This window comes from Budorcas taxicolor, chromosome 11, assembly GCF_023091745.1.
Source record: "Budorcas taxicolor isolate Tak-1 chromosome 11, Takin1.1, whole genome shotgun sequence".
Taxonomy (NCBI): Eukaryota; Metazoa; Chordata; class Mammalia; order Artiodactyla; family Bovidae; genus Budorcas; species Budorcas taxicolor.
The window spans coordinates 63,518,182-63,640,077 of NC_068920.1; the positions used below are offsets into that span (position 1 = coordinate 63,518,182).

Consider the following 121,896-nt stretch of genomic DNA (forward strand, 5'->3'; position numbering starts at 1 on the left):
ATTGAACCTGGGTCTCCTGCATTGTAGGTAGATTCTTTACCATCTGAGTCAACTCTGCAAATAGTTTCACCCTTTCCTCTTCAGTATGGATGTCTTTTCTTTTCTTTTCTCCTTGTCTGCTTGCCCTAGATAGACCCTGCAATACGACATTGCATGGAAGTGGAAAGAGGAGACATCTTTGTCGTCTTCGTTGTCTTAGAGGTAAAACATTCAATCTTTCACCAAGTGTAATCTTTGCTGTGGGTTTTCAAAAATATTCTTTGTCAATTTGAGGAAGTTCTCTTTAATTCCTAGTTTGTCTAATTTTGTCAAACCATGTGGCTTTTTTGGGGGGGGTCATTTATTAATATATTTCCTTAATTGATTTTCAGATGTTAAACTAACATTCCTGGGATAAATCCTACTTGGTCATGGCATATAATCTTTTCCATATGTTACTAGGTTCAGTATGCTAGTATTTTCTTTGGGGAGGGGAGGATTGTTTTTTTATATAATAAGGAATATAGATTTGGAGTTTTCCTTTATTCTAGTGTCTGTGTCTGATTATGGTATCTGAGTAATACAGGCCTCATATAAAGAGTTTGAAAGTGTTTCCTCCTCTTCTAGTTTCTGTGAGAGTTTATAAAGAGTTTTCTAAATGCTTGTTAAAATTCATTTGTCAAGATATCTGGGCCTGAGGATTTTTTTAATGGAATGCTATAAAGTTACTAATTAAGTTTTTTTCTTATTAAAGTTCTATACAGATTTTCTACTTCTTTTCAGTTTATTTGTTTCTGTCCAGGGATCTCTTCATTTCATCTAAGTTTTGTAGCTTGTTAAAATTGCTCAGTTTTCCTTTATAATCCTTATTATTGATATAAATGGTCAGTAGCAATGTCTCCCGGAGAAGGCAATGGTACCCCACTCCAGTACTCTTGCCTGGAAAATCCCATGGACGGAGGAGCCTGGTAGGCTGCAATCCATGGGGTCGCTAAGAGTCGGACATGACTGAGTGACTTCACTTTCACGTTTCACTTTCATGCATTGGAGAAGGAAATGGCAACCCACTCCAGTGTTCTTGCCTGGAGAATCCCAGGGACCGGGGAGCCTGGTGGGCTGCTGTCTATGGGGTCGCACAGAGTCGGACACGACTGAAGCGACTTAGCAGCAGCAGCAGTGATGTCTCCTCTCTTACTCCTAATTCTAGCAATTTGAATCTTCTCTTTAATTTGTTTCATGGCCAAGCTAGCTAAAGGTCTGTCAAAATTGTTAATATTTTCAAAGAACCAACTTTTAATTTTATTGATCTTTCCTCTTTTTTCTATTCTGCATTTCATTAATTTCAATTCTAATCACTTTTATTTCCATCTTTTTTTGTTTTTAAAAAATTTTCTAGCTTCTTAAGGAGAAAGGTTAGGTTACTAATTTTAAGTCTTTTTTTTAAAAAAATATAGCTGTTTCCAGCCATAAATTTTCCTCTAAGCACTGCTTTAGCTGCATTGTAAAAGTTTCGATATATTGAGTTTCCACTGTAATTTTTCTGAAAATGTTTTCTCACTTCCCTTTTGAGTTCTTTTTGACCCTTTGGTTATTGAGTGCTGTGTTTTTTAATTTCCACCTACTTGTAATTTTCATTTGTCGTTGATTTCTATTTTAATATTATGGGTGTCAGAGAACATACTTTGTATGGTATCAATCCTTTTTAATCTATTGAGACTTTTTAATGGCCTGTCAAACAGCCTATACTGGAGAATCTTTCATACGTAATTGAGCAGTATCTCAGATCTCTCCAAAGTTCCCCCATGTAAGTCTTCCCTATTCTTTCCTTTTAGGTTAATTGGTCAGCCTCTTGTTAGCTCCACCTGGTATCACCACCTTAGGCGGTTGCACTGTTAAATAATTACTACTGATTCCTTTGAGCAAATGCTTTGCGGATAGGGCCATTTGCACCAAATAAACCCTGAGTCAGGTCAATTAAAGACATTACAGAGAGAAGTAAGTCAGAAAGAGAAAAACAAATATGAATGCTTATATATGGAATCTAGAAAGAGGGTACTGATGAACCTATTTACAGGGCAGCAATGGAGACGCAGACACACAGAACAGACTTGTGCACACAGTGGGGGAGGAGAGAGTGGGACAAATTGAGAGAGTAGCAGTAACACATATATATTACCACACGTAAAACAGACAGCCAGTGGGAATCTGCTGTGTGGCACAGGGAGCTCACCCCAGTGTCTGTGACAACCTAGAGGGGTGGGATGGGGTGGGAAGTGGGAGGGAGGTTCAAGGGCGAGGAGACACATGAACACCTATTCATGTTGATGTATGGCAGAAACCAACACAATATAGTAAAGCAATTATCCTTCAATTAAAAAAAAAAAAAGACAAGCCCTGAGAATGGAGCTTTCCCGGTAAGCTGTCAGGTCAGTTGAATAGTGAGGACTCCCTGGGGACAGGGCTTTATGAAGTGCTCCAAATCCTTTTTTGCCCCTCTGGTGGCTGGGAGGCTGCTGGCTTTCACAGCTACCACGAAGCAGGGCTGTTGGGTTTCAAGGTTACATACATCCTCCAGTGAAAACACATACAAACACAAATATATCTTACTTGAAAGTGAAAGTGTTAGTCACTCAGTCACTTCTGACTCTTTGTGACCCCATGGATTGTAGCTCATCAGGCTTCTCTGTCCATGGAATTCTCCAGGAAGAATACTGGAGTCGGTTGCCATTCTCTTTTCCAGGAAACTTCTAAACTCAGGGATCAAACTCAGGGATCAAACCGGGTCTGCTGTGTTGCAGGCGGACTCTTTACCATCTGAGCCACCAGGGAAGCCCTCTTATCATGCTTAAAGGCCTCCAGAGAAATTGTCGTGTCGGTTGGTTCTAGTCCCCCAAATAGCACTATAGAGGATCTAAGTCCACATGTTTATCAGAATCCCTGGTCAGTGTGTTAGAATATAGATTTATTGGCCCATTTTCAGAGTTTCTGGTTCAGTTCTGGTGTGGAAATTGTGTTTCCAGCAAGTTTGGAGAAGATGTTAATGCTGTTGCTGTTGTTTAGTGACTCAGTTATATCCAACTCTTTGCAACCCCATGAACTGCAGCCCATCAGGCTTCCCTGTCCTTCACCATCTCTCAGAGTTTGTTCAAACTCATGTCCATTGAGTTGATGCAGCCATACAACCATCTCACATCCTCTGTCGACGACCCCTTCTCCTCCTGCCTTCCGTCTTGGCCAGCATATCAAGGCCTTTTCCAATGAGTCAGCTCTTCACTGATATCAGGCGGCCAAACTATTGAACTTCAGCTTCAGCATCTTCACCTTCCAATGAATATTCAGGACTGATTTCCTTTAGGATTGACTGGTTTGATCCCCTTACTGTTCAAGGGATTCTCAAGAGTCTTCTTCAGCACCACAGTTTGAAAGCATCAATTCTTTGGCACTCAGCCTTGTTTATGATCCAACTCTCATATCCATACATGACTACTGGAAAAACTATAGCTGTTGTTAGGGAACCACATGTTGAAAGTTTCTAAAAGATGGCGCTATCTTCCCACAGATACACTTCTAGGATACCTTCTTCTATTATGTTGTGATGCTTAGGGAATGCATAGTACCATATTTACCAACAAACTTGGCTCCCTTTTCTCTTGATAATGTTCACTCTACACTGAAACTGCGGTCCCATTCTTTGCCATACTGAAAATGTAATTAATCTTTATAAGATTAAAAAGTGAATTACACAGCAATCAAGTGACTAATGTTATTGGAAGCTGGACTAGTTCTAGATGTTTGTGAATTTAAATTTGTTACTTTAAAATTTTTTTGTTGTTGCTTTCAAGTCAATGATTTAAACATTCTCTTGGCTTGATTTAAGTTTTGCTTTGCTTTGCTTAGTCACTCAGTCTTGTCCACTGTTTGCGACCCCATGGGACTGTGTCCATGGAGATTCTCCAGGCAAGAATACTGAAGTGGGTTACCATGCCCTCCTCCAGGGGATCTCCCCAACCCAGGGATGGAATCCAGGAATCCCGCATTGCAGGTGAATCCTTTGACAGGGAAGCCCTGATTAAAGTTAACAAGGCCATAAAATGTATTGTCTGAACACTTTTGAGAACACTTTTCAGAATGAAAGGTGTAAACTGAGAATGTCCTAGCTATACCAGGTTTATAATGGTCATCTTAATTTTAGAAGATAAAGTATGAAAGTATTTTTGCATTTCCACAAGTTTGATTTCTTTTTTGACTTTAATTTTATACTAGGGTTAAAGTTCTGTTGATATTTCTTTCCATTTATCTGAAGAAATAATAGAAAGCTTTTTGTGAGTAAATTTCTTTTCGGAAGAGAAAAAAAGTCAGAAAATAAACTTCAAAAATAGTTTTATATTTACTTATTTTAATTCCAGACTATTGTCCTCGTTTGGCTTTTGGTGACATAGGGAAGCTCAGATCTAAATGTTAGAGGAGTTTTCGTTTTCATTTCTAACAGGTTAACATCTGCTCTTTTTAAAGTAAATTGTACATTGTTGCTTTTATACCTGAGAAATGTGAGCTCTGACTAAGTGTTCTGGTTTATTGAATTAGTTTTCATTAAAGAATTTTTTTTCTGATAAAGACGAAGATAAATGTTCCTATTCAGTCCATTATTTCCCTTCCTCAAGAGAAATATTAAGTCTTAAAGTCCTATTAAAGAGAAATTTTTCTTTTAAAACTTCAGACTCTTTTGTATTTCCCTCCTACGGAAAAATAGAACTTTGGGAGAGAGGTGTAAGAAGCTGATATTTCGTAAGAGTCTATAACTGTATATTTGAACAATACGCCAGGACAGTCTGGAAGAGTGTTAGCAGCTCCTGTCTTCTTTTTGCTTATCTGTATCATCAAAGTATGGTTTTAATTTTTGCTTATTTCTAGGTTGAATGTTCAGTTTCCTAGACGCGGCCGAAGGACCCGGGGGCGCGCTTCCCAAACGGCCAGCGCGGCTCCCGGCGTCGCGGCTCTCTCCGGGGCCTTCTTCCTTGGGAATGCGCCAGGGCCTCCAAGCCTCAGTATACTTGAGGGCGAACACGCCATCGTCCAACTGAAGTGCAGAAGTTCAGGAACTCCTTGCAGGCGATTTCGTCACAGCGGACAGCGAGCTTTGAAGGAACCCACACGAAACGCCGCGGAGGAGGACCCGCCGGGCGAGGGCGGGCCTGCCGGGAGCTGGGGGAGCGCGCATGCGCGGCGAGGGGGCGGGGCCGGCGTGGCCTCCGGAGCGGCGGCGGCGGCAGCGGCAGCGGCGGCGGAGGCGGGCTAGGAGCTGCCGCGCGGGCTGCGGGTTCGCGGCTGGGCTGGGCGCCGCGGGCCGGGACGGGGGACCGACACCTGGAGCCAGACTGCAGTCCACGACTTCGCGACCCGGAGGCGGCGCTGCTGCGGCGGGGCTCGGGCGCGCGCCCCGGCGGCACCGAGGACGGCGGGGAGGCAGGGCGCGGGCGCCGCGGGCCCGGAGGCGCCAGGTAGGTGGCCGGGCCGGGAGCATCGCGGCGGCCGCGAGCCGCCTGGTGACCGGGATGCTCCCCGGGCGGAGTTGGGGCGCGGCGCACACCTCGACGCCGGGCGCGCCGGACGGGTAAGGCGCCCGCGGTTGTCATGGAAATCGTACAGCCTAGCGGTTCCCGGGCGGTGGCGTCTTTGGAGAACAATCCGACCCCAGCGACCCCCAGCCGGATGACGCCTCGGGCCGCCTGGGGCTGAGGGGAGCGCGGCGCTGGAGTGGGCGGTGGGGAGCCGGGATGCGGGGACGCGGCGCCCCCAAGGCCAGGCAGGTCGCGGCGCCTGCTTGGTGCGTCTCCAGGACTGAGTCTTAGTGACTCCAGACGCCGAGGCCTCGCGGTGTTTCGGGTGTAAACAGAACCGGTTAAAATAAACATGCCCCTCGATGTAGGAAATCTGGTCCCATCCTTCCAAACTCTGACCTTTTCTGCCGGTCCACAGCCCCCGACAACATTTCTGACATCTTTGCTTTTGATATTTTCTTTCTTTTGGCTTTGCTAGGCAATGAATTGAGGCCCGAAAGACCTGCAGGGTTTCTGTGACCGGCTCTTGAAAAGCCAGTCCTGAATGTGTAGGCCATAGGAGATTGAAACACTCAAAACGTCAACGGTAATTTACGTCTTTGTGGGCCAAGGGAGCTGTGATGGGGTCTGATGGGCTCCGCTCTCTCTCCCCTTGTCGCCTGCCTTCTGACGTTACATAATCAGGTATTCCTCCTGCCCCGAGTTCATCCATAATGACAGGTCATGAAAATAATCCTCTGGGTAAGAAAAAAGTATAGGCAGTTGTAAAGCCCATCTTGTCTTCTTGCTTTGCCACTTAATAGGTTTTGTGTTGGGAGACTGCTGAAGAGTGGAATTGGGTTTGCCACCTGCCCATTTGGGCATCTAAATCGAGGGAGCAAGGGGGTGGGGTGGCAGTTTGAATGTTGCAGTGAGATTCTGCCTGATTCATCTCTATGCACGGTGGATGGTATGGACTGTGGGCAGTAGGGTTGGCGATGGAACGAGCTGTCTTGTGTGCCAGTCCTGCATCTGCCAGTTGCTAGCTCTGTCTTTCAATTTTCTCATCTCTGGAAGGTGAGAACAAAACCTACTGTGCTGAGTTTGTTTTGGAATCTAGATGCTGTTGGCGTTGGGAAGTGCACATAGGCTAGCTATAGTTGTCCTAGAATGAAGCCTAATTTTTCTTTAAAAACAGGCTTGCTTTATCAGGAATTTTTGCCTTTGGATTTAGGCTAGGACCTTTGTTTGGGAGGGTTCTTTGTGGAAATGCTTATTTCTGGAAGAGTCAATTCACTGGTTTCTTGGAATAAAGTTGAAATGATGGTGCCCGTGTGGGAAGGTCAGTGTAGTTGTGTGGAGGTTTGGTGTCAGGAGGCTGAGGTGCTGTCCCAGGGGTGGCATCACTTGTGAATGGAGTCCGCAAGGCCTTGTTCTCTGTGGTGTCTTATAAATAAGCCAAAGTTACAGTTATAGGGAGAGTTTGCCCTGAAGACAGGGCTAAAAGAAATAAACGCTGGAAAAATTCATAGAAAGGAAGGCTGTATTTCCACTGAGCTCAGTGGTAGAATCGTTTGTATTTATTCTATTAGCTACTTTATGTAGCTTTTTCATTAGGCGTAGGCCATCTCAGAGTGTTAAGTTTGCTCAGGTGCAAGTACTGCCTCCCTTCTAGGCTCAAAGCCAAGAGTAGACATTATATCCTGTCGTTTTTGGAAACTGGATATTTTGTTGTCTTGCTGTTAGACTTTAAGCCATTAGTAATTAAAAAGAAAATCAATTTAGGGAAAGGATGAAATCAAATAACGTCCATGAGAGGTTGTTGTAAGTTGTAAAGCACTCGAGAGACAGGTTGTATCTGATAGAACTACTGGCCCTTCAGATCCCTATAGGCAGCTGCCTGCCTGGGAACATTCTCCTCAGCCAGCAAATCTACAAATGCACCCGAGGAATGGAACTAAAAAGCCCGTGGGACAGACTGACCCGTGGCATAACATGTCAAGAATTCAGTGAAAGTAGAGGTGGAGACATGGGACCAAGACTGTTTTATACTGGTTTCTTATGGGAAACGCCTTTAGAGATTATGTATTCCAGGATGGGCCCTGTGGCGGCATCAGCTGCTCAGAGCATCGGGAGTCTTTGGCTTTCACCGAGGAAGCGTAGCACACGTTTGCAGAGAAGAAGGCTTGATTACATCTTTGCTGCTTCTGTGGAACTTGATTAAGGAGCCAGTCCTAGTCTTGAGAGATCCTTCAGCACAGCTTTTTCCAGTGTCCTGGAGCAGCAGCTTTGTGAGGAGAGCCTTTTCTGGGGAGACCAGTATTAACACTGGGACAGGCTGGCTTCATTTTGTCTCTGTACTTTTAAGAAAAATACCATCGTGAACTTAATCCCCAGGAATCTACCTGTGTTTCTGTGCATATGCACACGTTGGTCTCTTAAAATCTTTTAATGTATTATTTCAGATTCGCTGAAAACTTGTGAGAATAATCCAGAGTTCCCAAATACCCTTTACCCAGATTCTCCGAATGTTGACGTTTGCTTTATCCTCTCTCGTGTTTGTGTGGGATCACTCCTGTCGCGGGACTTCCCAGGTGGCGCTAGTGGTAAAGAATCTGCCTGTAATACAGGAGACACGGGTTCAATCCCTGGGTCAGGAAGATCCCCCGAAGGAGGGCATGGAAACCCACTCCAGTATTCTTGCCTGGAGAATCCCATGGACAGAGGAGCTTGGTGGGCTATAGTCCATGGGGTCACAAAGAGTTGGACACTACTGAAGTGACTTAGCACGATGCACACACTCTTTTCTGAAACGTTTAATGTTGCAGACTTGATACACTTTTACTTTATTGTGTGTTTCATAAAAATAAGGACATTTTCTTACAGAACAACAGTATGATGGTTAAAAATCAGGAAGTTAAATGTCGATGCAACACTAATCATCTGCAGATCTTTTTCAAGATCTTGGCAGTAGCCACTTTAGAGCAAAAGGAAATCCAAGATTATGTGTTGTGTTAAACTGTACTGCCTTTTTAGTCTCCTTTAATCCAGAGCAGTTCCTGAGTCTTTCTTTGTATTTCCTGACTTTGACAGTTTTGGAGACAGTTACCTGTGTTTTGGATAATGTCCCTCAGTTTGGGTTTGCGTGCGGTTTCCTCCTGCTTAGATTCACTTTATGCACTTTTGGCTGATGCGGCACGGGGGTGATATTGCAGGCATCTTAGGTGGTGGGCGGCTGATGCTGTTGATGAGTCCCATTCACTAATCCTGACTTTCGTCACCTGATTAAGAGGGTGTCTGCCTGCTTTCCTCACTGAAAGTTACCATTTCCCCTTTGTTGTTAACATGTATATCATAGTAAGATCGCTTGCGACTATGTAAATACGCTGTTTTAGAATCCATTGATGATTCTTACCCAGATCAGTTATGATAGTTGACAGATGGTGACTTTCTGATTCATTGTTTCTTTCCATGCTTATTAGTTGGAATTGTACTAAAAGGAAGATCTTTCCTTTCTCCCTCATTTACTCTAGTTTACATCTCTGCACTCAGGAATACCTGCTTTATGCAACAGAGTTACTCTCATTGTTCTTTTTTTAAAAAGTTCTGGCTGTGCGGGCTGCTCACTGCTGCTGGTGGGCGTTTCCTAGCTGCCTGGCGCGCAGGAGCTCCTCTAGCTGTGGTGTGTGGGCTCAGTGGCTGTGGGAAGCAGGCTTAGTTGCCCCCGGCATGTGGGGTCTCAGTTCCCTGACCGGGGATTGCACCTGTGTCCTCTGCATTGGAAGGCTTATTCTTAACCACTGGACCACCAGACAAGTGCCCTGTTTATTAATTTTTCTGCTTAAATTGTCCCAGACTTGGCCTGCAGGAGCCGCTTCCAGCTGGCTCCTAGGTTCTTTTGACATGTCCTCCTCATTCTTTGGGAACTTCTTTACTTTCTGGCCCCAAACTGCCAGGACTCAGCTTGTACTTTCTAGTCCTGAATTCAGCCATTTTTCCTAAGAGTTCAAGTTCCTTTTCGTGGAGAATGGAAGTTAAAAACCCAGATCTGGGTGCTAGGTGTGCTCCTTGCTGCTGCTAGGCCTCCTCAGTGGACGGATGTTCTCACTGTAAATATAAATGGAGATACATTTTACAGAATTTTCTCTGATTTGCTTTAATGCTGTGTCCTGGAGACCTGTATGTACTGACGTGAAAAGTTTGGTCTGTATTCCAGAGTGTGAGTGTACTGTAATTTACCTACCTGTCCTTTTTGATCGACATTTAGGTTGTTTCCAGTTTTCTGCTCTAAAAATAGTGTCGAATCTGTGAACCACATCATTGTCAACACAGATGTTTCAGTCTTCTAGACTTCCAGAAGTAGATTTTCTGGGTTCAGTTCAGTCACTCAGTTGTGTCCAACTCTTTGTGACCCCATGGACTGCAGCATGCCAGGCTTCCCTGTCCATCACCAACTCCCGGAGCTTGCTCGAACTCATGTCCATTGAGTCGGTGATGCCATCCAACCATCTCATCCTCTGTTGTCCCCTTTTCCTCCTGCTTTCAATCTTTTCCAGCATCATGGTCTTTTCTAAGAAGTCAGTTTTCCCCATCAGGTGGCCAGAGTTTTGGAGCTTCAGCATCAGTCCTTCCAATGAATATTCAGGACTGATTTCCTTTAGGATGGACTGGTTGGATCTCCTTGCAGTCCAAGGGACTCTGAGGAGTCTTGTCCAACACTACAGTTCAAAAGCACCAGGTCATGGTTCAGCTCTCACATCCATACGTGACTACTGGAAAAACCATGACTCTGACTATATGGATATTTGTTGGTAGTGTCTCTGCTTTTTAATACGCCGTCTAGGTTGGTCATAACTTTCCTTCCAAGGAGCAAGAGTCTTTTAATTTCATGGCTGCAGTCAGCATCTGCAGTGATTTTGGAGCCCAAGAAAATAGTCTGTCACTGTTTCCATTGTTTCCCCATCTACTTGTCATGAAGTGATGGGACTGGATGCCATGATTGTCGTTTTTTGAGTGTTGAGTTTTAAGCCAGCTTTTTCACTCTCTTTCACCTTCATCTCTTTCACTTTCACCCTTTAGTGCCTGTTCGCTTTCTGCTGTTAGAGTGGTATCATCTGTGTATCTGAGGTTATTGATATTTCTCCCGGCAATCTTGATTCCAGCTTGTGCTTCATCCAGCCCAGCGTTTCTCATGATGTACTCTGTAGGTAAGTTAAATAAGCAGCGTGGCAATATACAGTCTTGTCATACTCTTTTTCCCAACTTGGAACCAGTCTGTTGTTCCACGTCCAGTTTTACCTGTTGCTTCTTGACCTGCATACAGGTTTCTCAGGAGGCAGGTCAGGTGGTCTGGTATTCCCATCTCTTTCAGAATGTTCCACAGTTTGTTGTGACCCACACAGTCAAAGGCTTTGGCATAGTCAATAAAGCAGAAGGAGATGTTTTTCTGGAATTCTCTCGCTTGGAGAATTTTGAGCATTACTTTGCTAGCATGTGAGATGAGTGCAATTGTGCAGTAGTTTGAACATTCTATGACCTTGCCTTTCTTTGGGATTGGAATGAAAACTGACCTTTTACAGTCCTGTGACCACTGCTGAGTTTTCCAAATTTGCTGACATATTGAGTGCAGCACTTTCATAGCATCATCTTTTAGGATTTGAAATAGCTCAGCTGGAATTCCATCACCTCCACTAGCTTTGATTGTAGCGATGCTTCCTAAGGCCCACTTGACTTCACATTGCAGGATGTCTGGGTCTAGGTAAGTGATAACACCATCGTGGTTACCCGGGTCATTAAGATCTTTTAGCTTCTGGATTAATGCATAATATTAAATGCATAACTTTGCCAAATTGCCCTCCTCGCCACATCCCATTTCCAAGCGGCTTTATCTCTCTTTCATCAGAGCACAGATGATGTGTGAAATCCCCTTTTCCCCTTTAATTTGGCCAGCACTGAACTGAAGAGAACAAATACTGTTAATTTTTGCCGAACTAGTGGATTAAGAATGTTACTTTTAAAATTACATTTCCCAAATTACCAAAAGTATTGAAAACCTTTTCTTTCCAGTTTTTATTTTAGTTGTGAGTTACCTGGTCATATCCTTTGTGGGCTTCCCTGGTGCTCAGACGGTACAGTATCTGCCTGCAATGCTGAAGACCTGGGTTCGATTGCTGGGTTGGGAAGATCCCTTGAAGAAGGGAATGGCAATCCACTCCAGTATTGTCTGGAGAATGCCATGGACAGAGGAGCCTGGTGGGCTACAGTCCATGGGGTTACAAAGAGTCAGACATGACTGAGTGACTTTTTTCCCCCATCCTTTGTGGATTTACCTGTTCATATCCTTTGTGGATTGCCTGTTCACAGCCTTTGCCTATTTTTCCTCATTAGGTTGCTTATCTTACTGTACTGTGGAACGTACTATAAGTTAGGACATTATTCATGGCAGCCTTCAACATCTTTAAGGGCAATGCCTTTTTCATCCTTAAGGGAGAAGGAAACTAACATTTCCTGAGCGCCGCTCAGCAAGGTCCTGGGAGAAGGCAGATGGTGTCGTGGGGGAGGGTGAGATGAGGTGTGGGTAAGGCCCCACCTGAGGGTGGTTGTAAGTGGTTGAACTGGGATTTGATCCCTGGCCTACCTAGATCTAGCACCATTTCCTTGAAATTATATAGCTTCCGTCACAGGACTTTGAAATGAGCGCCTTTGTGTATCCATGTGGGGATGAACATTAACCACCTGGAGTCCCCAGTAGCAGCAATTCCTGTTTTGGATGTGTCAGTGAAGGATTTTTTGACTCAGTCCTGTTTGGTGAGCATATACATCTCTCAAAGGCAACTGTTTTATTCCTGGAACTGTTGTGGACCCTCCAATTGGCTGTGTGACTTTGGGGAAGGAGCGTCATCTTTCTGTGCCTGGTTTTCTCATCTGTAAAACTGGGCCGAAGGCAGTGGCAATCCCAGAGGCTTGTCGCGGGGGTGAAGGAGTTAAGACCCGTGGGGTGTGTGGAGCAGTGCCTGACGCCGGCAGAGCTCCCAGGGACTGAAGCTTAGGACGGGGTTATATGGTGAGCATGTGCGGGAGCCCACGTGGGACTGGAAATCAGGGCAGCCTCTTCTCGTTGGGTTTAATCTCTTACCCATCCCTTTCGACATAACCCAGGTGGGAAATGGGAGCCCAGGGCTCCTGGGTGCTCGTCTCCTCTCTCTTTGGACCTTGCCTGTGCCCTGTCACATGCCTGCCAGCCGGCCCAGTTGGTCCCTCGTGTCTGCCCACAGTCCCTCACCTGGGGCAGCTGAGACACCGCAGGCCCTTCCATGTGGAGTCTGCTCGGTCGGGGTCACCTGGTGAAGGTGTCAGAAGCAGGCAGTATCTGGCGTGGGCGGGCATGCTATGGGGATAAAGATGAGGTGTCCATTTTCTGGAATGGGGTCAGGAAAACAGATGGGTGTCCTCTGGCCTCCAGGAGGAAGGGAGGGGACCGCTGGAGGCACCAAGAGATCCGCTCTCCTCAGCTCCCTTCCTGAAACCTCTCAGAGCCTTCCCTCAGACACCTGGTCATTGTCCAGACCCTGAGACCCTGCATGGCCCGACCTGTTCCACTTGCAGGCAGGATGCTGGGGTCTCCTGAAAGCCTCTCTCTTCCCTGTCCGCTGCTCTGCACTTCACCCGTGCCCTTGAGCGGCTGTTACAGCAGCCTCTGGTAAAACTCCCTCACTCTCAAATGTGGGCCTCCTTTCCTTCCCTGTCCTGGATTGCTCGCATTTCAGCGGTGCATTCTCTAGCCCATTAATTAGAGCTTTCAAGAAGGATGACCTTGGTGCGCAGATCCTGGGAGTGTGAAGGAAATGCATGTGGGCAGGCCGGTGCTTCTGGAGAGCAGGCCCTCCTAGGAGATGTGAACGCCCAGTTCAGGGGTCTCCCTGGGGTTGTGGATTATGGGCTGTGTCGGTTGGGGTGCTGTCGCCTGCCAGGTAAACAGTAAGGACATTGAGGGTCTCAGCCAGAACCCTCTCTAGCAGCAGTTTCACTGAGGACCTAGGTTCCACATCCCAGGGTCAGCCTCCCAGTGGTTGGGATGATCCTTAGGGCCAGCGGGACTGTGTGAAGGAGGCATGCCAGCCAGTCCCCAGCCCCGCTCTGGCCAGTGGGAGTGGTGAGGATCACACGGCCTCCCCAGATACCAGAACACGAGGCTGCGGGCTGACTGACCTGGCCGTGCTTCTCTGAGCCTGGTCTCCAGACCAGCAGCCTCAACATCACCCGAGATTTGTTTGGCATACAGTCTCATGCCCCAACCTGCCAACCGAATCAGAAACTCAGGGAGGGCCCTGCGGTCTGTTTATAAACTAGCCCACCAGGTGATTCTCCTGCAAGATCAAGTATGAGAATTGCTCTCTTAGACTAATCAAGGCCACCTCCCACTCCTCAACTGGAAATGGGGCTGCTGTTTCCAGAATCCAGAGAGGAAAGTTTGCAGAAAAGGCGGGCAGCAGAGAAAAGTTGGGAGATCAGCCCGTGGTGTCAGCCGAGGGGCGTGCGAAGTGTCTAAGGAGCCTTGCCTTCCTTGGTCCCCCTGCCCCAGTGTATGGACCTGGCTGAGTGCCCAGCTCCTGCCCGCAGCCTCTCCAGCCTCTCTGAGCGAGACCCCAACCTTCCTCCAGGATGGTGTTGATAACACCAGCCCCCGAGGGCATGGGGACTGGGGCCCTGCTGACTCACTTCCCCTAGCAGGTCCTGGAGCGCGTTCAGGTGTGTGGGGTGTGCACTCTCTGCTACGTCTCACTCAATCAGGCAGAAACGGACCCGTGCCATTAGTAGGGGCTTGGGGAATGTCGGAGGACCTGGCCTGCAGGGACAGCGACCTCGGGGGCCCTCTGAATGGCAGCAGGTCCTCTCCCTGGCGCCCCGCGTGTGTTCAGCGTTGTCATCCCCTTGGGCAGGCACAGCCCCGCTGCACGTTTGGGTGAGTGGAACAGGTTTCTCCTGGAGCTCGAGAGCTGAGGTTCTTCTGGATTTTCTTGACTTTGCAGGGCTTTCAGGGTCCATCCTAATATGTAAACATGATGTATGGGAGCCGTCTCAGATTAAGTGTCACAGCTCTGCTGCTAATGGCTGAGGAAGGAAGAGCGGCTGAGGGGCAGACGGGCTGGGAGGGGCCAGAACATGTTTGCAGACGGCAGTTGTTGGTGAAGTCAGCCTGAGGTTGTGACCAGGATTTAAACGTTTTTTGAAATAGAATATAGAATGTCCAAGTAGATTTCCTACTGGGGGGGAAGCTTTTTTTTTTAAAAATAAAACACCTAGTTATTTGCACGTGGTGTGTGAGTGGGTATCGTGATTGTTTCTTACTGTGTTTTTTTTGTTTGTTTTTAAATAAATCCAAGAGTTAAGCACAGAAAGGGGAGGGCTCCTCTGGGTGTACATACACGGGGTCTTTTCCTGGGGAGAGGGCCTTGGGGGTCCATGGCTTACGATGGCTGGAAAGCCACCAGTCTGAACCAGGAGGGGCCTTTCCGTGGTGCGGGCTGGGGTTGTGGAGCTGGCGGCCCAAGGACAGCAGGGCAAGGGCCTCAGCTGCCTGGTCTTACTCTGGTTTATTTTTTGTGGTGTTTGACCCTCCTAACGATGCTCATCAGCAGGGCCACATGGAGACCAGAGTGGGGTGGAGTGTGCAGAGGCACTGGCAGGGAGCGTGTCAGCTTGTCAGAGGTCCAAGATTTGACTCTGGATGCCTGACCCATCCTTCTAACAGGGCGATCAGCATACAGTGGCCTCCCGAGGGAGGGAGGGAACGGGGATGCAGGTGGAGATAGATGTGGACAGGTGTTAGTGTCCGCCTTGTTTTGAGGCCAGCCCCACTTTGCCTGTGACACCCCCTCACCTTTGTGGCTTGAGCGTGACGGGACAACGCCTAAGTCACCGTGGCTGCTGTCGACAGTCAGGTGTTATTTCACGCAGGGGTGAGTCTGGTGTCACAGCTTCTGCAGCCATGTCTCCGGGCTGTCTGTGTCTGGTGTTTGAACAGGGCAAGCTGGGATGTGGGAAGAGAAAGTGCTGGACAAGAACCTGAGTCAACTCTTATGTGTCCAGTGGGGAAGGCGCCTGGCCGATGGGGAGGGGTGGGGTGTGGATTGAATAGTACAGGCAGCAGAGGTCTGTGCGCTGCAGCTCTGGCCCAGCGCCCATCCGGGGAAGCTACCTTCCCGCAGGAGGCCCGGCATCTTTGCAGTCTTGATAACCCCTCTTCCTACCGTGTCCCTGTGCAGAAGGCTGGAGTGTGACCCATCTCTGAGTCCTGCTCAGGGCACCTCTGAGGGGAAATGTTGCAGAAGAAGGAGGTTTTGAGAGGCAGGGGACTGCCAGCAAAGGTCAGAGGAGAAGGATGTGGGCAGGAGGAGGAAGAGGGAAGTGGGGGAGGGCTCTGGACTCATAGAGCTTTGGTCAGGTGGCCACTGACCCGGCTGTCTTCTGCTGACACTTTTTTTTCCCTAAAGCACATAGAAACTAGTGATTGTGTGCAGTGGAATGCTAAATATTTTCACATTTCTCTACTGATTGCTTTGACTGTGTTTTGCATAAACACATGTTAAACAGTGATCACATTGCATAATTGGGTGATAATCAAATGACCTATAAAATGGAATCTTTGACACAGTCCAGTTAGAATGGGGCTGTGTACCAGGAAATACCAAGATGCCCCAGACTCTTCCAAACATTGTCATTACTCTGGTTTGGAGGAGAAGAGGTGGCTGAGCTGGTTGGCCTTGGGGAAACACCGAGCTGGTCAACGCCCACCTGGGGTGGAGGCGTCATGCGGAAAGTTCAGCTTCTCTGTGCACTGGTGCTGATTAGAATCTCGAAGACAGAGTTTTGGGTGAAGTAGAAAAGGATAGCTTTACTATACCTTGCCAGGCAAAGGGGGCCGTAGCGGGCTAATGCCCCCAGAACCCTGTGTCCCAGCTTGGGGCCGATAGTGAGAAGTTTTATCATGATTGTTTGGAGAGGGTGTGATCAGCTTGTGGACGTTCTTCTAATGAGTTTGTGGTGAGGTAAGCAGCAGTTAGCATCATCAGCCTTCAGGTCCAGCTGGTGGGTCTACATGCTTGTGGGCTGCATACCGTCATTAATTGTTAATTTTTTCCACCTGGAAGGGAGTTCAGTATTTACAAAACAGCTCCAAGGTATGGTTGTGTATATTCTTTGATAAGGAACCAGGACCTTGCTCCAAAGCTCCTCTTGCCTGTTTCTCCCTGGTCTTGCATCCCCGCTCTTCCCTAATAAGTGCTTGAATCTGCCCATTGGAACTCAGGGAAGGTTATGGAGGTTGAGTGAAGGCTGTTTCTTATAATCCTAGAGATGTGGGGCCCAAAGGCCTTGTGCACAGGAGCCCCACAGGGCCCTGAGCCGGCAGTTGTTTTTGCCCTCAGTTTGCAGGTGACTTGGTGAAGCTGGGCCTGAATCTTATCCCGTCCTTCCTTGTGCACATAGTGAAGGTCACTCCCAGCATTTCTGCCCCTTGGCCCCAGTCCTGCATCGCTGTGGCTGGTGATGGTGCCCGAGGGCAGCATGGGCGAAGCCTTCTGTGTGCTTGATTTGGCTGGCCTTGGGCTCAGACACGCATATACACACTGTCTGTTTAGGGAAGTGCTTCTTGAGTCTGTGGCCTTGGAAGTCCACCTCCTGCCTTGTGCTCTTTCACTTTCCCACCCCTCTGGAGTGATTCAGCAGCAGCTTTCTAGAATGGAGAAGCTCCGTGTCAGAGATGCGGGAGGACACCTGGCGTGTTAGTGGAGGTGGACGCTCCCTGTGCGCCGTGCAGACCAAACTCCTCCCGGCCCATGTGGAGCGTCTGGTACCTTCCCTGGTTCCTCCCCCTGCGCCCTGTCCCCACTCCTCAACTCTGAGGCTCTTTGCACAAAGTCCCCCAGTACAACAGCACTCTGTGTTGAAGCCCAGATCCTTGTCATTCTCTTTGGAGACCACACTACTCCCCAGTAGTTTCCTTTTCTCTGATAATTTATGGACAGTTATTGTCTCATGCATCTCTGGATTCTCTCTGACAACGTAACATCCTTCCCTGACTTCTCCGACCTCCTTTTACTGTCTTTTGCTGCTGCTGCTGCTAAGTCGCTTCAGTCGTGTCCGACTGCAGCCCTGGGATTCTCCAGGCAAGAACACTGGAGTGGGTTGCCATTTCCTTCTCCAGTGCGTGAAAGTGAAAAGTGAAAGGGAAGTCGCTCAGTCGTGTCCGACTCTTCGCGACCCCATGGCCTGCAGCCCACCAGGCTCCTCCGTCCATGGCTTTTAGGGCTGTTTTATTTCGCAGTAGACCTTCTTGACCTTTAACTCAAAGGGTACATGGATTTAAAGTTACTAGAGCACAGGCTGATTGAAAAGAAGGAGCTTCAGGTGGATAAAACTGAACGAGGACTGCCCTTTCTAGAGTCCTCCTCCTAGCTCAGGGCTGCCCCCGCTGGTGAGAGCTGTCACGTTCTTCATTTGTGGGTCTTCCTGAACCCTGCGGAGCCCCCAAGGACGGGAATGCATCTTACTTGAAAGCACTGATAGTCTTGGAAATATTGGTGTTCTGCTAGGCCGTGTGTTCTGTGATTGCCATCACAGGTGCCTTTGAGCTGTATGGCATTTTGAATAACCCCAGCAGAAGGAGGAAGATCTTTGCATTTTGAGTCGACTTGATTGTTTAATCATTCTTTAATTAGTCAAATATCTTTCCTGGACTAGGTGTTCACCTTGTTGGTCAAAGACAGAAGCAAAGCCAGCAGATGGGTTGGGAGCAGCGAGGGGCCTTCTGCAGGGTTGGGTCACTGGCTCAGAGAGAGGGATGCTCCGTGATACCAGCACTGCCACCTTGCTTAAGGAGACCCAGGTTTTAAATTGGTTCCCATCAGTTTCTAACCTGGGACCATGTAGGCCTTTTGCACTGGGGACTTGCCGACGGGCCTGTGAGCCTGATTGCACCCCAGCCCCAAGGCTCCTGGGGCTCAGGCCACACTGTCCGGCGTGCAGGTTCGTCCTCCTCAGAGCAGCCAGCACAGCCTCAGCCCCTTCTCTGGCAAAGAGGGTTCTCAACTGTCGTCGATATGGTTCATTTCAAACAGGATTAGATGAGCTGTGATCGAATTCCTGGGATGTAATTGCTGTATCATTCCTTGGAACTGGGCGTGACAGGATCTGACCACTGTTATAGACCCGTAGGTTGGCTGTATCATAAACTGTTAGTTGTACCAGTGTTTGTCACGGCGACTAGCAGCCCATGGCTTAGACTGCGAACCTAATTTAATGGACGAACTGTAATGAATAAAAACAAGGGCTGTTTTTACCTCATAACCTAGATTTGTCTGTGATGAATATGCAAGCCACGCTATTAAACGTTTGGGGCAGTGAACAGGAATTCGGTATATTAAAGCTTTTAAACTTGCTACTCAAGCAGGCCTGGAAATAGAGTTTGTTAGCTTTTTTAGGATTATAAGTGTTGACTGTGTTGGGAAGAAACTGTTCTATGGAATAATTCAAACAAAATGAGTCTTCTTCTGCTTATAAGTTCTTGTGAGAATGTACTCACCCTAGCCTGGGGCCCAGGGTAAATTTGAGAATGCTTTGTCTAAAGTTCTTTCTCTGGGAAATGGGGCTGTTAATCCACTTAAATCTGAAATACTGCCCTTCCTTATCCCCAGCTCTTAGCTCTCCAGAATGGTGATGTTGTCCACCTTTGGACTGAAGTGGGGATGGTGAAATTGTTAAGGTTAGCGTCTAGCTGTGTGTTAACGGCAGATCTGAAGGAAGAGAGGCTTATTTTCTCTCCTTGTACTGGTGTTTATTTCTCTCCTTGTACTGGTGTCTGGAGGTGGGCAGTCAGATCGTGTGCCCTCCTTTCCCTGGGCCCAGCCCTCTTGTCCAGGAAGGCAGCCAGAGGCGCCCCCAGCTTTGGGGCCTTGCAGGCTGCAGGAAACTGAACTCCCTGAGAACTCCTCATCAAGCTCTCCTGTGTCTTGTTGGCAAGAGCTGAACCCTTGGCCACAGTCAGGGAGGCAGGCGGCCCCATGCCAACCGAAGTTCAGATCCTGGGCCTGGTACTAAGGAGGAAAGGAAGAATGGACATTGGAGGCAACTCGCTGTCTTTGCTGCAAGTTGTTACCTGCTTTGAAAGATAAGTCTCTGTGCTTGTTGGGAAAGTGTTGGCAAATGTTGGGGAAATTCTATGGGGAAAGGAGGTGTGGGCAGCTATTGTAAGTAACCTCAAGGGCCTGAGGCCTCCCCCTCTTTCACGTGGGTCTTAACACACGAGCCTGAAATGGGCCCTGGGTCCTTTGGGCCTTAGTTCCTCGTTTAAAGGACAGAAATGGTAGAGGTCTCATCTGAGTTCTCGGGGCACCAGGTGCTGAGGCTGCGGGCTGGATCTGCTTTCCCCACTAGGCCCTCGGGATTTCTGGAGCCCTGGGTGTGTCCAGAGGCAGGGGCTGCCCAGGTGGGAGGACTTCAGGCAGGGTGTGAGATCCGACAAGGGCCAGTGGGCAAGATGCCCTGGGTGGGAAGGGGCCTGGAGTGGGGGCCCAGGTGGGGCAGACTGCTTCTCCCGCCAGAGCCATCTCCCTCTGAGGGTGGGGGGCCGGCCTTACCAGCAGAGTTGAGAGGCACCTGGGTCTGTGTCTCTCTTGCCTCCTCCCTCCTCGTCCTGCTTCTCCTTTCAGAAGGTAATCTCAAGGCCCTGCTGTCTGTCCAGCGAAAGGGGTCTGAGAATCAGCTTACTCTCGGTGTCCGTGAAAATGACTGTGTTCTGCTTTTACAGGCATTTGCGTTTCAAGAAGGATGTATGTTCTTATTTAGTCGCTTCAGACGTGTCTGACTCTTTGTGACCCCATGGACTGTAGCCCGCCAGGCTGCTCTGTCCATGGGATTCTCCAGGCAAGAACACTGGAGTGAGTTGCCATGCCCTCCTCCAGGGGATCTTCCCGACCCAGGGATTGAACCTACATCTCTTGTGTCTCCTGCACTGGCAGGTGGGTTCTGTACCACTCAGCCACCCGGGAGGCGTGAACTGCACTAGCAGTGCCTACAGTCAAAGCTTGTCGGATGGCAGACCCCAGAATAGGAGAGGCCTGGGGCCCTCCTTGTGCCACACACCGCTGGGCATGAGCCCTTGTCTGCTGCACGTCTGGGTATAGTTGGCCAGAGCCGCTGCTCCTGTTACCTTCCCTCCACCCAGCCCGACACCCACGCGCAGTGTGTGCCTCTCACCTCTCGCGTGCTCAGTCATGCTTGCGCACGCCGCTCACACCGGCACTTACATTTGCCACTTGCACACATGTATATACACTATACACGCACGTGTGTACCCAGCCCTCAGCCCTTCACCACCCCCCACCAGGGAGGCTGTAGTCCCCAGAAGCTGCTCTTCTTGGGGGGCTGTACATTGCTTTCTGGCTGACTGGAACCCCTGGGAGCTGGGCGTCTGGACGTGCACACGTTCAAGGACCTTTACCAGAAACATTCTCTGAGTTCATGCCTCTGAAATCAGAAACTTCCTTTTGCGTTTCTAAAACTCATGAGAATCTGCTCATGGGTAATAACAGCTTTTCCTCGCCTTTGAAAATGTCTTCACTTCCCATTTTGAAACGGGAAGGACATTGGCCTCTCCCACAGCCCTTCCCTGCCTTCTCTCCCTGGGCGGCTCTGCAGGCCGAGGGTGAACTCACCATCTTTCCTCGCACCCCAGCATCATCGCTGTGTGAGCTGGTGCTGATCTTCCAGATTGTTTTGCCGTCTGGTTCTTTCTCAGTGAAAATGTAATTCTTTTTTTCGTGTTTGAGAGTAAAATATTCGAGTCGCCCATCGAACTTCTCAGAACCACCTTTCCTCCTGGGCATGGGAGTATCCATCCCCGTGTCATTTGGGACTTGCCTTCTCATTCCACAGGTGCCCTGGGGACCAGATGCTGCACCTGTGTTTCAGAGGACACAAAGACTGCTGGGACACGCTGAGTGCTGAGTGTTGCAGGGTGAATGGAAAGTGTGGCCTGGCCCCAGGGAAGTGGTTCTGATTTCCAGGTTTCAGCTTGCACTCTTAAAGGGGCAGGCACTGTCATAGAGTGGGCGGCGGGGAAGGGGAAGGTGGAGCGACCTGGAGTCCTCAGCAGCACTGCTGCCTATGGGAGGTGGTGGCTGGCACAGCTTGTGAGGCCCCTGGCCTGGGCAGCCTTGCCAGGGACATAGCGGGCCCTCGGGAACATCCGAGTTCAAGATGGTGCCACCGCTGGCCCAGAGATACCCAGGTGTGGAGGGCACCTCCAGGGGGGTCAGGGGGTGGTCCTCAGTCAGGGGCGCCTCAGTCAGGGATGCAGGCGGCGCTCACGTGGGACGGGATGGGCGGGGCAGGGGCAGGAGTCTGCTGACCTGTGGGCCTGGCTCAGCCTTCACCCCTGAGGCTGGTGAACTAGGCACTTGGATTGCCTGGCGTGGGTCTCCTGCACACCCCTGCCCCTCGGGCTGAGAGAGGGCAGGTGGTCTGGTCCCTCTAGTAACAGCAGGCACCTCTCGTTGGGAGGAAGGGAGCGAGTGCTGGGCGGTGAAGAGGAGAAGCGGCGTCAGAGTGCAACTGTCTACCGGAGGAGCCCTGGGGGGCTGCGTGGGGTGCTGGGTGCTGGATGCCCTGCCCTGCTCCACTCCCCCTCCTCGGTGTGTGGTTGCTTAACAGCAGCTCCTTAAGGGTTTGGAGGAATTGCTGAGAGGCTCACTTCTGCTTCACTGCCTTGTGTGGGGATGTTATGTTCCACGTGGCGTTCACCAGTGTGAGGATTTTCTCAGGGGGCATGCCCAGTGACCATAATGGATGTGGGGTGTCCTGAGACATCAGTGTTGTTCAGGGCAGGGCCAACAGCCCAGCTTTCTTTGTATCCCCAGAAGTGTCCTACAGTGCCTGGCACACAATCAGTGTATAATTGATGTTTGTTGAATGAATGAAAGGGAAAGTCACTACCTCATTGTCAGAAGGGAAAGGAAAGCCTCAGGCTGTTGTGGGAAGACGGCTGTTTCCCGGTCACGTTGGGGTTCAGTCTAACTTAGGAAAGGGAGGTGAGAGCAGAGCCCGCGGTCGCCCCAGTGAATCCGCAAGGTGAAGCCAAACCCCTCAGCTTGTCCCTCTGCACCTGATGTGTGCTGGGCGCCTTTCCCCCTCACCCACTGATGAACCTGGGGCTGCTTCTGCACCTCTGGGAGGAAGGAGCCACGCCTCAGGGCTTGGTTGCCCTGGGTGTTTTCTTCCTAAACTTAACCTGAAAGAGGAATTCTGTTTCCACGTGTGCAGGCTTGTGAGAAGACTCCTGGGGACTAGAAGATTCAGAGGAGCTGGGAGGGTAGGGCGCACAGGACAGGGGCTGCCTCCTCTCCTGGGCCTCGGGAGCATCACAGGGCTTCATGGAGTGATGAGTTAGATGTCAGGGCTGTGGGTGGGGGCTCGAGCTGCGGGGTTCTGGGAGATGTGTGGGCAGGGTGGGGGTAACACACCAGGAAGGAGGCTCGGGAGGCGAGGCCAACCCAAGATTTGAGACTACATTCATCCCACACTGGAGTTTCTTCAGACTTTAAAATTCTGTTTTGCTTGTATCTTACTGATTGGTTGCTTGGTTGAATCATTGTTATTGTTTTAAATGATGAAAGCATAGTCTTCTAAATGGTCTGAGGAGGCCCTTTCTTAGATTGCAGTGGTTGTTATGACCACCCCTGTGTGCTAACCATTTCTGTGGGCCAAGGCTGGCGGCCTGGTCTCCGCTTGGGCTGGGCCAGTAGGCGTGGGCATCTCTGCTCCCTGAGCCCCGCGTGGCCTGACGCTTGGTGGCCAAAGTGCCCAGCCACAGGCAGGATGTCCCTCAGAGCTTGCGGTGGTGGCACTGAAGCCGTGTCCCCGAAATGATGGAAATGAAACCAGCCCTGGAGAAGAGTGTGATAGACCGCCTGTGAAGACTGGGCCGTGAGGAGGAGAAAGCACTGGGGTGTGAACCCAGAGGTGTGTGTTCCTAGACGTGGATCGGCTGTCTCAGAGTCCCCTCTCTGCGGTGGAACAGCTGAGTGGCGGCTTCAGCCTTCTGAGGTCTCCGCACCAGGGGCCCAGAGCCGCCAGGAAACGTGGTTGAGCCTGTGGACCAGAGGCTGCGGAGGTGTTGGCTTGCGTCTGCCAAGGCATGCTGTAAGGTCCTGGCGCTCTGGCACCCAAAGGATTTGTGTCCCCGTGCCGTACACTGTCGTGATGTGGTCAGGGAGGAAGACACGCTAAAGGCGCACAGTTGGAGGAAGGGAAGTGAAGGCAGAGCAAGTGGGGGTGGGCGTATTGCCAGGGACAGGCGCGGCCCTCCATCCCCTCACCTGCTGGGTGGCGCCGCCCCAGACTGGGGCTCCTTCAAGCCCCCGTCCTGTTCTGGTGTCACTTGGTGGTGGTGGTTCAGTTGCTCAGTGGTGTCTGACTCTTTGTGACCCCACGGACTGCAGCATGCCAGGCTTCCCTGTCCTTCACTATCTGCTGGAATTTGCTCAAACTCATGTCCATTGAGTCCATGATGCCATCCAACCATCTCATCCTCTTATCACTCTCTTCTCCTTTTGCCTTTGATCTTTCCCAGCGTCAGAGTCTTTTCCAGTGAGTTAGCACTTTGCATCAGGTGGCCAAACTTACTGGAGCTTCAGCATCAGGCCTTCCAGTGAATATGCAGGGTTGATTTCCTTTAGGATTGACTGATTTGATCTCCTTGCTGTCCAGGGGACTCTCAGAGTCTTCTCCAGCACCACAGTTTAAAAGTATCAATTCTTCGCCGCTCAGCCCTCTTTATGGTCCACACTCACTTGGTGGGAGTCTTCAAAACCTCCGTGTTCTTGGCTTGATTTGTCAAATTTGATGACAACATTTCATGTTATGTTTCACAGCAGCTGTTCACTTCAGTGGTTCATAAATGATAAGGTGTGGTGGGGTATATGATAAAGGCAGCCTCTTGTCCCCTCTCCAGCCACCCAGACCCCTCCCTGGAGACACCAGCGCCACGGGCTTCTTGTGTCTTCTTCCCCAGGTGTTCTGTGTACGCATCAGCAAGGGTGTGTATGTCTTATGTGTAGACATGCTCGCGGTTACCCTTGTCCCGCACCGCTGCTGCCCGCCCTTGCCCGCTGGCCCTGCTCTCCTCCCCTGACTGTACCCTGGTGCCCTCCGCTCATGGGGACATAGCTTCTCTTTGTTTGGCCCAGCTGCATGGGGTCCCCCTGCCAGGCTGTACTGTGGATTCTTTAAGCAGAGCTCCCTTGATGGTGGGGGGCTTTTGCCAGCCCGTGCTTGGCACGCGTGTTGAGTGCGCTGCCCTGCCCCGAAGTGTGGACGGAGTACCCTGGCTGCAGGGAGAGCGGGGGCTTGGACGAGGTCTGCACACTCCTCCCCATTTCCTGCAGTTCTCACTTGGCCTGTAACTTTCCTTGGTCAGATATTGTCATCTGTAAGATAGGCTTTAAAATACTGCCCTCTAGTTATATACAGACCTTTCAGACATATCCGTAGCATCCTGAATGAGGCTTATCAAGGCTACCTGGACCCAGCTTCTAGAATAGTGGTTCTGAAGGGCTCTCCTCTGCCTGGCGTACCACAGGGCCAAGCACCAGGAGCTTCAGAAGGGTCTGAGGGTCTCTTCTGATAGCCGGGACCACACCGTGCCTGGGGAGTGAGCCGGTTTCCAGCTGTAATGTTTTCTGCCTGAGGCTGGCGCTGGCTGGGCCCTCCCAGGGTTTCAGCTGCTCCCACTATCATGCTGTGTGTCTGGGACGGAAGGGAACGACCTGGACGCGGGCACTGTACACATGGGTGTTTTGGAGTCGTGTTGGATGGCCGTCGTCAGCTTCTCAGTCTGTGAGCGGGCCCTGGTGGTTTGCACTGTAGCAGTTATGTGGTGACATCGCTGAGCAGCAGCGTATAGGCAGGGGCATCTGCAAGGCACCCCTTCAGTCCCAGGAGGTGGGGTAGTGGAGGCTACTGGCATGTGTGTGCCTGCTCACGTTCCCTCCTGTGTGAAGTGGCCCAGGGATGCTCCTGGGAGAAAGATGTGGATAACCCCCCTCAAAGTTGGAAGCCTGCATACAAGCCCCTGTGGGATCTCATAGGATCAGGCCGAGCTGCAAGGCCTCCCCTGTGAGTGAGGGCGGGCAGGTGTTAGACACAGGCACCCAGGGGCTCCCCAGGCCAAGGAGCGCTGAGGGGTCCCTTCTGCCGGCTCAGTCCCAAGGCCGCTGTGGTGGCTGGTTGGGAGCCCAGCCCTTGTACCTGTAGAGGAGGTCAGAGAAGAGGGGCTGCAGAGAAGACAGATCGGGGGCTGGGAGGGCGGCGCTCTGGAAGCCAGTGGGGTTCCTCTTTCTGTTCATTTTTTCTTTAGAACACTCTTGAGGTTTGGAGGCTCCGCCCTGAGCCTGCTGTGGTGGGCTGCTCGTCCCTCACAGGCCGGAGCCAAGGTGGGGGACTCCTGAAAGAGGGCTTGGAGGGCAGAAACACCCGGGGTCTGGCCTCGTCCGCCCAGAGCCCGGAGAGTGGCCGCCAACGCCAGAGGAAGTAGGGTTGCACATCATGCATTTCCAACCTGGGACCCACCCCGCCTCCAAGAAGGAAAACCGGGAGCGGGGTGGCCACGGAGCCAGGCTGCAGAGATGCCGAGCAGGGGAGAGGGGGCCGGCGCTAACACTCGTCCTCTGCGGCCCCGCCAGCCCTTCTTCCAGGCTCGCAGGCGGGGCTTGCAGGCCCCGCACCAGGGACCCGCTCCGGCCGCTGCTTTGGCAGCTGCAGGGCTCCTGGCTGAGGGAGGTGCTCCTGCTGTGCTTGCGGAAGGTAAGGGGCCTGCTCACCGCTCCTGGCTCTAGCGGCCGGGGTCCTCCTCTGTGGGGTCAGCGGAGGCATGGCACTGCGTGTTTCAGGCAGACGTCTGTGGCAAAATTTTATATTTATGTAGGACGCGCCGAGAATTGGGGCAGCCTTGGAAACTCCCTTTGAAACAGAATCAAGACAGCCAGTGTGTGTGAAGGCGGTTTCTGAGTATCGGCAGGACTGTGGCAGCCTGAGGCTGTGTGCGCAGCTCACGGCACTGGCTGGTGGTCCCGGGCGGTGGCAGGAACCACTTCACTGGCGAGGTTCTTGACTTCCTGCCGTGCGCCTGGCAGTGTCCCAGCGGCCTCACCCGTTTCTCGTGTCGTCCACTACGTCAGTGTCCTAGGGTTGCTGTCACAAATCCCTACCGACTTGGTGGCTGAAAACAACAGAACTTCATCCTCTCACAGCTCCAGAGGTTAGGAGTCCACGTTAGCATCACAGGGTCAAGACCACGGGGTCAGCAGGGCCGTGGTGGCTCAGAGAAGGATCCAGTTCTTGCCTCGTCCAGAGAAGCTGCTGGCTCCCTCGGCTCGTGGGCCCGCCCCCCCATCTAGGCTGGGCTCTGTGACCCGGCCTCCCTCTGCCTCTGTCACATGGCTCTCTTCTGAAATCTCCCTTCGTGTCTTCCTTCTCAGGACATTCACACTGGCTCTAGGGCCCACCACATAATCCAGGATGGCCTCCTCCCTCAGGACCCGCAGCTTAATCGTGCCTGCAGAATCCATGCCGTGTAAATAGCACTCACAGGCTGCAGGGACTAGAATGGGGACATCTTTTGGGGGTGGGGGGCATTATTTGACCTCCCACATCCCAGCAATCTGCTGAGGCCAGCACTGCCCAAGACTGCAGATGGAATGAGGAAGCGCAGGCGTGGCCAGCTGAGGCTGTTGGGCAGCCGCGGGCCTTCCTTCTCCTGAACCCACGAAGCTGCAAGAGGGCCCTTTAGACACTGAGGTGCACTCAGCAACTAGGCGAGGCCTGTCTCCTTCCTGTACCATTACGTGGGTCTGGGAAAGAGAGGGCTTTGGATCAGGGCCCGTGGTGCACCTCGCTGGGGGCACGTGTGGTGATGCCTAGGTTCGCTGTTTCGCTGTGGCCAGATGGCCCTGGGCGGCCTCTTTCTCCTCATCTGTACATTGAAAACAAAACAGCCCGTGGGTTAGATGATGTCTCCTGGGTGAAATGGCCCAGCAAGGGTCAGTGTATGGGTTTCTCATTCAGTGTGAGTTCCTGGTCCCCACAAGGAGAAGTCACATGAGCAAGGTCAGGAGACATGAAGGATGGAGTGTGAAATACCCAAGAGAAACTGCACTGAGAAATGTGCAAATAATTGACTCATTGATATGATACACATTTATCGAATGCCTGCCTGCGCCAGGAAGTCGGGTTGGGGAAGGGAAAGAAGGGCAGACAGCGCACAGCCCTCCTGCTGTGGAGGAGGGGCGCCAGAGGCCAGACATGTGAACTGTCACTTCTAAGTGGTGGACTGAAATGATGAGGAGTAGGAATGCATCTCACACGTATTTATTTATATTTTCGTAAGTAATGTGATGAAAATTCATGAGGGTCTGTGTTCCTGAATCTGTTCTGTATCTTCAGCTCATCTTCCATTTCTCCCCACAATTGGTGGTGGCTGGTCACGGGTCCTAGAGCCCCTCAGTTACTCCTTGTAGGTCCCCGAGGCCCCTCAGTGGCTGGGCCTGGGTCCCTGCAGTCCCTGGGGGCCTGGGTCCCTCAGTCCCTGAGTGCCTGGCTCTCAGGCCCTGGTTTTAATAACTGGCCAGGCCTAGTTATGCTCTTCCCCAGGGGACAGGCCTGCTTCCTGCCCCCTGTTTACACTGAGCCCCGGCTCCCGTGGGCCTGTGGTTCCCCCTGGTGTGGACCTGGCCTCCCCAGCCCATGGGTGGACGGCTGCTTGGTCCCGGGCTCCCTCTGATTCCCTGGCTCCAGGCCCAGGCAAGCCCTGCCCTCCTCGCTAAGTCCGCGCCTCTCCCACGAGTCCTGCTCCCCCAGCTCTGCGGGAAGGGACCTTGTGTTGTTAGGTTCCTTACGCTGACCTTACCGAGCACTCCTGTGTGCCAGGCCCTGTTGGCTCAGGAGGACTGACGCACGTCCCCCCGTCACTGATTCCATGAGCCGCCCGAGCTCCTGGGGCCTGGCCGAGCGCCCGCTGCTGTGCTCTGCCTGCCTGTGCACGGCTGCCTTTCACACACCCTGAGTCGCTCGTGTCTGTCCTCCCATTGGGCAGGTGGCGGAATCGGGGTGCAGAGGAGTGAGGCCACCCAGTGGTCAGCGGCAGAGTGGGATCCACGGGCCCTCTCGCCGCACAGCCCCTCGCTTACAGAGCTGCACCAGGTGGGCCAGGCCCAGGGACGGGCCAGCCACCAAACTCACAGGCCGCGGGAGGCCAGCGGGTGACAGTGTCCTCTGCGTCCTCTCTGGGGACTCACGGCCTTGTCTCCCTCTCCCGTCTCTCTCTGATCCTGTCTCGCAGCCCCACAGCCCCTCCTTGTGTGTGTTCCCAAGGACACCGGTGCCTGTGCTGGACACCCACCCCCGCCCTGCGACACACGCACACCCCGTCCCCGCGCCGTCCCCCGCTCCGTGGCCTGGATCTCCCCTCTCCTTTCTCGTTGCCCTGCCCTGTGCTAGCCTGCCCTGTGCTGGTGACACGCCCGCAGGGCTGGGGGTGGAGGGAGACCCAGTGTCTCCCCCTTGGCAGTGAGCGGAAAGGCTCCTCTCCGCTTCGCGGGCTCCCTGCTGTGTGATAGTTGTGAAACTGCTCTTCCTTGAGTAACAGAACTTTTGCATAGACCCCCCTCCACATAAACTCACATTTGATTTTCTTGTGTGATTGTAACATTTTTCCTATTTTAAATCGGCAAAAGAACAAATGTGTTAAGTAAGCATTTGCTTATTAGCTTGGAAACTTAAGTCTCATTTTAATGGTGACTTTATAGGAAAAGAAATACTCTCTAGGTTCCAATTAACTTATAAAGGGCTTTAGGGAAGCAACCTGTTAGTTGAACTGTCCATAAATTTTTCACCTTGGTAGAATTCTAGAACTGAGGTTAAAATTCATCATCACTGGTCGTACTTTGTTTACTTTCTAATCCAGTGAGACCATGAACTAATTTAACAGGTGATAACTCTAAGTAAATGAGATAAATAGTACAGTTTTGAGGTTGGACAGAAAGGAGGTGAGAACCTTCATTCTGTTCAGTTGCTCAGTCGTGTCCGACTCTTTGCAGCCCCATGGACTGGAGCATGCCAGGCTTCCCTGTCCATCACCAACTCCCGGAACTTACTCAAGCGCATGTCTGTCAAGTTGGTGATGCCATCCAACCATCTCATCCTCTGATGTCCCCTGCCTTCAGTCTTTCCCAGCATCAGGGTCTTTTCAAATGAATCAGTTCTTTGCCTCAGGTGCCAAAGTATTGGAGTTTCAGCTTCAGCATCAGTCCTTCCAATGACTATTCAGGGCTGATCTCCTTTAAGATGGACTGGTTGGATCTCCTTGCAGTCCAAGGGATTCTCAGGAATCTTCTCCAACACCACAGTTCTAAAGCATCAGTTTTTCAGCACTCAGCTTTCTTTATAGTCCAGCTCTCACATCCATACATGACCACTGGAAAAACCATAGCCTTGATTAGACAGACCTTTGTTGGCAAAATAATGTCTCTGCTTTTTAATACGCTGTCGTAGCTTTTCTTCCAAGGAGCAAGTGTCTTTTAATTTCATGGCTTAGGTGAGAGCCTTAGATACCTCAATTTTGACATCTCAGTAAAGAAAACAGAAAATTTAAAGGTGCCGTGCGGGAAGGGTAAGGATGGAAGGAGAGTGAAACCAAACCAGAGTCAGTTCTGTGGGGAGAGGCTGGCCGCTCCCATGTCTGTGCCTCAGACCTGCCTGTGGCGTTTGTCTTTTGATGGTCTCAGTCCTGACCCCAGTGAGACTTCAGTGGAATGCCACAGGTGGATGGTTCAGGATCGAAGGTTCACAGGTGTACATAATTCAGCTGAGATGGACACAGAGCTCCCCGAGGGCCCGGGAGACACCACCACCGGGGCCTGCGGTGAGATGGCACAGACGTGGGGATTCCCAGGAAAAGGACCTGTCGGGGTGGAGGTGGGGACTGGGGGGGAAGCAGAGCAGTGATGCGAGCCCCCCCACCCCCCCACCGCCACATTACACTCACCTGGGGCTCTCGAGGAGGCCTGCTCTCCACCCTCTTGCCTCTGCCCAGGGTTACCAGCCAGTGACACGGGGTTCCACTCCGTGACTCTGGGTTGCAGCTGGGCCAGAGAGGGCTGGGCCCCAGAGGTTCCTAAGTGGGCTGTTCTGGTTTGAATCCCCTCGTAGCTGCGCCAAGCCCCACCTCCCCTCCGTCAGAGGCTGCTAAGGTGGGTGAGTGATGTGTCGAGCGCCAAGGGTTCCATGGCAGGAGTGGCTGACTGGTATGAAAGGGCCGGTGGCAGAGGGCCTCCCTGTCCCCTCGCCCTGCAGGGTCTCACTGGGTGAAACCACAGCCTGGCTAGGACTGCTGCTTGACGCAGTGGGAAGTGGCTGGAGAACCACAGCCACGGAGGAGGGTCTCTGAGTTCACAGCCGCAGCGTGCCTGGGTCTGCGGTTGGCCTTGGTGAGGAAGGAGGGTGCGGGGTCCTGGCCGGGCTTGAACCCAGCGCCTCCTGACAGCACTCTGAAGTGTGTCCAGAGTGGAAGGGTCAAGGGTGTGGGCATCACAGGTGTGGCACTGGGAGCCTCGGTTCCTAAGGCTGTTACATACGTGACACAGTTATACCCTGTCAGGGTACTTCTACCTGTGGCCTTACTCAGACATCACAGGGGTCCTCTCTGGTCTTCCCGCTCCCTCTCTGGAGGCTGACATTTCTGCGCATCATCCTGGGGGTACCGTCTGCCCCATCGAGACGTATGTCTGTGAAGCGTGCATCCAGTTAATGGGCTTGTTTGGAAAGCCATGTACACAGGGTAATGAATCACTTGTGGTTTTCATTTCAGTCTCCTATTATTTGCCTTTTCGTATTCATGGTATCTGATATCACCCTGTTAGACTCCAGGTCAGCCTGATGCTGGGTGTCCGCGTGCAGAGGGGAGGGCTGCCTCCAGCCTTCTGGGGTAGGTGAGGTCTGTGGCACATTTTGTATTTTTAAAGCAGGTTGCCTGAACAGAAGAGTGAACTCCAAAGGGGCTGGAATTGGAGGCGTGTGGTGTGGTGAGGTGCTGTGCTCTGTGTAACCTGGAAATGCCGCAGAGATCTAAGTGCCTCTGAAGAGCCCCAGGTACAGGGAGCCCAGACTGGTCCGGCCTAGCCCTTCACTACACAGAGGTCACCTTGGGGGCCAGGGTGACTCAGTGGCCTGCTGAGAGTCTCCTGGCTGGTGAGTGACTCCGGGCCTGGCCCTCTTGTGCACTGCAAGGCCCTGGGGAGCTGCAGAGCCCCCGTCAGCCAGACTACCATCTCCCCAACAGCCTGCAGCCCCAGTGCCATTCGTATCATCCTAAGTGAAGTGCAGGAAAACCAGTTTGGTTATTTCATAGTCTTTTACTGATAAAAAGCATTTCCAAGTAATTTTTCTTCTGTGCTGAATTTATCTTGGGGTACTGTGTAAGCTTTTCTGTCATGCAGTCATTTAAGGAAAGCTAGTTTGGGGCTTCTTCAGTAGATCAGTTTTGTGCTCAGTATGGAAGGGTTAGAGTTGAAGATGACGCAGTCCCTTTCCTTAAGGAGCTGGGGGAAAACAGGGATTTGCAGTGTATTAAAGATGTTTTCTTTGTCGTATACAGAGGACTGTGTCATTAAGAGCAGAGAATGTTTATTTCTGGCCTTGAGAAACTTCACAGAGGAATTGCTGTTTAAACATGTCTTGAAGTAGAAGCATGAATTGCCTGCAGGACAAGAACGGAAGGGCATCAGAGGAGGGGACAGCCTGAGCAAAGACCAGGAGGGTATTTGAGAACCTCAGAGAAGCAGTCTGTAGGTGTGGTTCTCAGAACCCTGGGGAAGGTAGGTCGGTCAGCAGGCCCCACCTCTAGGGTGAGGGACCTTGGACTGCTTCCTGTTTGTGCTGAGAATGCAGAGGAAGGGGTTTAAGTCAGGGAGTTTGTCCCTCAAACAGGTTATAGTCTGCTAAAACCCCATGGTTCGAGCTCCAAAGTCCAGGTATATAAATTCATTTCTATGATCCAGGATGATAGATGAGATGGGAGGACTGGCCTTGGACAGAGCAAAATCACGGATAACACGGAAGGAGTCAAAACTTGGTACAAAATGAGTTTAATCTGCCTAAAATTACGTGTAAAATTTAGCAGCATGCTGAACTTTTACAGATATATTGTTTGTACTTTAAGCCTTATTATTATATTACGTGATCAAAAATGGTCCTGATGGCCTGTCCTTGGCTTTGGGGCAGGAACTCAGCAGCCTACCCCTGAAACCATTTACCTCAAGACTGGAACTCGAACCCAGCCACAACCCAGTTTGGGACTTGAGCCCACGAGGCCAGGACTCAGACCCAGCCAGAACCCTGCTTAGAATTTGAACCGACACGGCCAGGACTCAAACCCAGCCAAAACCCACAGTCTTCCAACTGAGATCACAGACCTGGTTTCAGGACCAAATGAAATTCAGGTTCTTGATGTCTGATCGCAGAAACAATTCAGTGAGAGACAAAGTGATAGGTAAGAAGTGGATTTATTCAGAGAGAAACACACTCCACAGACAGAATGTGGGCTGTTGCAGAGGGTGAGTGCAGCTTCTGTGGTGTGGTTAGCGATTCGGGGCTGGGTAATATCTTAGGCTAGTGAGGGGGAGGATTATTCCAGCTATTTGCGGGAAGGGGCAGGGTTTCCCAGGGGTTGGGCCACCGCCCACTTTTTGGTCTTTGATGGTTGGCCTTGAAACTGTCATGGCGCCTCTGGGTGTGTCATTTAGCTTGCTGAAATGAGCTTGTACTAAGCATCAAGATCTAGTCAAGTTGACTTGTCCCGGTTCTTGGACCCATGTGGTTCTGTCCAGTTTATGTTGTGCCTTCGGGCTGGGTCATTCTTTCACAAGTTGTGCCCTGCCCCCTTCCCTCCTGTTTCATCCTTCCTCCCCACTTGCCCTGCAGCCAGGGTGGTGATGGGGGACGGCCCTCTGTAGGGGGCCCCGTGTGTCCCCCTTTGTTGCCAGTAATTCCAGATGGCAGTATGGAGTGTGCTTATCATGGTAATTCCCCGCCCCCCCTGCAGGTGCAGTCTTTTTGCCCACAGATGCACTGTCTTCCCATTGTTTCCCAAGGCTAATCCAACAAATGTTTGATCCACCCACAGTCAGTCAAGGTTTGAAGGCAGAATCTTACTAAAATCAACCATAAATAGCTTGGTGGTAACCAGCCTTCTTTGCAATGAGATTTTGCCCACGTTTCTCTCCTTTAATGTAATGAGTCACATTTGCCACTTGAAACATTTTTAATCTCAAATTTGTAGAGAAGTTAATTAGAATGGGCGCACAGGACAATGAGGATTTGTAGTGGAGAAGTGTTTTTTTTTTTAATATTTGAGTTTCGATAGTTCCTAGAGCTTGCCTTTTGCTTCTTCAGGGCCTGGTTAGACGGGTAGCAGCGAGGCTCGGGTCAGGTCTGCTGGGACAGGCGCCAAGTGCCGACTGCCTGCTCTCAGTGCCCTGTGACCTGGCCTGGCGGGCTCGCGGCGCTGTGCCCGGCTCCCTGCTGAGTGGGGTGATGAGCCTCTTTCTTCATCACCTCCAAGCCCCGCCAGGCGTCCAGTCCCCGACCCTGGAGTCAGGGTGGCCCCACTCCAGGTGTATGTTGGGCGAGGGGAGGCTGCTGCAGCAGGAACCCTGGGGAGGGTGGGCTTCCCTGGGATCTCCTCTGTTCACAGGGGAGGGGGCCCACTGCGTCTGAGCTCCGGGTTGCCGAGGCCGCTCTGTGGCGCCCGGTCACGGGCATGGTTGCGGTCGCCTGGCCTCCCCACCTCCTGCCGTCTGCAGGTTCTCATGGGACTCGGGGCCAGTCCTCTCTGCGCCAGGTTGTTAATGCCAGCTTTGAACAGAAATGCTGCCCTTCCTCGAGGCCTCACTTCCTGCTGCAGGTACTCCTGTTCTCTGTACTCCGAGCCCCGCCGTCGTCCTGGTTCTAGCCGCTCGGCCTGAGTGCTCCTAGCACCTTGCTTCTGAAGGGCTAGGAGTCCCCGGGCCTGAGGGTGTGGGCTGGGCTTGCAGCAGTGCTGGCCGTAGTTTGTCTGGGATCACAGTCATCCTTGCAACAGCCGGAGGCAGAGATGCCACTTACCCCGGGTCAGAGGGGAAACTGAGGAGCAGCAGGTTAAACCAGTTGCCCCTGACCGCCCAGAGGCAGAGCCGGGACTGGAACACTGGTGGCGTGGCTGCGGGCCTGCGAGGCAGGATCCCTTCCAGGTGTGGAGGCACAGCCTGGGTGGGAGACGCCGGGACCCCACAGTGGCCCGGTTCTCAGCAGGTAGCTGCTCCAGGCCCCGCTGTTGCTGTGGCCTCTCTGTCTGAGGTGCTGGCACCTGGTGGACCCAGGACACAGCCCCGCGGGCCAGGACTCACCTCCGCCTCTGTGTCGGGGGGCTCTGCCTGCGCCAGAGCCCTGGGATGTCACTGGGTCTCGTGGGAGCGGCCCTCCCCATGTGAGAGGCCGGCCGGGGCAGCCCCCGCCCTCCTTGGGGGAGGGGGGGGGTGTCTGCCCAGCAGGGGCTCCCCCCACACCCGCCGCTCCCTTCTGTTTGACCCAGTGCCCGTCCTGCTCGGGCCACAGCTGGAGGAGGGGAGAGGCTGAGGGCCCCGCTGACTCGGTGGCCTGGCCCCACAGGGGCTGGCAGCTGCCCTGAAGGAGCGGAAGGAGAGGTCAGGCTGAGTAGGGACGACTCAGGCGGTCCTGTTAGCCCCTGGGCCTCCATCTGCTGGTCCTGGGAGTGGGCTGCCTGGAGGTGGTCAGGCGGCATCCACACCCTGCTGCACCTCACCCTCTATGATTACCCAATCCTGATCTTCCAGACTCTGGGGCTATTTTGTGGCCCATTTAAGAGCTGCCTTTAATCTTCCTAAAATAAGGTGTGCTATTTTGGACGTTGCTGTCTGTGAGAGGGATGTGTGTTTAAAGCTAAAATAGGCCGTACCTTATAATTTGTGGGTGTTTCCTTTTTCTGTGTCAGCCACTCTGTGTTTTAGTCACAGTGTCCTTCCTCCCACCTGAGAGGGCAGCCCCAGGCCAACCTGAACCCGTAGATCCGACTGCTGAAGCCACCGCCCACTCAGGACTTGGGCCTCCTCCGTGTCCGGGGAGCTTCTGCAGTGTCTGCCCTTCATCCCCCTGCCCGGAGGACCAGGTCATTTATTCAGGAGCTTGGGTGGGCCCGGGGTCTAAGCAGCCAAAGATGCTCTCACAGGCCAGCTGCCTGGTGGCTTCCTCTGGCCTGGGCTGCAGTTAGAGTCCACGCGGCGGTGGGCAGACCCTGGCCCCACTGTGGGTGAGTTGTGGACAGCTGTCACACACATGTGTACACACACCCACGTCTTTTGGCTTTTTATAACATTTATCTTTGGCTGCACTTGGTCGTCTTGCTGTGAGGATGAGTGGGCTTTCTCTGGCTGAGATGCGCGGGCTTCTCATCGAGCTGACTTCTCTTGCTGCGGAGCAGAAGCGTGAGGCTTGTGGGCTGCAGTCGTTGTGGCACACGGGGCCGTTTGCCCCTCGGCCTGTCGGATCTTCCAGGACTAGGGGTTGGACCTGTGTGTCTCCTGCATGAGGAAAGTCCCTCTCTTGGCTTTTGTGGATGGTCCCCAGCGGCTGTACAGAGGGAGCGGGTTGGGGAGCCGTTGGGGAGTTTGGGCCGGGACTGCTGAGGAGGGCCGGTGGCTGCCGCGCTTCTGCCTGCCCACTGTGTGCAGTCCTGCAGTCACTCACTCAGTGTGGACGTGGCCCGCACCCTGTCTTTCTGCCACGGAGCCAGTTTTCAGTTTACTGGAGAGGGAGGCCAGATTTTTCATAGAGCACTAGGAGTTAACTGGAAGCAGTTGCGTGATGCTTCCGCCTCTTTCTAAGAGCAGGCTGGATATGGTTTCCTCAGCTTCAGCTCCTCCCAGTCACCTGGAGGGCCTGCTCCAGGCTCCGCCCTCAGCGCGCTGTGACAGGCTGGTCCGGGCGATGCTGATGCTGCCCATCCCTGGACCTTAGTTCACATTGTCCTGGAGTCCTTGGTTCTGTCCCACCCCCCCAACTCAAGATATTAGCTTATTTTTAGCACCTTCCCTAAACTGGGCTACTTCTTTTATTGTTAATTGATAGCAGCTCTGATTCAAGGACCATGGGGAGGGCTTCCGTCCCTGCTGTAACTGGCCGCGTTCTCATGAGAGGGGAGGGGAGCAGAGCCTGCTGTGCTTTTGCCAGGAGCCCCTGTGTGCACCCCAAGGCTCCCCCCACAGTGAGTTGAGCAAAATGTTATAAAATCCAGGAGCCCCGATGTTTCGCCATAATGATTACATGCCAGAGCCTAGTTTATGGAGCCTTAGGGATTAATGAATGGTTTGATTGGTCTGGGGATCCCTGGTCTGAACCAGCTTGCCCCAACCGCCAGGACCAGAGCTGTGACCCTGCTATTTATGGATTAGGATCTTCTCAGGTATGTCAGGAGGCCAGTCAGCCACGGTGTCTGTGGCCGCGCATTGTGGCTGATCGGCAGGACACCATGTGGATAGACAGTGTGTGGGGCTACGGTTCAGTTGGCTTACCTTGGCTGCTGTGTAAAACGGCAAAGGCCAGCTTCTCTGAAACAGATAACCATTACAAGTGGACTTTGGGGGCGGAGGATAACAGACTTGTCCTCCTCTCTGTCCAGCCTGGCCTCCTTGGTTCCTGGTCAGCCGCTTGGCTTGTGCTGTTCCCATGAGACGCTCTTTGGAGCCCTTGAGCCTGACCGTAGGCTGGGCCCCTTCTTCAGGGTCTTCCTCAGGCTGGATCTGGGTCTGAAACTGCCCCAGTGTGGGGCTCCCCAAGGCCTCAGGCATTGTACCCAGACAGCCCAGTGTGGGCGGGAGCCGCCCCCAGGGGGTCTGGCTGAGGAGCGGTCCTCCCCGCCCCTGACCGCTGTGCTGCCTCTGGCCACGGGGCAGCTCCTTGGCTGACTGCCCAGCCTCTGCCCCAGCAGAAAAGCCTGTTCCCATTTCTGCAGGCCCCCGGTGGAGCCCCCCTGGGGGGCGGGTTGTGGCTGTCTCACTGTCTCACCCCAGAGGTGGGCCCACATGCAAGTTGTTTTCAAGGAGTGCTGTCTGACTCCCCAGTACCCGAGGAGATGGTTTTACTCATTTCCAATTGCAGGGACAGGGAAGGGCAGCTCAGAGAGAGGTGCAGGGACTTGCCCCGGTTTCCCCGGGGGTCCTGGCATGTGTCCCGTGGCTGAGTGGGGCTCTCAGGTCATGGTTTGGCCTGTGAGGAACATCGTCACTGGCTGGGGTCCCCTGCACTGTCAGTTCTGGGGCGTCTGGGCCGGCTCACCAGGGGATTGCCCTCTCAGGCGTCCCGGGCCTTGGTGGGCTTTCCGTATGCTGGAGGGTAGATGGCCCCAGCAGCAGCCAGCCCCTGTGCCTGTGCAGACTTGAACGCTCACTCCTGGCTGACGGACAAGCCTCTCATGCAGCCCCTAGAGTGCCCAGCAGTCTCAGGCATTGCAGAGCCTTCAACCAGCCCGCCTGGCTGGCTGCGGCCCCTGGAAGGCCCTGACTGTCTCCCCAGCTCAGCTCCCGTGCTCCGGACATGGAAGGTGGGGCCTGGGGCCCCCAGCCACGGGGACAAGGAGAGGTGTGCTCTGAGCCCCATCCTCATGCGCCAGTGAGGCCGAAGCTGCACTGGGGTCCCCTGGCAGCACACCCCCTCCCCACATACAGACGAGGGAACTGAAGCCCGGGAGAGGAGAGGCGAGCCCTGGAGTCGGCAGGGTTCACTGGGTCACACAGGCTTGCTCTTTGGGACCTGCTTGTGACCTTTCAGCCTCAGAGCTCTTTGGAGGCAGGGGTCCTCACAAGCAGAATGTAACCAGTGAAATTTTCCTGCATCTGGTGATTCCATCGCAGGGTCAAGGGTGTCGCTCAGTGTGAGCTCTAACCCGTGGAGAGGTCGGAGGTCATGAACAGCAGGGGTCGGAGGGTTTTCTGGAGACCTAGTGGGACCCTCTTAGTTGGGGGAAGACATCTTCCTCTGACCTGCTCAGGAGGTGGAAAACTGCATGCCTTTCCCCAAAGCCTCGCAGCCCGTTCAGTCACCTGTTGTGCTTGAAGTGGACCACTCTCGGCAGCTGGAACCATTCCGATTGCCAGTGGCTACTGGATAAGCCAGTGGCCTGGCGAGGGTGCTGACTTCTTTAAGGAACCGTGTTTGGCTGCGTGTCTGGCATGTGCTCCACCTGGTGGACGTGGGTTCGGGTATGAAGATCCAGTAACACAGGGCGCCGTGTGATTTAATGCCGCAGCTCTTGGTGTGAGATGGTCTTACTACCCTGAGCCTCACGAACAGACTTACGGGGAGGCTTTGTTGTGGCAGGCTTGTGTGTGGGGCAGACTGTGAGCATTTGACGGTCCCCCAGCACACGGGGCCTCATAGAGCCCCAGGAAGACGAGGGAACCGCCCGGCCTGCAGGCTGGCGCTTGGCTGGACTCAGTGTCTTGCTGGGTGTCTGCTCTCGGGGGTGCACCTCTCCCCCACCTCCTCCTCCTCCGGGCTGGGCTGTCTGTCCTGAGGCGAAAGTTCTCGTCATCGCTACTTTCTGCTGCTTTTCCCTTAGCAGGACTCTGTTGCGGTTTAGTTAGGTGGTGATGTCCTTCCCTGGGTTGATAGCTCAACACTGTTCAAATGTCCTAAACTTTGAAAGCTTGAGAAGTTTAGGCAGGCAGATGCAGTGTTAAAGAGGGCGGCGTAGCAGGCGGTGCGAGGGAGCCTGTGCTCTGGCCTTTCCTCTTTGCCTTTTCACCTGCAGCTGCCGCAGGGGCAGATTTCAGGGCTAAGACTTTGCAGGTCTGGGCGAGGTCCCCACCAGGGACCGCAGGTTAAGTTGTTCCATTGACCGTCTTGGACAGGTGTGGTTTAGCTCATTAGCACAAGTCACGGGAGAGCCTTGACGGATGTCAGGAGTCGGTCACACTTGGTTCAGGGGAGAGGACCCTACAAGGAGGGCAGGCTGGTGGGCGGCAAAATATGAGAAGTGGGCCCCTCTAGACGGGGTGACCAGCCCTCCTGGGAGATAGACGGGGCCAGGCTGTGGGCAGCTGTGAGCGCCCCCACCCCCAGCTTGTCACCCTGCCTGAATGGGGTTGTCTCCCAGGGGCCTGTCTCGGGGGATGGATGTTAGCCTGTGCTGACAGTGGGAAGGTGTGCTCGACATCCAGGGATGCGATAAAAAGTGATAGGTGGCCTCTGATCTAACTGGTAAAAAAGGTTTTTCTTACACTTACTTTGCTTTTTGAAAAGAAAGAGTCAAACTATAATACAGATGGTGATTTTTTGATGTAATTTAATTTTATTATAGTAAAAATACTTAATGAGGTGATGCTTCATGTGAAAAACCACAGGAAGAGTGATACAGTGAATGCTCACTCAACTTAATGACGGTTTCCCCTCCAGTGCTTTGGAATTTCCTGGTGTTGGGCTTCTCTGGTGGCTTAGACGATAAAGAATCCGCCTGCAACGTGAGAGACCTGGATTCGATCCCTGGGTTGGGAAGATCCCCTGGAGGAGGGCATGGCGACCTGCTTCAATGTCCTTGCCCGGAGAGTCCCATGGACAGAGGAGCCTGGCAGGCTACAGTCCATGGGGTCGCAAAGAGTCAGACACCTGCTGAGCGGCTAAGCACACACCCTCCCTGGAATGCCACTCTTGCCCTTGGCTGCCTGGGGAATTCCAGCATCAAAGGCAAGCCTGTGTGTGGTATTGCATCACCCCTGTGTGATATCCTGGGACTTCAGCCCTCTGTGGCAAGGTGATCCCAGTGCATCCCCCGCTGGTGAAACTATACCCCTTCACCCTGAGGTTGCCATCAGCCTCAGTTTGCATTTTACTATTTCCATCTGCTCAACTCCTTGTATTCTGTGATCCAGTCTCTGCGTATTTTCTGTGTGGGGATGGGAAGCAGTTGATTCTCAGTTTCAGGCTTGGGGTGTTTATGGCCAGAAGTGGCTTTTTTTTTTGAGATTTAGGCTTGTTGCTCCCCGCTGTGCAGGTGGCTCAGGAATGGTCAAGGCCAGGCTGGGGCCAGCTGTGCAGCCGGGGCCTGAGGATAGCCCCCATCTTGCCCTTTGCCTGGGTGTGGCTGTGTGCCGCGGTGGGCGGGCAGGCCTGGCTCCCAGCGCAGAGCTCAGGCTGCTGTGTGCACCTGAGCTGCAGACTCGGCTCCATGCGGTTCCGCGAGCTCTGCCCTGGGGCATCCCCAGGGTTTCTGCTCCAGACACCTTGTCAACATCGCTCCGGAGCCCGGTGATTTCGATTTCGAATGTCTGCATAGTATCCCCCCACATGCCGAACCATGACTTGTTGTTTTCCTGGCAGGCATTTAGTCTGCTACTAAATCTTGCAGTGTATGTTACAGGATACGATACAGCCACGTTAACGCTGTGGTGGGCGTCCTTTCAGCAAGCATCCTACCTCGCCCATCCCCCGCCCCTGCCAGTGGCTGAGTAAATCCAGCGGCTGCACGTCTGTCTTTTGGATGGACGGCCAGGCCTGAATGGGAGTGACCTCATTCCACGAAGCGGTCTCACCTTCCCGCTATTGGAGCCCAGCCGGCCCCTGCTGACCACAGTGTCAGAGGTACCCTGCCAGTCGGTCTGTGCCTAGTTAGGAGCTGAAGGAAACTGCCACGTGTTATCTTGTCTGTTAGACATAGTTAGGTCAAATTTTTACAAACGTGTGTGAAGAGTTGCTGCAGTCTTGAAAATATGGTCGTCATCCAGCTCGGCAACAGCATGAACTATGTTTACGATATAACAGTCAAGTGAAGAAGCAGGATATTACACTTCTGCACCCGCTGATCTCATCGGTGTAAAATATGCAAATAAAAAACTCTGACTTTAGTTAGGGTGTGATTATGGGTGGGGTTTCCCCTTTACTTTCCAGACTTTCAGTGAGGGAACCATGGTGGCAAATTTTAAAATTTCTGTGCTGCTGTCCTTGGCCGAGTACTAGTCGGATTCCTTGGAAAGCCCTGGGCGGACCCGGGGTGACCCGGCTGCTGGGCAGGCAGAGTGTGTCTGCTTGTCCTGCACTTCGGGCCAGCCATCGCTTAGGGACCACTGCTGCGGCTCTTGCGGGGGTGGGAACCCAACTGTGGGGTCCTTTCTTTGGTTGATTTCAGGGTTATCAGCGTGTTACTGACGTGGCAGTATTTTGTTTTGTTGTAAGATATTTTTATTACAGTGAAGTCGATCTACAATGTTGCGTTAGTTTCAGGTGCGCAGCAGCGTGAAACAGTTGGACACAGACATGTGTCGACCCTTTCAGGCTCTCTTCCCATGTAGGCCATTACAGGGCACTGCATAAAGTTTCTTGAGCTACACAGTGGTAGGTCCTTGTTGGTTTTCTGCTGAATACACAGCAGTGTGTTCTTGTCAATCCAAATTTATCTCTCCCATGTATTTTGATTTTTAAGTGAGAAGTTTGGCAACTGCTTCATTCATCTTCCTTTGAATAGGTAATCTGGAGTTTTTTTGTTAAAAGTGGAATACTCTTTTCCTGAGGTAAATCTGTGGGTTTCCCAGGTGGTACTGGGAAGAATACCGGTAGTGGTCAGGAATCCTCCTGCCAGTGCAGAAGACGTAGGTTTGATCCCTGGGTCGGGAAGATCCCCTGGCGAAGGGCATGGCAACCCACTGCGGGATTCTTGCCTGGGAAATCCCATGGACAGAGGAGCCTGGTGGGCCACAGTCTATGGGGTCGCAGAGTCGAACACAGCTCAGCACACACACACGAGGTGAATCTGTAACTGAGAAAGTGGAAAGCTGATACCTTGTCTAAAGTAGTTCAACATGCTGTTTGCTAGCCATCTCCATGAAATATTTCTCTTCATAAAATTTTCAGTTCTGTCAAAATGGTTATTACTTACTAAAACAAGGGGAGGAGGCATCTTGATGAGAAAGTTAAGTTAGAAAGAGGACTTCTGAGGACTTTTCCATCCCAGCCTTCAGCGAGGGGTGTGCTGTGGTCTTGCTCCATGGACCACGGCTGATTCCCAGGGTCCCTGACCAGGCAGCTCCCCTTCCTCATTGCCTCCTCTGATGGAAGGCTCAATTTCTAGCCTTTCCTCTTTTGTTCCTCTGGGTCTCTTCTTGGGGTCCTGTAATTATGTTGATGGTCTGTGTTGTTTCCTAGAATCCCATTAGTAAGTTAGTCTGAGTTTAATGGAAAAAGCACATACGTTGTGGAGGCTCGTATAAGATGGTTAAGAATCATTTGTGTGTGTCCCTGTGATGTTTGGGAAGCAGCGTGAATCTCCTGGGTTCCTGAAAGTCCGGGAGGTGTGGCACCTCTTCCTCGGTGTCCAGGCTGGTCTCCGTCTTCTCGTCTTATCTCCTTTCCTTGCCCCTGGTCATCTTCTGAAAGAGGAGACCCTCCCACTTCTGCTTTTTCTCATCAGCCTGCTCATCCCTCCCCCGCAAGGCGTTGGTGCCTCCAAGGCCTGAAGCAATGTGGAGATCCTCAGGGCCGCCAGAGAGCCAGAGGAGGGGAGACCATGTGCTGGCTGGCAGGCAGGGTTCCGGGAGTTGTTCAGAGGCTCCGTGGTGCGGGTGGGTGAAGCTGGCCCGGGTCACGGAGCTCTTAGATCATAGGGTTCCTGCAAACGAGTTCTGTCAGAGTCTGGGACCAGGAGTCAGGTCTTAGAAGGCTGGGTGGTATGCAGGGCAGGGCAGCTCTTCCCAGGTGCCTGCTTGAGGGCGCTGTCCTGCCAGGAGTCTGCGCCAGTGACCTCAGCCAGCGGCAGGAAGTAGGCATGGGCGGCCTGGAGGCTGAGTCCTCTGGGGAGAGAAAGCATGTAGAGTGTAGCTCACCATTTTTGTGCTTTAAAAAAAAACAAAAAGGAAAGGCTGATTGATTCGTAGCTAAGTTAATTTTTAAATTTTTAGAATTGTTTGAGATTTACAAAGACAGTATAGCGAGTTCGCTTACATCCCTACTCCCTTCCCCCAGCCTGTGGCCCCCCCTCCCGGTGTTAACATGTTGTCCTACGTTGCGGTACTTTAGTCGCAACTGGTGAACCAACACTGATACATTATTGTTAACTTAGGTCCATACTTTTAGATCTTCCTGTTTCTTTCCTGTTGATTTTTTTTTTCTCTTTCTTTTCTTTTTTTAAACAAATGTCCTTTTTCTGTCCTGGGACCCTCGATTATGCTTATTTGTCTTATTTCCTTAGGGTCCTCTTGGTGGAGAGTCTCTCTCTAGCGTTCCTTCCTGATTTGTGATGACCCTGATGGTTTTATGCAGTAATGGTCCGCATTTGTAGAGTGCCCTTCATTGTGGGTTTGTCTCGTGTTTTCTCATGATTGTACTGAGCTGATCAGTTTGGGGGAGGAAGACTGCAGAGATGAAGTGCACGCTGGTCACATCCTAGCAGGGTCCATTCTTCCAGCATGACTTGGTCTGAGGTGGCGTCTATCAGGTAAAATGTGAAGTTTCACTCCCACCTTCCCTACAATGTTCTGTTGGAAGGCAGTCATGTGCAGCCCGCAGGTAAGGGGTGGAAGTTAGGCTCCACCCCTTTGAGGTTGACGGAGTTGTTAAATTGTTTGGAATGAGATTTGTCTCTTCTCCATTTATTCAGTCACTTATTTATATCAGAGAGGACTCTTAGATACCTGTTTTTCTACTTGGAGTTATAATTCAGTACTGTGTTATTTGGTTGTTCAGATTGCCCCAGCTTTGGCCACAGGTTGGCTCCTATGTCCCTTTGACGTGCGCCCATTATTATGGGTTTTTAAATTTTTTCTTCTGAGCACGTCTGTTCTGGCACTACAAGATGCCCTGGGCTCACCTTGTACCTTTCTTGCCCCAGTCCTAGAATTGGCCGCTTCTCCAAAGACCTCTCACTCCTTTTATTGGAGAATTGAGTTAGAAACCAAGACCTGGGCACCAAGTGGTTAAATTATTGTTATTTCAGTGTCTGTGTCCTCTACTGAGTAATGGATGCAAAACACGTAAGTTGTGATACTGTCAAGAAATAACTGAGAATGCCCATTACTGGCCCTGCGCCTTCTGGGGCTCCTCAGGCCCCACTCCACAGCTGTTGGCCTGGCGCGCACCGTCCCGCACCCTGTTTCTGGAGCCGCCTCTGCAGCGGCGATGCTTCTGCGCGCACTCTCTCGCTGTGACTCTGAAGCCAGCCGCTCTTGCCCTTCCACGATGGAGATGCAGTAAGCAGATCTCGAATGAATGCTTCCTGCTCCCTGAGCCCTGCAGGGGCTCTTGGTCAGAGGAATAAAATCTAGATTTGAGACGAGAACCTGATGGGAGAGAAGTTTGTGTGGACAGGAAGTACTGCCGAGCTCCTTAGGAGCTCCTCAGCTTGAGGCTGGCGTCCAGGGATGGGGCTGGAGCTGGTCCTGCAGGTGGAGTGGGTTGGGTGGGGGGAGTGTTGTGGGAATTGTACTGTGGCAGCTACAGGTGCAGGGGCCAAATGGAAGCCTTCCTCCCCGACCTAAAGACCCTGGACCCTCGCCTTTACGTGAGTGTGTGCATGCGTGTGTAAGCCCTGTCATCTTTGCTCTCAACCCCCCTGGGAGGCCAGATCACAGCTTGTTGCCTTAGCCCTGTGTGGGCTGTAGAGAGAAAATTGGAAGCGGGAGTAGAGAGAAAAGGGTTATGAAGGCAGAGAAATCTTGAAAGGAGAGCAGTCAGAGCCCAGTGAGTGCATAGCGTGCTTGATGGTTCGGAAGCCATGCCAGAAATGTCTGAGCTCCTGAGAATGGTGGGCCTCAAGGGGAGAGAATGCAGGAGAAGCCCGTTCTGAAGGGAACGTGAGCTCAAGTTTCAGTGGGTGCAGGTGACTCGTTGACTTAGAAATGCTGGATTTCGTCTCAAGAGAGGCGGCGAGGGATTTGGCCATCATCTTCTGGCTGACTCGGGGGCTGAAAGTGTTGAGGTGCAGAAGGGTGCAGGCACATCCCAAGGACGTGGCCCGGCCGGCCGTGATGTCCTGCCTGTTGGCACGGGGAGCTGCCCTCATGCTGAGTGATGGATGGACTCAGGATTGCCCGGGCACCACCATCAGAACGGGTGGTTTAGGGTCTTTTCTCTTGGGGCTTCTGTGTGCTGTGCTGGAACTCCTCTGACAGTCTCCTCCTGAGAGAGCTTTAACCCCAATGCTCTCTGCCTGGCAGAGCGAACCCTGCTTCTCCTCTTGCTGAGGCTGAGAGAGTGCCTGCGAATATGCCCCCCACCCCAGCTCCGGGTGTGACTTGTTTCTGGGAGGGAGATGGTGTGGGCGCATCTTGAACTATTTGAGTTTTGTCTTTGGATGACACGATATTTTGTGTCAGGCTTTTCCATCATCGCTCCACACGGCCACCAAGTTCTGCCTGCCTTTTCCACTCCTTCTGCATTGAATTAACATCCTTGTGGGATCCACGTGCCTGTGGGGTGACATGGACAGTCTAGCAAGGCCCAGGGTGATGGAGCTTACCCAGAACTCGTGTGACCCTGCAGGGGCTGTGGTGATGGTGAGAAGTGTCCAGATCTGGGCTGGAGTTGGAGCGAGAGATGAAGCGAGGAAGGCGCCTTGCTTTTGGCATGAACCGTGTGGAGGACGATGGGGATGCCGATGCTGAGATGGAGAAGACTAGGGGGAAGCAAGAGGGAAGCCCGGGCTGTGCCGTTAGTCCCAGGGAGGGGAGGAGTCCTCTTGAGGGGCTGGGTTATTCTGCCGGCTCCCTTTGTCAGACTGGACTGCTTATCACACAGGAGTCTCTAAAAAGAGAGGAGAGTTTTGTCTGAGTGTTGTCTTTGGGTCTGTGGCTGGGGTCTCACAAAACCCTCCTGTGTCAGGGAACCAGTTTTGAAATCAGGAATGGTGCCTGCTCTGGAGAATGGAGCCTGCGTAGGCAGGCTGGGACCCCACAGTAGTCCTCTCAGTTGGCCCTCGCACAGGCCCCCTTCCCTGCTGTGGTGTCACGGTTACATACAGAGGAAGAGCTTGGGTTTTGGGGAAGAGAGTTGGACACCTCACTGGTCTGACATGAGGTGCTTCCAGAGGCACTTGGGGTCGGTCCAGTCCTGACTCCGTTATCATCCTCATGGAGATACCTGCCTTCTCTCATCACATCTGAAACTGGGACTCCCCTTCTCCTTGCCCTAGAATCAACGTTGGCCCTTGACACCAGTGCCTCTGCGTCAGTGAGGTGGGAACCCAGGGCGCTTCACCTCCTGCCCCTGCTGGGGGCACCAGGAAAGTGGTGGGTGGGAAGGCTGTGCTTGCGGTGGCTGAAGAACACACTGACGTGGGATATTTGGCACCTTGGGTGTCAGAGCAGCTCATGGAGGGTTTGTTTTCCAAAACTGTTTTTTATAGTACTGTGTACTCTTACTTAGAACAAAATAAAACACTTCCCAAAGAAGAGAAGCATTTTTATGCCAACTTATTAACTAAAAACAAAAAAACAAAAACAAAAACAAACTATGGTGGTGAAAAACAAAGTTGCATTTCCTTATGTGATGGAGTAAAAATCAAAGCCCCAAACTGGATCACATAGACAGTAGCAGGAACAGTGAGTTCCATCCATAGCTAATTGCAGCTGAGACCTAGTTCATCACAAATAGTGTTTCCACAAGGGAATGGGAGGTGATCTTTGTGCACTTTCAGAGGTTTTCATACATGGCTGTAGTAACATGGCAGGGCTGGTGGTTCTTACATTTGAGGTAAGGCCTCTTGCTTTCACAACCAGTTCCCTGACATAGGAGCGTTTCATGACCCCCCAGCCATAGACCCAGTGCTGGGTGGGGCCTGGACAGCAGAAGGTAGACGAGTGCCGTGGGGTCCCCAAGGCCCCACCCAGGGGATGCTCTCATCTGAGTGTTGGCACACGCACGCACACACACACGCACGCACACACACACGCACACAATCTCATCTGGACGGTTTGGCTTCCAAGCCTCCTAGTGAGGGAGAAGCAGCAGGTTTCGGTTGACAAGACCACTGGAAGCTGCTCAGCCTGATGGTAGGTGAAGAGAGCAGAGCCAGCATCACAAGTAGACGTAGCCGGAAAAGGAGCAGCAAGCTGGGTGCGTTTCAGATGGAAGCAAGCGGCCCTTGTGCCCCAGGTGAGAGGCCCCTTTGAGCCCCGTCATGGACGTGTTCAGTGGTGTTCATCCTCTTCCCCACACCGCAGATGGGATGGCAGGCCCAGGGCTGTTGCAGGGTATGCAGATTTGATCCCTGGTCATGGAAGATCCTGCATGCTGTGTGCTGCAGCCAGGAAAAAAAAAAAAAAAAGGCGTCAAAAGCTGCTGCCTCCACCCAGCACTCCATTCATAATGTATGGGTCACTCTGAGAGAAATGAGCCACTGCCCTTGACCCCAGCCCTAGAGCAGGGACTCAGAGACTTGCTGAGGAAGAGAGGTTAGCTGTAAGGACAGAAAGCTCTGACACTCTCCCCAAAGGTACTGAATTTATGTGTAACAGAGAACAGGAAGTTCAGATGTGAGCATGCTGTCAGGAACAAGACAAGGAGATGTTGGTCATCAGTAGAAACAAGAGGCCAGTAACTCCATGTTAGCAACAGCCAGAACTCGAGCAAAAACCAGAGAGAGAGAGCCAAGAAGAGCCCTCCTGAGGTCAGAACAAGCCTCAAACACTGACATCTAGAATTATTCCTGCAAAAAGGCCTGCAGTTAACTGATGAGGCTGCACAGCAATTGATGCCCCAGAATATTGTCAAAAATAATAATCAGCCAGCAATTCATGGATCCATACAGCTGGCTCTAATAACCTCAGAGGCAGGGAGCTTCACAGAGAGATCAGGGAAGAGAAAAAGAAAGCCCCATAAAACCGTTGTCATCCCAGGGAGACTGTGCACACCCAAGGCCATGTCCCCTGAGGAACACCATCCGAGGCTGCACACTGGGAAAAGTAGGGAGTCATGAGGGGATAGGCTCGACTAAACTATTAATAGTTCAGCTGAGTCACTGGAAAAATAAGCACTCAGAAACAAGCCCTGCAGGGAGAATATCAGCATTCAGAACTGTGGCTGTATATTGCCTACAAGGTCTAATTTTTAAGAGAAAAGGATAACTTGCAAAGGAATAGGTAAGTGTGATTTTTTTTTTTTTAAGCATCAGAAATTACCTGAAAGAAGGCCCAGATGTTGGGTTTAACAGACAAAGACTTTAAAGCAGCTGTTGTAAATATAACAGAATCCCCCTGAAATGCAGGAGACCCAGGTTAGATCCCTGGGTCAGGAAGATCCCTTGGAGAAGGAAATGGCAACCCACTCCAGTATTCTTGCCTGGGAAGTCCCATGGACAGAGGAGCCTGATGGCCTAGTCTGTGGGGTCACAAGAGTTGGATGTGACTTAGCAACTAAACCACCACCAAGGGAAATCACACTTAAAGAAGTTAAGAAAGGTCTGATGACAATATTTGATAAATTAGAGGATACCAATAAAAAACACTATAAAATGAACTAAATGGAAATTCTGGAGTTGAAATGTAAAATAACCAGGATGAAGAATTCAGAGGACCAGAACAGTAGATGTTAACTAGAAGAAAGTAGAATAAGTGAACTTGAAGATAGAGTGATAGAGATTATGCAGTTCAAGTGATAGAAAAAAGTGAAGAAAATGAACAGAACCTCAAGAAATGTGGGACACCATGAAGCTCAAGAAAGTGCATGTAATAAAAGTTTTGCGAGAGGAGAGAGAGGAACAGAAAAAAAATATGAGAAGAAATCTTGTTGAAAACTTCCCAAATTTGATCAAAAAACAATCTCCACATCCAAGAAGCATAATGAACTCTCCCAAGTAGCATGAATACAAAGAAATCCACACCCAGGCCCTTCATAGTGAAAAAAAAATGTTGGAAAGACAAAGGAAAAATCCAAAAAAGCAGCAGGAGAAGAATGACTCAGTTTTACTGAGAATCTCGGTAAGATTAACAGACTTCTGTTATTGGAAACAGCGGAGACCAGAGGCAGAGTTGTGGATGGCATATTCAAAGTCCTGAAAGAAAAAAAAAAAGGCGCCAACCAAGGATCTTATATCCAGCAAAAATGTCTCTCAGAAATGAAGGTAAAATAAAGATATTTTCAATGGAAAAAGTAAGTGAAAAAAAACCCCAGAGAATTGGTGGTCAGCAGACCCACCTTACAGAAAATATAAAGGAACTCCTCTGGGCTGAAAGCAAATGACCACAGATGATTCTTCAAATCCATATGAGGAAGACAGAGTGCTAAGTTATATAATTATATGAGACAATGTAAATGCATATATCTCTCCTTTCTTAACTGACTTTTAAAAACATCTTTTTAAAGTAAAATGTATATAACTTTGTTCTTGGGCCTAGGACATTTAAAAAGTAATATGTTTGATAGTAACAGCATAAAGGAAGCATATGAGAGCAAAACTGTATTGGTATAAGGAATTTCCACAGGACAATAGGAAGAGAACCAGAAATAGTGAATAATAAGATGAATGTAACAAACTGTGTGAATATATACTTGCTTCCCTTCTCTCACTTCTTTGAAAACATGAAATTATATAAAGAAAGGATAACAGTCTCTTTAGGGGATTGTAATATATATAAGAATAATGTGTGTAACAGTAATTGAACAGAAAGAAAAAGAAATAGAACGGTATAGAAACGGTGTTTCCATATCTCACTGGAATTAGGTGGGTAGAGGACTTAAAGGTTACACTGGCGAATATTCACTTAGTATGAAGGAAAGCGGTAAACGAGGAGGAGAGGGACGAAAAAGCCAGAGACGCCTCTGCCCTTGCTGCCTCCCAATGGTGTTTATTATAAGGGTATAAACTAAACATAGAGCTCACCTGTGTTTCTTTAATTCATGAAAAGAGATTTTATTAGCTTTCTCTGGATAGAGCCCTCATCTGTCTCCCATTTATCCTGGGTCTTTTGGTCAAAAGTGTATCTTAAATGTGTTCAGAACATGTACACACCTGACCAGGAGGCTGTAAAGATAAAGGAGCAGCTCTGGAGTGAGGGAGGTGCTTGCTTGGGGCCTGGAGTTTATGACCTGCGGTTGTTGTGACCTTGTGACCTAGTATTGGTCGCTTTTCCATCTCTGACAGTGGGTTGAAATGCCAGAAAGGTCACCTTGGGCACCCAGATAATGACTGGGAAGTACTTAAGCACAGCTCCCCGCTCCCCAGAGGTCTGACATGGGGGGGGAAGTGGGGGGGTTCAGGGCCTCTGCCTCAGTGTCAGGGTGTACCCTTTGTGAGCAGGAAGAGGGGTCGCTTTACCAGGGCCGGTCCTTGGCCTCTTCCTGGCAGCACCCGCCAGCGTAGCTGCTGGGCTTGTGCAGTGTATTAGATCAGAGAACGCCAGGCACCATCTGGTGTGCAGGCGTGCTGTCATAGTCTGAGATGTGTGTCTCCCCCACCCCCCACCAGATTCGCATGTTGAGCTCCTAACTCCTAAGGTCTGGAAGGCAAACCTGGCATTTCCGAAATAGCTCCTGCCAGGCGACCCTGTTCTAGGGGCATCACTGTGCACGCCAGACCCACGGCCACTCGGAGGCCTCTGCCACCAGGCTGGTGATTAAGTAGAGCTGAAGGAGGACAGGGAGAAGGCCATTTCTGGTATTTAGAGATAGCATCTCTAAAGAGTTAATTAAGTTTAAATGAGGTCATAAGAATAGGCCCTCATCCAGTTGGCTTGGTGGCGGAGGAAATAGCATCCCACTCTATTTTTCTTGCCTGGAAAATTCCCTGGACAGCGGAGCCTGGCAGGCTACCGTCCGTGGGGTTGTGAAGAGTTGGACATGACTAAGCACGCGCACACACCTTATAAGAAGAGGACGAGACGCCGGGGAGGGGCACAGAGAACAGTCCATGTGAGGACATGGAGAAGATGCCGTGCGCACACCCAGGGGAGGGGCTTCAGGAGAGCCTGCCAGCAGCCTTGATCCTGGACGTCCAGCCTCCAGAGCTGTGAGGAAACGTGTCTGATGTTTAGGTCCCCCCTTCTGTGATACTGTGTTACGACCACCCGGGCAGACGGATGCGTGGCCAGTGTGGAGTCTCAGGGTTCTTTGTTGATCCCCACCATGTTATTGCCAGACTGGTCCACTGAGGAGCTGGGAAAGTAGTCCCACTCAGAAATACAGACGTGCGAGATAATTGCGAGTAAAGAGGCTGCTTTGGACACAGTCTTCTCTCTGACCTCCTTCAGATCTATGTAATGACCAGCCTGGAGGCAGAAGCCATCTGAGTGACTGAGTGGTGGGCATGGTAATGTGCCCAGAACAAGGTTGGCTGGCAGCAGATATCCCAGAAATGCCAGGTTTGCCTTACATTTTGATCCCGTTTTTCTAAAACTCTAAAACTGTGGCACACAGTATTTTTAGAGTTGCTTTGCAGTCTCTCTTTGTGAACCTTTCTTTGGGTACATCATTTAATCCTCTCAGCCAGCCTTGTTTAAGATCTGCAGAGTGCTATATTTATTTGACTTTATTTGAAATTTCAGGGCTTTTCAGAACGTTGCTCCAAGAAAATCGGATGAATACGGAACTCTAGAATTTATGCCTTAAAAGGCTTAACTGCTAATTCGTGTGTACGTTTTCTCATGATTATTTCTCCCTCTTTTTTTTTTTCTAGGCCATCTAGGGCAGGGAAATTAAAAACTCCCTTGGAGTTAGTGTCAGAAGATCTTTTAAAAAAAATTAATTTCATTTTTTTAGGGTAGTTTTGGATTCGTAGCAGAAAGTGGAGAGCATTGCTATATATGCCCCGTCCCCACATAGAGAGTTGTAACTTTTCAAGGACAAGAGGGACAGATCCTTCTTTGTAGAGAAGAAGTATCTTTCTTGGCAAGACTCATGACCTTTAGCGAGCAGGTTGAGGGTGTCAGACCGCCCCCTCAGGCTGTGGCTTGAGTGAGCTTGGACCTGATGCCCAGCAGAATCTCTCCACGTCTGCCGTGGGCCTGGGGGAGCCACAGGAGGCGTCACTGGCAGGCCCAGATCTAATTCCTGCGGAAGCCGCCCCATGCCCACACCCCAGGCTGTGCCATCCTCTGGAAAGAAGGTGTCATTTAAAGGTTCAATCTTCACTCCTGCCTTTTCAGTGCATTTTTGCCTTTGTGTCTCATTTGACTCTTAGCAAGGCATAGGGTCACTTAAATTTAACTTGTGATCTGCAAAGCCTTTACACACACTTCCTTTTTCTGTTTCTTTTCTTTCTTTTTTAATAGAGATATGGTCGTTTATTGCTTAACATCTGACGGACGAAACGACACGTTACCGTTGTTCAGTCACGAAGTGTGTCCAACTCTTTGTGACCCCGTGGACTGCAGCATGCCAGGCTTCCCTGTCCTTCACCATCTCCCAGAATTTTCTTAAAGTCATGTCCATTGAGTCAATGATGTTCTCCAACCATCTTATGCTCTGCCACCCTCTTCTCCTTTTGCCTTCAATCTTCCCCAGCGTCAGGGTCTTTTCCAGTGAGTCGACTCTTCACATCAGGTGGCCAGAGTATTGAAGCTTCAGCTTTAGCATTGGCCCTTCCAATGAATGTTCAGGATTGATTTCCTTTAGGATTGATTGGTTTGATCTCCTTGCAGTCCGAAGGGACTCCCAAGAGTTTTCTGTGGCACCACAATTCAAAAGCATCAGTTCTTTGGTGCTCAGCCATCTTTATGGTCCATCTTTCACATCCGTACATGGCTACTGGAAAAATCAACGCTTTGACAATGCAGATTTGTCAGCAAAGTGATGTCTCTGCTTTTTAATATGCTATCTAGATTTGTCCTAGGTTTCCTTCCAAGGAGCAAGAGTCTTTTAATTTCGTGGCTGCAGTTACCGTCCACAGTGATTTGGGAGCCCAAGAAGATAAAATCTGTCACTGCTTCCACTTTTTCCCCTTCTGTCTGCCATGACGTGAAGGGACTGGATGCCGTAATCTTCGTTTTTTGAATGCTGAGTTTTAAACCAACATTTTCACCCTTTTCTTTTACCCTCATCAAGAGGCTCTTTAGTTCCTCTTCACTTTCTGCCATTAGAGTGGTATCATCTGCATATCTGAGATGGTTGATATTTCTCCCAGCAATCTTGATTCCAGCTTGTGATTCATTCAGCCTGGCATTTCACATAATGTACTCTGTTAAATAAGCAGGGTGACAGTATACAGCCTTGTGGGACTCGTTTCCCAATTTTAAACCAGTCCATCATTCCACGTTCTTTTGAAACTGTTGTTTCTTGGCTTTCGTACAGGTGTCTCAGGAGACAGGTAAGGCGGTCTGATATTCCCGTCTCGTTAAGAATTATCGACAGTTCGTTGTGATCCATGTAGTCAAAGGCTGTGGCATAGATGTTTTTCTTGAATTCCCTTGCTTTCTCTATGCACAGCATGGCTCATAGCTTCACTTAGTTATGTAAGCCCCTTTGCCATGATGAGACTGTGACCCATGAAGGGAAATGACAAGTTGCCTTCTCTCAGTATACATGGATGGGCACACAGCTGCCCAGAGTTGGTGATTTGCCTGAGGTCTGATGGCTGAGATAAAACCCAGAGCAGCCAAGACCCTGACTCGGGGTCATTGGTATTTCGCTGAGTTTCTCTGCTCTTGCTTGTGGTTGCGCTCCGCGCAGTGGCGTGGTGCTGGCAGCTGCACCGCTGCTGTGAGCAGCGTGTCAGGGTGTCTGAGGGACCCCAGACGTCAGGTGGATGCACTGGCGCCTGCTCCTTTCGGGTCAGTCCCTGCCTGATGGGTGTGCACCCGGCCCCTTCCCAAGCTGCTCTGCTTACCCCCGTGAGTGGGTGGGATGATGGTCCTGGGGTGCCGGGGGTGCCTGTGTGGGTCTGGCTGAGTCACCCAAAGGAGGAGGACATTCCATGCGCTGGAGGTCCTGGCTCTCTGCCAGGGTTCTGACTGCTCCCCAGGGGTCAGGGCCTAGGTGTCTTGGAGGATGTACCTTGCTCTAGGCCAGCTTTCGGCTTTTAGTTTTTCTACACATTTCTTCTAGTGGGAGATGGGAACAAATCTAAAACATGGATTTTGAAGGCATATTTTCCCTGATCTCTAGTATCCAACTCCCAAGAATTTTTTTTTTTTTTTTTAAAGTGAAAGCACAAGTAGAGCTTTTAATTAGTTTTCACTGTCGCTGCTCTTGGTCATGGTAATTTTACACGAAGTATGTGCCAGGGAGATGCGTTATGGGGGCCTTTTTTCTCAATGCATTCTCTACACCATAGAACTCAACTGTGAATTTCAGAGACAAAGAAATAACCCTAAAGGTTATATCCGGACAGTTTTTTTTTTTTCACAGCTATTCTTGTTAGCATTCTTTTTCTAAACAAAAAGCACAACCACCCTAGGGATCTTTCTGGAACAAGGGGACAAAGAAAGAAAGGAAAGATGCTTCTGGTAGCTTCCTTGAAGGCTCACATCCCTCTTGGCCTAGGGCGTGGTCGTGGAGGGGGCCTCTCAAAAGCGAAAATGGCTCATAGGCCAGAAATTGCTTGGCCTCTTCAGTTACTAAGCGGTTTTAGTTCCTTTTGTGGTTGTTGCCTTGTTGGGTTTCACTTTTTATTTGCAGAATTGAATTGCGCTTCCCTCAGAGCTGGGGAGCCTGTCCTGACTCTTGTCCTGATGACAAAATGGCCTTTGGGCCCCCTGGAGACCTGCCGGGACAGAGCGCTGTGCTTTATGTGTTGGTCCCCACCTTGACCCAGCCTTACGAGGTCTGAGATGGTTTGTACCGAGGGAGCGAAGGGTTTGTTTTCAGAAGCCCAAGACAAGAGCTCAGGAGTACGCAGGAGCGCTCTGCGTCGCCTGCGGTCTGGACCCCAGCGCTGGGGCCTGGTGTCAGGGACTCCCTCGCACTGACCCCGTCCTGGCCCTGCAGCCCGGGCGGTCCGTTCCCGGCAGCACAGGCTTCCCTGTCCCCCTGAAGTGACTGTCCCTGAGCGAGCCTGGGCCTTTGCAGTCAGCGCTATCCACGCTGCATCTGGGCCATCTCCCTTCCTCACCACCCCTACAGCCCAGGGCCTACATTTCCTTTCGTCTGGGTGTTGTCTGGACATCTTACTCCTTTGTTACATTGCCAGGAGCTTGTAGGCAGGGGCACTTCTGATTCACCTGGTTTCCCCCATAGTGCCTGTTGGACACATGAATGAACAGCTGCTGTTCCAGGTTGCAGGCTCCAGGATCACTTGGTGTGTGTGTAGCGGGGAGAGGGGGTGGTGGAGGCGGTCGAGGGCCACTGGGCCAGGCCTGCCAGTGGAGGGCAGAGCTGCTCTCTGCCCCGGCCCCGGTCTGCACCTGTCGGCCTGCCCTCACTGGAGGTTGGGGCGCTGTGGCATGAACTGGCTGGTGTGCTGTTAAGCATGAACTGGGTGTGGATGGCGCCTGACCTGCCTGCTGGGGCTCCCCCAACCTGCACTCGGTTGGGGCAGCGTTGAGCACCACCCTGAGAAACACCTGGGGCTCCAGTCACTGCCCTCAGCTCTCTTTCTAAATCACCTTCTTGAGTTCTCGTCGTCCCTGCCACTGTTGGCTTTGCACTCAGAGCCACGGCCAGACTGCCGTGGGAGAGGCCGCTGGAAGGCCTCAGTGAGGCTCCTCCTTACCCTGGTCAGGATGGGGTTCCAGGCCATCTCTGGGGGGCGGCCTGAAAGGGGGAGCCGTGGGCCCTCTCCCCCACGCCAGTCTCCCCTTGGCTCTGGGAGGGAAGGGTGGGCAAAGGGAGACGGGAGGGCAGCCCTGGTCGGGGGGTGGGGGCCGCTGACCTCTGTTGGCCAAGCCCCCACCTCCTGGCCCAGGTGCCCAGGTGAAGTGTGGGCAAGAAAGGACTCTCCTGTGGGCCACGCCCGCCTCCCTGCCCGTCAGCCACAGAGCGAGTCCCCGTCTCAGTTGCATCGCAGCCGAGTAACACAGCTGAGCAGCTGAAGCTGGAGAGGTCACCTGTCACAGAGGAGCCTGCCCTGTATTCCCTGTGTGAACCCGGGGCCCTGAAGTCCTGTCGGAGCTTGCTCTGTGTTCTCCACCCGGTCGTGTCCCTGGCTGCAGCTGGAGGAGCAGCCGGTGCACCCCCAGTAGACCCCCACGTGGTGCAGCGCACAGGACGAGTGCCCCGCGGGGCGCCCCGCAGCGTGTAGCCCGGGACATCTCCCTCCGGTTTGGGTTTGTTGGCGCAGAAGGTGAGCTCGGCCTGATTGGGTGCTGCCCACTGGAAGGCCTGGGGCTGGCTGGTCATCCCAGTCTCCTGGCTCACTGCCTTGTTCCAGAAATAACTGTCTTCCCGGCATTTCATTGATCTGTGGTGATGCTTCGCATTTCTAGCCCTTTATGGAATAATGTTTCTGCTCAGACAGTTTTTAGTCTCTCATGAATAAAAGGCCAACTTTGACGCTTCTGGCTTAGAAAACAAGCTCTCCTAGTGATTATAAAAATAAACTGAAAAAATAAGCAATGAACTCAACCCTCCCTGCTCATGTCATCTGAAGCACATGAACTTTCCAGTTGCGGTCAGGCCTGCTCTGGCTGTGGTCGTCCAGAAGGCAATGTGCGTGACAGCGGCGTGGACTTGCCATGCCTCGTCAGGCGCACACAGCGTCCTGCAGAAGGTGCTGGAGTGCGGGACCCAGCAGGAGCTGGCGGCGGGCTGCCCGTGCACGCGGCTGATCAGAAGCGCCGTGTGGTCTGAGGCCGGTGCTCAAACCCCAGAACCTGGGGAGAGCCTGAGGCCTTCTGATGGGTCAGCTCTGGGAGCTGGACCCGCCTGTGTTTTCCCAGAGCTCCACTAGAATGGAGTTTGGGAAGCTGAAGTCCTGCGCTAACAACTTGTTTTCTAGCGAATGGAACCAAAGCCTGGCTTTCTGCTTGCTCACTCGCCAGCAGCTGCAGCTCCATCGGGTCGGGCCTGAAGGGGGAGTCCAGCTTCTCTGCTGGGGGTGCGCTGGCATTAGGTTTGTGAGGAATCCAGGCGGGTCTTTGGGACAGTGGTGTCCCTGGGTGGGTTAGCGTTGGTCAAGACCTGTGTGTCTCCACATAGGGTCTGCTACGATCATGTGTCAGGCCGCTGCCCGAGTGACATGCCGGTTCACACTCCTTGGAAAAACTTGAAGAGTGTTGTGCACGTTTCGTAAGGAGGGGGAGGAATGTGTATTATTCTTGAATTCTGGAGTGTGTACCACCAGTGTGAGCTGGGGGCAGCCCGGTGACTATTTCCTCAAGCTGCTTGGCACATTGTTCACTGGCTAAACCGGGACATTCTATAGAGAACGAATCAAACCTGCTGGAGGCAGCTCAGAGGAGGAAACCACAGTAGTCCTGCAAAGAGCAGAGCAACCCCTGCTAATTCTGTTAAAGTGTCAGCACCAAAAGTAGGGCCGGAGTGATGACTTGCTGACTTTGGGGTCAGTGTATTTTTCATCCTACTTTCCCACTGAAATAGAACATGACTTTATGGTATTCTACAAACCCTGTCTCCACCATGAGAAATATGCAACATTTTATGTATATGTGTGTATACACATACACGCACATATATATATGTTTTAAGTTTCAGTGTCAGTATTGTTGGCTAGTTTTGTCTGTTCATCCTGCTCACTTTGTGTTTTTTAAAGTAATTTATTTTGAAATATTTTGACAAAAACAGTTTATCTTTGTCAAGAAGCTTAATCTCAGCTTAGGAGCCCAAACATGAAATTATGCCACCCCCCCCCCCCCCAATAAAAGACACTGTTCTCATCCCAGAGTTCTCTCTTGCCTTCTCTAAGAAGACCCGTTCCATCGCTCGTGTCTGTGGTGCTGACCGAAAGCCGGACACGGGCTCAGGACTGGTTAACCAGAGAAGGCACTTGTAAGGATTGTGGCTGGTGACAGAGAAGGACATTCTGTCTAGTGTGTCTTGAATCTGAAATATTTCCTTCGAAGGAGGTCCTGGAAAGGGATGGAGTAAAGAAAGTAATGTTCCAAATAAAGCTGGTAAGACGAAAACGATGACTTGTGAAAGGGCTTAAAGACCGAGGGCCTCTGTGAGTGGACAAGCTTGTGCCTTTTGTTAGCGTCTGCCTGTCGCTTAGATGACTGGTCCTGGTGCTCTGTGTTGCTTTTGGGACAGAGACTGGGCTAGGAAGACCCATCTTCTGGTCTTGACTTCCCTCTGAAGCTCCTGACCTTGGACAAGCCCTCTGGCCCCGTGAGCCTGGGTCCTGACTCATACGCTGCCAGGCAGCGAGCATGGCTACCTAGGCAGGCATTCTCTCCCTGAGAAGGTTTTCTTTCCATCGAGACCAGGTGAGGCAGGTGGGCAGCCGTTGGGGAGGGGGTGCACTCTGGGCTGGCAGGTTGTGGTCATCTCCTCTCTCGAACTCCTTGCACGTGTTGAAAATGTTATGAGAAGCTTGGCCTCTTGTGAGAATCAGGCAGCAGATAGCAAGTCTAGGGAGAGCCTAACTCGGGAGTGGCGGGTGGGACAGACAGTGGGCCGCCCTGTCCACGGCCACAGTGCTTGCGCCCGCTGCGGGGCCCCGAGGGTGGTGCTGGGCACCCGTTCTTCCACAGAAGCCCCCAGGGCGTGTGCTGCCCTTTTCTCTACAGCTCTCCTGATTTCATGTAAGAGAGCGAAACAATATGTTGGGGTGCTCTGCCATCCCTGGGTCCCCACTCACAGTCCAGGGAGTGTGGCCCCATCCCCGCCCTCTGCCCAGCTTGACAGCTTCCTTTTGGGGGACCGTGGCTGCGGGCCGCTGTTCCTGTGACCAGCCAGCTGCTGGGAAAATCTCAGTAGCCATTGCAGGCCTTCCAGGCCTCAGGCCAGGCAAGGATGGGGTGGAAGGTATGGCAGGATAGTCCTTCCGGAGTCACTTAAGGTCTTGTCTGGGTGATGGCTGCTGTATAGCAGCCCCACCTATCACGTTAAATTAAGGTACACTTGAGTTCATTTGTGTTGGGGTTCTGTCTGTCGTTAATTTGTAGATCCCTTTTAGCTTTAGTTTAAGAGTTCCAAGAAAAGCGTTTATACCTAATTCATATTTATGTTATCCATTTAGAATACTGTGAGACAGTGAACGCTGCGAGCTCTGTGACTTCTCTCTTTGACGGCTAAGAAGCACTTGCTGCAGGGTCTCTCTGTTTGGCTGTGACTTGAGACCATGTGGTCCAGCCTCCCTCTCCCGCCTCTGAGTGGGAACTCTCCCCATAGGCTCCGGTGTCAGGGCAGCACCCGTGCTACAGTGTGTCCCCTCCAGCCAGGGGGCCCCTGCCCTGGGAGAGAGCCAGCGTGGGGGCTCGGGGAGGATCCTTGCATTTGACCTCTTTGGTGGCTGCAGCCGGAGAGTTGAAAGTGGGGTCTGTCAGAGGGAGGGGGGACATGTGTATACCTGTGGCTGATTCAAGTTGATGTATGGCGGACACCAACACAATTTGTAAAGCAGTTATCCTCCAATTAAAGGTGAATTAAAAACAAGTGGGGACTGTCGGCCGCACCACGTGCGCAGGGCCATCGGCAGCAGGGGCGGACAGCACGGAGGGGCGCGGTGGGGAGGAGAGAGCCGAGCTGTCTGTGCTGCCGCCGTGGGCTCCACCATTTTCCTGCCCAGGTTTTGTAAGTCAGCCCAGACCTTTATGAATTCGCACCTTTTCTGCTTAAACCCACCGGTGTGGGATTCTCCAGCTTGCAGCCCAAGGTCCTGTCAAGTGTGGTTTTCTGGTCAGGCTAGGAGCCCTGTCACTGAGCCCCCCAGGACGGGTCAGTGAGCAGAGGGCGCTGCTGCAGCTGGGGTGTGGGCCACCGCCCTGGGAGGGCACCCGCTCTGTGCGCTCTGGCCCCAGGAGCCCTGAGCAGCTGCGGCCACACCCACGTTGGCTGCTCTCTTCACTGAGAGCACAGACCTCTCCCACGAGGGAGAAGCACAGGAACAGGGCGGCGGTGGGGGGCTTCCGTCGAGGAGGCTGGAGGGAGTAAGGCCCAGCCTCCAGGTGGCCAGTTCTGGGTGGGGCGAGGCAGAGACAGGCACAGGCCAGGCCCTACAGCCTTGGGTTTGGGTGGAAAGAGAAGAGACAGCATCTCAGGCAGAGAACAGGGCAGTCCAGCGCTGGGAGCCAGAGTTCCCTGCTGGCTGCGTCTAGAACCCAGCTTTGGGTGAGTGCCTGGGGGTGGGGCCTTGGGTCTGTGGTGACACTTTCCTTCATAGGCTGCAGACACGCTGAGCCCCGGGTCCCAGGGAAGCCCTGATCCTCCCCTCTCTGATCCCCTGGGAGATGCATGTCTTCACGGGCAGTGGGAATCAATAAATACTGGATGGTTTCTTCCATCCTAAACACGTGTATTTGGGGATTTCTGTGGTCTTGCCGAGAGGCCAGCACAGAGACAGACTTGCATTTAATTACGTGAGGGCTTCGAGTGGCCCAGATGACAGAGGAGCAGGCCGTGAGGCTGGTTGCAGTCGGGACCTTCTGGGAGAGTCCCCAGCACTGACGGCAGCTCTCACGATGGCCTGTGCCCTCGGAGCCGCGCTGTCTTTGTCCGCGGCATCCTGGGGAGCTGATGTAAAATCGGGTGGCAGATGGAGCCTGGAGCATGGGGGTGAGGGGAGTGTCGTGAAGGACATGGGGTCAGTTCATCCCTGGTTCAGCACCCGGGGTGCCCCTGCTGGAAGCGGGGGAACCAGCCAGGGAAGGTCTTGGAAGACGTCCCACCAGCGTGGCCCTCAGATTGCCCACCACTCATGTTCTCTGTGATACGTTTTCTGAGGGTACCTCCTCTTCATCTCTGGGTCCCCGAGACCTGGCCCCTGAGGTGTTGCTGACGAGATGCTCCCACATGCCGTGCACTTATTGTGAAACTGTGTCTCCTCTCCCTTCTAGAGGTGAGCACCCAGGCCTGCGGTGCTCAGCATGAGCGCTCGTCAGCCTTTTATTCACAGAGACTTAGTTTCAGGTAAGTCCCTGCAGAAAGTCCCTTGGAGGTTCATGGTTTGCAGGCGAGTCACTGGGGCTGAGCTGCACTTTTAAAGCGGGGTGTGCCTGAGGCTCCCTGTAGGAGCTGGTTTTTAGGGAGGACTCACAGAGGACAGCTGACCAGGACTTCTAGAGCCAGGAGGCCACAGGCCACAGCCAGAGGGGGGAGGGGCCACAGTGCTCATGGGGACAGAAGGGGCTGCAGGGGCTGTCAAGCCAGGGCCGCGGGGCAGACGTGCTGAGGCGGGCTGACGTCTGGACCTCTGGGGAGGGTGCTGCTGGCATGAGTCACTGATGGTTGGGGCGTAGGCACGAGAGGAAGAGGCGGCCAGGCACTCGCACTGATTTGGGTGTTGGCTGGAGCTGCTGGAAGGAGGGAGCCATGCTGACCGGGGTGGGAGGATTGAGGGGCCAGGCGATGCGGGGTGGGGAGCAGGGACGGGAAGGGCCTGGGCTTGTCCTGCTCAGGGCACTCCCCCCCACACCCCTCCACATCCCCCCACAGCCCCCCACACCCAGTCCTTTACAGCGGCAGGCACCGGGGATCGGGCCCACGGAAGACACTTCTTCCATGGAACAGTGTGGGGTGGGGGATGGCTCTGGGATGATTGCAGTGTGCTCTATTTACTGTGCACTTTATTTCTGTTGTTACCGCGTCAGCTCCACCGCAGATCATCAGGCATCAGACCCCTGACGCTGGGGACCCCTGATTCAGAGGGATATCCGCGGCCCACCTGGAGCCTCGCTCTTCCCACTGGAGTCCAGAGATGTGCGTCGGTTGGAGTCTAGGTTAGGGCACTGAATCCTGTCTACTGCCGTATCCATTGAACTAGCGGGGCAGGTTCGTTAACTGAATCGGGTGAACTTACTGCCTCGCTGTCCGTTCAGTGTCACTGTCAGCCAGCAGGCCTTGGGGAAATGGGCGGACGCAGGGGGGAACAGATCGACCGGCCCCTGCTGAGTGAGCGCAGGCCCCTTGGGGCCCTGGGTCGGCTTGTTTGGGTCTGCAGGTGAGAATATACACCAGCTGTGGCACATTTCTTGTTTCCCTGTGCTTGCCTTTCTGAGACACGTCACTTTCCAGCGTTTAAGTACTGGCAACCCCAAACTGCTGTTTTGAAACTCACTCATGTGCTCGGCCTTGTTCTTAGGCGTGTCCCAGTCAAAGCCTGAGACCACCCCCTCCCTGCTCCCCTGCTCTGCACAGGGGCTGGAGCAGAAAGTAGGTGAGATCGGGTCCCTGCCCCAAAGGGGAAGGAGGAGGCGGCCTCCCTACAGGCTCTCTCCAGCACAGAGGGGCCGTGGGGCCACCCCCTGGAGAACAGGATCCCAGGCTGTCCGGCCCTAGGGCTGGGGTGGGGTCTCCGTCCACCCGCCCCTCTGATGGGGGAGGGGCACGGCCTTCTCCCGCTAGCAGTCATATCCTCATCTTACAGGAAGGTGGCCCGTGGAGGTGCCCTGGCTCCCAGTGGCTCACCAGGTCTTGATCGCAGAGCCTGGCCTCCCCCGCCAAGGCCCACCACCTCCAAGAACGGACCTCCATTCACCAGTTCCTTCCCAGCAACAGCTGTTAGGCCTGAATTTGTGTGATATTGTTTGAAACTATGATCGCTCTGAGCTGAAGCACAGCAAAGTGTCATGGACCTGGAGGCAGAGTTGTGGCTGGAGAACCCAGGGAGGCTGGGGAATTGAGACTCAGCTGGAGGGAAGGCCTTTTTGGCTCATAGAGGCCCCAGGGCGAGTGCAGGGCAGACTGGGCGTGTGGAAGATTAGGAAACGCCTAGGGGAGGAATGCACACGTCACTGGAGGCTCTGTGGGCTGTCACGGGTTTCTTTACACAGGTGCTGCTCCTCGGGGCATCCTACGGTGCTGTGATTCTTGCTATACAGATGGTGAAACTGAGGCGGGGAGGAGCTCTGTCACTCTTGCAGGAGCAGGGGTCTGAAGCAGCAGTAAGTGAGCAGGCGCCTGGGCGCACAGCCCAGCTCTGGGCCTCTGCTGGTTGGCGCAAGCTTCCAGGTCCTGGAATGGCCGGTGTTGAGGGCCCTGTGGACCAGAGTGTCTGGGACTGGTGGAGTCGAGGCCAGAGCACAGGGGGCCGAGCCTCAGGCTTGCCTGTGTGCCTGCTTAGAGCCCTCTGCTTTGGTCCCTGTCCCTGGGCCCTCCGGCCTTACCTGCCCAGTTATTTCCTGAGCCTTTGCCTCAGGCAGCGTTCCTGGCCTTTTGTGGGAAGGAGGCATATTTGGCTTTGCTTCCCAGGTGGCTCAGTAGGTAAAGAAACTGCCTGCAGTGCAGGAGACTGCCTGTGTGTTAAAGGTTCTTACTGAGGTGAGGCTCAGGGTGGGGGGTGGGGGATCTGCTCCCGCTCTGCAGTCACGGGGGCCTAGTTTCCTTCCATCCAGTGACTCCACATTCCCTGGGCGTAGAACTGCCCACCAGGCCCCTGTGTGCAGCCGGGAGTCCAGGGAAATGAGGATCCCATGACCACCTCACCATCTGCATCTGAGCTGGTGTGTGTCCCTTCTGCACGGGTCACCCAGCTTTCTCTGTCCCTGCAAAGGGGCTGGAGGGACCTGCCAGGTAGGTGAGGTCTGTCATGGGCCTTGATGTTTTCTTAGTAGGTGCTTGTTAGACCCCTGGTCTATATTTAGGCTTGAACTCCGCACCCAGGAGGATATGGAGGAAACGAGGGCTTGAGGTCTGGCCTTTGCAGGACACGGGTGCCCGGCTGGTCATTCCACCAGCACACAGGAAGCGGACCATCCCGCTGTGCAGACTGGCTGGTGGATTAGGGAGCCTCTGTGAGGGGCGTCACCAGGGTCAGCTGCTTGACGCCCGAGAGCCAATGCTTGAGAGACAAGTGCCAGTAGGAGTGGAAAGGCTGCTTTATTTAGCAGGCTGGCAACCTGTGGGGAGATGGCAAACTCATGTTCATAGTGAAAGTGAAGTGAAAGTTGCTCAGACACGTCCGACTCTCTGCAACCTCATGGACTATACAGTCCTATAGTCCATGGCCTATCTACAGAATTCTGCAGGCCAGAATGCTGGAGTGGGCAGCCTTTCCCTTCTCCAGGGGATCTTCCCAACCCAGGGATCAAACCCAGGTCTCCCGCATTGCAGGTGGATTCTCTACCAGCCGAGCCACAATGGGAGCCCTGACTACAAAGTTTCTGCTTGACTGTGATCATTTTTAAAGCGACAATCATTGAGGGGGTGGGGAGGAGGTCATTCATTATCTTCCACTGTGTGCATGATGGTGAGATATTGGGGCAGTGCTCCAGGAATCTGTTGCTCAGCCTGAAGTCCTCCCCTGGGGTGGGGGCCCTAGTTCCAGCAGAAGAATGCAAACATTTTGTTATAGATATTCCTTGAGGGGGGTCAGGACTCTGCCCCAAGGCTGCGCTGTTGCTTCTTGACTGCTCCGCCCTGTTTTTTGTATCCCCTCTCTGATGAGCAACTTTTGAATCTGTCCTTTGGAACTCAGGGAGGGTCTCGGAAGCTGAACGAAGCCTGTTTTCCTACAACCAAGAGGCAGGGGACACGGGAAGGAGTCTCACCCGGGAGGGGTGAGGGACCCACCCCACAGAGCAGGGGTCCTGCTCTGCTGCGAACAGGCTGTTGGCTGCAGGGGAGGCTTCATGTGGAAGGGGCAGTTGTCCCTTCTTGGGTTATAAGCAGTAATTTTCCTGCCTGTGAGCTATGTGACGCCTCATCCATCAGTGACTGCCCATCCTGGATGGGGATGTGAGAGAGAGCGCTTCCTCTTTCTGATTCCTGAGCCAGCCTCCTCCTCAGGGGCTGTGCTGACTCCTCAGGCCTTCCCTGACCTTCGCTCTTGGAGAGCACGGCACCAGGGAGCTTCGCTGCTGCGGTGCCAGCGATAGAGTGCAGAGGGCTGGGACAGGAGAGGAGCAGCCCCAGGTGGTCTCGGGGCTTCTTGCCTTGGGTTGAGGCTGGTCATTCATCCTTTACCCTCCATGTGACCTTGAGGAAGTCACCCTGCCTGGATTTCTCTGACTGCATCCATGCAACTCGTAAAATTTTAAGATGCTTTTGAGAAGACCCTCCCCCTGCACCCAGTGTTCTGACAGATGCCCATGGGGCCGTCCTCCCCCTCAGCTCCTGCTCAGTAGAGGTTCCTGAGCCAGAGGGGCCTCTAGACCCTTCCCAGGCCTTGTTCTATGGAAGGAGGGTGGGGAAGCCTTCCCAAGACCAGCTCCTCCAGGAGCAACGCTGTGTGAGCCATGGGTCCTCCCCGTCCTTGGCCATGTCTCCCTGTCCCCAGTGGTGGAAGGGACGTTGGATGGAGGAGGTTACACGTCTCTCACAGAGTGAGGAGCCGAGGCAGTTAGTTTCAGGAGTTCTTGCTTTCCTAAAAATTCACGTCCTTCTAAACAATTCCCCTGCCCTCTCTGTCCTGTTTAAATGTCATTTTTCTTGCTAATGAGCGCTGGTCTTCAAATGGGGATAGGAGGAAACCAGGGACCTTGGGAATAGAAGAATCCTAGGTGAATTACCTTAAATTAATGAGACTAATAAGGGAAGTCGAGTTCAGCTGTGCAAATTAGCTTCGTGTTATGGGTCTTAATGACTTAAATTGCCGGTCTTAATTAGATGCCCCTCCCCCCCCCCAAAACCATGAAGCAGCTTCTGAGATCCTTTTGACCTAAAAGCTTCTCTGATCCGTTCACTCTGTCGAGTATATAATTAGCCTAGAGATGTTCCTCTTTAAGCTATATCCAGAGTCTCACAGGGCCTCTGGTATCCGCCACCCTCCAGGGGCTGGGGTGGGAGGGTGGCTGGGTGGGCACCCTGCGAGAGGCGGGGCTGGGCTGGTGGAGGAACCTTCCTGGGGAGGCAGGCCTTCGGAGTGCAGGTGTGGTCCTCTGTTCAGTGGCCTGTCTCCCCGTCCCGACGATGAAGGGGAGACGCAGGTAACGCGCTGCGCAGGCAGCTGGGCAAGTAAGGGGATTTCTGGGTGCCACCTCTGCCTCTGGCCAGTGCGGAGTGCAGTTCTCAGTGATTCGGGAGGGTGGCAGTAAGCTGAGAAAGAAAGTGCTTCTGGCACGCCCCCAGACATGGCCATCGTTGACAAGTGGTCCCTGACTGGCTCTGTCCCTCCAGGCCCTTCTTTTTAAATGTCTTTAGCCGGAGCACAGGTAGACATCCATTAAAAACACACGAGGTGCAGAGCTGACATGAACTCTTTTACAGCCATTGAAAGGATCAGCCTTTTTATTGGGTGTGAAGACCATTCACAAACAGCTCAGTGATTTTTTCCCACAGTGAATCCACTCAAAGAACCATCCAGCAGGAGACGGAACCCCCCACCCCCCCAGCCTCTCACGCCCTCCCTGGCCAGTTCTGCCCCTCGGAGACACTGACACCACTGTCCCGACTTCCCACACCACGCGCCCGCCCGCCCAGCGCCCGAACTTCACAGCCATGGCGTTGCCTGGAACGTGCTCTCGTGCGTCTGGCTTTCCCCCTTGGCGTTGTTCCTAAGGGTCGTCTGTGTGGTTTTGTCTATTCCGCTGTGGATGGACACTTGGATTGTTTCTGTTTTTTTTCTGAATATAGAAACATCCGTATTCTTTACTTTTGATTAATTTGTCTGTCAGGTCTCAGTTGTGACACATGGGTGTTCATTGCGTCATGTGGGTTCTAGTTGTGCGCAGGCTCAGCTGCCCCGCGGCACGTGGACTCTTCCCGGACCGGGGATCCAACCCGCATCCTCTGCAGTGGCAGGTGGATTCCTAACCAGTGCACCACCGGGGAAGTCCCTCTAGTTTATTATAAATGTTACTGCTTTGCGTGTTCTTCACACACTTTTTGGTGAACCTGAGTGTGCGTTTCTGTGAGCAGTTGCACTCTGAGTTATGTATCTTCAGTGTGGGTATGGCTGTACCGTCTTACACTCCCCCAGCAGTGTGTCAGGGCCCCATTTACTCCACATCCTTGTCAGCACTTGGTACTGCCCGACTGTTGCAGTTTAGCTGTTCTGGTGGGTGCACAGAGGTATCTCATGGTTACAGTTAGTATTTTCCTGATGACTAATGAGGTTGAAGAACTTCTTGTGTGTATGTCGCCTTTATTAATCATTTTAATCATTGTAGCAGCCAGATAGTAGTGTGTCTTACAGATGTTCCGAAATGCACTTACCTGTAGCTGGGCATTTAGATTGCTTCCTGTATTTATCATTACAAACGATAGGCATCTCTGGACCCTTGGTGAGAATTTTGTATTGTTGACAGATTTTGATAAATAATGTCAGCTTGCTTTCTAGAGTATTCAGACCTTTCCAGAATGTTATCAGTAGTGTAGGAGAACTCTGTCGAGTTTCCCCTAGGTCAGCGAGCAAAGCATATTCTCATTAGAAGAACAAGCAAAACCTTTTTAAGGAGCCTACTTTAGATAACTCTAGGTGTACTTACGGAGAAGGCAGTGGCACCCCACTCTAGTACTCTTGCCTGGAAGATCCCATGGACGGAGGAGCCTGGTGGGCTGCAGTCCATGCTAAGGGTCAGACACGACTGAGCGACTTCCCTTTCACTTTTCACTTTCACGCATTGGAGAAGGAAATGGCAACCCACGCCAGTGTCCTTGCCTGGAGAATCCCGGGGACAGGGGACCCTGCTGGGCTGCTGTCTGTGGGGTCGCACAGGGTCGGACACGACTGAAACGACTTAGCAGCAGGTGTACTTAACGTTCTCTCATTATTATGATTGAGTTTGGTCACTTTTCCAGAATATTTTCTATGAGCATCCCTCTTTTGTGAATTCATACCTTTTGCCACTTGCATTTTTAGTGAGTTTTTTTGATCAGTTTGTGTGTTATTATAAAATACAGGTCTCAGTCCTGTAAGATCTTTCTCCATCTGATCCATTGTCATAGCAGATCTTTGACGTGATGTCAGCTCACTGTTTAGTCTCCCCCTTGGCGACCTCTCTGGGGTGTCCCCAGCCAGGCCACTGCCCTCCTCTGACGTGCCCAGGCCCAAGGTCCCTGGGTGCCCCGTGGGAGGGGGAGGAACACAGCCTGCAGGGGAGGGGGTTTGCAGTTTCGGCTGCTCACGCTGGCCGCCGAGGTCTGCCTGGCAGTGCTGTGCTGCGCTGGGGCCCGAGTGTTGTGCTCTGGAGGCTCGCAGGACCGGGCAGCCGCGCTGGGCCGGGAGCCACATTTTTAGTGCCGGCTCCCGTCCTCCCGCGTGTGTTTCTCACTGCTGCCCTGACAGGTGGGTACAGCCCCCCTTGTCTTAGTCACCAGAAGGCAGAGCCTCTGAGGAGCCCAGCATCTCCCAGAGCCTGACGTTTGTAGCAGGAAGCCTGGGGCTCAGCCTCTTATCTCCTCCTTTCCCTGAGCCACATCCCAGCTCCCCAGCAGGCCCTCCAGGGCTGGCGCCCCCCTCCCCCTGATCAGCACAGGAAGGGGGACAGGAATGAGCACTGTTTCTCATTCTTTGGGGCTTTGAGCAAAACATCTGTTTCTGAGTTAAAAGTTTAGACTGGTGTGTGGGGCACACAGGAGCGTATAGTAACGCTGGGCCTCCCCCCATTTTTAGGCACGAAAATAATAACGTACATGTTATAATAAGCATTCCCGAGAACTTCATGTCTGCTCAGCTTGCTAAGTTTATACTTTTCTATTTTTAGATGATGGATTTGGATGTGCTTCTGTGAAGAGATGCCACGTGTCTCTACTGGCCCAAGGACAAACATGTCCAGTAAGTTGCCGGGTGAATTAACCCAAGAGCGGGAACTCAGGCCCTTCAGATGCAAAGGTGTTGACACCCTTTGAGAAGACGGGGTGTCTGGATATATGGGGACCTTTGAGGGGATTTTTTTAAAAATTATATTTATTTAGTTTTAATTGATAATTGCTTTACAATTTTGCTTGGATTTCTGTTTTGAGGCCTGGAGTCTTCTGCTGTCGTTTAGAAGTTGCTCTGTAGGAGCTGGTCCATATTTTGATGAGTTATTGATGTATTTGTGGGGAGGCAGGCGGTCTCCCCGGCTTACTCCTCCTCTGTCTTCTTCCACTCTCTGAGGGGATGTTGTAAACCAGCCTTACTGCCTGGTCTAATTATTTGAACTTCTAAAGGTTGGTTCCTGCTAGAGATAGCAGGAATGGTGGCATAAAGAGTTGGAAGAATTTGAAGCCCGTTCCCCGCCGAGTATGCCGCCTCTCAGAGCAGCGCGCGAGCTCCGTGCTGGCCGGAGCATCTGGGCGGCTCAGCCCGTGGTGGCTCCTTGCCCAGAGACCCCGTGCCCGAAGCACAGCACTGTCCACTGAGGCGCAGATGGTCGTGCCTTATGGGAAAGAAAGCCCAAGTGACACAGCTGGCGTTCCTGTGGCCCTGGGGCAGAGAACAAGGCTGGAGACGTGCCTTTGGTCCCCAGGTTCCGCTGTCCTGTTTTGGCCAGTGGGCGGCAGACCTCTCTCTTCCCACACCTCTTATCCTTCAAAGACAGAGGGCAGTGAGCTGATTTATCATTTTAAAGCTCCTCTGAGATTCGTCAATAGGAAATCATAATAAAGCCAACCCCAGCCATAGTTTACGATTATGCTTGAGGCATCGTTTAATGTGGTCGTCTCTGGGTAAGAGACCGTGCTCTCTTTATGGAGTCCTGTGGGTGAGAGCAGAGGAGGTGATTAGACAGGACCTGGATCGTCAGACTCTCCCCTCCTCACCTGCCGGGGACCCTGGCTTCACTGAATCTTGCCCGTGTAGGTCACGTGCTCTCTGCATGAGGCCACAGTGTCTCTCTGTGAGTTTTTGTGTTTGTTTAAACCAGTGTTTGTTCCTGTTTCCCAGGACAGCTGCCGCCTTAGGGGACGCGGGCGTGGTGCCGGGGCTTCTGGGGACTCAGGCGTGGTCTGACCTGGGAACAGGAAGTCATCCTCACCAATGCCATCATGGCAGCGAGAGAGCACAGCCCTCGCCATGGCGCCAGGGCCCGTGCGGTGCAGCGGGCCTCCACCATCGACGTGGCAGGCGACATGCTGGGCCTCTCTCTGGCAGGTGAGCCTCAGCAGGCTGCCTGTGGGCCCTCGCTTTGGTGGTACCGGGGGGTGCGGGGCCTGGCAGCCCTGTTTGAACTGGAATAGGGAAAGTCAGCCCTCTTCCTGGGACTTGCATGCCCTGGAACCTGCCCGCCGGGGGTTTTCCAGGTTGCGTGGGCACCTCCGTGGCTCACTGGCCAGTAGGTAATGTGGGAGTGTCCACAGCGCCTGTGTGAGAGGTGCCCGGACCATAGTAAAAGCCCTTCGCATTGTGGATGTGCAGGCCCGGGGGAGGGGATTTAGTCTCGGGGTCCGTGACTTCCTAGGACTCTCAGACCATCTCATGTAACAGTTTGGGAGGAGGCAGAGTGTCGGGTCCCCCTCATCCCATTTTATTGAGGAGTAACTGACATAGCAATACATCACTGTAAGCTCAAAATGTAGAGCTTGCTGGTTTGATGTATGCCTACTGCGTCGCCACTGGTGATTGGGCTTTTTGCCTCAAATCGGAAAGCAGGGGAAAGTTGATTAAGGCTGACTTTTTTCTGTCATTTCTCTTCTATCCAGGAAATGTACAAGATCCAGATGAGCCCATTTTAGAATTCAGCTTAGGTAGGTGTCTTTAATTTTTTGTGTTAATATACATGTAGCTTAAAACCCAAAACAAAAGCACCACAGCTGGCAGGAGTTTGTACAGAGACCTTGTCGCTGCCACCACAGCTGCGGAAGTGCTTCTGAGAAGGGGAGGCCGAGAGGCCGGTGGGAGCCTCCTGCGCATGGGAGGGGCCCTCAGCTGCCCGGCATGGGACGCCCGTCTCCTCCACGTGTGCTCCGTCCAGGCTGGTGGTGGGGAGCGGGCAGGAGGGGGTCCCCAGAGATGCAGAGTCAGCCTCGCCGGGGAGGGGCGGGAGGGGTGAGGACATGGGGCTCAGGGCCGCGTTGCTATCCCTGTGGTGCCACTCTCTGGCGCTCAGACCCTCGCTCCATGAGCAGCGGCGCTGACGCCCGCGTGCTCCCCGCTCAGGAGCCTCAGTGAGAGCGCGCCCAGAGCCAGGTGGCGTGGCTCGCTGTGGGCTCACCTGCAGGAGCGTCTTTGCCAGGGCCCAGCACTTGCTGGTATTCTTCCCCTCGTCCTGTCCGTGAAAGATTGCTGAGTGAGGCATGCCCACCTCGCCCTTTCCACCCTCCTCCTTCCCATCCTAATTCTGCCTGGCTACTCCTCAAGGCTGGAGGCGCTCTCTGGTGAAAGTAAACTCAGTCCTCCACAGAGATGCAGAAATGCTGGCCTTTGGAAGCCAGCCAAAGCAGTCAGCTGGCCACCCAGTTACTGTCAGGGAGCCTGCCTAGGCCAACATGCCCTGCAGCCTGCTGAGACCACCTTCTTAGAACTGAATGTCTCACAAGGATGGGTGTATGTTTGTTGATCACAGTCTTATTTGTAATAACCAGCACTGGAAACAGCGTCCATCAGCTGGAAGATTAACTATGTTATGTGCATACAGAGGATGGCTGCTCAGCTGAGAAAAGGACCAAATCCCTGATAGACCCCTGGGTGCGTCTCAGAAGCACTGTGAAAAGTGAAAGAAGCCATAACAAGAGGCCGGGTATTGTGTAATTCCATTTTCGTGAAAGTCAGAAGGACGAGTCTGTAGTGAGAGAGCACAGGTTAATGCTTACCTGGGAGTGAGGTAAGGGCAGGGAGCCCTTTGGGGCGACGGAGATGCTCCCTATCTGGACAGTCGTGGTGGGTCTAGGAGTGTGTGCGCTGATCAGAATTGAGTGCCACACTTAAAGTGGATGTGTTTTACATACAAATTATTCCTCAAAGGTGATATAAAGCAAAATGAAAGAATAGATTGCTGGAAGGCTCACAACATGAAAGAAAAAGAGATTAGAAACAACAGAGCTTGGGCTTCCCTGCTCGTCCTGCGGGTAAGAGTCCTGCCAATGCAGGGGACACAGGTTCGATCGCTGGTCCAGGAAGAACGCTTGTGTTGTGGAGTACCTAAGCCCGTGCATCACGACTGCTGAAGCCCGCGTGCCCTAGAGCCCGTGCTCCGCAGTAAGAGAAGCCGCTGCAAGTGAGAAACCCACACACCACAGCTATAGAGCAGCCCCCGCTCGCTGCAACCGAAGAAGAAGCTGGCACAGCAAGGAAGACCCAGCCCAGCCAGAAACAAATAAATGAAGCGATCCAAAAGAGGGACAAACCGAGGAAAAGGAAGATCCGGGAAACAGAGCCCAACACAGGAGAGAAGTCAAAGAAACCCTTTAATGAGTAGTCTTTGCTTAGCTCTAATAATGTAGGACATGGATGTAACGAAAGCGTTGAGTTAACCTGACTATAGAGGGAGTGAGAGTTGATAGAATGGAGATAAAAGTCTTCACCCTATAATAGAAATGTAGAGATCAGGACATTTCTGAATCTGACAAGTCAAGGGCAATAATATAGTCATATTAATTAGACAGACGGAGGAAGAAACAGCTTTAAAAGGTGAGGGAGAATTTTATGTTAAGTGAATTTTACTATACACACACACACAAAACAGAAGGTGAGGAGTAGGAGCCAGATAATTGAATAGTCAAATATTTTATCTTAAAAACAGAATTTAAAACTGAAAAGCACTCATTTAAAAACCTTTATTAGAGAAAATGTTGGAGGGAAAGAAAACCCTATCAGAGAGGCCCACAGTCAGCGTCTTGGTATGTATCCTCGCAGATATGTTTTCACACCCACACAGTGCTATACAGAAATTGTTAACGATTTTCTGGTTGTGGAGGCAATGGAATTATTTACAGAACTGTCATCCTGGTGTTTTTTAAAAGTCATTTTGGAAAGTCTTTAATTTGTTAATTCCTTCTGTTTTCTGTGTGTTGGCTTTTTGGCCGTGAGGCATGTGGGACTCCTAGCTCCCTGACCCTGCGTTGGAAGGCAAAGTCCCAACCACGTAGCGCTAGGGAAGGACCATCATCCCAGTGTTCTTAATGCGGTTTTTTCGTGTAGCAGAACATCACTGGCATCCTTTCGTTTTAGCCTGCGTGGGTCTGCCACCTCATCGTTTTAGATGTCTGCATAGAGTCTGCTGTGTAACTATGCTGTGTTTATTTTAACCAGTCTCCTGTTGCTGGGCACTTTGGTCTTTTCAGTTTGCCGTCGTAAACACCAACAGTGAAGGTCCTTGTACCTGGGTCTTTCACATATTTTGTTGCTTCTCTCCTTAGGATAAATAATAGGATATAGAATTGCTGAGTCAAATGATAGGCGCCTGAAATGTGTTTTACCAGTTTACCTCAGTAGCATTTATTCGGCTGGGACAACAGATGCTCGGGTTGGAAAGACACCACATACACATCAGGGATTAGTGGTTTCTATGGAAATATGCCAGAGGAGTTATGTGAGTGACAAGCCGGAGATGTGGCTGTGGGCCCCTGAGAGGAAGCTTCATGGAAGTCATGGGACTGAGCTAGGGATTAAACCTTGGGTGAGATTTAGGTTGGATAGGAACAAGGCTAGGAGAGATTGTCACTTGTAGGGAGGTATTTTCTGAGAGTTGTTGGCCCCTCAGCCCTTAAGCTGACATCAGTCTTCCCAGCCTCGGGCCACTTGGTGTATCTCAGTCTACCTGCCATCACTGGGCTTTGAGAGACCCAGGTGTTCTAGCCTCACATGATGAGAGGGCAGGCTGAGAGAGACCCGACCAGGGTCTCCGTGGGGTGTAGCTTAAAGGATGGAGAACAGTGGAACAGTCATATCTCTGATGTGGAGGCAGACATCATAGAAGAAGCAGAACAGAATTGAAAAAGACAACAGGGACTTCCCTGGAGCCTCAGTGGTGAAGAATCCACCTGCCAGCGCAGGAGACGTGGGCTTAGCCCCTCGTCTAGGAAGACCTCACAGACGGCGGGGCAGCTAAGCACATGCACCACAGCTCCTGACCTGGGCTCTGGAGGCCAGGGGCTGCAGCTGCTGAAGCCCACACGCCTGGAGCCCCCGCTCTGCAACACGGGAAGCCCCCTCAGTGGGACGCCCGTGCACCACAGCTGGAGAAAAGCCTGCACGGCAACAGAGACCCGGCACAGCCAAACAGAAATAATAGCACTGTGTTTCAAAAAGAGAGTAAGACCTTAAAGCTTCTGGAAGAAAAGAAACTGGAGAGCTCACAACCACAACTTCGGGTTAGGCAAAGATTTATTACTTGGCGGAAAGTACTATATGCTTTAGTTTTCTGTTGCTGCTGTAACAAATTACCACAGTATAAGACCTTAAAACAAGCCAAATTTTTTATCTTATAGTTCCCTTAGGTCAGAAACCAAAGGGCTCAGCCAGGTCTTTACTTAATCTTATAAACACCGAAGTCAAAGCATCAGCAGGGCCGCGGTCCTTCCTGGGGACTCGAGGGTTGAAGGTGGCTCCTTATTCATTCAAGTTGTTGGCAGAATGAATTCCTTGTGGTTTGAGGACTGAGGCCCCCATTTCTTCGCTAGCTACCAGTCGAGGCCTGTTCTCCGCTTGTAAAGGCCGCTCACATTCGGTGGCTGTGGCTCCTTCCTGTCTCTCCACAGCCAGCACTGGCAGGCTGAGTGCCTTTCATGCTTAGAACTTCCCCGGTCTTTTTTTAATTCACGTCTTTGTAACTCACCCTTCCATCTTCCTCTTGTACTTCTAGGAGCTCATATGATTCGATTAAGCTCATCCAGATAATCTGCCATAATCTTTGCATGGCAGGATTCCATGACCTTAGATACATCTATGAAGTCCTTTTTGCCTGTATTATAATATTTTCAAAAGTTCCTGGGATTAGAATGTGAGCACTTTTTGAGGGGAGGAACGTTTTTCTGCCTGCTAGTCCCTAAAATTAAAAATCTAAAATAAAAAACTCTAGAAATCTTTGAGAAAATGAATAAATAAACCACAACCTGGAGAAAAATATTCATATATACCTGACAAAGGACAGATCTAGGATAAAATGCTTACAAATTGACAGTAAAAAAAAAATCAATTTAAAAATAAGCAAAAGACTTGAACAGACTCTTGACAAAAGAAGTTATAAAAATGAACAATAAACACATGGTGAAAAGATGCTTAACCTCATTAGTCATCGCAGAAGTGCAAATGAAAACACATTCTTTAGAACAACTAAGATAAAGGCTAACCCCAGCAAATGTTGGTGGGATTCAGAGCAGCTGGAACTCTGGTAAATTGTGGTGAGATTATAAAGTGATGCAGCCACTTTAGAAATCTGTCAGCTTCTTAGAAAGCTAAGCATATTCTTCTCTACTATGACCTAGAAGTTCCACTCCTAAGTGCTCATGCAAAAGAAAACATGTTCACAAGATGTGAGTAAGAATGTCTGCCGCTGCTGCTGCATCGCTGCAGTCGTGTCCGACTCTGTGCGACCCCATAGACGGCAGCCCACCAGGCTCCCCTGTCCCTGGGATTCTCCAGGCAAGAATAATGGAGTGGGCTGCCACTGCCTTCTCCAATGCATGAAGGTGAAAAGTGAAAGTGAAGTCACTCAGTCGTGTCTGACTCTTTGCGACTCCATGGACTGCAGCCTACCAGGCTCCTCCATCCATGAGATTTTCCGGGTCAGAGTACTGGAGTGGGGTGCCATCGCCTTCTCCAGGAATGTCTATAGCACCTTTATTTAAAATGGTTCAAAACTGCAAACAACCCAACTGTCTATTAACATACAGTGACTGGTAAGTGAATTTTGGTATATTCATTCAGTGGAATATAATTCATCAGGTTTTAAAAAGAATGAATTATCAGTATATAAACAATACAGATGAATCTTAAAAACATTCCGTTTATGTTCAAGAAATTCAAGAGTGGACAAAAATGGTAAAAATCAGAAAGTGGTTGCACAGGCAGGGGAATTGACTGGGAAGTGGGAGGGGGAGCTTTCTTGTCTGATGGAGAAAGTCATCTTGTTTTGTGAGTGTGTATGATTGTCAAAGCTCATTGAATGAAAACCTAGGCTCTTTGTGTTGTCTTATATCCAATAAGTGATGAAAATTCATAAAAATGTATGAGAACATATTACAAAGAGATCAGTTTTCAGAAGTAAATTAATTTGCAGAAGTAAAAATCAGTTTATGAATTTTAAATCACCAGTGAGCATTTGAAAAATAAATGAGAATGATGAGAACAGGAGTAAAGACCTCTAAAAATCCTCTCCTCCATGAAGACAGTGAAGAAATGGTCCAGATCAATGATTTCAGTTGCCAAGATGCTGAAACAACCTAAGTGCCCATCCGCAGATGAACGGATGAAGATGTGGAGGGTGTGTGTATGTGATTGTTGTATGTGTGTATATGTACATATTGTAGATGTGAGTATATATACACACACACACATAGAGAAATATAAACAATGGGATATTACTCACCTGTTAAAAATGGATGAAATTTTGTCCTTTGCAGCAACATGGATAGACTTGGAGGACATTATGCTAAGTGAAATAAGTCTGAGAAAGATAAATACTGTATGATACCACATATATGGAATCTAAAAAATACAACAAACTAGTGAATATAACAGAGAAGTAGACTCAGATATGGAGAACAAACTGGTGGTTTCCAGTGGAGAGGGCCAGGAAGGGGCATATAGGGCTAGGGGATTGAGAGGTACAGACTGCTGGGTATAAGATGGGCTCAGGGATGTATTGCACAGCGTGGGAAATACAGCCAATATTTTGTAATAACTAAATGGAAAGTAACTTTTATAATTCTATAAAAAATTTAAAATAAAAACAATCAGTTGTTTCAGGACTCTGGGAATTAAGCAGAGGCCTTCAGCACTCTGGGGCATGTTCATTGCCTCTCTAGAAAAGCCAGTTCTTGTTATGAGTATTGGACTTCGATTTACCATATATTTCATCAGTCACCAGGTGGATATCTTTCTCATCTTATTAGTATCTCTTTTAATCAGAAAGTGTCTTACAGTTAATGGCATATCATAGGTTAATGGCAATGGGCCTTTTTTTCTTTCATAATGCATTTTACAATAGATGGCATGTTAGATTCAAAGAAGTATGATCATTTTTCTTGTGGGTCCCTTCTATGATTGACTAAGGCTTCCCTGGTGGCTCATATGGTAAAGTGTCTGCCTACAGTGTGGGAGACCCGGCTTCAATCCCTGGGTCGGGAAGATCCTCTGGAGAAGGAAATGGCAACCCACTCCAGTACTCTTGCCTGGAAAATCCCATGGATGGAGGAGCCTGGTAGCCTACAGTCTATGGGGTCGCAAAGAGTCGGACACGACTGAGCAACTTCACTTTCACTTTATCTGAGTCTTACAATCTATTTCAAAATGCTCAGTGCAATACATTTTCTAACTGAAACAGTTGTATGAAGTGTCTTTAGTTCTAAAAAGCCACATGTTTAGTAGTCTCACATTTGATATGAGTCTTATAAGGAAAATGAGCATGATTTTCTTAAAAGAAAAAAACTTTGCAATAGAATTTTAATTAGCTTCCAACATATGTCACACACAGACCCAGGGATAGTGTGAGCTTGGGAGTGCAGCAGCCCTGGATGCAGGCGTGTGTAGCTGGGTCTTGATTTCATAGACTCTGTGGCTGCCTAGTTCCAGTTAGTTATTAAGGTCAAACTTCATGGGTCAGACCTTTCCTGTGTCATCCATTCCGTGGATGAAGAGAGCCTTCCATTGGCAGTTATGGCATTGCTGTCCTGGGGGCCGGGAAGGCTGGGAGGAATGAGAAGGGATCATTTCTAATTTAAAAAGTCTCCTCCCTATAACAGCAGTCAAGAGTGATCATCTCATTCCGTTGTGTGGGGTTTACTTCTTTTACCTTCTTTGGGTGTGTTTGGAACAGAGAACTAACTGAAGTCTGATTTTTAAGAACCATTTCTACTTTATTTTATTTCTATTCTATTTTAATTTTGCAGCCTGCAGTGAGCTGCATACTCCATCACTAGATCGAAAACCAAATAGCTTTGTGGCAGTGAGCGTGACCACCCCGCCCCAGGCATTCTGGACGAAGCACGCACAGACGGAGATCATCGAGGTGGGTGCTTCCTGCCCCCGGCGGCTCCAGGACTGCTGCTGGGCCTGGTGGGAGGCCTGCTCAGTGCCCTGAGCGCCCATAGCTGTAGCTGTATTCCTGTGGGTTGTCGCTCTTCTTTCATGAAAGTTCATTCAGCACATTGCTGTCTTTCATCACACTTCCTCATCTGGGTGGTGCTTTTATTTGCTGTGTTGTTTATAGTTGTGCAGTCGTGTTCCATTCTGCGACCCCATGGACTGTAGCCCGCCAGGCTCCTCTGTTCATGGGATTCTCCAGGCAAGAATATGGAGTGGGGTGCCATTTCCTCCTCCAGGGATCTTCCTGACCCAGGGAGCGAACCCCAGTCCCTGCATTGGCAGGGGCCTGTTTACCACAGAGCCATCAGAGAAACCCTTTACCTGCCGTATCCTTTAGAGTTGTTGACTATCTATTGGCTGGCTGTTTTTGAACAGTGATCCTCTAAGGCTGATTGCTTTTTAAGAGGTGAGACCTCATACTCCCTTCTCATCTCGAGTTGGCTGCTGCTTTTGGACACTTGTGGTCTTCATTCAAAGTTTAGGGAATGTGACTATCAACCAACCCTCTTACTGGCCATACTTTTTATTGGTTTGTATTTTTATATCCTTTTTTGAGTTGTGTGGTATGTATTTAATCTTTACATGCAATGAAGTGACACACAGTCACCTCAGGAATTTTATCAGATTTCTCTAGATAATTGAGCACATTACATAAGTTATGAAACTAAGTGTAGGAGGTGGCTGGTGTGAGCTCCTGTAAGATTTTATTGGTGATGTGAGTTTCTGTGTGAATGTTGCCCTCCCTGGCAGTCTCCAGCAAGCAAACTGCATTTCTCCTTTCCAAGTTTTACATTTTGCTTGATAGACCCTCTAATTACCTTGGAAATTTATGTCCAAGTTCAAGGCAACAGTTCCGGTTTCTAGCATTTGTCTAGCACTGCCTACCCGCGAAGCAGAGCACTGGGAGCTGTGGGTGGCACAGTGACCCTTGAGCCCCTGCCCTCAGGGAGTGTGCCAGGCTGTGGGTGAGGAGGCCAAAGTGAACATGGCTCCCTGCAGACGAGCGGAGTGTGGGCCGTGTGAGAGCAGAGCGAGCAGGACAGTGCGTGGGGATGGGGGCCTGTCCCACTCGCTGTGCGGCTCACACTGTATCGTGTGTGCACGTGGCACCCCAAGGGTGCAGGGGGTCTGGCCATGCCGTAGCCGGCTGGTCTACAGGTGTGTTTAAGGCGGGTCCTGGGGGAGTGATCTGGGGCCTCACTGGCAGCGGGGAGGAATGGAGGAAGGGGGCGTGAGAGGGAGGCTCTGCAGGTGGAACTTGCAGGGGTGAATCGTCCCTGGGTGGTTCAGAACAACAGAGAAGGCAGCAAAGCAGGTGCCTGGGTCTGGAGCCTCCTTGGAAGGAGAGTCAGGGGGAGTCTGAACCAGCAGATGGAGTGGTTGGGTGGGGCTGTGGCCCCAGCAGGTCACTGTGGGGTGGGGGTGGGGACGCGACTGTCCAGCAGGGTGGCGAGACACCACATCGGGGACTGCAGGTACAGACAAGAACTGCGAACAGCTTGGCCGAGATCGCTAACCACTGCCCGAGGAAGCAAGTTTAATACAATGGCGTTTGAGGTCAGGGCTGGGCTGCCAAGAAATAGTGACCTGTGATCTAGAGACTCGCAGCTCATCTTCAGAAAAAGACAACCTTAAAAAAGCTGGACCTCCATTATTACAAACCTAGGATTCTAGAAATAAACAGTTCTGACCATTCATTTCCTCTTTCATCTTTCCATCTGCCTCAGCTTAAAGGAAGAGCCTACAGCAGTAGACCCAAACACGTCTGCAGCTGTAAGAGTAGTTACAGAAAGTCTTTCCTGCTGGGGGGATGGGGGGGCTGTAGGGTGAGCTCGTGGGCCCAGCGTGTGGTGATCTATTCATGGTATCTGGGCCTACAGGCTTTGTCTTTCTTGGAAAGCAGAGTTTGGCTTGTCTGCATCCCTGTAAAGCCTGTTTGCATTCCTGTTGATCCAAGCTGGTAAGATGTTAGTTTCTCCTTCTGAGAATGTTGGTGTATTTCAAAAGCAACCACTCAAGGAAAATGCAACTCTGTATTCTGATTGTTTTTTTTTTTTCCTGTTGTAGGGAACCAATGATCCTATATTTCTAAGCAGCATTGCCTTCTTTCAAGACTCTCTCATCAATCAGATGACACAGATCAAGCTGTCCGTGTATGATGTCAAGGACAGATCTCAGGGAACAGTTAAGTACCATGTTGTGGTTCGTGGGATGTTCTTCCCTTCTTTTTCTAAAGCTGCATAATTGTCTGAGAGGTGAACACAAGACTGACTTTACTCCTGGCTTGCGAATTAGTGTCCAGGTGTTTTTGTCTTTGGGAACATCTTTCTGAGCCTCCCATTGGGCTTCTGAGATGAAGTCAGACGTGTTGAGAGAGCCATCCAGCCAGACCCCCCCTCCTCCCCCCAGCCACGAGAGCTGGAGGAGAGGCTCAGCGTGGGCACTGATGCTGTCTCCCCTCTCCCGCAGATGTACTTGCTGGGGTCCGGGACTTTCGTCGTCAAAGATCTGCTCCAGGACAGGCACCATAGGTTGTATTTAACACTAAGGTTGGTATTTAATTTTGTCTGTCTGCAAGGATCTGGAATCACAAGGTCCAGGGATGGATGGGGAAGGTCCGACCCTATATTGAGAGAGTGTGTTACCTTCAACCCCCATCCCCAGAAGCCAGCCTTGGGGGGAGGTGGTTGTCATTGAGGAGAAAGAAAAACACAGCCTGTCAGAGGGCCTGTCATGGAGCGGAAGTGTGCAGTGTTCGTGGGAAGTATGCAGACCTAAAGGAAAACCTTGTGTACATCTGATAATACCAAATGTATTTGGCTGCCATCTGCCCCCCGCAATAGGATATGATCTCCCAGAGAGCAGGTATCCCAAGACTTAGAACAGTGTCTGCTGCTCAGGAAATATTTGTGGAAGGAACAAATGAGGGGAGGGAGGGGCCACCCCCACTGTGATGGGGTCAAGATGTCAGTCCTTCCCAAATTCATTTCAGGGGCAGGCCCCACCCTGATGTAGTGTTCTGTCTGTCTGTCTCTCCATATTTCCCCCCCCCCCCCCCCCCCCAAATAATGTAACAATTGGGAAAATAGTCTGAAATAGCAGAGACAGTTTTGATGTAGGAGATGAATTCTTGGCCAGTAGTGTGACATTCTGAAGACGCAGAGATGACAGTATTGCATGCGCTGGGGAGGGCTGGCCCTGCAGTGAGCCTGTGTGTGTGGAGAGCCTGGCTCAGGACAAGAGAAGGGTCTTGGGAGAACAGGCGGGTTCGCTTCAGGGAAGGATGGTTAGAGGAAAACACTCAGGGTCATCCATTGCCAGAGCTGATTCTGGTTGGACATCATCCTTTTTAAAAGGAGCTAGAGATGGTCATTGAACAGTGTGACTGGGGTTGACTTTCCCAGGCACAAGAACCATGAGAATGAGTCACAAAGGAAACGGTCGGTGGATGGATGTGGCCGTGCAAAAATTTAGAGCCTGGCTAAGCCCCACACTTCAGGCTTCACAGTATTGCTTTATGAGTCAGAGACGCACCAGAGCTTCCCTGAATGAATCAGATGGGCCCAGGCAGCTGGCAGCCACCCTGAGGCATCTTGGGGTGAAACTGACCAGGGCTAGAGGGGCCTCAGCTGTATCACGAAGGATTCAGAGGCTTTGGGAATTCCCGGGTGACCTCCGCTAACTGGAGTCCAGGCCTAGGACTTGAGGCTAATCAGATCTTGAGGATGGAGTGGATGGAGCAGAAAGGGGTCCTGTGCCAGAAGAAGATGCTCTGGGTCCTGACTCTGAGATGTGTCCCTGTCACTCTCAGGGGAGGGGCAGCCCAGGGATGAAGGGCCCCTGCCTCCCAAGCGGGCAGGGAGGTGGCTTTGCCCCTCCCGCTTTACTGGCACATCCGTGCTTCTCTGTGGGGCGTCGCCCCCTCCCAGATGCGGCCTTCCCTTGCGGCCCCACCTTTGCTCCCCTGCTGCCCTCAGAGCCCCCGCGTGTGGCAGCTTCTGTGGGCCGACCAGCTGGCCCCGTCCTGGTGCCCCCAGGACCTGCCGACCACCCGCGACGCTGAGCTCTGTGCCTAGCAGAGAGTGAGGCGCAGGCACCGCGCCAACACCACAGGGCGCTGCTGGTTGCAGGTCCGCGGAGAGTGACCGCGTGGGCAGCATCGCTGTGATGGGCTGGCAGATGGAGGAGAAGTCGGGTCAGCGGCCCCCAGTGACCCGGTCTCTGGACACCGTCAACGGGAGGGTGAGCATAGCATCTTCTCCCTCTGGGTGGGCTGGAGGGCCCTCCTAACGGATGTGGCCTCTGAGTTCAGGGGACGGGACAGTGGGGCCCCTACCGGGCATGCCTGCGCCCCCAGGCACTTATCCGGTAGAGAGGGGGGTCCCCAGCCTCTGTTCCAGGTCACAGCTGGCTCCTCAATAGTGGGAGCTGCAGGTGGGAGGGGAGAGGTGGCTTGCAGGTGTGGACTGAGACCCGGGTTGCCTCTGAGGGTGGGTTAAGGTCTTCCTCTCCCAGACACTCCCTGCCCATGGCTGCCTGGGCCCCATCGCACACCTGCGCCCCCCACCCACCTCTCCCTGCCCTGCCTCATGCACAGCCGCTCACACAGACACTCTCAAACAAGAGCCCAAACACTGATAAGTCGTCATTGTAAAATACAGAGATCTCTCATTGCACCCAAAGCAAGTCTGAAACGTTAGCGATGGAAATACTCTCAGGCCTGTCTACCACCGCCCTTTCATCCTACACAGCAAAACACTCAGAGACAAAGGGAAGTGACTTGGTCAGAAGAGTGCATTTCTAGAAACCCGTGTGGGCGGAGGGCGTCAGTGTCCCAGGCGGTGGCTTCTCTTGTTTGTGGCTGGGCCTGGGTGTTTCTCACAGAGTCAACTGTGGATACTAGTTTCAAGGAGGCTTTTATGGTCTAAGATACGCCCTGGAGTCGCCCAAGTCAGTTTCGTCATGCTCGTGTGTATGTGTTTTTAGATGGTTCTGCCTGTTGACGAGAGCTTGACTGAGGCCTTGGGGATCCGATCCAAATATGCTTCGTTGCGAAAAGACACTTTACTGAAATCGGGTAAGCAGCTTCGTCCGTGGGTACTCTTGCCACTCTCGTGAGTGTCCACTTGGGCCCGCGGTCCCCTCCCCCACCTGCTCCAATTGTCAGGGCGTGTCCGCCAGTGGTCACCTCCCGGCACACCAGCATGCAAGTCTTTGGTTCAGCGTATTGGGAACTGGTGACCCTCCAGGCGAGGGGCTCCTCCTCCCTTTGGCCCCGTCTTGATGACTCGATTGCCAGTGGCCCTCCCCACCCAGTCCCAGCACCTCCAAGCCAGGGACATGGTCTGGGACGACAAGACTGCATGTCCCGGGGCAGGAGCACTGAGGCTGTCACTCGGTGGGCTTGGGTTTAAGTGTTCAGATTCCCTGGAGATAAACAGTAAGGAGACCTGGGGGTGAGGGCACCGTGTAGGCTGGGGGGCCGCGGCAGCCCGCCCCCGCTCACTGCAGCTGTCTCTCTCCCACCTCAGTGTTTGGTGGTGCCATCTGCCGCATGTACCGCTTCCCGACCACCGAGGGCAACCACTTGCGGATCCTGGAGCAGATGGCAGAGAGTGTGCTGTCCCTGCACGTGCCCCGGCAGTTTGTGAAGCTCCTGCTGGAGGAGGACGCAGCCAGGTGAGGCCCAGGGCTCCTGCCGGCCACCCCTTCCCGCAGAAAAGCTCGTAGAGGGGGTGGGTGAGCACAGACCTCAGACAGGCCTGGTCGCACGCCCAGCCCAGCCGCCTGCCTGCTCCTCAGCCTGGCTCAGTTTGCTCAACTGTGTCCCCCGTTTGTGTGTGAGGAAGTCACAAGATCGCCTGCCTGACAGGCCCGCTGTGCCAGCTCCGAGCACATGTTCCCTCCGCTTCAGCATTCCTTTTGCTGATTTAATATTAATAAAATGGTATGACTTTTTAACTTCAGATAATTTAGTAGATTCCTAAAAACATTTAAAAATTAGCCCCCCAGAGGAAAAAGTGCATAGTGTAAAAAGTGAAAGAGTGCAAAAAGTCTTTTTACCAAAAATGCAAGTCTTGAGATGCTCAACTTTCTTGTTCATTTCCCAAGAAACAGCCACTTCAGCCATGTCAGTGTTTTCTGCTGCATTTCTGTATATATGCACAGAGAACTCTCAATCAGTTTCAGGGATTAACTCCTGGTTGGGAAAGGGAGAGCCTCATAAATGATGAGGACTTCAGGTCTTTTATACTTTCTCCCCAGTTTCCTAAAATGGGTATCCTTTTTTAAAAATCCATGTGTGTGTTCATCATTCTGATTCTGTAGCTGCTATTTCCTGCCGAGCTGAGATTGTGTATCATTTCTGTCTCTTTGGCCATGCTGCATGGCAAGCTGGGGATCGAACCCATGCCTCTGAAGTGGAATCTCAGGTTCTTAGCCACTGGACCACCAGGGAAGTCCCATATATTTCAGTTCTTAAGCAGCTTTCATTTCTGTGGAGATCCCAAGTCCTCTTTCTTGTCCTCGTCTCCCCTCACCCTCACACCTTCTATATCCGGACAGTCTGTCACTCACACAGAAAGTGACGGGAGCGGTGGCTGAAGTTGCCGGTTTCCCGGAGTCCTTGTCCCAGACCTAGAAGGGATGGCAGTGAGACTCAAGGGCCTGGCGGCTGTGGGACCCACACTGCTGAGCAGCCCAGCTGCAGGCTCGTTGGACAGCTTTCTGTTCTGCAGCTCTGCTCGGGGAGGGCGGGAAGGCCCATGCTTCCCAGAAGCCAGGGGGCAGAACTCTGGGGGACGAGGAGAGGGGAGAGGGTTGCCCTCAGGCTCTAGTCCTCTTGTGATCCGGGAGGGTCGGACTCAAATGGACTGCAGCTCAAGCTCTTGTGGCCCCTGGACATGTGCGTGGCCACAGGGGCCATGGCAGAGCCACTCCCCTCTCTAGTCCTTCGCTGCGTTTTCCCTGAACACCTAGGTTCGTACGGAAAGCCTGTCTGTGCAGTGTCCACACGGTCAGTGGTTGCCCACCTTTCGTACAGCCGCACGTGGGGCCATCCACTGTGCTGCCCTGCTGCTGGCCCCCAGACCCACAGGGCCTTCCCTGAGCGTCCATGACACGTCCACGACCATCTGGCCTCCTGGATGCTCAGGACTCCTGAGCCTCCTCTGCCAGGAGGGAGTGGGCACCATGGCCTGATGTGTGTGTTTTGCTTGCAGAGTGTGTGAGCTGGAGGAGCTGGGGGAGCTGTCCCCATGCTGGGAGAGCCTCCGGCGCCAGATTGTCACACAGTACCAGACCATCATCCTCACCTACCAGGAGAACCTGACCGACCTCCATCAGTACAAAGGTGGGCGCCCATCCTCATTTCGCAGCTAAAAACCTGGAATCCAGGGCTGCTCACATATGCCCACTGACAGACGCTCTAATGGATTTTTAAAAATAGATTCTCATGTAGATGTTGGTTCTTTCAGATATGGAGTTTTCAGATCTTAATTAAGACAAATGTGTGAATTGCATTGAAAGTTCCTTCCATGGTGTCATCTGCCAAAACAAACCACTAGGATGAAACTGAGGAGAGAGAGAGTCCCAAGCTGCCGGTCCACGTGACTGCCTCATCTTGGTCCTGCATCAGTGCACTGCCCAAAAGAATGTAGGCCTTTTGCCTTGAGACCAGGCCAGGCGCGGTTTCTAGATTTCCTAGCTTAACTGGTGGTCCTTATACTGATACATGGACTTCCCAGGTGGCACCAGTGGTAAAGAATCTGCCTGCCAGTGAAGGAGATGCTAGAGACGCGGGTTCGATCCCTGGGTCGGGAGGATCCCCTGGAGAAGGAAATGGTAACCCACACCTGTATTCTTGCCTGGGAAATGCCATGGACAGAGGAGCCTGGTGGGCTACAGTCCATGGGGTCGCAGAGTCAGAAAAAAACATGAGTGCACACACACACACACACACACACACACATTGACATAAAAATTGTCTGAGTGAAGCTCTCCATTTTAAGGCTCAAAAGAGAAAATGAAATACAGACACCTCTTATTAAAAGGTGCCCCTTGATTTTCAAAGCATGTTTGGGTAGATTTAGAGAACGATGATAAACTCAGTCCCTTTGGATTCCAAATGAAATGACTGGTTTTCTATTACTTATTCTCCAGATCCTTCCCTTCTTCCCCTTTTTATAATAGAATTTCAGGTTTTCAGGAAAGTCATAAGGCCTTAATATGGTTTTGACACAGAACATAGAAAGCTGTCCATGAACTTGACTGAGAAGAAGCCAGCATCAGGAATGGCGGCAAGGTGATGGCGCCCTGGGTCTGGTTTGCGTCTGAAGAAAGGATCTGAGTGCATTTCTAAGAGAAATTGCAGTGTTTTCCTGAAGGGACGTAGGGACCTGCTGGTGTTGGTTGCCTGTTGCCTGGGGAGTCTGAGACCATACACCTGGGTGTTTCTGGAGCAGAGCTTCTGAGGTGTCGTGTGTATCTATGTCCCCTGAGAATCTTGTTAACAGCAGATCTGGGGTTTGGCATTTCTGACAGGCTCCCAGGAAGCTGGTGTCGCTGGTCCGTGGGCCCCCCCACCCATCAGTAGCTGGGGAACAGTATCCTGGGCAAAGCGCAGAGCAGATGGTGGCCAGTCTTCATTTCTATGCTGGCAAAATAAATGTGCCATTTTTCACTGAATGTTTATTTCTCCTCATTGTCACCGTAATTTGTAATCCCTTTCTTTTCTCGGCATGTAATTCTTCACTTAGTTGAGTATTCCAGTTATAGAAGTAAGAGCGTGAATATCTTGTTAGGAAGCACGGTCCAAGCCCCTGAGCCACGCAGGGTGTGCGCAGGGGCGTGTGAGTGTGCGCTAGGGCCGGACCAGGTGCCTTGTGGCGTCTGCTCACCGCGGCCGACTCAGGGTGGCGAGTGGGCCTTCTCGCCACTTTCCAGGTTTGGCGTGTCGCTGCTGTTGCGCAGTTTCTTGGATCTTAGGTGCTGGAAGGCTCTGCGGTGGGAACAGGCACTTTCTGGCACGGGCCTCCCTGCTTTTTATAGCGGTGCTGACAGCATGCTGCACACAGTTCCATCCCTGAGTCAGACCTCTCGGCTGAGAGCTGGTGCAGGCAGGTCTGGTGTCCTTCCTCAGCTTCCGAGGGTGGCTCTGCCTGCCTCCACTCGCCCCTGGGACCCCAGACCAGTCTTCTGGCCAGGAGCCGCCATCCCTCAGCGTTTCACAGCCCCCATCATCAGGGAAGGAGGCGTGCTCGTGGGCAGCTTGGAGTCCCCGAGGCCTCTGCCAACATGTGCCTGCTCGCCCACAGCAGTGTCCCCACAGGGTCCCTTCTCTGGGCGCCTTTCTTGCACGCTGGATACGGGCTGACCATCTTTATCTTTTCTCCTTCTGATCCTTAGGTCCCTCGTTCAAAGCAAGCAGTTTGAAAGCAGATAAAAAGCTAGAATTTGTTCCCACTAACTTACACATACAAAGGATGAGAGTTCAGGATGATGGAGGAGCAGGTAACTGCCCCATGAATCATGTCGGTTCTTTCCTTGGTCCCTGAGCTGTCACACGTCTGTCCTGTGTGTCTGCTGTGGCGTTGGGCTGAGAGCACAGCACAGGGACCTCCAAGGCCTTTGTGAGGAGCTCTAGCACCTTCCTCTCGTTTGTCTTCCCTCCAGCTTCCTTGCGTTTCTGGGGCAGAAAACGGCCCACAGGTCATCCTTCTGAGGCAGGGGCGCAGGCTGAGTTGTGGGTGTCTGTGTGGCCCCACCCCAAGACCCACACAGGCCCCTCTGAGCCAAGATGAGGGTGCTGGGCTCCAGAGGCCCTCAGGCACCCTGGATGGTGGGACTAGTGTTGCCACAGGCTGCTTGGAGCCGGGCTGGTAGGGGACCCCAGAGCTTCGTGCATATCCCCGTAGCCAGCTTTGTCCACAGGCCCGAGCCAGAGTAACGGAGGAGAGCTTTCTGTCATTCAGATCAGAACTATGACATCGTCACCATCGGGGCACCAGCGGCACACTGCCAGGGCTTCAAGTCAGGAGGTCTCCGCAAAAAGCTGCACAAGTTTGAAGAGACAAAGAAACAGTAAGTTCTCAGAGGGTGTCTGTCCTCCTTGTTCTGCTGTCTCAGGCTTCCTAGATTAAAAAAAAAAAAGTCACAAGGGGACCGCAGAAATATTCAGCGTCCGATCTGCTTTTGCGGGGTTGGGGGAGCTGCCTGAGGAGCCTGTGCTGGGAGGTGACCTAGTGCCCGAGGGCCTGTCCCTGCAAAACGGCAACCGATTGAAAAATCCGTCGGGAGAATGGTGCCCCCGGTCCTCGTGGACTTGGCGGGCTCCGCTGCCCTTTAGAAACCCTGGTTGAAGGTCATAGGGTGCGAGGTCTGGGAAAGATGGTTTCCTCTCCTGGAGGACATTGGTGGTCAGTGTTCCCAGGGTCAGAGAGGCTCCAGGGGCTGCAGGGAGTGACCAATCAGAGTGGGGGAAACGGCGAGGTGGGCGGGGCACGTGATAAGGGGCGGGGCCTTGGGGCCAGAGCTCGGGGGGGCAGGGTGAGCTGGTGGCTAGAGCTGACAGGTTGAGCAGGTAGGTCAATGCCAGTGCTAGGAGCCTGTTGGAAAGAGGGTGCAGGGGCTGCTGCAGGGCAGGGACGACAGGGAGAGAGTGCTAAGCTGAGCTCTGGTGTCTGACACTGGGAAGCATTGGTGATCTTCCCAAACATCACCTGGCTAGACTTACCTTGACTGGAGGGCTCTAATGTAGGAAGTAGATGGGATGCATGTAGGTGATGCCGTGGGCTCTTCAGACCTACAGGTAGAGGAGGAGTGGGACCAAGACAAGCTTGTCTCAGGCTGGTAGGAAAGACGATGGGAAATGAGGGGAGATGGTGGAGGACACTGATGGAGTGAGGTTCTAGAGAAGGTGGGGAGGCAGGATCCTGGGCAGTGATCCTGGAAGGGGCAGGAGAAGGAGGTGGTATCGCAGAGAAAGAAGAAAGTGGGGCTGCAGCAGAGCAGCCTGTGCAGAATGTGGAGCTGAGGGGCCCCAGCACCAAGGCCCACAATCCTCAGGAGGTCCCGTGGAGCAGTTGTGGAGGCCTGGCGACTGAGGCCACACACACAGTGCTGGCCGTAGCCTCAGGCCAGAGCTGGCTCTGTGTCCTGGGCGGGTGTCAGGACAGGGCTTGAGCAGGTTGACCTTGGACTGCAGGGGCTGAGGAGAAAGGACAGGTGCAGTGGGCTGAGGGGTGAGCGGGCAGGCAGAGAGCACCCAGGGACTCAGGGTTCAGCGCTGTCCCCAGGGCAGAGGGTGGGAAGTGAGCCTCAGACTGGGCAGCATCTCTGGGATCCTGCCCACCTTCCTGCAGCCCCCTTGACATGGATCTGGCCCCACCAAGGGCTCCTCAAACCAGGCCACCAGACTCACCCGAGGATTTTCCAGCCTGGTGGTCCCCTGGGAATTAGGGCAAAGCCAGCTTCCTGTGCCACCGCCGCTCTGCACGGCCAGCCGCGCGTGTGTCGCTGCACTGCATGTGGGGGTGTGAGCGTGCGACTCGGCCCTGGGGGAGAAAGCCAGTCAGGGGCCGGCCCTGGCCCAGGAAGGTCGGGGTGTTGACACTAGTTATCCTGCATGTGAACTTCAGGACTCTTATTCCCCAAAGGCTTTTGTAGTATTTTTCAAATATATAACGTACATGTTTATGTATTTTCCTACTCATGGCATAAAACCACCTGCAGGAATGGTTTGCACCAGGGGAGCTCTCCTCAGCGCAGGTGTAACCCACCACATGCAGCGTCTCCCTGGGGCTCAAGCACATGCGCAGACGCTGCTCTGACCAGGGAGCACCCTGGGCTCCTAAGTTGAATCCTCCCTGTGGTCGGGGCCTCCTCAAGTTATCTCCAGAATTTTGATGAAAGAGAACTTGATTTTTTTGTTTTGCATTTGCCGTTTGCTAACAAGCTGCTAATATTTCGTCTTGGTTCTTTTCTTTAGCAGTTTTGAGGAGTGTTGGTGAGTTCTCTGTCTGTGGAGAGTGTGCGTTTGGGTCTTGCTCTCGTGCAGAGAAAGCCTGTCCCCTCCTCTGTGAGGTGCTGCCCCTGCCACGCCCCCGCAGGCTCCTAGCCGTAATCTCATAGACAGAACTCTCCTTCCAACTGCAATGTTCTGTGATAATGAATAGCCCGTCTCCAGTCTGCTGTTTCAAACCCTCCCAGTCTGGCTGCGTCACTTGGAGCAAAGACCCAGCTCTCTCTCCATGACAAGGAAGCACCTAGGCCAGGCAGGTCCCAGGTACTGAGGCTTCAAGCCAGTACAGTGATGTGTTTGGGAGTCCCTTCCTGGCTTCTTTTACTGCCATCTAAGGCTCTTCTGTTTTTACTTCCCCTTCACCTCTCGCAGGAATGAAACCAGCTTGCTTTTTCTTTGGCCATGCCTCATGGCACATAGGGTCTTAGTTCCCTGACCAGGCATTGAACCCCTCTCATGCCATGGAAGTGCAGTGTCTCAGTCGTAGACCAGCAGGGGAGTCCCCAGTGTACATTTTTATATTTAATGGTTAATGGAGGTTTGCAAAACGAATTACTAGGGTTTAACCCCTGGAGGGCAAACCAGGGGTTAATATAATCAGATGACTTTCTCCACCAAAGAATGAGACGGCAGCCAGAATCCTGGTGCCTGCTGACCGGGGCCCCCAGGTGCTGCTCCAGGCCTCCCCAGGCTCACCCAGCGCGCGGCCCCGGCCCAGAACAGGGGCTCTGCACCAGGACTCGTGAGGCTCCCACTGCCCTCGGGACCGCTGCCTTCTCGGAGCTGGAGCAGCTCAGGGCCCTGGCTGGGCGGGCCAGGGGGCCACGGGGCCATGGCCCTGTCCCCCAGCCGAGGCCCTGCAGCTGCCCCATTGTTAGTCTTTGGGCTCACACGACTGTTGTTCACAGTCGCCCATGAACAGCCGCTGTTTGAGGCGTGTCCTTTCTCACTCCCGCCATGTGTCCCTTCCATGAGCCCCAGTTACTGATAGGACCTGTGTGTGAGGACTCGTGGGGAGTGGGGAGGTGATTCCTCTCCGGCTGGCTAGAGGCTTTGTGTTTGCTGAAATGGACACACCGTTCCACACACACACGAACGTGCACTTCACGTCACGAGTGTTCTCTCAAGACTGGGGCCTGGGAAGAAGAGATTTGAAAACTCCCATCCTGAGACTTGACTCCGCTGAGTGGCAGCTATTCATTGGGCAGAGTGATTGCAGCTTGGAGAGCAGCGTGTGCACCTCATGCTGTGCGGGCCTGACTGCGGCCTGCTGCATGGGCTTCTGACACCTCCATCGTTTCTCACTGTGACGTCTGGGCTTGGGGTGTTGTTTGTTCTGGGGTGCTGTGGTTTTCGTGTGTGCATGCTGACCCCGTAGTCTGTCGGGGGCAGGGCAGGGCCGTTTCTTGGTGACCCGGCTTCCGGTTAGCCTGGAAAGAGCCCAGTAAGGAAAGGGCTCATCCCTGATCACGTGACCCTCTTCTCCCGGGGCAACGAAGGAGGGTGTGGTCCTCCACCTTCTCTCTCCTCCCCCAGAGTTCTTTTAGGGTGTCAGTCAAGGCCCTTCATTCCGTGAAAGATGGTTGCCTTATATGTTTTCCCCCTGCTTCCCTCACTTCCTCAGGTGGTCTGAAAAATAAGTTTGTAATATAGGGTTGATTTGGCATTTTAGCCAAGAGACATTCAGTTTATGTCCCCATCTAGAAGGTCCCAAGATGGAGTTGGTTCCCCAGAGGCTGGTGTTTGTGCCGGGCAGTGGCTGAGCTGTGGCTCTGACGTTGCATCCCAAGAGGCACACACATGTCGCTTGGCGGCAGAGATAGGGAGGACCGGTTTCCTAAGTCACTGACTGCCTTGCCTCCGGTCTGGCGCATCCTCCATGCCCCTCCATCCCTCAGGACAAGATTTTTTAAGCAAGGGAGTCCCAGAGCAGGAGAGAAAGGACAGAAGCCCAGTTTTCTGGGGACTTCCTGAGGTAAACACACAAAGGAGGGTGTGGGTCTATGTGTAGGAAGTTTGAAGTCCTTGTTGGCCAAATGAGAAACCAGGAATCTTTTGGCAAAGTCCAGCCCCCACTGAAGTCTGCTTGTACTGTGACGTGACCCCCTCCAGAATCAGCAGACCCCAAGTCTCCACTTAGGTAACACTTAGAAACTGACAGAAGAGGTTCTTAGGTGAAAGATGGTGGATGTTCAGATGGCTACCGGGCTCAGTATCTGTACACATGTGCATAAACACAGTAGAAATACAGATATGTGGGAATATAGATAAAAGACTTAACTGTATTTTAACATTTCAAGCCTATACCATATAGACAGGGTGGATCTCCTGAGATTTACTCTTGCCCGTCAACAACTAGACTAGCCTAGGAAGACACCCCTGAGGAACAGGACGCTTCACCTTGTGTTGGGTGTGGGCTGGGCTTGGGAGGGTGTCTCCAGCCTTGTCAACTTGGGAGAACCCTTTTGAATCTGTTCCAATCCTTCCTAGCACATCATCCAGCTGCCAGTCCATCATCTACATACCACAGGACATCATCAGAGCTAAGGAGATCATTGCCCAGATCAATACCCTCAAAACCCAAGTGAGTTACTACGCCGAGCGGCTCTCGAGGGCGGCCAAGGACAGGTCTGCCACTGGCCTGGAAAGAACACTTGCCATCTTGGCAGACAAGGTAGGAGGGACTCTCCTGCTACAGGGGGGGTGGGTCCCTTGGGTTTCTGAAAACCCCTGGACACCTCACGTGTGCTGAGAGCTGTCCACACAAGTGGTGATGCTGGGATGACCTCGAAGGTCTGTCTGCCTTCAGGCCTGTTTCCCACACAGCCTGGAGTGGAGGTCTGGGACTGGCCTGTGGTCATAGAGCTGGAGGGGGGCCAAGGTAGTGACGGAGCCCAGGGCTCAGGATCCTCGGTGACGGCCTCATGCCCTTGACTTTGCAGTGAGTGCCGGGGGCTTGTTGAAGCTGGGGCGGCTCCTCCGCCTCCTTGGTAATGGCCTGCTCAGCACGGTTTGGGTGCTGAGAGGCTGGGTGTGCGTGTGTCCCTGCAGACCCGGCAGCTGGTCACCGTGTGTGACTGCAAGCTGCTGGCTACCTCCATCCATGGGCTGAATGCCGCCCGGCCTGACTACATCGCCTCCAAGGCCTCGCCCACCTCGACCGAGGAGGAGCAGGTGATGCTGCGGAATGACCAGGACACCCTCATGGCTCGGTGGTCGGGCAGGAACAGCCGGTCTTCTCTGCAGGTGGACTGGCACGAGGGGGAGTGGGTGAGTCCGCACTCCCCACCCCCCCACCCCCCATGCTGAGCGGGCCATGGGCCCTGCCAGGCTGCATCTTCCTGGGACTGAGGGACTGAGGACTTGGGAGCTGTGCTCTGACGTCAGTTCGTGCTCTCCCGAAGGGGGGCCCCAAGAGCAGGTCTGTCCCTCTCGTAGCGACACACCACAAAGCCAGCCCTGTCGCTTGTTGGGTCTGCTCTTCAGAGGCACTGGCTCCTCCAGCCCCACCCCAGTGTCCTGAATCCTGTCTGTGTTTCTGGAGACACCCCCTCCCAAACCCAAGTGATCAGCAGCTCCCCCCAGGGGGCCTCAGTCTCCTGTGACGGTCGTGTGAGGTCTGCGGTGGACGGAGGAGGGGACGAGACCGTCCCTTCTGCCTGCCCTGGCCTCTGGGATAGTGACTGGCAGACTCTCCACAAAACAGGACATTGGTTTGCCTTTTGGAGCTGTGAATTTTCTCGCTGTTTCTAAGTTGGGGGCTTTGGGGAGCATGGGGCCCAGGCGGGGATCCGAATCGGGGGCGTCTGGCTTGTGTTCTGCCCCACCCGAGGCACTGACCCCGTGCCCTTGCTCTGGAAGGAGAAGGTGTGGCTGAATGTGGACAAGAGCCTGGAGTGCATCATCCAGCGGGTGGACAAGCTGCTGCAGCGCGAGCGCCTGCAGGGCGAGGGCTGCGAAGACGGCCTCCCGGGCGCCGGCAGCGGCTCCAGCCGCAAAGGTAACCGGGGCAGCCAGGCCTACTGGATCCGACCGGAGGACGCCCTCTGCGATGCCCCCTCCTCGCCATGCCCCTCCGCTGCATGCTGCCCTCACCCGACCACACCCACACGTGCGTATGCAGCCCAGGTCCCATGCATACTGTCCGTCTGTCCGTGTGTCTCTAACTCCATGACCCCACGCAGACTGCAGGGAGGCCTCTCAGCAGAGGGGAGTGTCGCAGTGCCCGGAGCAGCAGGCGAGGTGCGGGGGGCTCTCCGCGTCTTCACGGCTTGTTGGCCCTCAGCCCTCCCGGGTCCCCCCTGCTGCATCTGGAGGGTCGGGCTCCTAAGCATTTGTGGTTTGTCCACCCACCTGGGAACCTGAAGGAAGCGGAATGGTAGACACCTTTCTGATGAGATTGCCTGTTGCATCAGGGATGAAGGAATAGGCGCAGCGTGCAGGGAAGAGTGAGCTGGTGGCAGGCCCAGCGCTTGTCTGTAGAGGCTGGTGGTCGTGGGCTGGGAGCCCTTTTACAGCCGCAGCCTGCTGCCCTGGCCCGTGCTGGTAACTCAGGGTGGGCCCCTCTGCCACGCCTGGGGCCCGGTGGGGTTTATCTGTTTAGCGCCACCTCCAGGTGGGTCTCTCCGTGGATGGCAGGACAGTGGCCTGGAGCAGCCTGCTGCATAAAGAGCCCGCCATCTGTGGAGATGGAGCCTAACCAGGCACTCCGTCCTGCTGGCTCCTAAAGCTGGGGGTGCCGTGCTTTCTGAACACGGAGGTGCTTGGTCCCTACAGCTCCGGCCTTTACTAAGAGCTGGTGGGGCCGTGGGCCAGGCAGCTGAGACTGGCCGCCGCTGCCTCCTGGCTCCCCTTTGGGAGTGTCACGCAGTGGGAGGCAAGGTGCTGACAGGCCTCCGGCAGCAGGACTTGTTTCCACGCTGGGCAGCGTTCCTTCACGACAGGCAGGCTCCTGTCGGAGCGGCTTGGTGAGTCAGATGCCCTCTGCACTCCAGCCCTCCTGCAGTCTGTCCCCAGGCCGCTCCTCTCACGAGCGTGTGTCTCCACAGTGTCTGCATCCTCCACTCTCCATCTGCGAGGGTTTGACTTTCAGTTCCCTAGACCTGTATTTAGTTCATGGAGCTGTCTTGTCGTCGTTCGTGTTCTCATTTTTTACCGTAAATTGTGTTGCTTTTAACAATCTTCTGAAAGTTCATTGCTCATCTCTCTTTAATATTGTCTTGCTTGCAATTTAAACATTTTTCTGGAGATAAAAAAAAGTTATTGATTGGAGTTTTTAAAAAATGCAGGAGGTAGCTTGTTTAATCAGGTACACTGTTTATTAAACGCTCTCTTTTTCTAGGCACATCTGGTAATGTTCAAACTACAGACATATTTAAGTGCAGTTTTGAAGTGATTTAAATGAGCATTTATTTATGATATCTAGGGTGTGGCTGGTACCTGTGTGTGCCTGACAGATCAGCTCTGTTCTGCTCGCAGGAGTAGGAAGTGTCTGAGAGTCTGACTCTGCTGATCAGCATTCAGAGAAACATATGAAACCATGTGCCTCCAAAGTACCCGCCCATGATCCTAAGCATAGCCGGGAAGCCATTCAGACCCCCGTGTGCTGCGGTGGATCAGGGGAACCAGACTGAGACGTTTGTCTTACTCCGTCTCTTGTCCTCAGGGGCCAGAGCTGGGCTCTGTCATGCTTCCTGATGCCCTTCCAGGTTCCCAGGGTGGTCCTTTCGGCCTAACGAGCCGGTTGGGTTCACACCAGTGTATTTATTACCTGTAAACAACAACTTCTGCTTCTTGGAAAGACTTTAGTATCCCTTTTCATTCCAGTTCCCCACCCCTTGCTGGGTCCTTGGTTTTCATCTTTCATCAGGAAGTTGCCCTGCCTCAACCTTGCCTGGTGGGTGGGGTTCCCCTGGGGCCAGGGCTCAGCAGGACCCACTGACCAGTCCCCACCGACAGGAGCCACAGAGGCTCCATGGCCCTCCTTCTCCTGGTTGTCTCTCCCCAGGTGACCCGTCCTCACCCCTCCCCGCCAGCCTGCCAGGATCTGCGGACTTCCACAACATCCCGTGCACACACACTCCTGCTCTCTCTGTCCCCAGAGAGTTATTCCAACCTCGGACCTGCTTTCTGTTAACCCGAGGTCTACGGGTCACAGCCCAGGTCGTGTGCCCTTGAGATTACGTGCTGCATGTGTGTGGAGCCGTCCACCGTGGTCAGCAAATCTCAAGGGACTCAGTGCCCTAAGGCCACCAGAGGAGATCCTTCCCTCTCCCTGTTACTGAAGATGAATTTACCCAGCAGGTTTAGCCCCCAACCTTTTCTCAGGCGTAGTCCCAGCCCAGCCACTTGGGATCAGTGCGGATCATGAAAGCAGGCCTCTAGACCCTTCTCCTCATGGAGATTCGGGATCTCAGAGGTTCTGGGGAGGCAGGAGTCGGTATTCTTCCCAGGCACTTCAGGTTTTAACCAGACAGATGTTCTGTGCCACACACCCCATGGTGGCTTCCCTCCTTAGAAAGCAGATGGTCTCAGGGGTGTGAGCTCTGGAGATGACACTGAAGTCTTCACCACACACAGGTCTTTAACACTGCTCTGTTTTCTGTCCCGCTGGCCAGTTCAGGAAGTCATGGCCAGAGACAGAGGGGAGACCCTGGCCACCGCCCTCTGGCAAAGCCCAGGGGGTCAAGTGTCCATCCAGCTGCCTCTGTCTGTCCTTGGGGATCTGAAACTGCCTATTTCAGGATCTGAAAACATTCTTGGAAACCGAAAGTTCAGATGTAAAATAAGCTTTTACCCCCAAACAATCCCTTCTCAAACTTGTTTCTTAATAAGTGGCACACACAGTTAACCAGGAAAATTTTAGGAGTCCTGCTGGCTCCTAAAGCTGGGTCCTGCTGAGCCCTGGCCCCAGGGGAACCCCACCCTGGGGTGGGGTTTTTAAAGGAAAAGTGAAATTGAAGTGAGTACTTCCTGATGCTACTCAGGGTGAAATCAAGTTAAACTTGGTATCTTTAAGGGACCCAAGGGGGCGTTCCAGTTGTAGCCCTCCCTCAGTCATAAAGGTTTTGTATTCGGCTTATGTGGCCAAGATGGGCGTGGATGTGTTTGGTGTATGGGTTTCCTGACCGGACTCCAACCTTTTGGATCTCAGCAGTTGACCTCTAGCCCAGGCTCCACGGCCCATTAGGGCGGTGGGCTCTGAACTGGACACTTACTTACTGGTCGGTCTCTCTCACTACACGCCTGCTTCCAGGTGTCGTGAGTCCTGGGCTCCGGCACGTGCCGTGCGATGGGCGTGGGGGCGTTATCGCACTGTGACACGTAAACCTGCTCTTCCTGAAGAGCGTCTCATGTTGAAGTGTCAGCAGCATGAGTGCTGACGCTGGTGTATCGGGCGGTGCGCTCCCAGCGGCCCCGCCACCTCCGCGGGGCCCCTCAGGAAGAGGCGGGCAGGCCCCCGGCCTCTTCTCCGCTCAGTTTAGCCAGCTTACTGCCGGCTGCTGCCGCAGTTGCTCTAAGCATTGAGTTGTTGGTGTTTGAACTGTGTGCATGCCTTAATCATCCATGTCACCTCCATTTCTGTGCAGATTGCAGCCCCCCTCCTGAAGAGTCCAGCCCAGGTACGTGGCTTCCGTTCAAGGCTCCGCAGACCTCTTCTTAATATCCAGGTCGTGTGGGTAGCTCCACTGTCAGATTACCATGTGCTCTCAGAGTTGGGAAAATGCTTGAGGGGTTTCTTCCCTGTGACGGATGTAGCAGCTGCTCTTAGGTATGCCGAGGGGCCAGGCGGGCTGGGCACTGGGGCGTCCTGCGGCCGTTCAGACGGCTCGTGTCTCAGTGCTCTGGGGGTCCTGAAGTCGGGGGCCTGGTTAAGACAAGTTCGTGTTTATAAACGACGCTTCCTGTGAGTCCACCCGACCCCGCAAGCATCCCGGGAAGGTAGGGAGGCAGATGAGGCATAGCTGCCCGGGTGCTGTGCCTCGCAGTCTCGCGGCATCCCCTCTTCCGAGTCTGGCTGTGGCCTCAGACGTCCCGTCAGACCCTGCTGGGCTCAGGTGGAGTTCGTGCTGGAGATGCAGTCCTTTCTGCTCCATCTGCATGGAGGAGCCGGTGCTCATGACTCTAGTTCAGGGGTCGGCAGCCTCAGCTCTGAGGGAACCCCGTTCACCTAGATACCGCTCTCCTGAAGTGAGTCACACCTGCTCGTTCACACAGTTCCGTGGCTGCCCGGGGGCAATTCCAGAGTTCAGCAGTGGCCACAGAGACCCCCGGGGCCTTCAGAGCCTGAAACGTGGACTGTCCAGTGTTTTACAGAGAAAACGTGCCGACCCCTGCTCTAGTTCACACTGAGTTCCCTGAGTGTGGCTTGCGGTTTTCCCAGAGTGAGCATGAGAGCCCCAGATACGGTGTTTGTTTTGCTTCCCTGACAAAAGCCAGCTGCCCGTCAGTCTGAGGATCACATGCCCCGACTGCACGTGTACATGTGGCGAGACACGCGGTGCTTACCTCGAGTGCAGCCAGCCAGGACTGTGGGCTTCACCCCCCTGTTCCCGTGCGCTCTGCGCATCCTCTCACTCCCAGGGCACCGGGCACTCAGCTCTGCTCACGGCGGTTCCCCCAGAGCCCCCGGTGCTGTTAGCTCCTCGCTGGGTAATCTGACCGGGCACCTTGTAACGGACCCACCAGTCTGCTCTCGGCCCCTCAGTTTCTCTCCCCCTGCCCTGCCCCAAGTTTAGTTTGGCCAGGAGCCTCTCCAGCACCAGTCCCCTGGGCTCTCTGAGGCCTGGCAGCTGCTTGGGCAGTTACCTCAGCGCCCCCTCCCCAGCCGGTGCCCAGACTCGCAGCCCCGCTGAGCTTACCTGCACGGCAGGTTGCTGCCTTCACGCCGCGCTGTCTCCCCAGGCTCTGTGGCAGTGACGGTCCCCAGAAATTAAGACCAGGGGAGGTGGTGGTGGTCCTGGAGAGCTCGGGCTTTCCTCAGCTCTGCGCGTCCTGCAGTTTGCGGAGCTGATGGGCGGTCCTGTGCTTCCCAGGCAGCAAACAGCCTGGCTTGTACGCTCTCCTCGTCTCCTGTCAGCTCCGCCACTTCCCTGACACTCAGGTGGCCCATCCACAGTTGACGTCAGGTGAACGCAGATGGTCCCTGCCAAGAGTTCCCTCAGCTTTCCTCACAGAGCTGTGTTGAGTCCGAGTTAGAACACGCACATCCTCTCCTCTCCCTACTTCCTCCCTTCCTGCCCCTGTTAATGAGCACACGCGAAAGCACAGCTGTCTGAAGCCGCGTGGTCCTGGGCTGCACTCAGTGGGTGTCGCAGGTGAGCAGGGAACAGGAGCTTGTCCCAAAAAGGATGCTGCTTCGTCACTGCTGTTTTTTTTCATGGCCAGGCTTTCTCGATGAAGGAAGCCGAGTAAACCCCTTCACCAGCACTAACGTCCCAGAGTCATGTACTTAATCAGGTTCCGGAGGAAATCTCATTATTGCCCCTGAAGTTCATTTTGTTTGGAAGTTTTAAATTTTGCTCTGTCTTCATGTTGACCCACAATGTCATGTCCCCAGCCACTGCTCACTTACGTAGTCAGACGTTATATACAGATGGCAGTTCTTTTTGTGTGTCTGGGAAAAGACTTCGCCTCTGTGAGGCTGTTCCCTTACCTGTATTAGTCACCCCCTCTTTATGGATTAGATGAGAAAGCAGTTAAAAAGTGAGGTCTCACAGGTACTCACTAAGGGCTGGTCGACACTATGTGAACCCTGGAGCCACCCAGACACGCTGAGCCCTTCTGTGGGCGATGTCAGGCTCATCTCCCGTTCAGGGCTTACGCCTCTTCTCTTTGACAAATTCTGAGTGCTTTCTATTTTGTTTAAACCATTCTTCCAACACTACAGTTTTTTCCAGTGTTTTTTCCCCTCTAATGTAGCAAAACTAAGCCATTCTTATATGAATTTTGTTTAAACAGAAGTAAGGCAAAGTAAAAAAAATTGTATGCAGACAGCTTGTTCAGTCAAATCAGACCACTTGTATATTCTGCTCATTTTCAGGTTAAAATGATCATAAATTTGCATATTACACATATATATTCACATTAAGTGGAAAAGTCAAGCAAAGTTGGCAGCATTTGCTCTCAGAGCATTTACTTCTTAGGTGAAGGATGGTCTGAATGCCTGCCTGCCTCTCCCCACAGGACTTGACTTAAAACTTAATGACTATTGGCCATTTTTGGTAGTTGTTGAGTATAATTGACATGGATTCAACAGAGTTATTCAAAGAAACAAAAGCACGGCCTTGGAGAATTTTAGAGGAAGGAAGAGATGTGGATGTTGTTTACTGCAGCCATCCCATTTTGCTGCGAAGGCCCCGTGGCTGAGTGGTGGGGGCCTGCCCCTGGTGTACCCACCACCGCTCAGCAGCAGCTGGGCCCGGGACTCCCGCTTCCCACTCTTCCGTCCAGGCTTCCTCGTCACTGTGGTCTCCTTACTGAGACCTTTCTGCTGTAGACTTGGCAAATTCAAGCCGCTTGTTTCCGTGACAGACATGAGTCCTCATGCACGTAGTGTGCCTTGCATGCACACTTCGCTCATCTCCGAATTCTGAGTTTCTGTGTTGACCATACAGGGAAGTCCTTTTGCAGGTTTTAGGCGTTTCTCTAAATTTCTCAACAGAGTGTGATGCACACACAGGGCAGAGCTGTGGCCCCCTTTTCTCTTGTTTAGATTCTGTTTATCTGAGACAGAGTTGACCATCCTGGCAGCTGCCCTGCTCACAAGGCCTGGGGCCTGTCCCAAGTAGGATGATGGCCATAGGCCCCCAGTGACCCACACCCCTTTCCAGGAGGGTGCCCTGCCTGGGCCGCATGCTGGATTCTGGGGGGGCTTACCCAGTGGTAATGAGCCAGCACCTATTTCTGGGCTTCGTGGCCTGTTAAAAAAATAACTGATAGGAGCATGGCTTCTATCTGCCGAATGTCTTCTAAATAGAAAAGGTGAAAAGAGCCAAGGCCAAGAATACCTTTCACTCTGTTCATTTTCCCCTGAGCATCTATTTTTAAAAAATTGTTTTGGTACAGGGTCAAAGTTTCCTTATATTCCGAAAAAAAAACCCCAGTACGCTAGGAATAGATGATGGGAAGATGAGGATGGGGGCAGGGACGCTGGGGGCTGAAAGCGTGGGCTGCCTTGGGGAAGGCTCTGTCCCCAGACACAGGCCAAGGGCCTGAGCCCGCTGAGCACAGGTCAGCGTGGGTGGCTGGCCTTGCTCCAGAAGCGCAGGGCTCCGTGCCCCGCTGCCTGGGTCAAGAGAAGCCAGGTGACAGGTCTCCCGGGGGACGACCAGTGGTGCCCTGAGAGGGACCGGCCTCAGCAGACGCCACGCGCTCTTGGAGCCTTTCTGTCATCGTCCTGGGAGGGGACAGTCAGGAGTGTTTGGTGCAGAGTCCCCCGCGGTTCGGGAGAGTGGGCGGGCAGGCCCCCCGGAGACACCTCAGGCTGGAAAGGCGGAGACAGGCTGCATGGGGCCAGCTATGGGCCTCCTGGAGTGAGGCGGAGTGGACAGGGTGGCGGGGCTGGGCTGGGGCCTCCCGCACCACCGTCTCAGGCACCCTTCCCTTGTGCCAGGTGAGTGGAGCGAGGCCCTGTACCCGCTGCTGACGACCCTCACCGACTGCGTGGCCATGATGAGTGACAAGGCCAAGAAGGCGATGGTCTTCCTGCTCATGCAGGACAGCGCGCCCACCATCGCCAGCTTCCTGAGCCTGCAGTACCGCCGTGATGTGGTCTTCTGCCAGACGGTATGTGCCACGAGCGAGCCCAGACCTGGGCCTGGCCTGCCAGCCTGGCTCTCTTGCGCCGTGGAGGAAGCCAGCAGGGCCGTGCCCTCCTGCATTTGGCTTTGCCAGTGCAGCCCACGGCCCGGATGTGGGCGTGGAGTGTGGGGGAGGGGGAGCTGGAGGCACGTGGGTGCTCGGGCTGCCACCCCTGCTCCCCCGAACCTGCCCCAAGGGGCCTGGGGTTGCACAGGCATGGGGTCACCTTTGTTTCTCCCTGCAAAGCAGACGCACAATCTTTAAAACAGCAGGTGTTACACCTGCTCAGGCACCACTCTGTTCTGGTGATTTCCCTGCAGGGGAGGCAGAGCTTAAGTGAGCACCCCAGTTTACAGATGGCCGTGATGTACTCAGTAGTGGGAACAGTGGCAGCAGCTGGGCGGGTTTGTGCGGTGCCTGTCCGCTCAGGGCCTGGGGTGCCTGCGAGGGCGGGGTGTGACGGGAGCTCCTGCCCAGGAAACTCTTGAGGGCCCTGTTCTCTGCTTGTGCTCCTTGTCATGAGCAGCCCAGTTTCCATTCAGCACTGGACTGGATCTGTGGGCATAGAGGGCTTTTCCCGCACCTTGGGGAAATTGATCAGGGCTTCCAGAACATTCTGGCCCAGGAGTAACCCCAAGGTCACGTGAGGAGCTGAATCAAAACTAGACTGACCTCTAGAAGCAGCAAGCCTGGAGCGCCTTCCCTGCAGCCTTCGTCCACGGTGGCCTCCACACTCCTGGCCCCAGGCCCTGAGGGCGTGGGGCTGCTGCAGGCAGAGCAGTGCGGGCGCAGGGCGCAGCCGGGCCAAGAGCGAGGCGAGGCGGTGTCTGTCCCCACAGCTGACGGCGCTCATCTGTGGCTTCATCATCAAGCTGAGGAACTGCCTTCACGACGACGGCTTCCTGCGGCAGCTCTACACCATCGGGCTGCTGGCGCAGTTCGAGAGCCTGCTTAGCACCTATGGTGAGCCGGGGTGGGGGCCCTCCTGTGGGGCCCCTCCTGGCCCCCTCAGTGGCTTTCTGAAGCGCGGGTAGTGCATGCTGAGTAAAGTGTATCCGGAAAGCTCCCAAATGTATAAGAGAACTGAAAACAGCCCTATGTAGTTGTGTGTACACACAGACACAGACACAGACACACACACACACACACAAACACACCCCTTGTTGCCTTTGTTACGCATCTTGAAGGTTTTTCTAATTGAGGATAGATGACAATTTTTAAAGCAATAGCTTCCTGTGGAACATTTGGGCTGTTTCAGAATTGTTCCTATTAAAACATCTTTGCATGTTTTTGTGCACTTTTGGCCCATTTTCGCACCCGCTAAATCATCTGCAAGGAAAGTTGGTGGGTCAACAGATAGGACCACTTTAAAAATTCTGATATTTCCTAATTGTCTTAAAAGGGCTTTTTTCTCCTTACCTTCATTTTCTGTTTATTTCTTCTTAGGCGATAAAAGTAAGTAAAAATTTTTATTAATGTATCTGTTTATCTTTGGAGTTATAAGACTGAAGACATACCTGAAGAAGTCCTTTAGATAGAAAATCTAAAGAATGTGGAAAGATTAAAACATCCAAAGAGATGACTTTTGTTCTTGAAGTTCCCCACATGGGCGTCCCTGTCCCTGGTTCCTTCACCAGGAGAGGGCCAGGGATATGGAGTCGTGCCAGCTGCCCTTCGTAACGTGGCCCTGGGACTCGCGTAGTGGGGTGTGCTCACGGAGAAGTTGGAAGGCACTCGGGAAGCCTCCTCCAGCTCCCCTACCCTCGCTCCGCGTCTCAGCGCCCTGAGCCCATCGCCTGCCTTTCTTGGCTGGCCTGAGCGCAGGGCCCCTCTGCCTGACAGCCCCCTCCCTTTCTGGCCTCCAGGGGAGGAACTGGCCATGCTGGAGGACATGAGCCTTGGGATCACGGACTTGAGGAATGTGACCTTCAAAGTCACTCAGGCCACTTCTAACGCGTCCACTGACATGCTCCCCGTCATCACAGGAAATCGGTAGGCAGAGTTTTCTGATTCTCAGAACCAGTGCAGTATTTTCGTTTGTGTTCATCACGCGTGACACGCTCTTCGTTTTTGCTTTCTTCTGTATCATTCAGCAGCTCACAGCCCGCGACACTCATTTCACAGCCCCGGGCCGGTTGGTGCCCAGCTGCTCAGAGGTCGCCGAGTTTGGCCCACCCTTCCTCTCCTTGCTCACCCGCCTCCCGCCTCCCGGTCACAGGCCCAGCCCCTCTTCCTCTCTGTTGCAGGGACGGCTTTAACGTGCGGATCCCGCTGCCAGGCCCCCTGTTCGATGCGCTGCCCCGGGAGATCCAGAGCGGGATGCTGCTGCGGGTGCAGCCCGTGCTCTTCAACGTGGGCATCAACGAACAGCAGACGCTGGCCGAGAGGTGCGGGCTGGGGGGCGGGCGTGGGCGCTCGAGCTGGCAGAGCACGTGTACTCAGTCCTCCTCAGGGCTCTGTGGACCTGTCACCCGTCTTCAGGTTCACCCTGGGCCCGTCTTTGGTGGTGCTGGGACACAAAGACGAACCTGACGTGGTCTGACTGCTACAGGTGGGCTGGTAGCAGGAAGCAGTGGCACTTGTGAGGTCTGAGAGTGCTTCCTGGCTTCCTGGGAGTGCTTCCAGATGCTTCCTGGAAGTGGGTTTTGAAGAGTAAGTAGGAGTTGTTCATATGAGGAGGTGGAGGAGAGACCTGGAGTCCCAGGCCAAGAAGCCTGAGCGAAGGCAGGTGGGGTGGAGAGCCACGCCTCGGTCCTAATCCTGTACGGTGAAAATCCCCTCAGGGTCACCTGGCAGGGAGGAGTTGCGCGTGCCCGTGTGTGCAAGCAGGTGTGCATCTGTGTTGGAGGGGAGGAGGTTGTGTATGTGTAGCTGCTGCTGACCTGCTGGTACATGAACACCTTTCCTGTTCCATCATTACATGCATGTGATAGATGGGGTTTAGAGTTAAGAGCTATCATAAAGCACCAACTGATAAGGACACCTGGTCTCCAGGACAGTAATTCCTCTTGGGCTTCTTAAGCCCAGTGGTCAGTGTACACTGACCCCCAGGTAAAGGGTCCTGCCCCCACTGTCAGACACCTTTTAGTGGGACAGGACAGGAGCCAGTTCACATTTGAAGGAGATTACCCGCTGGCCACATGCTGGAAAGACATGAGGTCCAAGGTGACGAGGTTGCTCAGAAGAGTCTGGGCCAGAGGCTGGGTTAGGCCTGGACAGTGCAGACGGGAGGACACGATGGGAGCTGAGATGTGGTCCACAGCAGGGTGGGCGCGAGAGCCAGGCCTCCCTACGGGTGGCAAGTGGCTGGTTTTCTGGAGCCAGAAGGAGGGTCTGCTGGGGGCAGAGGGCACACCGGCCCAGGAAGCAGAGACCTGGCAGGTGTGGGCAGTGCTGAGGCGTCCACCTCAGGGAGAGTGGGTACCGTCAGGGCCCCCGGCAGAGAGGAGATAACGTGCAGGCGTCTGCAGCTACTATTCCTGAAGCAATAGTGGTTTCTAGAAGAGGTGTTTCTGCAAAGGGTTGAGGCCAGCCCAGATGGGAGGCTGTAGCATGCACAGGGGGAGCTGGGAGCAGGGTCTAAACCAGCACAGCCCCCTCATGTCCTGGGGCCTGGAGGAAAGGCCATCGTGGGCATCTGGGTGGGCGGGTCGTGGTGGACCCACGGGAAGGTGTCCTGTCCCAGGTCCATGAGATGACCCGGGACTGGGACAAGGCTGATGTGCACGGAGCTCCCTGGGCAGGAAGTGCTGGAGGGGATGGGCGTCCAGGCCTGGGGCTGCAGAGCTGCATGTCTGACAGTACCCACGGCTCCCTCGTGGGTGGCTTTCCTCTCCACTCCCTGCGGGCCTGGTGCCTGCGTGGAGAGGGTGGACTGTCTGGCAGAAACAGCTGGTCGGGAATGGTCCCTCAGTGGCAGATTCTCAAGGACAGCACTGTCGTGACTCGCCGGCCACAGCCCCACTGCTGTCCTGCTCTGGGCGCCTCGGGGATGGGAGCACCTCACGGAGCAGTGGGCGGGGCAGGGCTGCCCGAGGGCCTGGCTGCCTCTGAGGCATATCTGTCCCAGGTTATGCCTCCTGCTGATAAAACACATTGGACTTATCACCAACATGGGCAGATGACCGTAAGCTTAGGGGGAAGAACGTGTCTTCAAACTTAGACACTTAAGGATTGAGAGAATCGGCGCTGCTGCCTGAAATGTGGTCACTTGCTACTAGAAGCAAGTCACGTTGGCAAACTGATGGTGTCCCCCTGTGACCCAAAGGTTCGGCGACACGTCTTTACAAGAAGTTATCAACGTGGAGAGCTTGGTGCGGTTAAATTCCTACTTCGAGCAGTTTAAGGAAGTTCTGCCTGAGGACTGTAAGTTGTTTTTTTTTTTTTTTTTTCTTTTCACTCACAGCAGATTTCACCCACTCTTTTGTCCCCTGGGGCCACCCAGCTCCACGACCCTTCCCTCTTCCAGGTCTACCTCGATCCCGGAGCCAGACTTGCCTGCCAGAGCTGCTGCGGTTCCTGGGTCAGAACGTGCACGCCAGGAAGAACAAGAACGTCGACATTCTGTGGCAAGCCGCCGAGGTACATGCTGTGGTGGGGGGAGGTGTTCACAGTAATAATAATAAAACAGCAGCAACAAATTAAAGTCTCAGTGAGGAGTGAGGACAGATTTCTCCCCAAGAACACGGGAGAATCCCTGGACGTGTGCCCAGGCCCCAGGAGATAGAGTTGCCCGTGAACTGCTTACGCTGGGGCTGCCTGAGGGCTGATGAGCATGACTCAGAGTCTTTCCCTGGGCATGTGGTAACCAGGCTTATGAGCAGGTTGTCCCCGTCAACAGCCTGCACAGTCCATACGTGCTCAAATTCATGGCTCACTACAGCTTTAAATAGGTTCAAAGGGAGGCTGCCAGGACCTGTTATCTCTTTCAACAGTGTTTCCGGTACACTGCCGTTCTGATCTCCTCATTTCTCCTGAAGGGAAGTCCTTACATGTTAGATGTTTTCTCAGGAACTTCTCAGGAGCTCTCGTGGAGCTCCAAGTCCCTGTCTGAGCCTTGGGTACCAGGGCCGTTTCAGAGCTCGTCATTCACTCACCCCTGACAAGGGGACGTGTGTCCACACTGGTTCTCACACACAGAGCGGAAACATTATTAGGCCTAACCCCCTCATGAGAAATCTGTATGCAGGTCAAGAAGCAACAGTTAGAACTGGACATGGAACAACAGGCTGTTTCCAAATCAGGAAAGAAGTACGTCAAGGCTGTATATTGTCACCCTGCTTATTTAACTTATATGCAGAGTACATCATGAGAAATGCTAGGCTGGAAGAAGCACAAGCTGGAATCAAGATTGCTAGGAGAAATATCAATAACCTCAGATATGCTGATGACACCACCCTTATGGCAGAAAGTGAAGAAGAACTAAAGAGCCTCTTGATGAAAGTGAAAGAGGAGAGTGAAAAAGTTGGCTTAAAATTCAGCATTCAGAAAACTAAGGTCATGGCATCTGGTCCCATCACTTCATGGCAGATAGATGGGGAAACAATGGAAACAGTGACAGACTTTATTTTTCTGTGCTCCCACATCACTGCAGATGCTGACTGCAGCCATGAAATTAAAAGATGCTTGCTGCTTGGAAGAAAAGCTATGACCGACCTAGATAGCATATTAAAAAGCAGAGACATTACTTTACCAGCAAAAATCCGTCTAGTCAAGGCTATGGTTTTTCCAGTGGTCATGTATGGATGTGAGAGTTGGACTATAAAGAAAGCTGAGCGCCGAAGAATTGATGCTTTTGAACTGTGGTGTTGGAGAAGACTCTTGAGAGTCCCTTGGACTGCAAGGAGATCCAGCCAGTCCATTCTAAAGGAGATCAGTCCTGGGTGTTCATTGGAAGGACTGATGCTGAAGCTGAAACTCCAGTACTTTGGCCACCTCATGCGAAGAGCTGACTCATTTGAAAAGACCCTGATGCTGGGAGGGATTCGGGGCAGGAGGAGAAGGGGACGACAGAGGATGAGATGGCTGGATGGCATCACTGACTCGATGGACATGAGTTTGGGTGAACTCCGGGCGTTGGTGATGGACAGGGAGGCCTGGCGTGCTGCGGTTCATGGGGTCACAGAGTCGGACATGACTGAGTAACTGAACTGAACTGAGACGTCTGTGTTGGCCTGCACTCTGCCCTTTGCCAATGGCACCTCTGCTAGTAGCTGCGTGGTCTCGCCTGAGGCCTCCTGGCCTGAGAAGCAGGCATGGTGCCATCTACCGTGGTGCCGACCCCCCGCAGCCCCTCTGGCGTTTTTCCGAGAGCGGCACATCCTGGGTCCCACTGGCACATGGCTTCTGGTAGAAGAGTGGCCTCTCACGAGATGCTCCTCTTGTTCTCACAGTGCAGCCTCTTGTACGGGCCTGGAGGTGTTTATCCGAGGCTCCCGTGGCCAGATATTTAGGATTCATCGGGGTCCGTGCTTCGAAAGGTGATGGGCGCATAGTCTACGGTGTGTGCACAGGCGTGTGACAGGGCCGTCTGTGTGCAGTGTGCACGTGGATGGTTTCACATTCGTCAGCAGTCTGGGGCCTGGAATCAACCGCTGAACGCTGCCTGATTGCAAAGTATGCGCTAGCGAGCTTCCCAGGTGGCACTGGTGGCAAAGAACCCGCTTGCCAACGCAGAAGAAACGTGGGTTCGATCCCTGGGTCGGGAAGATCCCCTTGAGGAGCTCATGGCAACCCACTCCAGTATTCTTGCCTGGAAAATCCCATGGACAGAGGAGCCTGGTGGGCTACAGTCCATGGGGTCGAAAAGAGTCGGACACGACTGAAGTGACTTATTAGCAAACTGAATATTTACACAAAATGGGATAAATAAAAATTATAAGTAGTTTGACATTCCCTCAGATCTGGTCCTATTGCCAAGTATGGCTGCCACAAACTTACTCCCGAAAGTCTTTTGTTCTAGGGCTTTCTGGACCTGGAGCTGTGTGTCTGGGGTTGTGCCTAGCGGCAGAGCTCGTGCTGCTAGGCACTCTTCCCACGGGGAGCAGAGGTGCCCCCTGCTTGGGAGGGGCTGCAGCCTCAGCCTGCGCGGGGCCTCCGTCTCGCTGGGGGAGCCTGTGGGCAGGAGGTGGCCGCAGGGAAGTGGGTCTGCTGTGCTGTCCCGACCTGTGTGGATGAGGAGGCGCGTAGAGACTAGCAGTCTGTGCTTTGATTTCCAGAAAGGCCTGGAAACCCAGTGGGGCCGGATATCCTGGGAGCTGCGCTGACCTCCGCTGAGAGTCAGGGGTCAACAGCAAAGGGCTGGTCCCGGCGGAGTTGGGAAGGGGGCAGCTGGTCAGGTGGGTCCATGGACAGCGGGGCCTCCTGGAGGAAGCCGCCTTCTGTGGGGAGACCCCCCGCCCAGGGCCACCCGGGCCATGGCCTGTCTTGCAACCGGCTCCTTGGAGCCGAGGCTGGACCTGGGCGTGGAGGGGCCACCACATGCCGCCTCCCCAGGTGCGGGCCCTCCTGCTTCGTTCCAAGCTGCCCCTGCTCTCCCGTCTGCAGGTCTGCCGCCGCCTCAACGGGGTCCGGTTCACCAGCTGCAAGAGCGCCAAGGACCGCACGGCGATGTCGGTGACGCTGGAGCAGTGCCTGATCCTGCAGCACGAGCATGGCATGGCCCCGCAGGTGTTCACGCAGGCCCTGGAGTGCATGCGCAGGTGAGTCCCGGCTGCGCCGCCGCCGCGCTCCGGCTTGACTTTGGAAAACTGCCCCAGGTCTGCAAAGTCAAACCCCTGGCACGGTCCCGCCTGGACAGTGTGCTTCCAGTCAGGGAGCGGGACTGCGGGAGGGAAGCGGATGCTCCGAGGCGGCCGCGTGGCCACCACCTGGTGCCCAGTGTCCCCAGCCACCCCCTGTCCTGAGCGTTCCCCAGGCTCCTGCTGTTCCTGTCGCAGGAGGCGGTGTCCACAGACTGCAGGGCCCCGCTTCTCCTGGCCGCGGGCTGGGCTTGCTTTCCTGGCAGCCGCTCGCCGTCCCCGGCCTTAATTGTGTTCTGACTCCGAGGCCACAGGCTTGTTTGCAGAGGGAACCCCAGGGACTAACACTGTCCGCTGTCAGCGATGCCCTGTTCCCAGCCCTGCTGGGAGCCCCTCGCCTCACATGCCTAAAGAAAGGATAAGAAACCTGCTTTCCCGTCTTCTTCCGTGCAGCCACCAATGCTGTTCCAGGCTCGTTTCCCAGTCACTTCTGCTGAGTGTTCTGTCCCATTTGTCCTCTCACCAGACTCTTCAGAGTGTTCAACTCTCTTATCCTTTCTGTATGTCTCTGCCGTTTGACCTTCTCACAGTCGTGCACAAGAGTGAGGCCTGAGTGCCTGCCTCCTGACAGGAACGTGTAGTAAAAAGACAACCGTTTTGTCCTGTTCGGTCTTTCCAAGTTCCCCCAAACCTCGTGACCTCAGCGCGGCTTACCAACGCGCTTTTAGAAAGTTCTCACTCTCCCTGCCTTGGCGTCCCTGGTGCCGTCAGCTGCAAGGTGGTGGGAAGGACTCCTCTGGTGAGACACAGGCCCCCGGCAGCAAGGAAGCGAGAAAGACGGAGGGGGCTCACCTGTCACTGTCGGAGCATCTGGTCCATCAGAGAGACCAGGCCCGAGGCGGGAGTACAGTTGATACCACTCCATCCAGGCCTCCACACAGGCTGGTTTCTTGAACATGTTTGAGGAAACAGTAGTTGATCCTGACAGCCTCTGAGCACAGGGGCCTCAGGAGGCCAGGGGGCACGTAGCTCCTTAAACATGCATGTGGGCAGCCCCGTCTGCTGTCTACAGCCCACCGAGGGGCTGTGTGGCACTGCCTGCCCAGCACAGGTGGCCTGGGACAGCTTCTGACACGCAGAGCACTCTCACACCTTCCATCACGTGAATGAGTGATAGTCCCTGAGGGAAAACTGGAGAATACAAATAAGCCCCTACTCCTGTGGTTTTCATACCCGCCCCACACCCTGCAGAACAACTCTCCATGTTCTTGCTGTTACAAGGAACAGTGCTAGTAACATCTTGATACATAGCTGAGAGCCAGTTACATACATACATATGGCTATGAGCGTGGCTAATCCACACCCTGGCTAACTCAGCCAGTCCCAGGATAACCCAGAGAACACATGCACAGATACATCCAGTTCCGGGTATAATTCCGCCCTTGGTCTCAGGCTGCCATTCTCGTTTGACTGTCTTGTGAGCATTTTGGAGGGCTAATAAATGGAGGTCTTATGGGGGCTTCCCTCATAGCTCAGTCTGTAAAGAATCTGCCTGCAATGCAGGCTGGATAGGGATCCCTTATCCGCTGGAGAAGGGATAGGCTACCCGCTCCAGTATGCTGGCCTGGAGAATTCCTTTGACTGTATAGTCCATGGGGTCACAAAGAGCTGGACACGAGTGAGCGACTTTCACTTTAAATGGAAGTCTTACCATTTGTAGCACACTATAATTTATCCAGCTTACTGTCATTGAACTGTTGATAACGGGGCAATGTCAGCACTCTGAACAGGGGTGAGCAAACACCCTTGTTTCCCTGCCCACGTCTGCCCTGCTGAGCCCCGTGGTTGGGAAGCGCACACCTCTGTAGGGCTGTTCGCACAGACTCACAGCGCTCTCAGACCAGGCAGCCGCCCACCCTCCGCACTGTCACCCCTGGCCCTGTCGTGAGCACGCCCATGCCTGGGGTGCTGGCGGTCCCCGGGGCGCCGGCCGTCCCCCTGCGTTAGGGTAGGGACCCTGAGGCTCCGAGGGGAGGGCCCTCCTCCCAGGGGCAGGCCTCACTGCGTGGCCTGGCTCTGCTTCTTGGGAACCCCCGCCTGCCTCCAGTTATGAATGTCCTATGTTTCTTATTTGTGCTTTTCTGAATTTTATAAAATCTTCATGGTGAGCATGTGTTAACACTTGTTTAAGAAGTTAGTGAAGACAGCTTGCCTCTGCCGCCCCTGGGGTCCTCAGGGCTCTGGCCCCAGGTGCCGTGCTTGCTGCCACCCCGTCTGCCTGACCTGTAGGCTCGGGCCGCGTGCCTCTGTTTCCATGTCACGGTGACCCCTCCTCCTGTTTGCTGGGTTATCCCGTGTTGGGAGACGTGTCTGTTCATAGGCTGCCAGGTCCAAGGAGGCAGGCCCATAGCTGGTGCTTCTGGCTGTGGCGTGGCCAGGGCCTGGGGTCAGGCCGGCACTCTAAGGAGGCGGCAGGCGCTGTGTCCGTGCCTGCCGGTGGCCCCCTTGCTCTCCCGCTCGCATCTTGCGCGACGGAAGAGCAGGGCATGCAGCAGGGGCGGGGCGGATGGAGCTGGGCTGGAGGGCACCCAGGCTGTCTGTGTCCTGGGGGCCCAGGGTGAGCAGTGGCCAGCGCTGTGCTAAGCGTTCAACAAGCAGCTCACTCCCAAAACAAAACCAACTACTTCCAAAGTGACCTGTCTGGTCTTTCCATTTCCATGGCACAAACACGCTCACTGGGGCCTGTTTCAGGCTGCCGAGCGACCCTGGGGAGCTGGGAAGAGATGTGCCTGCTTGGCTCTCGCCGGCGGAGCCAAGTCCAGCTCACCATGGGCGCTGCCCTGCTGTCCCCAGTGCAGGGGCTGGAGTCCAGAATCAGCCTTTCTAGGTAGCCCAGTGACCCCTGAGACTGCCCTGGCTGGGGACGTGACCACCAGTGCTCACAGCCTGAAGTGTCTGTAGTTACGTGGCATCCAGGCTCCTCCAGGAACCTCCCCTCCGAGCTCTGCTTCCGTAGCTCCAAAGGAGGACGCACCGAGCTTCCAGTGAGCTGGGCTCTTGGTAGATGCCGTCTGGTAGGACAAGGCGCCCTGCCGCTGCTCAGCCTGAAAGCCACAGAGGGTCCTTGTGGGCTCTGCCTCCAGGGCAGCTCGAGGGAAGCGGGTGTCATCTGGGTGCTTCATCAGGAGGCAGCCGTGGCGGAATCAGTTGCATCCTGCCATTCAGGCATCTGTGAGAAGGTCAAACGCCCCAGTGGTTCTTCATGTTCGGCCTGCTTTCTGGAGTTCACGTCCAGCCGCATGTGCGAGCATGGCCGGGCAGCATGGCGTGTGCTTGGCAGCCCTGGGAACGAACATGGAAAACCATCTAGTCAGCCTACACGTGTGTGTTTTCAGTAGATTATGGTATTTTTTTCTTATTTTCACTTCTCTTTCTCTCTTTTTTCTTGTAACTGTGCTCGTTTTGTTTTGGTATCCCTTTCACACCCATTTCTGCATATCATCTTTTCTTTTTATTGTGGCTTCATTCCATTTTTTTTTAATCTTATTTTTTGGTTCTCCTCTTTTTATTCCCCCATACTTTTGGAAAAAAAATCCATTGCATGTGTCTCTTTTTTCTTTATTTTCCCTTTTTCTTTTCCTTTCTCCCAACCTTCTTCCTTTTCACAGCATTGGAACTCGGGAGGTAGTCACGCAGAAGAACTTGAGCGGCCTGGTGCCCGTCCGAGACTTAAGGCTAGACCCCAGCCTCCTCTGTTCTATCCCTTTACTTGCTCTGAGCCCCAATTTACTGATTGTGTGGCTCTTTCTGAGCATAGCATACCTGGTGGCCAAATTGCGTTGCAAATGAGTGTCTTGATGAAAAATTAGTAAGTCACAAGAAAAACAAAAGTGCCAGCACTTGTCCAGCCACCGTGTACCTAACAGGACAGGAGGAATGTGTCAGAGCATGGTCCGCCAAGAAATATTTCATGCCTTACAGTTTGACATTTTGTTGTTCTGAACTGTAAATACCTGCCAAATTATTTCACCAGGAGGACGTGTCCGTTTCAGTTCTGTAGAGTTTTCAGTGCTTGTAACATGTTCTTGCAGAAAGTTACTGCTTTGTTTAGCTGGCGTGAAATTACTTGTATCAAACCTCTTACTTTCTGATGTAAAACTCTTTATTACCTGTATATCTTGTGTGCCCTGTTTCCTAGAGGGAGGAATTCTGTCAAAAAAGAATTTGTATATTTGATACTATTCTTTAAATGTACTGCTAACCTTTCCTTTCCTTCTGAAGAGAAATGAAAAGGGTCGATGCTTTCTCACTGGCTCACCTAGATACACCTATTCAATAGGACATGCACTTTCTGCTTTCATTTCAAAGCGTAGTCCCTAAAATTACAGTAGCAAACAGTTTGCAGAATCATCACATTCCCTTCTTATGTTATTCAAGTTGGGATGACCCAAAGCTGTGAGTACAGTAGCTCATTGTATCAAATCAAGTACATACAGGCACATAAAGATAACATGTTGCACGTGGCTTTAGAATTAATCTTAAATCTTTAATGGTCACTGAACTGTTCTGGGAATTAATGCATATAGTAACAAAAGGCTTTTAAAGTTAGATATATTTATTTTTCCTGAAGTAGCAGTTTTCATTTAAAAGTTGGCTATATTTATTGTTCCTAAAGTAGCTATTTTCATTTAAAAAAAAACTTCATTTTTAGTATTTTTAATTTCAGTTTCAAGTCCTGATATCTTTTCTCTCTTACAAATCAAACATGGTTAATAACAACAGCAACAAAATCAAAATTTACCAAAACATGAGACCTAACTTTTGGGTGGTTGTGCCAGATAGAGGTGTGAGAGAGAAAAGGCTACTTTGGTTTCTGTTCTCATTACTCTTAAATTTTGCATGGGGGGTGCACCGCGAGGCTTGCAGAACCTTAGTTCCCTGAACAGGGATAAAACCTGGGCCTCATGAGTGAAAGTGCTGAGTCCTAACCACTGGCCTGGTTAGGACTTCACTCTTTAACATGGCAGTGTCTATAAAATGTGTAACCTTAACATTCCCATGTGGAAAAAGGTGGCCAGACACCTCTGAAGGCAGTAGAGGGCTGAGAGGGAAACCCCACCGAGCCTGTGTGAGAAATAGGCCGTGGCTTCTCGGCTTTCCAGCTCAGGTTATGCTGTGCTTCTGTTTCAGCCTCCAGCCAGCTTCCCCCTACACTGCATTCTATGCAAGTGGGTTTCTCTTCACCACCCTAGAAACACTGGAGGGAATTCAGAGAAGCTGGCTTTTCCAGGAGCTTTCCATAGGCACACACATAACCCATCCACCAGAAAATCTGGCCTCTCCCCCAGACTTCTAGGACCTACTCTGAGGTTTCTCTGGTTTGGCCTCAGATCTGAGTCTGGGTTCTGGGAACAGCAGAGGCAGGTGTGACTGGAGAAGCAGTGGACGACAGACGGCAGACACAGGCTTTACATTCTAGGGTGACGGGGTGCCCTCCTCGCACACGGGGGCGGGAGGCCCCTCTTCTACCCTGCCTGTCCCAGAGTGAATGTGGCGGTGGCCCCGTGACAGCTCCCGCCCTCCTTCAAGACGGAGTCACTCTGGTGAACTGTAGCAGCATGGCCCTGGGCACAGCTGAGGTCCTGCCAGCCTGTGACCCTGGGAGAGAGCTGTGTCCACTGCTTGTCCCCTCCACATGGAGGGGGCGTGCTCTGAGACCACCTTGTTGCTTTACTGGGAAGAGGGCAGGCAGTGCCCACAGTCACGTGCCTGGCTCCCAGCCCTGCCCCCTGGAGTGACACTCTGCTCACCTCCAGGCCAGCAGAGGCTGTGTGTGGATGAGGGGGGCCCTTCTGACCACACGTGGCCTCCCTTCCACTTCCCAGGCGGGGCCCACCACCTAGCCTAGGGGGCCTGCGGCCAGGGGCCTAAAGGCCCCCACAGGAGCCTCACGGACACCATGGCCTGCCCCTGGATGGAGTGTTGCCTGCCAGGCCTTCCTGCCCGCTGTAGACTTGGCTGCTAAGACAAGAGAGAAACAGATGGGCGGCCCGAGGCTGAGGCCCGTGACCTGTGTCCTCGGGCCAGTCGGAAGGCAGTCCATTCCTGCTGTGCGGCCGTGAGGCTGGATGGAGAGGACCCACGAGGCCAGCAGAGGCCCTGGGCGGCGGCACTGCTTTAGAGCACCTGAGGGCAGAAGCCCAGTGTGCCTTGGGGCTGAGTCTTTTAATGTCAGGAAGGCCTTGTGACACCAGGCTAAATATATATGTGAAATCTCTGCTTTAGTGAGAAACAGGCAGGATAACATAAGGTGGGGAGATATGCTCAGGAAAGGGGAGTCACTGACCCGCTTGTTGATGGTTTGGGTTGACTCTAAGCTTAACGCTGGCTCCAAGACGGCTTCAGCACAGGCGACTCTAGGGGTTCAGGATCGCCAGGACACTCACGTGTCCAGATACGTTCTCAATTCTAACAGGGAAGATGCCCTCCAGAAGAGAAAAAACCAGAGCCATCATTAAAATGAGTTGCCATGTGAGGTTTCAATACTAATTTTTTATTTAAAAAGTAGATGTTCTTAATATAATTTGTCAGTATACTTAAAAAATCATGAAGCTTTGAAATAATTAAAGCCCTCTTTCTAAAAGTCTATCCAAGACCTTCTCAGTGTGCACTGTGGATTCCTAAAAATTATGCAGCCATTGTGATGGGTTTTAAGTGGTTCTACCTTAGGATGAGGCGGGCCGAAAGTGCCAGTTCCCGCTGCACAGAGCCACCCCTCCACACCTGAGTGCCAGGTGCCTGGCCGAGCTTGTCTAAATGCCGCGTGATGGAGCTGGTGTGCAGTCGGCCTCATCAGATTTTGTAAATTCACACCCAATTCAAACAGGAAAGTAAACTTACAAATTAAAGTATAACCCTACCTGTAATTTCAAGTGTATTCAGCCAGCTAAACCAGTAATTAGCCTCTTTAACATGTAAATAAAAGGTAATGTTGAAGTTCACAAATTATTCTTTGTTCCTCAAAGCAGTTTGACATTTATTAGTGATAGGTGGTTTCCAAAAAGTGTGTACATTTCTTTGTAAATGGAGAAGCCATATCTGAAATAGTCTGATAATGAAAGTTTCCAAAGATTAAAGAACCACCTCTGTAGCTTCTGCTTCCAATAGAATATTTTTATCCGATTACTGGATGTTAAACCAACATAATCTTTGCTTCCTCTGGGGGCTCCCTGCTCATATGGCCCTGGCACTCAGCACAGATGAGACACACCTGGCTGAAGGCTTCGAGGCTCTGTGACAAAGCATCTCTGAGCCTCTAAATTACTTTGTAACAAACAGGTGGAGATTTTTCTATCAACTACCTGCATTTATCTTTTGAATAAAATTGCTGTCTTACCAAAATTATTTTATACGTTCTTGATAATGAGATTGTCATTTTCACCTTTAAAGGCTTGAGCAATCGCCACTGATATTTTTTTTAAATGCATGACATAATGGTCTTCATACAACTTGAAATACTTAAAAAAAAATCAGTTTCTTGGTAATTGCAAATTTTGCATCTCATAAAGGGATTTTGTACTAAATTTGATAACTAGTTGATTTAACTGTTAGTCTTAGGATAATATAAAACTATCAACTCCTACTGTGCTACAGGAAGTCATTCCTGTTTGGAATCTCTTTTGCCTTTGGGTCTGCTGTTGACCAGAACATCCCCCAGAGGGCTCCCCTGAGGTCCCAGTGGGGACATGAGGCCTGTCGAAGGCTCATCCTCCTGCAGAGCATCTGCTTTGCCCACTGGGTTGCCATGACAACCTGTGATCAGTGCAGCAGGAGAGGCTGGTGGCAGATTCTCTAGGGAAGGGCCCCCGCAGGCTCTCAGTGGCTCAGTGGAGCTCTTCAAAGAGGTGACCTTGATGGGGTCACTTCTTCAGGACGCTCCAGCACTGGGAGCTGTGCAGCCACCGCCCAGGCCCACAGCATGGCTGTATGCCCAGGATGCATCTCCTAGTGGCGGCAGCATGTGAGAGCCACCTTCTGAGCCAGACGGTTTTGCTACACGTTAAAGGAAGGAAAGTCAGCATTTTGAATTTGAGACCGTTAACAGCCTTTTCCCACAGAGAAAAATGCAGCTTTTTATAAAGTCTCTCAGCAAGAGTAGCACTGTTCCCACTGAATTTTCTGACAGACCCTTTGAACCACTAGTTAGATCGACTTCTCAGAAAAACCCGATGTGAAATACATGAAACCATTATCTTAAAAAAAAAAAAAAAAGCCATCCTCCACTTGGATACATGCTGCTTTCAGAAGGGCAGCCTTGCAGTCCCAGACAGGCCATGTCCATCTCTCTGCTTCTTAACTACCTTGTTCAGAAAGAAACCCGCCATCTTGCGTGTATTGTTGTAAATGAGTCTGGCACCCATTTAAACTAATCAACTTTTTTTTTTAATGCTATGAAAATAATCATTTCATCTGAGTTTGTCTTTTCTTTTTTCCTTTTTTACTGCTATCATTTCTTGTGCTTGTTTTTTTCCCCAGTGAGGGTTGTCGAAGAGAAAATACAATGAAGAATGTTGGAAGTCGCAAATATGCGTTTAATTCCCTGCAGCTGAAGGCTTTCCCCAAGCATTACAGGCCTCCTGAAGGGACTTACGGAAAAGTTGAAACATGAACACACGGTTTCCTCTCATTAGCTGTTACGTAATAAATGTGGGTACCCTCTAGTCTCATACACGAATTCTTCAAGAAGACCTGAAGGATTGGTTTTTACTTTTGTGTTTTTAAAATATTTCACTGAAGAGTCTATGGAGCATGTGTTTTTTTGCGTTGGAATCCATAGCAGGTATTGTCGGGCTCACTACTGTGGATAGTAACAACTGCCCCTTCAAGTAGCCTTCAGCCATCACCACACGGACATCCGTAGTTACCTGTATGAACCAAGCCAGGTGCATCTGAAATGCTGAAACTTTTTAAAATGCCCTCTTAGGCAGCTGCTCACCTTATTTTTCTACTGAGTAATTCCAACTTGAACATTGATTTACAACCTACTTTTTAAAAATCCCTATGGAAAATTTAAACAGTAGTTTAAATGATTGGATCCTGGGCAGACCTCTAAATGTGAAATGTTCAAGGGAAGTTGTGGGAAAAGCAGCTTGCTGTCTCACGCGGGCAGGGCAAGTGCATCTGATGCCTCAGCCTGCCGGTGCCTACTCAGGTGGAACCAGCAGCTGAAGGAAAGGCTGCGAAGTCAGCCTGAGGTAAGATCTGTCAGAAGACAGCACCTGCAAAGCTACCCACGGTGGGGTCACCACCATCCCTTAGGGAACAAGGTGTCTGGGGAGGTGGTGAGGCCAGCTTTCTGTAGCCCTGGCCCAGAGCGCAGGACCGCTCATGTGGTATGTCTGATGCCTGTCAGTCAACAATGGGGAATTTTGCATAGACAGTGGACACCTAAATATTTTACAAATAGGTCTCTGGTGGGTTTCTCAAATTTTGGGGGGCTTCGAGAAGATAATGCAATTATGTCTGAATGTCTGATGAAAGTGTCTTTAGGTCTGCAGTAATTGTTACTACCCTCTACTCAATTCTGGTATGTAAGATGGCTGTTGAGAAGGTTGAACTGTCTCCTGAAATGAGATTTTGAAAGGGATTAATGGGCCATAAGACTTAGGAATTTCATAGAAAATTATGTTTGGTCATCTATTCTAAGATGATGAGTCATCTGCACAGAGCAGAGTTTTTTTCTTAGTTTATGTTCTATCAATTGTTTTTTTTTATCATTATTATGTTTACATGTTATTTAAAAGGCTGTAACAGAAATACATGTGGCACACATTCATGATGTTGATCCTAAAGAGTTGTGAACCCTTAGAAAGTTCCTGTGTCTGAAATTCTGAATGTTATTCTTCGGGCTCCCTTAGAAATGCCATCGGGCAACAGGTGACAGGCTCAGGCCCGGGGAGCACAGGCAGGACCCCCCCATGCAGGGATGGAGGGCGGGCATCAGGCACGGGGGAAGCCAGGTGGCCTCCCGGACCCCCTCCTCCTCAGAGGCCAGTTCACACACGGAGCCTGCTGTCCCCCGGCGCCCACTGGCGAGTGTGAACGGGTGTGGAGGGCGAGCCAGTGGGGCGCGCGGAGGCAGGGAAGCTTGCCCAGCAAGCCCACTGCACCGCTGGTGTCAGCTCCTCCCGCCGTGTCCACCCCCGTCCGTCGTGATGGCAGACTCGGCCTTTCACCTCCACCACTTCACTGTCTGGTTAGCTCTACGTTTCCATCTTTACTCACTTTAACGTCACTACCTTTTAAAAACTTCCCTTCAACTTTTAATGTTGTTCCTACAACTGTCAGATTTTTTTTGGTCTGAAGAGCATTACCTGCATTTATCAAAAGGGAACACAGCAAAGGCTGTGTCACGTTAGCAGTTTGCATGTGGCACCTTTTCGTGAATGTTCTCCTAATTTTGTCTACATATTATGGATCACCAGGAGAGTCTAAGACCTGGCTAATCACATAGAAGATGCTCTGGTGGCAGTAGTCCACCTGAGCGTGACTCCCTGGCTCCTGTGTGACTGTGGGTCTCCCAGCGGCACTGGGCACGCTCGCCGAGGGGGGCCACACTGCTCACTGCGATAGCCGCGGCTCCTCAGGTCACACGGGAGCTTTGAGTTTCCCACAGCAGAAGACAGGCAGTGGTCCAGGTCTCTGTAAAATGGGTTCCATCCAGTGTTCCCTATAAGGCCCCCACTTAGAAATGTTGAGACGTACCGAAAACTCAGATGGGTTCTGTCAAAGCGTCTGCAGCACAGCTGCCTCTGGTTTCCTTTAAAACATGTAAAAACATTATAACAGTACAGTTTTGTCCCTACACAATTGTATTTGCCAACCCTAGTGCATTAAGGTACTTTTATTTATTTGTTTTGGACAGTATTAATAAACACACAGTTACTGTTTTATATATTCCTAGCTCATTCAAAGCCATGTATGCTACAAATGTGCGAGTCTCAGAATGACAAATAAACAACTGACAACATGAAACCCGGCCTGAGTCCTTCTGTTGCCTGAGGACGGTTCTGGGGCCAGCACCTAGCTGGACCATCACTGATGGGCACTGCATTGTCTGTAAACATGAAAACTCTTGTTTATAGCCCTGCTCGCATGTCAGATTTTGTGTGCACCCTGTAAGAGTGGAGTTCCTGCAGTTAAGCCGGGCTGGCTTTCAAAGCCAAATGCTCTGGGGGCTCCCTGGAACCCAGGCTGGGGAGCCTGACCTGGGGCTCAGCACTCACTCTTACAGGGGGAACCTCTGCACTGTGTACACTGTGGGCTGACCACTGGGGATACGTGATTTAATTGTATTGCTAGTGTACCTCTCTGCCTGTCTTGTTGGTTCCTTTTTTGACTTTGGTTGTGGAGTATCTTTTTTAGGTTCTGGTCTTTTTTACTGATGGCTGTTCAGCAGGCAGTTGTGGTCTGGGTGTGCTCATGAGAGGAGGTGGGCTCAAGGCCCTGCTACTCTGCCCTCCTGTCCCGGAAACTGAGGCCATGTAAGCCAAGACCACTGTGCCCTCCACAAGATGGACCACGCGTGCACAGTAAGTATCAGAGACAAAGCCCCTTATGCCTCCAGCAGAAGACAGGAGGACTCCTCAG

At 52.5% G+C, this 121,896-nt stretch overlaps 1 protein-coding gene across 7 annotated transcripts; it reads left to right on the top strand.

The window, feature by feature from the left end:
- The first annotated feature begins 5,398 nt into the window (after nt 1–5,398).
- Nucleotides 5,399–121,272, top strand: INPP4A (inositol polyphosphate-4-phosphatase type I A). 7 transcript variants are annotated; one of them, XM_052647544.1, is made up of 25 exons: nt 5,399–5,477; nt 69,227–69,297; nt 70,390–70,596; nt 71,145–71,189; nt 78,492–78,610; nt 80,755–80,871; nt 81,157–81,236; nt 82,818–82,929; nt 83,674–83,764; nt 84,219–84,366; nt 85,908–86,038; nt 88,093–88,197; nt 88,659–88,767; nt 93,197–93,380; nt 93,758–93,976; nt 94,568–94,817; nt 98,296–98,328; nt 102,321–102,493; nt 103,348–103,471; nt 104,374–104,500; nt 104,755–104,895; nt 106,776–106,873; nt 106,977–107,089; nt 110,054–110,208; nt 118,783–121,272. In XM_052647544.1, exons 3-25 carry the CDS (start codon nt 70,491–70,493, stop codon nt 118,913–118,915), a joined length of 2,913 nt encoding a protein of 970 aa, XP_052503504.1. In that variant the 5' UTR covers nt 5,399–5,477; nt 69,227–69,297; nt 70,390–70,490; the 3' UTR covers nt 118,916–121,272. The 7 variants fall into 7 exon arrangements, with proteins under 7 accessions (XP_052503504.1, XP_052503507.1, XP_052503502.1 ...); XM_052647547.1 differs by having other exon boundaries at nt 94,568–94,706; XM_052647542.1 differs by lacking the exon at nt 118,783–121,272 and adding an exon at nt 113,916–114,733.
- The last annotated feature ends 624 nt before the right edge of the window (nt 121,273–121,896 follow it).

Coding starts and splice junctions, on each gene's coding strand:
- INPP4A (XM_052647542.1), top strand. CDS start 70,491: ATGGCAGCGAGAGAGCACAGCCCTCGCCATGGCGCCAGGGCCCGTGCG. Junction 88,198..88,658: donor TCAGGATGATGGAGGAGCAG/GTAACTGCCCCA, acceptor TCTGTCATTCAG/ATCAGAACTATGACATCGTC. Junction 93,977..94,567: donor ACTGGCACGAGGGGGAGTGG/GTGAGTCCGCAC, acceptor TTGCTCTGGAAG/GAGAAGGTGTGGCTGAATGT.